The 144,179-nt window shown below is 37.1% G+C and overlaps 6 protein-coding genes and 1 long non-coding RNA gene across 21 annotated transcripts; 3 read left to right on the forward strand and 4 right to left on the reverse strand.

The window, feature by feature from the left end:
• Nucleotides 1-40,619: 40,619 nt before the first annotated feature.
• LOC131537659 (uncharacterized) lies at nt 40,620-45,035 on the reverse strand. Its single transcript, XR_009270360.1, has 3 exons — nt 44,901-45,035; nt 41,780-41,900; nt 40,620-40,754 (listed from the first exon to the last, which is right to left on the reverse strand). It is a non-coding gene; the product is annotated as an uncharacterized LOC131537659 (long non-coding RNA).
• Nucleotides 45,036-53,317: 8,282 nt separating this feature from the next.
• Nucleotides 53,318-56,186, forward strand: igfals (insulin-like growth factor binding protein, acid labile subunit). Its single transcript, XM_058768592.1, has 2 exons — nt 53,318-53,421; nt 53,656-56,186. Exon 2 carries the CDS (start codon nt 53,661-53,663, stop codon nt 55,512-55,514), a length of 1,854 nt encoding a protein of 617 aa, XP_058624575.1. The 5' UTR covers nt 53,318-53,421; nt 53,656-53,660; the 3' UTR covers nt 55,515-56,186.
• Nucleotides 56,187-56,220: 34 nt separating this feature from the next.
• LOC131535992 (dynein axonemal assembly factor 8) lies at nt 56,221-69,899 on the forward strand. Of its 12 annotated transcripts, XM_058768581.1 has the most exons (29): nt 56,221-57,263; nt 57,362-57,454; nt 57,625-57,762; nt 57,841-57,931; nt 58,027-58,162; nt 58,752-58,982; nt 59,235-59,510; nt 59,584-59,707; nt 59,801-59,992; nt 60,095-60,247; nt 60,437-60,631; nt 60,712-60,825; nt 60,911-61,055; nt 61,131-61,401; nt 61,828-61,910; nt 61,995-62,149; nt 62,270-62,396; nt 62,500-62,625; nt 62,707-62,874; nt 63,144-63,437; nt 63,523-63,579; nt 63,661-63,699; nt 63,784-63,953; nt 64,713-64,905; nt 64,986-65,080; nt 65,158-65,260; nt 65,423-65,714; nt 65,800-65,869; nt 66,116-69,899. In XM_058768581.1, the coding sequence occupies exons 1-29, from the start codon at nt 57,186-57,188 to the stop codon at nt 66,185-66,187; spliced, it is 4,281 nt and encodes a 1,426-aa protein (XP_058624564.1). In that variant the 5' UTR covers nt 56,221-57,185; the 3' UTR covers nt 66,188-69,899. The 12 variants fall into 12 exon arrangements, with proteins under 12 accessions (XP_058624564.1, XP_058624559.1, XP_058624563.1 ...); XM_058768576.1 differs by having other exon boundaries at nt 63,523-63,699; XM_058768580.1 differs by having other exon boundaries at nt 63,523-63,699; nt 65,800-65,864.
• Nucleotides 69,900-69,955: 56 nt separating this feature from the next.
• unkl (unk like zinc finger) lies at nt 69,956-90,224 on the reverse strand. Of its 2 annotated transcripts, XM_058768590.1 has the most exons (16): nt 89,538-90,224; nt 88,432-88,641; nt 85,349-85,525; nt 83,636-83,769; nt 83,361-83,496; nt 82,819-82,936; nt 82,629-82,713; nt 79,974-80,140; nt 79,372-79,560; nt 78,757-78,819; nt 77,097-77,274; nt 76,286-76,378; nt 75,953-76,186; nt 75,682-75,878; nt 72,026-72,283; nt 69,956-71,819 (listed from the first exon to the last, which is right to left on the reverse strand). In XM_058768590.1, exons 1-16 carry the CDS (start codon nt 89,600-89,602, stop codon nt 71,664-71,666), a joined length of 2,460 nt encoding a protein of 819 aa, XP_058624573.1. In that variant the 5' UTR covers nt 89,603-90,224; the 3' UTR covers nt 69,956-71,663. The 2 variants fall into 2 exon arrangements, with proteins under 2 accessions (XP_058624573.1, XP_058624574.1); XM_058768591.1 differs by lacking the exon at nt 79,372-79,560 and having other exon boundaries at nt 69,957-71,819; nt 89,538-90,220.
• A 435-nt stretch (nt 90,225-90,659) lies between these two features.
• h3f3a (H3 histone, family 3A) lies at nt 90,660-92,590 on the forward strand. 2 transcript variants are annotated; one of them, XM_058768593.1, is made up of 4 exons: nt 90,660-90,801; nt 91,682-91,822; nt 91,921-92,074; nt 92,192-92,589. In XM_058768593.1, exons 2-4 carry the CDS (start codon nt 91,695-91,697, stop codon nt 92,318-92,320), a joined length of 411 nt encoding a protein of 136 aa, XP_058624576.1. In that variant the 5' UTR covers nt 90,660-90,801; nt 91,682-91,694; the 3' UTR covers nt 92,321-92,589. The 2 variants fall into 2 exon arrangements, with proteins under 2 accessions (XP_058624576.1, XP_058624577.1); XM_058768594.1 differs by having other exon boundaries at nt 90,750-90,795; nt 92,192-92,590.
• Nucleotides 92,591-102,846: 10,256 nt separating this feature from the next.
• Nucleotides 102,847-104,528, reverse strand: gper1 (G protein-coupled estrogen receptor 1). The gene has a single exon (XM_058771221.1). It carries the CDS (start codon nt 104,259-104,261, stop codon nt 103,200-103,202), a length of 1,062 nt encoding a protein of 353 aa, XP_058627204.1. The 5' UTR covers nt 104,262-104,528; the 3' UTR covers nt 102,847-103,199.
• Nucleotides 104,529-122,845: 18,317 nt separating this feature from the next.
• gpr146 (G protein-coupled receptor 146) lies at nt 122,846-135,045 on the reverse strand. Of its 2 annotated transcripts, none has more exons than XM_058771286.1 (2): nt 134,709-135,045; nt 122,846-125,656 (listed from the first exon to the last, which is right to left on the reverse strand). In XM_058771286.1, the coding sequence occupies exon 2, from the start codon at nt 125,612-125,614 to the stop codon at nt 124,613-124,615; it is 1,002 nt and encodes a 333-aa protein (XP_058627269.1). In that variant the 5' UTR covers nt 125,615-125,656; nt 134,709-135,045; the 3' UTR covers nt 122,846-124,612. The 2 variants fall into 2 exon arrangements, with proteins under 2 accessions (XP_058627269.1, XP_058627268.1); XM_058771285.1 differs by having other exon boundaries at nt 134,717-135,044.
• Nucleotides 135,046-144,179: the final 9,134 nt, after the last annotated feature.

The following is a 144,179-nucleotide window of genomic DNA, read 5'->3' on the forward strand; positions in this document are numbered from 1 at the left end:
GTGCAGTATTTTTGTTAAAGGAGACCTATTATGTAAAAACCACTTTTATAAGGTGTTTGAACACAGTTGTATGGCTGCAGTGTGTGAAAACAACCAGCTTATAACGTTAGAAATCCACCAACTCATTTTTTTATAAAACCAATAAATCATGAAGTCTCTCCAAAAGAGCTGTTTCAGATTCTCCCTCTGTTCACGTCACTGAGGGGAAAAAGTCCTGCACATTTGTGACGCTCTCTGCCCCATTAGCATACACATAGCCCTGAGTGAGAAGCTGCGGTCCGCCATTACTGGAGATATATACAATGTCAGCGCCAAAGAGGCTTTACAAGTGTTGTGTTTTGGGATGCACTAATGAACATAGGAGTCACCATAATCTCCTCCCATCTGAGCCGAGGACACTGTGGTTAAATTTCATTTTTGAAGGAAATATCCTGGAAATGTCAACAATTTATTATGCACAGTATAATCAGATGACTAACTTTGAAAAAGAGTATGTTTTCTGTAAAGATAACAGGCTTATACTAATAGTGGAATGTTTATTTGCAAAGTCTAGCACTGCTAATGCCAGAGCTTGAGCTCTTGAAGCTCCGCCCTCTTCCCGCCCTTTTCTCCGGGAGCAATAGCTCATTTGCATTTAAAGCAAAACACTCAAAATCAGGCATTTGGGCTCATACCCTTTTAGGGAGCGAATTTATTTCCTTATAAAATTAATTCTGAGGCCAAAACTCAGGAACTCTCCCAAAGACAGATGCCATGCAATAAAGCCATGAAACTAACCTGGAGAAGAGATCTCCAAAGACAACAAAAGATCTCCAAAGAGAACAAACACCACCCTGACCAAACTTATCTCCCTGATTATTTATGACCCCATTCTCCCCCTACCCTCTCTACCTCTCTCTCTTTTCCCCCCAAAAAAGCTTCACTCAAAGTTAATTGAGAATAGCTATATACCTATCATAATCTTGTGAACCCGTTGTTTTTCACCTTCATGTTTGGTATCATTTTAAAGGTCTCTGTGCGATTGGTAAATTGGTCTCAATTTCACAGTAGTCACTTATATTATGGGAAATATTGGAAACTTAAGTGAATTCTGTACCTCTGTTGTGGGGGCGGTCTCCTTTCAAAACCTGATAAACATTGCTCTACAGGTGTGTAGGGTTTAATATGTAAATAATTTAATTTAGCTCAAAGGGAATCATTTATGATTTTATAGGGAATTTGAACAGAATCACTGTTTTGCGGCTGATCACTGAGTCGGTAGCGATTCACTGAACGAGCCGTACACTGTAAAAAAAAAAAGTTGAGCCAACTTAAAATTTTAAGGCAACCAGCTTCAGCAGATTTTTTAGTTTTCTCAACTTGTTTATACAACAAAAATTTGAGCAAACTCAAAAATCTGCTGAAGCTGGTAAAAACATTTTTTTTAAGTTCGCTCAACTTTTTTTTTTTTTTTACAGTGTATAACATTAATTCTGCACTGGATATTCAAATCCAAAATATAGCGAAAACACTATTAATAAGCACAGTAACAAGATTAAGACATTAACTTGTAAGCACAAAACACTAGACACTTCTCTTTTCAATATAAATAAGACTTTATTTATATAAACTTAAGACATAAACTAATCTAACACATGAACACAAGCATTCACACATTCACACATTGCAGAAAGAGAGAAAGGATGAGTTTAGAGAATGAAAATGTGAAATCCCAAATTTACAGCAATATGGGTTATTGCATAGACCTGAACAACCATCAATCACTTATTTAACCTTCGCATTGAGTTTCTCAATGAGGCTAAAATTTATATTAAATGCACCAGTTCAGTTAGAATCTGGAGGTTACTTGCTTGCGTTGCCTTTGTGTTACAGGGATTCCCTTTTGCCGTAGTCGTCGTTGCAGGAAAGGGGTTTTCCCGAGTTGGTGATTGGCTGGAAGTTCAGTAGTTGTTGAAGGGATGTCTTGGGCATTGGCTGAGGATGCGGAGTTGGTCTGGTTGAAGTTTTGAGGCGGTCACAGGTTCGAGTTGAACTCGGAGACAAGGCGTGGCGGTAAAACTTAAACTGAGAACATGAAACTCGCAACGGAAAAGAAACTAAAGTAAAATAAATAAAGGATATAACGAGACTAGGTGGTTTTTCTTTTCATCGTGGTGTTAGTAGCAACTGGCCTGTAGGCCAGAGCACGCTCAAAGAGCGCTAAAAAGCAGCGTCAAAACGCAGTAGCAAGAAGAACTTTAAGTAATTAGATCATGTGTTGCGGGGGTCTGTGATCATTTACGAGTTTTTTATCAACAGAGCGCAACAAATCATTTGGACTCTCCAAAAGCCTTGATCAAACATCGCTTTTCTTCGTCTTGTATAATTAAATGTAATGCCATTCACAAAAAGGGCTAATGTAATGCGTTTTTACAGTTGGATTTCGAAAAGGTTTGAAGTTAGGATCGTTTTTAGGATATTTTTGTCGAGCTGATATAACTCCAGACAAAGCTCTGATTTCTGAGAGACGCACATAGACCCCAACGCGGCTACTGATTTGCGCTCATTTCATTCATATAGACAATATAGGCTAGTTTACACTCATTCACTTTACACATCCAGGCCCATAGCCAGCTATGATGTCCAGACCTCCGTAAATGCTTCATGGTCAAAAATAAAATTTGAAAACATATGAAAAATTATTTAAAATCATGTCGCTGAATAAATTCATGTGGCTGACTGGCAGCAGCTGCGATACGCAGGAGTGAAGGAGCTTGGCGCAAGTGCAGCCACTTCGCCATGTTGCCAGATCTAGTTATTATAAGCGTCGCTGGACTTGTTTTAATACTTAATGTAACCGCGTTAATAAAGTAATTAGGGCATTAATAAAATGGGAAGATGAAGGTTGTGATTCGAGATTCTGTAACCTATTTGCAAAATACAAGATTTAAACTTATTTTGGTGCATTTTTCAGGAGATTGGTTGTGTTGGTTTTTTGTAGCAATATCTGGCAACACTTCACCGGCACTGACAGGCAGCGATCAAAAAAGGAGCGCGCGAATAGTTTACTGCTGAGGACAAGACCACATTCATTAGACAAACGCAATGATCACCATGATAACGGATTTATCCGAATAACAGAAAAAAATATTTGGCAGACACAATCACATGACCTCGCTAATGTAGTGCTGTTCCAGCAAACATGTGATTGTGTCTGCTGAATATTTTTTTATTTGAAGCCATTATCCGTGCCTTTCCGAATAAGGTATTCGGCGTCGGGCACATCCCCTACTGGTTAATCTGAACAATTTGTTTACTAATCAGACTGGATCAGTCTGCATCTCAGTGATTCACTGAACCAACAGCTGTTGGTTTCAAACAAGTCCAATTCGCATTTAGAGTGAACAGGTTTTATGAAAATGGAGATGTGATTTTATTAACATGGATATGAAACAGACGAGTTGGTTTTAATAAATAACAACAGTTTCTAACATGACTGTTTTAACAAGTTGAATCATAGCTGAGATGTGTGAAATTACTCATTTAATTGTAATAAACAGCAATATGGGCCTTCAAATGGCTTTTTTGGAAAGTTTTAGAGCATGTAATATGCCATGGAGGAATGTCAGGGACCATGTGATGACACAAACTGGTTAAAACTGGTTAATTGAAATCATTTGTTAGAAAGAACTGAAATCTTGTTCTCTCTTTCCTTGGTGTATCTTGGCAGTGAGCCCGTGTTTTTGGGTCACCGTGCTCATGACAGGATGTGTGTATCCTTCACACAGCAGGCACTGGCTGACTGACTGAATAGATGGGCTGGCCATGAACATTTATACAGGGTGATGTAAATGCTGTTAACCTGGATCAAATAATTTTGGCACTACTGTTCTGCAAGTGCCCTTGAAAGAGAAGGAGCTTTGACCTAAAACTTTCAGCACGCTTCTTCTCTGAAAAGAAACTGATTTTCTGATTCCCTCTCGAGGACCGGTTTTCCAGGACCATGAGAAAGCAGGTTACCTACTTCAAAGTACCTGAATGTCAAAGAAAACATGTTATTCGGAGAAGGTTTTCAATGAACTTCCACTAGCTGTCTATTTTTGCCGGCATTCATGCCATGCAAAACAGGTCAAATAAACTCACAATATAGACTCATTTGCAAAAACATAAAAAATGTGTAAATGTGGGTCATACCCTGCTGTTTTACTTTGAGCTTCACTTCAGTTATAGAAACATTTCACTGAATATTAATAGAAATGAAACAGGGAATGTGGCATGAAACATGTGCAGAGCACCACTCAAGGCATCTGTTGATTATGGCCCCGTCTTGCCATCCTCCTCCTGCAGTGCCTCATTTCCCGCCATCAGACTTTGCCTTACGTGATTAAGTTTCCAATTACTGATATCTGCCAAGTTCCATTGGCTCCATTGAGCGGGTCTGGATCGCTCTTCCTCTTCTGAGGCTGAGAGCAGCGTGTTGGGAGTCCAAAATAGGAGAATGTTCTTGCATGCTAAAGCTAAGGGGTCTAAGCTGAAACTAGTCGAGATTGATCGACAGGTTTGTTATGAATGAAAATGTGATCAAACTGGATAGATGAGGCTTTTTTTTTTTTTTTTGTCTACACAAGAAGAAAAAAAACACTGACAGCATTTACATTTACATTACACTGACATTTAAATTCACAAAACAACAATTCTAATGCAGTCAAAGTAGTTACTCAATATTTATATTTATTAGAATGAAATTATTGTGTAAAATGAAACTGTCTTGGGGTGTAGTTGTTTAGTTTAATTTATTCAAGATATGAATGAATTAAAAAAATTGGAATAGTTCACCAAAAAAAGGAAAATTTGCTGCTTTGAAACAGGTTTGGAGAAATTTAGCATTATATGATCACATGCTCACCAATGAATCCTCTGCAGTGAATGTGTGCCGTCAGAATAAGAGTGCATTTTGGACTGTTTTGATTTGGAAGTTGTGTTTGATGTGTGCATATTTTTCTCCTGAATACTTTCTCTTACTGAAGAAATCGAAAACCTCTTAATGATAGATATCTTTATTAGAAACATGCACATTTATGCTTCACAAGATGTTAATTGATGTACTGGAGTCATGTGGATTACTTGTGGATTATTGTGGTGTTTTTATCAGCTGTTTGGACTCTCATTCTGATGGCACCCATTCACTTATGAAGAAATAAACTCAGCTGCATCTTGCATGGCCTTAGGATGAATACATTTTCAGTAAATTACATTTTTTTAGTGAACTATTCATTTAAAGGTGCACTCTAAAAATAAGCATTGCAAAAAATTAACAGTACTTTTTGACAACAGTTGTAGTATAATATCCTAGAGAACTGTTGTATTAACCAGCTGAACATAGACTGAACATTAAAAAAGGGGTGCATCTAATAATTAAATCACAGGAATAGCAAACTAAATGAAAAAGCAGATATAAGTTGCTTCAGAACTAAGTAAAATCATCCCTTCTGTGAGTCTGCAACACTTCCAAACATATTAGCGCAGTGCTTCAGTGTCAGTAGTGTAGAACAGATTTTGGATGCGTGTCCTGTAGACTGCAACAGATTCTGAAAAGATAATCAAAAGGCAGATGGAAAAACAATGCAATTCCAGCTGGTGAAATACAAAGCCAGCTGAAGGCAACATGACCAGCTGAGAATAAAGAATAAAGATATAACCAACACAAAGCCTACAGTCATAATCCAAACATGCTCATTCAGTACAAAGCTGTAGTTTAGTTTAGTTCACTCATGAAGAAATATTTATCTTTCTCCATTGCCAGAATGTTTTTAGAAAAAGCCAGACAGGTTTCATTGCATATTCTTTGCTACTAACATTTAACACCTGTTCATTTTTTCATTAATAAAAAAAATTCTGCAACCACTTCACACAATCTTGAATCCAGACTTTTGATACTATTGATACTATTGATTTAAAGTCTGGAACATAATGAAGCTGCAACAAACAGAAAGCTCATTTAAATTACAGTGCAGTGTTCTGCAGACAGCACTGAAGAAATGAGTAGAAACTGAGTTTCGACTGTGGTCATGATTCTTTTATATCTGGACAAAACAAATGCACTGTTTTAGACACCCAATCCTGAAAACATGAAGAATATACAGACGGACCTGACAAACCTGATGAGGAATTTTAAAACACTAGTTTGCCATTCTTACAAAGCTTTTATTAAGACAATGCCATGAACCTCGCAAAAAATGGAAAAATATCCAACATTTTTTTCTTCTCAGGGAAACTTATGTAGCAGCCTGCTATGTAACTAAACCTAAAAACACCTAGCACACGGACTGCCATCAGTGTACGATGCGTTGCAAAATATATTGCAACTATGGCAATTTCATTTACATATAGAAATAAAAACACATTACCTCTGATTTCCGCACATCTTTGAGGCAGAGACTAATGCTATGGGAGATTTAAATTTATTACCCTCAATATATTGACACTTAATTTAAATAAAGTGAAACCCTCAGGTGAATAAATTCAACTTTAGTAACTCTACTAAGTGACTTTGCAACTACATGTAAATTAACTCAATAATTTGCTAACTAACTCTAATCAGAGTACTAGACTTTTAGCGTTAGTAGAATAAGTTGACATATATTTGCAAAGTTACTTAAAGACAGTAGAATGTGTGTGTCACATGTGTGTTCCTGTTATGTCCTTATTTGGTAGTTCCTGTTCTTATTAGTTCATTATTGGTTAATTTGTGTCCAGCTGTGTTTAGTTATCTTGTTTAGTTTGATTATTTTAGCCCTGTGTGTCCCTTATTCTTGGTTCCGGTATTGTTCGTCAAACCCCTTGCTAAGTGTGTTCCTGCCTGTCTTGTATTCCTGTCAGAAGATCTGTTTATCGCAATTCTCCTGTGTTCCTTATTCCTTGCTCCTTGCTCCAGCACAGTAGCTTAAGCATTGGCAGTGTGTTGGTGAACCATCAGAATAAAGTGTTACCCATTAAAGAAATATTGATGAATATTGAATGGTGTATTTCACCATTGATCAACAATGATACATGTGTAGTTTCACTTTTAATTTAAACTATATTTTAACATTTAGGTATTTAAATTCATTAAAAATTATTTTACCTTTTTGTACAAATTTTATTTTAAAATATTAGAAAGCAATTTTTGTAAAGTTTCAAAAATTGAGGGACATTTGCATAATCACTTCAAAATAATAAAGTTATCCCAAACAATGGCTAATTTCATTTGATTGCATCACCGAAGAAACCCATCTTATTATAATTTCAAGCCCAGTGTATGCTACTTATGCAGTGTATGAGACATGTCTGGATTTCACTATTTACACACATGCTTGCACATGTGCATATACACATGCCATGAATGGGCTCGTTAGGTGATTATGCTGTATTTATTAGCCTGTCAGCTTGCAATGACATTACACATGGTTCCCCGCAAGCTCCCTAGAACTCACTGTGACATACGTACAATGACTTTATCCATCTCTCATGTTCAGTAGCCTCTCCAAAAGCTCATAAGATGCCAAGAGTGAAAGCATGGATCAGTATGTCATCTTTAACTTTTATATCTGGCCACAGGGAAAACGAGTATGAAACGCTCAAGTATAATCTACGATAAAAACAAGGCTGCCGTGTCTTAAGGAAGCACTTGAAGGACCAATTGATTTTTGTTCTTCGTGTTTTTTTTAAACCTGAAATTTGTTTAGCACTCAAGTGTATGCAGTAAATTGATTTCCTCTAATAAATATGACTAGGTTGAACATCACATTCATCAAGAGAAAAACAATAACAACAAAAACATAATCATCTACAGTGGCCGAGAGAGCTCAACACGCTGCAACTTCAGAAAACACATGCAAATAGAAAAAGCACCAGCAAATCAAGAAAACATCTTCATGAGTTTGACAGCAGGTGCTGCAAATACTCACAACGCAAACAAATAAAGAAACGCGCTGCAAATGCTCACAACACAACCAAATAAAGAATTTTATTTGCAGTGCGTTTCTTTGTTTGCTTGTGCTGTGAGTATTTGCAGTGCGTTTCTTTATTTGGTTGTGTTGTGAGCATTTGCAGCGCGTGTGTTGTCAAATTGATGAAATTGTTTTCTTAATCTTATTTTTTTTTCTGTTTGCAGTGTGTTGAGCTCTCTCGGCCACCATAATAATCAACAAAAACAACGACAATAAAATGCCAGTTAAAGATGAATTTACTACTTCAGAAGACCTTTAAATAGGGGAACCTTTTAAGGATCACACTGAAATGCTTTTTGTGGCTCACTAAGGATTTTCTTTGGTGAGGTTGATACTTGTAACTGAACAGTCTGATATTTATTCACCATATGCCTCCTTTTCTGTGTGTGGTATTGAGCACAATCTTCAGAAGAATTATAAATGCTGTCAGCACTTTTATCTTTTATGGAAAAGAGAATTTCATGTAAGCTTAGCCAAAAAGACCATGAGCGCAAAATGGGTCTGCTTGAAATGATAAACCGATTCAAATAATGATGAAATTTTGAGAAATACAAATAAATTAACTCAGTTTATTATAAAACAAAACAGAAATAGCGTGTCAACAAATTTACATCAAAGTTAATGCATTTTTAATAAGGCTGTCAGTTTTTTTCTTAACATTTTCCTTGACGCATTTAGGTCCTTTTCAAGGAAAGACAACTAAATAAAAGGCTTTCATGTGCTATTTGTGAGCAAACAGTGTGAAAGACACTGAAACCAGAAATTTAAGCAGCAATTCTCTTTACTCATCTCACACAAAAACAACACACTCTATAATTCTTAAACTCAAAATGCATTGGAAATGCAACCAAACTAACAAAGCAACTAAACAAACAAAACAACCCCCAATAAAACAACTTCCCTCACATTTTTCCCCATGCTCTGGAAGTCAATGGGGACCAGAAACTGTTTGGTTACCCGCATTCTTCAAAATGTTTTATTTTTTAAATCTTTATTCAACAGAAGAAACAAACTCATACAGGTTTGGAACAAATGATAACAAACTTTTTAACAAACTACTAACTACGACTTTTGCCTCAATAAACTCCAAATTTGCTGCTTACTATTAGTTAGTAAGGTAGTTGTTAAGTTTAGGTATTGGGTAGGTTTAGGGATGAAGAATATGGTCATGCACAATATGTGCTTTATAAGTATTAATAAACAGCAAATATATTAATAATAGGCATGTTAATAAGCAACTTGTTAACAGTGAGAATAAAGTGTTACCCAAAATTTTTATTTTGGGGTGAACTATCCTTTTAAGTAAGTTCAAGTAATTGCATTTAATATCATTTTAACATGTTTAAAAACATAACATTCAGTTTACACTTAAAACATATTCTTATAATTTATGTCTGTGTATTATTTCTGTAATAAGGGACAAGGGACAGCATGTAAAATTACAATAAATTGGAAAATCATTCATTACCATTCACTCACAACAAACTTACTTTCCACCATGTTTCAAACTAATACATCTCTTACGGCATGACAAGTCAGCAACTCAGTGTATTACGTAGAATTCTGATTTGTAAATATGACTTTGTTCATGTGATCAGAACTTGTGATTTATATTTTACTTGTTGAGCGTACATTTCATCATACATTGAGCTCAAGGGAGGCAAGAGAGACAATTGTTATTTAAAAAGAAAAGAAAAAAATCTTTTCATATTTTGCAATATCTGTTTTAATAGTTTTTTAATTTTTAAATTGTCTTATATTTTCTTGTCAAATATTTATTTGCTACTGACCACCTTGCCTCGCCCTTGTATATTCTCATTCACTGAAGGACAAGAGCATGTGAAACAAATTTGTCAGGTTATGAGAACATTGCATAAGAATAACCTGTGCTAATGAACATTGTAGTAATAATTATAGTCTAATCTGAAGCCTCTATGTCCCAGTGGTCAGATTGTCCATCACCTTGAGCCACAGCACCAGCAGACTGCTCTATAAATGGTCTCCAACTGTTGCTCAGAACTGGGACATGCACAGCATCAAAGTCACAGAAAACGTTGGCCTATATTACACTTCTAGGCCCTCACCCCTGTCTGACCCACTGAGGAAAACTATTAATAAGAGCAATAAGTGGAGATGGATAAAAGCAGCCTGGCCAAACTTCATCTGCATGAAGTTTAACACAGCAATTACTTTGATTTGCAACATCAGTTCCAGCATGAAAGTCTCAGTTCATGAGTTGCTTGCTATTTATAAGAGTCATTATTTATTTTCGGATATAAAGATGTGGTTGTCAGGTTTTTTGGTTATCTGTTTTGTTTGAGGCCACAGTAAAGGGATCACCTAAAAATAGTGTCACCATAAAATTGTGTCACCATAATACTCACCCACATGTCATTCATGCCGGCGTCCCACTAGCCGATTTGCAGTTGTGAGCATTTACATAGTCGTTTGAGAAGAAGAGGGTGTTGATGCATGTGACAGCATTTCTCAGCAGGTGGCCATTAACATGCCCGATGACTCAACTGCTTTCTGAGTTAATGGTCTTATCGACCTTCTGACAGCATCAAACTTGTTCGATATTATTGGTAGTGGTTGGTTGACTCACCAGGCCTCAAGCTTCTTCTCTCTCATTATTGGTAGTTATCTATTTTCAGGGGTGAAGGCAGAACAGTCTTAAATGCTAATCTTTTTCTCGTTGAAGAGGTGCATGAACATAATGCATTCCGCGCGTGATGATTCATAGACTCCAGAAAAGGAGTTACTTAGCAAAATGTGCAAGCTATTCTTTGCAATGAAAGTGGATGGGGCTGGTGGCTTTCAAGCTTCAAAAAAGACAAAAATGTAGCATAACAGTAGTCTGTATGACGTGGTTTATATACTTAAATGATTTTATAGCAATTTAAACTTTAAATAAACATTTAAATTAAATAATATTTTATATGAAATAAAAATGTACAATAACGAGTCAAAGACTTAACAGGGTTACAAATTACTCTAAAATTAGCTGTCCCTCAGAAAGAGATCATTTGAGGTCAGGTGTTGGCTTTTAGTTATTTATAAACTTATATTAATCATAAATTAAAAGGGGGAAAAGTGTTTAATTAACTGTTATAAAGCTTGGTGCGTGCAGTCAACAGTACAATTTATGCAATACATTTTTTTTTTAAACAAGGAAAAAACTGGGACAGAACATTGCATTTTATTAATTAAAATAAGTTAATTTTCATCAAGGTCAGCATCTCTGAGGAGGGCAGGACAAAACCAGGCATTTAATGATACAGATTATGTGTTTATCTTTTTGTTATTTAATCAATTAGTTAGAATACACAATAGTAGGTCTTACAAGAAATAATAATGAAATTTATACTTCTAATGCAGTTTTAAAAATAAAATGGGACACCAAAGTGTACTGTATTCATAGAATCTGCCTATTAAACATTTTCTGCTTCAGGGGTCATATGATGTGATTTCAAGTTTTCCTTTCTCTTTGGAGTGTTACAAGCAGATCCCTGAAGTTGCAAAGACTAAAGTCTCAAAACCAAAGAGATATTATTTATCAAAGTTAAGACTCTGCCACGCCCCCCTAAAACGGCTCATTCAAACACGCCCCCACATGTCTACATCACGATGTGGAAATATTTGCATAACACCGCCCAAATGTTCACGCAAAGAAAGAAGGCGTGGTTTCAGTAACCGCAGTAGTGTTGATGCAGCCATATCAGGGAGACACTGTGTGTTTCTGTGCGAAAGCAAAAGCACTTTATTTGGCCTTCTGAAAGTAGATGCATTTAGGAATCATTAAGATTACTTACAACAGAACAGCACAACCCAGATGTTATCACAACACATTTTATGGACGACCATTTAGTGAACCAATGAGAGGTAATTCTGAAGCCCAATTTATACTTCTGCGTCAGACCTACGCCGTAGCCTACGCAGAGACGCACAGGCCTGCGCCGTAACCTACACACCTGACATGCACCTCTCCAAAAATCTAACAGCACGTCAATTCTACGCGGACCGCAAGCACTGTGATTGGTCTGCTAGAACCCCTCCCGCCCTTTGCACTTGAGTTTTGTGTGGTTTATGAGCACTGTAACAAAGCAAAGAACAAGTGTCTTATTATTTATTATACTACAGCATTATACATCAGTAGTTGTCCGCGACAAACAATGTTGATCTGCCATGGTACGCGTCCTTGTGGAGACTGAAAGAATGCCATCTTCTCCTGTTCCGTTGTTGTCCCCTTTTTGTAGTTTTAAATAACGATTTAACGCAATGATTTGATATTTAATTGCCACTGTTACTGCTTCTCCGACAAGCCGCTTCTTCTTCGGCTTTGTCCATGATACTGCAGGTTAAACCAGCAACATGCCCGTGGACACTGCAGACTAGCGGTCCGCATGTGTACTGCACGTCGACGCGGATGACGACGCAGAAGTATAAATTAAAACCGACGCACAGCTTACGGCGTAGAGGCTACGGCGTAGGTCCGATGCAGAAGTATAAATTGGGCTTTAATTGGGCTTGACTTTGCTACAACAATCTGGCGCTTCTGAATCAGCGACTGTATGTATGTTTTGTTATTAGTTTAAGTATTTGCTATTGACTGTTCAAATGCGGAGTTTTGCGGGTCATGTGTGTGTGTGCGTGTGCTCGCGTGTGTGAGAGAGAGAGATACGGTCACACAACCACGGCTTGTGTGCAAACACATACCAGCATCATCACTGTGTCTGTCACGGGACTCTGTTCCCCTCTTGGGCATTATTAACTGTCTTTACATTTATTTTGAAAGCTAAAGCTCGCAATTATGGAAAGGGGTGTTACATTTCCGACTCGTGCTTGTGGTGTTTGGCCAATCACAATGCACTGTGTCAGTTGGCCAATCAGAGCAGGCTGCGCTTGTCAGAAGGAGGGACTTTGTAGAAAACAATGCGTTTGAGAGAGGCGGGGCATAGAGGATCTACAATAATGTGCAGTATTTGAAAAATAATGTGTTATTTGAACATTAAATCATGTTAACATATTCTGTTACACCAAATACACAAATTAATGATCTTAAAAAAAGCATCATATGACCCCTTTAACTACAGTAGTGTATTTTTAACTTTGAAAAGTAGTGTCATTTTACTCCAGTTATCTTTCAGACTGTATTGTGCTTCTATAGACTGATTTCCCTTGAGAAACAACAGATATTCCTCCACAACCCTTAATACTTTGCTTTTCTCCGAAGTAAGGAAAAGGAAAAGACTCAAACAGTGTGGCTATGGAGAATGACTAATTGGATGATTTGTTACCTAATTACTGTCAATAAAATGTACTTAAGTTTGCATTTAAATTGTGATTTATCTTGACTTGTCTCAGTGCTAGAGTCTCCCGTGCCGTAATTACCCATAACACGACCACAGGGACCAAGGTTTGTTTGTCTGCATGCATCTGGACAACAAAACTTGCACTTTAAAAGATGCCCCCTTCCAAGGACTTTGACAAAGACAGCGTGTCACGGGTTTCACTCTCGCTGTGGCCTCAGTGGGGTTCAGACTGCTCATAACAATGTGGCTCACAGCTAGAGAGATGCCTGGGAAACTTCCATTAGAGATTCAACTATTCAGGCAGAGAATGCGTGATATTTACTACTTTTGATTCAAGGCATGAAATCAATACAAACCTACAAGACAAGGGATTCAGATCCATTTAAACCATGCTGGGTGCCCATTCTGACATTAGCCTTTTTCATTTTGTTTCTTTTCTTTATTTAATGCAAAATGAGCTCTAATATTCTCTGAAAGGTCTTTAGAAACCATGTGCTAAGCAGTTGCTTGTTAGTAGGTTACAGACATTGTATTTCAGCCTTAAGGGGGTTCACACATACAGCAGCTTGCAGAAACAACAACAACAACAACAACAACAACAACAACAAACCACAAGTCATTTTCAATGAGAGCTGGTGATTTCCAGCAATATGAGCGACAGCAACCAGTGTTGGTTTGGGCATGTGCAGCAAAAAATTGTAAATTTGTGCAAATGAGCAGCAATGAAATAAGGCATTACCAATAGTGCTCCATGTTTAAGTGTGGTTCTAACACACATTGCACAGATTAGATTAATAACATATTTAAAGAAGCACTCTCTGAGAAAAGCTACAAAATCTGTGACTGGGGTGGAGAACTTTCAAAAGGTACAGCTTTGTATTTAACTTACTTACTTTTGCATATTAGTACCTAAGATGTACATACTGGTATAGAAAGTGTACATATTAAACTGATAGTTCACACAAAACTGAAAATTCTGTCATTAATTACTCACCCTCATGTCGTCCCAAACCTGTAAGACCTTTGTTTATCTTCAAAACACAAATTAAGATATTTCTGATGAAATCCGAGAGCTTTCTGACCCTGCATAGCCAGCAAGGGAACTGACATGTTCAAGGCCCAGAAAGGTAGTAAGAACATCATTAAAATAGTCCATGTGACATCAGGGGTTCAACCGTAATTTTACGAAGCTAAGACATCCATCTCTCTTAGTTCATCATCTGTATATTCTGGTTCGAATAAGTAAGGCTGGGCAAAAGATTGCAAATTGCTCTGTTGAAATCTTCAGACATGTTTACGAAGACTGTTTTATTTATTTTTTTTACTGTTTTCAGTGTACATATTCTTGTTGTAAACAAGCTGCAGTGCATCCGGGTTCTAAGTCAGAACGGCGGCTCCTGCGTCAGCAGCACCACATACTCTCGTGAACGGATGTCGAAGACTGACACGGAAGAGAAGAAATTGTTGAAAAAAAAAATCATTATTTTTGTTTTCTTTACACACAAAAAGTATTCTTGTAGCTTCATAAAACTACGGTTGAACCACTGATGTCACATGGACTGTTTTAACAAAGTCTTTACTACCTTTCTGGGCCTTGAACGTGTCAGTTGCGTTGCTGTTTATGCAGAGTGAGAAAGCTCTCGGATTTAATAAAAACATATCTTAATTTGTGTTCTAAAGATGAACAAAGGTCTTACTGGTTTGGAACAACATGAGGGTGAGTAATTAATTCATTTAAATTTTTGGGTGAATTATCCCTTTAAATGGCATATTAGCACCACTGGAAAAGAAGACAGCTTTATTTCTAAAAGTGTAAAATATATAAATACTTACTCTAAACCTTTGAATAGTGTTCATAGAATAATTCATGGAAAGTCTTAAATTTGACATTATAATGATTTCTGTGATACTCATTTTGAAGTATTCAGTCAGTTTACCCAAGTTTAAATTATATATATTAATTGGTTGATTGATTGACTGATTGATTGCAATGGAACAGCTATGGCTAAAATAAATGCAAATATGCAATATAAAATAATCAAAAATGTAATCCATTGTATCTCATTCCACTGATTTATATTCAACATTTTTCATTTTAATATTTTTTGGATCAACTAATTAACTTCATAAAGACTTGAATAAAGAGTGAAAAGACCTTGAGTGAAATAACCTTACTTCAGTTGCTGTTTCTGATGCACATGAAGGCAGAACATATATTTGCCGATTTTAAATGGTGCTTAGAATGGTCCCTACAGGAGCCTGAGCTCTTACAACTGCTTGTTCCTGATGCATCAGCCAGGACAGTCTGGCAGCACAGGTCAAAATGAGTCATTTGCAACGAGAATCACTTCCGCGACTCCAAAGTACCCTCATTACCGCTCCAATGGGGAGAAAGGAGCCCTGACAGGCCTCTTAGAGAAGAGTCAGTGCCACAGAGAGGCTGATTTTCCACGGGAGGTACAGTAAGAGCAGAACCCCGCTAATCAAAATGCCGCAGTTGGCCTCACGCTGATGTGCAGTGATGAGTCCTCCTGCAGCTACAGCACTGTAAGACTGCTTAATAATTCATACATCCCTTTCTGCTGAGTATGAGATGGTTTGTGTGTGCGTGTGTGTCTCAGAAGATAACAATCACAGAGAAAGGTTCTCGAGACAGCAACCTCTACTGCACCCGCAGTGATTTCTTTGTAACGCACTGAATGCTGGAGAGGGCACAAGACGCGCTTTTATTTGTAAGAGCAGGGCTGACATTTGCTCTTGTCAAAAATAAATAGCATGCTTAGTTTTAATAAGAGATCTCTCTGTGTACACAATAACAGTTGCTTCAGCCCAAAGGGACTTGTATTCTCTCTGATACATGACCAAGGCCATTATCCACACCACACTGGGCACTCATGCACAAGGAGATCTCTGGATCAGTTCTGTCAGGGTTTCTCAAGTCCAAAACCAAACAATTTCATATTCATATGTCAATGAAACACTTGCATTTAACTTACTTTTATTTCAGAATGTATGCGTTTGAATGCATATACTGTAGTATGTATGAACTCAACTACAAGCATATTCTTTATAACTGTACATGTTTTCATGAAAACATTTTGTGTTGTGGTAAATTGGGTGGTGTGTGTGTGTATATGTGCCAAACCTAATGTTGCTCCAGTGGGACTGTCACTGTAAGTACACTAAAATCACATAAAATCATCTGCTAAATAACAGATTGCCATTTACATTTTTACTAAATATAAAGATATAGAAAATATATGCAAATATAGTAACATGAATATGATGCATATAGATAATACAGAAATTGAAAAATATCTATATTTATTTATTAAATATTATATTTATATTTTATAGTGTTTGAGTTTTTTAATTGTTGAAAGAAGTCTCTTATGCTTACCAATGCAGCATTTATTTGAGGGGGGAAAAAATACAGAAACATTGTAAAATATTATTCTAATAATTATTATAAATTTTAGTGCTTTAAAATGTAATTTATTCCTGAGATGCAAAGTTCAGTTTTCAGCATCATTATTCCAGTCTTCAGTGTCACATGACCCTTCAGAAATCATTCTAATATGCTGATTTGCTGCTCAAAAACATTTCTTGTTATTATTCATGTTAAAAACAGTTGTGTTGCTTAAATTCTGCATTGCTATAAAATCTGCTATGGGAAAAATGACCAAGTTCTACAGTATATATAGTGGTTAGAAGAACAAGAACACACACACACACACACAAGCAGAAAACACTTGTTGTAAGGTTAAAGCAAGTGTACTTTTAGGCCCTCTGTGCCCTTTATTATGAAAAATGAACTGTACATGTTCTGAAAAGTGAGATTAATTTCTTAAGAGTAACATGTTCTATTCCTGTGAGAATAGAGTTGAATAATTAAAGTCAAGGTGATGAATATTTGAAAAGGTCCAGATCCCTCCATAGTTTTAAAAGGCCATTTTGCGTCCTGGGAGCCCAACTAAACTCTTCTCTCAATGCCTTTTCATATTATATCACAATGTTCTGCTGGGCCTCAGTTTATGTGAAACATTGCTTGAGTCCCAACAAAACTAGAGCATACAGTGTGTACACCTCAAGTGCTGAACCAAGAAATATAAAGGACGTTGATATGTGAGGGTATCTCATGAAAACAAAACCTTATTGTCCTAAAAGTTGGTTTTTATCATACAATGCAATTTCTTACTTGAGGCTTTAGATTAGGCTATATATTAGATATATTTTAATATATGTGTTCACTGCAAATCTGCATACTCTGTAGTATGCAGTCTCTGTATACTACAGTACCCCTTTAATATTCACTCATGCCTACAGTATTTCCCAAGAGTGGAGTTAAGTTTTATTAATAATGTGTACTAAACCCCATTGTCTGTCTTACACTAAACAAATCCTCACCCACATGTTACCATGGGATTATTCAGTTTCTCAGCACTCATTCTCACGCTGTCAGCAGCTTGTGGGACAAGTGAGAATAAGAGGAACAGCTGTGGGTTCCAGTAGTACAAGATAAACATCGTTTAGGAACATTAACCAGGGGAAGACAACAACATAATGGATTTTGGATACAGGGAGCAGTACACTGATTTGGCAGTAGCCATAATGATTTCAGAAAACACTTCTAATAATGATCATTTAAACTGTCCACTTGTGAGTCTCCATTATGCAGAACAATGCGAGATGTTTTAAACACTGTTCCAGCTGTTGTAATGGGCTGGTGTCTATGTAACAATGTAACACTAGGTAATGATTCAGTGATCTTGTGTGGTTTCTCAATTAATCATTAATTCACACATTAATGAATGAACTTGCAACAAAACACTGTGCAGATCAATAAGCTATATCTGGACTACGCACAGTGTGTCCACCCCCGCAAAAGGTCATGACAACTGTCTAGTTGCAATATCAGTAAATAAAATCAGAGCACGTCTGGTCATGGAGCAGAACATATTCAAATCCTAAAGATTATTAGTTTGTTGTGCTGTTGAAAGTCAAAAAAAATAAAATAAAATAAAATAAAAAATCTTAAAGTTATTGTACTTAGCTTTCTAAAACTAGAAAAATATATTTTAATAACATTTTAACCATATAATAATTTTAAAAAAAAAATTAATTAATTAATTATCTCTTTTGTTTTATTACCTAAAATGACTGATTGATTGACTGATTGGTTCATTTATTTATTTTTTGTCGAAGTGATTACAGATTTTCACTGTTCGGCTTCAGAAAAAGTATTGTCAATGTGTGTCCGCTGTTAAAAAAGAAATGGCAAAACCAAGACAGTACAAATATCTGAACATCTTTACTGAGCAATTGTAAAAGTCAAAGAAACCAATAGGCCAAGCATTTAAAACATTTTTGGAGACATCGCTTTTTTGTCTTTTTTGTTTGTTTGAGAGCCAAAACAAACATTTTTTTTTTTTTTTTTTTTGGATGAAAATGTGAAGAGTTGGCTTGGAAGCAAAGTATATATTATACAAAGTATTATATTTGGCAAAGATAAAGTCCAAAAAAACAACTGCCAATACCAAACATGACGATTTCAGCAAAAGGAACTCCATCAAAGGTAACATAGATAGGGCCTAGTAGACCTGTATCCATGACGAGATTTTAGATATCTACATTTATGAAGAATAATAATGGCAGAAGGGAACTGTGAGAAAAAGAAAAGAAAAGAAAAGAAAAAAAAAAAAACCTTCTGGAAATCACAGCCAAAGCCCACTAATCAAAAACACTGATAACTTGTCCTCCAACTCTCTAAATCTAATTTGGCAGGATTGGAGCAGCTTGATTGAGAAATGGCCAAAATTCATAAATGTGCAAAGCCAGCAAAATGCTCAAGATTCACAGCTGTAATTGCTGCTAAAGGGTTTTGTGCAAAATATTGACTCAGTGCGACGAGGGAGCACTGAATCCTTTTGTAAATGGCAAATCATTCTCTCATTTTTGAGAAAACAGTGTTCTAGAATATAAAGATATTTGATTAAAGTGTTGCGTCAACTGGGTTATTAAAGAGGGGGAACATTTTTCATGTGTTTAGAGGAGGAACAAAATGAAAGATTCAATTAGATTCAAGATACAGTCTCAAGGCAACAGACAACCCAAGTCTATCTTTCTGTTTTGAGACCCAAGATCCATCACTAAGCTGCATTTATGATAACAGCCCATAAAAATGTTTTGAAACTGACCTTGAGGTTCAATAGCGAAAACAAGTGCCATCTTTGCAGCAGTAAGCATATGCAACCCCATGTATAATTCAACATGTACTGTGCTTCTACTGTACTGTGAAACTGTTGCTTACACTTACACATCTGTAATAAACAGACAAAGGAGCCGCGCAACAGCAGTGGCCTCATCTGAATGTTAAAAATGTGACTGTGCAGTGCAGCATTTGAATTTCCCAACATTTCCTGTTGTAGGACCAAGCATGAATAGAAGTCATTTAGCCAGTGCCAGCAGACATGCCTGATGCAGTAGGGTTTCCTTTAAACTCAGTGTGAGATTGAATTACCTTCCATTGCCCTCCTCATTGCTGCTAACAAGTCTATTTCACAGCCCAGATTCTGCTAGTGCCAAACTTATTAAACTCCCCTAGCATAAGGTACCAATCTAATTCCCCACGCTCTACACTGTGTGTTTGTGAAAGAGAATTGCCTTGTGTATGCATATTATATGCATAGATGAATTAAATGAATAGTTCACCCAAAAAGTAAAATTTTCTGAAAATTTACTCAGCCATCCAAGATGTAGATGATGTTGTTTCTTCGTCAGAACAGATTTGGAGAAATTTTGTCCAACCAGCTGATAAAAACATCACAATAATCCACAAGTAATCTACACAACTCCATGTTTGTAAGAAACAAATGCATAAAATCATAAAATACTTCCTGCGGTGACAAAGTCTATCTCTTGTTGCCCTCTCACATGATTAATTACTGTAATTAAATAAATAAATAATTATTAAAAACTATTTTTGACTTTGACAAAACTTTTCATTTTTTCTTGTACGTTATTTGGCCTGTGCATTTTTCTCTCCTGATTCAGACAAGATGACCTTTTCCACTGGAGAAAACAATATTATGGACTTATATTTTATCTGGATGTAATAGTTTGAAGTTCAAAATATCGTATTGATTTTTTTTTTTTTTTTTTTTCATAAGACATTAATTGATGGACTGGAGTCATGTGGATTACTTGTGGATTACTGTGATGTTTTTATCAGCTGTTTGGACTCTCATTCTGACGGCACCCATTCACTGCACAGGATCCATTGGTGAGCAAGTGATGTAATACTAAATTTTTCCAAATCTGTTCCCACAAAGGAACAAACTCATCTACATCCTGGATTGTCTGAGGATAAATACATTTTCTTTTTTGGGTTAACTATTCCTTTAACATGTAAAGCACAAGTATAACTCAGTACTGATCTTACAATAAGAAAAGAAAGAAAGAAAGATTTTTTAAAACCTTTTGTATCTTGATGTACCTTGTAAATACTATGGTAAATATAGCCTGTGTTTACTGACAGTGAATTAATTGCTTCAGTGAATTATCTGTAAACAGATGATCCCACACCTGTAACAGCTTGTGATCTGTCAGATCTGCTATACCCAAAATCTTCTTGACAGCGGCCCATGCATGAGTAAGCATGCGTTGTGATCAGCTAAGTCATTTTACTGCTAAAAACACTAAAATATACAGGTTCTAGATGTAATTTGCATGATTTGCAATTGCTAATTTAATACCAACACAGGAACAGAAATAAAATCTGTGCTTGAGCAGTCTGTGCGTAATGTACAATCTGTGTACATTACGCAGTTTATTTCATACAAGCTCTGACAGATCAGTGACGCACACCAAGACCCTGTTCCAAAACATGGTGAGCTGCCATACAGTGCATCATACAAACAGTGTACCGGGTGTTTAATTGTACTGAATGTGCATTTGTAGTGTATTTCAAATCTTCAAACGACATGTTTTTAAGAAAACTGGAATAATGATATAGTTCATTTTAAATCAATTTTTAAATCATTTAAAAATTTTAATTCCTTGATTGTATTGTTGTGATTATTTTTATGATTATTTTAACTATTTACAAAGTCGGTAAGTGTATGATGCCTAGTGTTTTAAACATTTGTTCAGATTTTCATGTAGTGTTTTCCAGCCTTTGGTCCTGGGTTAAAAAAAAACAAAAAACAAAAAACAAATCACACATTCAGTTAATTGCATTTAATTTAAATCAAAGCAATAATACATTTTCATTTAATTGCAATTAACATTAAAGTGTTCAAAAACATTATATTCACGTCACACTTGAGTATGTTCTTTTGAAGTATATAATTTCCATAATAGGTACTCTTTTAAAATATGCAAAATTAAAGAGTCACTAACAAAATGTAAGATACTGGCAAAAGTATGGGTCCAGGACCAAAGAAAATATATATAAATAAAAGAATATTAACAAAGTACCTTACTCATCCCGAGGCACCATTTTGCTTTGTTATTAACCTAGACTTCTCCCCACATTTATCCTGTCCCTCTGTTCCTCTGTGTAAGCCCCGCCTCCTGCATTAGCCCAGGGCTACATGGTAATAGAGCAACTACTTTCATCATTCCCTTTTCCCCTACCGTTTATCTGTTTGTTCTCAGCTAAAATGCACTTAAACCTTTTGATTTATTCTTTTCATCCCTATATTGTTTGTAGGTGGATGTGGCTGGGGTTGTTTTCAACTTTGTTTTTAGGTCAGGGAAATGAATTATTGAAATGAATTCATATAGGGAAATTTCCTCAGCAGAGTGACTGAAATCTATATAATGCACTTTCTCCTGCACACAACTGTGAATTAGGCCTATGTACTCCTACCAATTTAATAAGTAGTGTGGCTGCTCTGTGTTAAATGTTTTGTTTGCACTGAGAATTTGCTGAGAAACAAATAGCCTAAATATTACAGTTTTTGTATATATTAAGATTTTTTTAAAACAAGAGTGCTTTTGTAACAGAGTTAGCAAAGCAGGTAATCGCAACTGTGCTTTACGACAACAATCTATACAATTCAGTGTAAAGAGGAGGAATATAGGTGACCTAAAACTGTCATCAGCGTAATGCGAAGTAAAGCTGTCCAGACTGCATGTGGTCTGTGGCATGTATTGAACCAGATACAAGTACTCCTTGTGTCATACTTTGCTTCCAGACATCCAGCTTTACAAAGACTTAGTCGAACAAGACATAAAAGCCAACAAAACAAGACCTGATGAAATTGATTATCAGAAATCTAGATTGACAAACCTTATATTACAGAAAAAATACATTTACATTAAGTCCAACAAAATTGGTTTCTATGTATCCATATTTCCATTGATACATGTTAGCAAGTATGATTCTCCTGTCAGAACTTTTAAGGGCTATAAGCTGACATTTTAAACAAGGGTATGATCTTGTAAGGAAAAGTTCTGGTTGTTAAAAGTGATGTGAGAATAGTAGAAATGTCAAAGAGGTCTTGACTGAAAGAACATTTCTATTTAGGGTTCTTAAAGGAACATTTAGATGAGAATTCTTATTAAATATACCATAATGGAAGCACGAGGTAGTCTAATGTGTGCTGAGATGTACTTTTAGCAAATAAATAAATAAATTACATATCAGCTATGCATCTAAGAATCTACCACTGTTATGTATGAAAAAAACAACATTTGTTTAGTATTTCAGTATTCTTATTATTAACACAGATGGTTCAGTAAATTCTTGCATAGACAGTGTGTTTTGCAGCATGTGTGACCCAAATAGGCTGTCTTGTGTCACCATTAGCTGTGAACTATTTTAGTTAAAGTATTTTTTTTTCACCTCTTCTGAGCAAATCTGTGATCTCCTAACATCCATTCAGGCATCAAATGGACACCACCGGGTTGAATGGATCATGTTGTCTTTCAAAAAAAAAAAAAAATGATGAGGTTATTTTATTATTATTATTATTATTATTATATTATGTATGTTAGACTCACATAATACCTAGTTAATAACACCTGGAGGAACTATTGGAGAAACTATTTGAATCATCAGAGGAGAAAGATGCTTTTTGCCACATAATATATATTAATGGCATCTACCGACAGCTAGGCCACACAAATACAACAGAGTTTGGCATCTTTTAGCTGTGTGTCTTTTCCATCATTTAAGGGACTGTACCTTCTCCCCAGGTGGCTCTTCATCTCCAGGCTGATGAAATGCTTGAGCACATGATAAATATTTAATCCACGTTCGAGATCAGCGACCACACTTTTCAAACAATCCTGGCAGAGGTCCTCAGTGGCTAATTGTCACACCTATGGCATGCCAATGAGGTTACAGCGGGCAAGAATCAATGTCGTCCCATCAGCCCCAAGGCACAGCTGAGACCCAATCTGATGCTGATGGAAAATGACAAATGTAAGTAATGTAATAACCCACAACGGGGAGTGATCTATATTATTCTAAATCATTACAGCTGTGTTCATCACATGAAACTATTCATCTAGAGTAATCAGAGAATCTGTTATATATTTAAAAAAAGAGGCATAAAACTGGGCAAACTATGAGAGTTTATTTTTATTTATTTATTTGGTCAATGGAATAATGGGAATAAATAACTAAATACAGCTCCCACATACCACATTTTAGCTAAGGTCTTTCAAGGACATTCTGGCTGGTTACAATGCATTTCATTTAGTCTTCAAATATAGAAAAAGTAAGGCAACAGGATGGCTTTTTTAAAGTTTCATCATATAATTAACCTACTTAATTATAGTAAATGTCTTGAATAACCTTAAAATGTCAAGTTGTCAATCTGCCATCATAATAACAATGACCTATTTAGATAAAGCAACTCATTTTTTTTTCTTAAGTTGTAATGTTTTAAAAAATATATAAAAAAAAACCTATAGAGACTTATATAGAATATATATCCTGAAAGTTATGAGAAGTTTGGAAATACTTTGGAAATAATAAAGTCTAAACAGATACTGTGCTGTATGTCATCCTATTCTATTCTATTCTATTCTATTCTATTCTATTCTATTCTATTCTATTCTATTCCCCGCCGATGCGCAGTGTAACTTAGTGAGACTCTGAGAAAATCCCTTCCAAAAAATCCAATGTCTGCCAAAGGGCTATTTATAATATCTTTCGTTGGCTAGCTGAAACACACAAAAGAGACCCAAATTTTAACTCTGAGAAACGGATGCTTGTTAATAAAACCAGACGCAATTCTGTCAAAGAAACAATAGGAAATACAGTGCACAGTGCAAAGACAGTTATTAAAAGTGTGACATAAATGTAGAGCAAGGATGTTGCTGACAGCAGCTGTAAAAATATAGGTGCCGAATATGCACTGTCGTCAATGCATGGAGCTGTGAAAATAAATCGTAAAGCTCCAAGAGAGTTTGTTGTCCTGTCCAAGAAGATTCATCTATGTTTACAAGTAGAAAGATTGCACTGATACTTCAAACTGTCTTTGGGGGGCAATTTATTCATCAAACACTTCCAGCCAAAGTGTTCCAAAGGCCCCTTTCATCACGGATGAAAATATAAGGGTGCACTATGTAATCTAAAATAAGGCAAAAGTAGATGTAGTCTTGTACTGCTAATCTACCAAAGCGAAATGTTTCCTTTTAATTGCTCTCTTTTCAAAAACAACCGAGAGTTCAGCTGAATGACCAGCAGCTGTGCACTGGAGTGCACTGATGTCAATCAAACACAAGCTCCCTGCCTTTACCAATCAATGAACTAGGACACCTGTGGGGTGGGTCAGAAATACTGAGTGGCCTATTCATACTGAAGTTACGACATAAGAGTGTCCACAATAATAAAATGGGAAAATCGGTCCCACTTTTTATTAGGTGGCCTTAACTTCTATGTACTTACATTTGAATTAATCATTTGGTACAATGCACTTATTGTGTGCATACATGCTTTTACACTGTACTTATATTTTTAAAAATACCTATATTTAATTACATCTGTAATTAATTTCTGTAATTACATTTATAAGTTATTGACCCATCCCTTACACCTTAATCCACCCTTAAACCTATCCATACCACCAAACCTGCAGCAATAGTGTTTTGCAATACAGTATGAACACAATAAGTACATTGTACTTATTTTTTGATTTAAGTACATAGTAGTTAAGGCCACCTAATATAAAGTGTGACCGTATAATGTATAGTTTAAACATGCCAAGTTCCTAGAAATGCACTATTTGTGCAGTATTCATGTTGGTTTCATATGATCAAGGAATATATTGAATGATTTCTACAAAATCTCATGCGGTGTGAACAAGTAAAAACTAATAGCATATTTTCCTCACACTGTCATACATGCAACTGTACATATCATAAATCATTATTATTAAAAAAAAAAAAAAAAGATTTGATAAAAACTTTGATAAAACAAACATATCAAAACAATCATAGTTCTTAATATATTTTTGTGTAAATCATGATGAACACTTTGATGAATAGAAAGTTCAAAAGAAGTTATTTTAAACAGAAATCTTTTGAAACATTATAAAAGTCTTTTCTTTACTTTTATCAATTGATTGCATCTTATATATAAAAGTGTTAATTTCTTGGAAAAAAATACAAAACCCAAAGTTTTGAACAGTGGTCTATGTAAATTCACAAATGTCATGAATTATTAATTTATAAATATAATTTACTCTTTGGGGGTCACACCATGTGACAATTTACAACCTGCCTTGTCATAAAAAGACTGAAATGTCTTATATTTGAAGAGTTCTGAGGGTCTGCTGGGTCCTCTCTATGATATTATTACCTGTTTTAAACATTAATGATTATGCTGAACTTAACTAACTTATGTAAAGATTTTCTTTCCAAGAATGTCTTTTTAATGCCTCTCAATATTATTTCACCATAGTTCTTTCATCATACTTTTGTCGGTATGTCCCCCACACAAAAATATCAAAATTTAAATTCCGAAATTAAAAACATGCTAATAAGAGAAGAGGACCTATTCAAGCAATTATAACTCTGAAATGCATTTGTAATATATATTTATTGAATAAATTAACAGCAAACAAATAAGCACCTGCAGAAAAAGCTGTCCAACTCCAAACCCTGAGGCCACACACAACAGAACAAAATGACAGAAGCAGCATTTCATTTGTCAAATATTCCACTAGTTTCCTGAACAAGTCAGTCAGTTTCCTGAGCTGCATATATCTAATGAAACTAGCTGACACTTCCTATCCAGGATAGCAAGGGGGACACGGACCAGGAGCCACAGTAGTGCTCTAGAGAGTCTAAGAAATGCTCATTTGGGGTGGCCTTATGCAGCCTAGAAACTCTGAGAATGAAGAAGTTAAATCCTGAGTATAGGCAGCCTGAAGCGGGACGGCATGGAGTTGCTTTTAAGAATGCACTTTTAAGTGAAAGGGATGACATCTCGCATCGCATTTATTTCACATAGCCAAAGGTGCAGCAAAAACTACAATGTCTCATAATTTTCCAGTTTTTGAAAGTCAGAAACAAACAAGTTTCAGGGTAGAAGTGTAGAAGAGGCTGACTGGGTTCTGATCAAAGCTACAGATGAAAAGGGTAGAGGGGGTGGACGTGGGGTCCCTGGGGAGCGGTAACCATCTGAGAGCAGATTAAAGTCCTATTCATTGATAATGAGGAGGGAACTATGAAAAATCCCCATAGTGAAAACGTGAAATAGGTCTGACCTGTGATCCATCTCACTCGGGAACACGTGTTCGTGATGTAGTTCGATAAATGCGGGTGATACAAGGAAGAGTGAGCTCTTCTTTTCATGTTCATTTTAAAACCAAAGACCAATTCACCATTGTACAGCTTTCCTGAAACAGGTCTGAAACTATGCAAGACTGAGTTTGGTAGGTATTTAAATGGTAGATCTTCTGAGACAGTCCTAGCTGCAGCTAAAAGAGGTGTTTGAAAGGTCATTGTGTGGCATTCATCCCTCTAGCCAATAGCAATTGCCATTCTCAGTTATCTGGAATGATGTGGACCTGTAAATGGTGCTTGTTACTCAAATGGGTCACAAATTTGAAGTACTGACTGCTCATTAAATTAGCATGACTTTGCCTAAACAAAAGACTTCCTGCAGTTGTACCGCTATTTATTTCTGTAGCATTGAATGTTTCAGCCTCCAGGCCATCGGCAATGTCAAATCACCCCCATGGTCATTAAAAATCTCAAAACAACTAAATTTCAAGCCTTGCTCTCCCTATCCCGGCTACCTAATGATACTCAAATGTCAGACTGATATATTTGTAATCTTACTGTAGTGCGACGGATGAGTTGGTCAGAGCAGTGGCACATTCTAGCTGCTGTCCCATTATCTGGCAGCTGCTACATGCAACTGTTTTTGTGGCTGATAACTTGACTTGGATTGGCTTCTTTTTCATGAAGCACACTGGAAGGCAGGTGCTATACACGTGCAGCACTGCAGTTATCAGGGAACATTATTGTACTGTGAAAATGGGGCATTTTGTTAATATTCGCTGTGTGAGATCTGATAGGAAACATCATATAAACTGATTGTAATGCTGTTTCAGTATCTTTAGTTTAGCCATAGATAAAACTAATGCGAATGTTTCTCATAAATCGTTTGAATGCTTTAATAGTAATAAATCACTGTGGATATGAGGCTTATACCACAGCAATTATTTTTAACAAGTATGTTGTCCTTGTGCTTGAAATAGTACAAATAGATAGTATAAATGATCCTATACAACATTTATTTACATTTGTGCCTCATTATAGACTCATTGGAAAAACATGCCTTTATATCTAAATTTTTGAAAAAAATCCAATATGCAAAATTCCATACAGGTACATGCAATTTATTACAGTATCCAGCTGAAATGAACACTAAAGGTAGTAAAACACCAACAACTGTTGTTCATTTTTCACACAATGATTACAGGAGCAGAATATCAATTATATAAATTACCTTAGTACATTGTTCGTAAACTAATACATTTTTATGTTTGCATCACATAGCTCCAAATGTATGGCTTTTGGGATATTGTAAACTTGCTCGGTAGCTCACCTGGTACAGCAATGCAATTGCATTGTGGAGCAGTCTGGTATGAGTCCCTTGAAACAAGAGGCATGATACATGCATACTGTACATACATATTAAGGATTTGTAGAAACAAGATAAAAATGGAATGGTTGCTTTTGTTAACACTATTGATTAGATTTAGGTAGGCTTTAGTATTGGGGGTATGAACATTTTTAAGTGCAATAGAGCATTTTAATGCGCCATTCACTGAACATTTCTGAACTACCACGACTAAGTACAACAACTAACACAATAAAACGTCCCAGATTCATCTGTTTCAGACAAAACTGCACATGCTTTTAGCGCCACTTACTAGACATTTTACTGTGAAAGTGTTGAGCAAGAAACGAAATATAATTTGCCTGAAATGTCGCAACATTTTTAATGATTCTTCTTTGCAATTTAAGCACAAAATGTTGTGTTATGTATGCTTTAAAACATGAAAACATTTATCAGTGGTGGTTAGAAAAATAAACTTAATTCAAAACATTCTGTGAAAACAAGTTTAAATATGTATGCAGTTTTGCATTTCAAGTACATACATTTCAAGAATTGTTACTAAAAATGTTTTTGTCAGAAGTGAACCAACTCTTAGTGAAGATGAGAGGTTTCTTGAAAATGTGGTCTCTGTCAGAGAAATACATTTAAGCACAGCTGTATTTACAGATGTGAGGTTTAAAAAATCCTACTGCCATATAAAAAAAAAAAAAAAAAAATACATCCATCTGTTGGAGCAAAAAGCCACAGTACACCCTTCTGAGTAATGGATTTATCAAAGCAAATATACATTGCCCAGAGGAAGAACAAATGTGAAAGGTCTGAAAACAGTACATGGAAAAACAATCAAACACATTCCTAAGAAAAAAAAATTATATAAAATTGGAGAATCCTTAGAATTGGACACTGAAAGAGGAGAGCCTAAGTGAACACAAACATCCAGAACCCTAAAACATTATGGAAAGAGCGTTGGAGGTAAAATCAAATGTTCAGTGTTTCTGTCTATTTCCTGCTCAGACCTCAGAGTGAGCATTGCGACCCATTTAGTCATCTGTGTTTTTAGCCCGGTTTCTCTGCGCTCATCCCCAAACAGATGGGTACTGAAGAAAGCAGGCGGAGTTTTGGCTCCAGCACTAAATCATGACACCTGCCGCCCTGCTGGCTCATACACCTCACACCACAGGCTGCCTACCACCCAAAAAGCAGGCTGGTCTGTTCTCCTATTGCCAAAACAAGAGTATGAGCAAATCACATCATTTGGTTATAGGCAAAATTTTTAAGATCACCTCTGTTGTGACGTCTATCTAATAAAATGGCATTTAACCATTTATTTTTAAATTAAAAGTGTGTGTAACCTTCTGATCCTTGGTTTGTTTGGGTCAAGTTAGAAATACTTCAACAAGTACAATAAAAAATTAAATGGAAAAAAAAAATATATATAGGCATAATTAAGATTCTAGCAAGTGTACACTTTAAGATCTATTACGCAAAAGGTGAACTAACCTTCTGGATGATTTAAGGTGCTATGCAAGTTTTAAGTGCAGATGTCTGAGCCCGAGCAGCATATTCACTGATTCATGCTTGTTTCGGACTAAGGATATCTCTAATGTATAAGCCTCACGAATGGTAGGATATATTGTCCCCTGATTAACCACAGCCATGGACATTTGTGCTATTCATAGACACTGTTACTCCACAGATGTCTGTGCTCCTGCTTCCAGCAGGGATGTGACAGTTTCCAGCCTCAAATGTAGATTGATTAATGACTCACAGCTCCCCCAGAAACTTCTCTCTATTTCCATTATCAAGCACAGATCATTTAACCCTGTTCTGTCAAGATGGACTTTATTATTTTTATGTTTAGGGTCACACAAATGATGTCTTTGTAAAAATAACTACAGACATTTTTAAATCATCCTGTTCTTTTCCTTATTAGCTTATAACCCCGATAATAATACAGTGCTGTATTAAGAAGAATATTCATGCTTTTTTCAAAAAAATGGAAATGTTATCCCTTCTAGTGACCCCAGCAAATAATACACTGCAGAAAAACACATTAAAACAAAACAAAATAGACATTCAGGGGAATCTCTACAATATGTATAGGCCTACCAATCAGAATATTTAAGCATGTGAAAATGCAATGCATTTGTTCATGTTTTATATGTGGGGCATTTGAGGCTCCAAACTTAAGTAAATGTTAAAAATTTCCCAAAGGACAATTTGTTGAAAAATCCTTCTTGTGTTTACAGTCAGTTCTTATAAGATTAGCAAAACTAATAAAACAGAAATGTAATTATTCAATGTTAAAGTTATAATTCACCCAAAATCAGCATTTATTCACCCTTGTGTTGCTCAAAACCTGTGTGACTTTCTATATAAAACAGAATAGAAGGACCACACAGCCTCAAAAAAGCCCCAAACATACGTTGCATGTAAAGTACTTGGGTAATAATAATTTTAGCAGTGTCATTTGGTGTTAAAATTACAGTACTTTAAAATACTCAATTCATTGTTACAAACATGCAATTGCAAATATATTTAAATACATCACATACAATTTTCAATAAAAAATATATATGTATTTTAGTTTACTATACATGCTTACTTTCAGCAATCATTTGAACTATACAACATGATCTCACAGAACTATATTACATTTATTTAATTGTAAAAAAATGCAAATTAAATGTCCAAAAATATTATGTTTGCACTTAAGTATATTTCAAAGTATATGTTATTTCAGTAATAATTAAAAAAAAAAATAATAATAATAATAAATAAAATGTGCTAAAGAGATAGTCCACCCAAAACTTTCGCTCACCCTCATATTGTTCCGAACTCATGTGACTCTTTCTGCCACAGACAACAAAAGGAGATATTTAACAGAATGTCCAAGCTACTCTTGTCCATACAATGAAAATGAATAGGAACCAAGGACAGCCGTGATCATCATCCACTTTCATTGAAACAGAATTTACATTTTTGGGTGAATGGAGCAGTTTGATTATCCCAGAATTATCCCAGATGACACCTAATCCCAGAATTTCACAGCACACATTTGCGGTTCCTCCTCTAGCAGATCTGTTTTCTCCCTAATCTACCCTACGTGACAACTGCAAGGCAACTGATTAGCAGAGAGTATACAACAGCAGAAAATATTTACTCCCTGCAAATATTTACTCGCTCTGTTAATTACAACTCTGTTAAATCATTTCCCCACCTGTTCTTTTAATCTGTCTCTTTAACAAAGAAGCTAAATTAAATCAAACCATGAGTCACAATAATTATAGACTTTATCTCTAGTTGCTGCTGTACACAGATGTCACGGTTGACTCAAGACAGATTTTTATAGATTTGCAATAGCGTCGCCTAAGGCAGGCTTTGCAGTGATTCACGCTCACTGTAAAATACGTGTATAATGAGAGGATCACGGAGCCTAACACGGTCATTATGGCTGATTCTGTACAGCTTGGAATTCTTTGACTTTGGTTGCTGTATTTGAATGCATTGTGGACATCTGCAGTAGACATCTGCTCGGCGGATGACATACGAAATCTCTGCCATGTTCAATATATTGAAGCGCTCACAATGGCTGACACATATGCTGAAGCAATAGAGCAGTTCTGCCAATAGGCAAAATACAGCCAGCACGTCCCAAAGGGACCCTAACGTGCAAGTCCTTGTGAACAAAGCCGACGTGGCAGATAATTTAAACAAAAGTCTGTTTGACCAGAATTGGTTTCATGTTTTGTGTTAAAAATTCAATACTTTCTGACGGCTGAGGCATAGTAATCACATTTTGGTCTCTAAACTCAGATAATATGCAGCGAGTCATGATTACATTGGTAGAACAAGTCCATGTCAAAATCTTGTCAAAAGAGCAGCTAGTTAAATGAGGTTTCTGTCAGAAAACTGCCTGTCATGCTTTAAACAATCTATTTAATTTGTCACTCAAACAGCATTCGCTGTTACACTGGATAATATAGGTGAGAGAGAAATATTTAGAGCCGAGGAAAAGCAGCTAATAAAATATGGAGCGAATAACCTCATTTATTTCTGAAAATAAAGCTGTGGGGGAAAAGAACAAAACTAACCTTGAGACGTTTTGAACAGCTGGCTTCTGAGATCAAAGAGAACGGATCATTTTTATAGCACTGCCAATAAAAATGGAGACTATTACATGTGTTTCTGCGGCCCGAGGACTTAATATCTACACATTAGCAAAATGGAAATGAGAGGGGGAAACTGCCTGGAATCCACCGAGGGCAGTGCAGAGTCTGCAGACCAGTGCATCACTACAGCTAAATGTTCACTTTTGACCTGGAATTGGAGTCACGTTATCCCAATGACCAAGAGTCCCACATTAACGCAGGTGCTTATGAATATTCATAAGCAGTCAAATGCTACCTGTTCCCGTCAAATTCCAACACCCACTTGTGAATTCCAAACATGAATATTCATACCAACACAGTCGTTTTCTGTTCTCAGCAGGTATCTTTGATGATGTAAGGAAAAATAAGAGCAAATCCATATACTCAAGAACTTCTCGGAACAGTTTCCAAAATCAGCTTTCATGTGCTGGAAAACAAAAAAAAAAAAAAAAAAAAAAACTCAAATTGTTCCCTGAATGACAATTGACGAGTTTGTGTGCCCATATAATCTTAGCATTAATGGTAAACAGATTTGGCTTGATGTCCGCAATGGAGGGCTCAGAGAGACTATTCTACTCGAGCTCTGATAACCCCCCCATAGACAGAAGGATAAATGAAATAAATATGCATAAAGGAGGAGATGGGGAGGAGTGTAACGGGACTGACGAGACGTGAGACGTGTGGATCCATGTGCAAGCTTTTCTTGAGCAGAGACGTGGTCGTACAGGCAGGGTCAAACATTGGCAAACAGGTATAACATGGGCGAGACAGAGAGTAAACAAAGACAAGCGTGGGTCGACGATCGACGAACAGTATCCAAAGGGGCTTGACAAGAGAGGTAATCCAAAACGTGAGCGAGAGACCAGTCAGGGAAAACACAATCCGAAAAAAGCAAGACAAGGCAAGACTAGGGAAACTAACAAGGCTCTGTAGGGCAGCGATAATGCAAACAATACTTGGCAGTGAGGCAGAGAAAGTACAAGGCTTATAAAGAGTGTTCAATGGGTTTCAGCTGTGTAATCAGTGCAATGATCAGGTGAGTGTGTGATTAGTGAGATGGCTGATGGGAAATGCAGTCCATTGTGTTGTGTGGTGTGAAAGTCAATGTGGTGAGTGAGTGACCTCTGGTGGTGAATGAATGGAAGTTCACAGACCAGATTCGTGACAAGGAGGAGGGATGCCGAAGAGCTAACGACCGAAGTGGTAAGAGGCTGTCTTTTATACTTGGATATTGATTGGAAGATTAGATGGGCGAAAATTACGTTAATAACTTCACTACAAAGTAAACCACAACACCTTCACCAAATCTCTTGCACCTATACATTTCACAAATTGTGCAATTTTAAATTATTGTTTTGAACACTGATTTCAGAAAACAAGCCATTTTTACATATACGTATACATATGTGACCCTGGACCACTAAACCAGTCTTTAAGTCGCTGGGGTTTATAGACAGAGACAGCAGCAGACATTTTTGGGACAGTGACGTGCAAGACAGACAGTTCAAAACAGACTCATTGGGGAAGATGGGACCGACAGATAGTTCAAAACCTGATTCAGGACAGGAAGGGAGTTCACAGACGGCCTCCCTGGCCGTGATAGGACAGGGCAGAAGTTCAGGACTGCCCTTCTAGTTGTGACAGGACAGGCAGAGAATTCACAGACGGCCTCCAGAGCCGTGACAGGGCAGGGTGAGAGTTCATTGACGGCCCCTATAGCCGTGACAGGACAGAACGAGAGTTCCTTGACGGCCTCCATAGCCGTGACAGGATAGAATGAGAGTTCCTTGACGGCCTCCAGAGCCGTGACAGGGCAGGGCGAGAGTTCATTGACGGCCCCTATAGCCGTGACAGGACAGAACGAGAGTTCCTTGACGGCCTCCAGAGCCGTGACAGGGCAGGGCGAGAGTTCATTGACGGCCCCTATAGCCGTGACAGGACAGAACGAGAGTTCCTTGACGGTCTCCATAGCCGTGACAGGACAGAACGAGAGTTCATTGACAGATACCGCTGACACCTCTGGAGGTTCTGCGGCGGAATAATGGGCGACTGACCTTGATGATCTGGATGTGTCAGCGTAGACGTGACGTGACTCTGGACGGTCAGCGTAGACGTGACGTGACTGGGCTCTTTAACAGCAACTGTGACTTGACTAGGCTCTTTAACAGCGACTGTGACTTGACTTAGCTTGTGAAGATCAGCTTTGACTTGGCCTGATTCGTGACAATCAATGGTGACTTGACTTAGCTTGTGAAGATCAGCTTTGACTTGGCTTAACTCATGAAGATCAACGGAGACATGGCGAGACTCTGGCAGAGCAGCTGAGACGTGATGGGACTCTAGAACGGCGGTCATCTTCCTAAGAGACTCTTGAGTGGCAGCTATCTTGCACTGAAGTTCTTGAATATCAGCCATGTTGTGAAGGAGCTCTTGGATGGCTGGCACGACGTGAGCAGGTTCTGGAGTAGCTTGTGTGACTTGACTCACTAAGATCAATTTGGCTTGATTCGTGAAGATCAGCTGTGACTTGACTTGGCTCATGAATAGCAGCAATGACATGACGGGGTGTTGTTGTGGCCACCATTTTGTGAACGGGTGTCGCTGCCATTTCAGTCATCGTTGTGGTGTCGCATTCCTCATCCGTGACACCCACAGTGAATGGAGAGCCAACACACAACAAAGCATAGTCCAAAAACTGGGCGAGTGATGAACGTGGACCCTTGTGTCTAAGCTCAGTTTGTAAAGACTTATTTATTCCAATGCAGAAAATCTCTATCAAAACACAGTCCGGCAAATCAGAATAAACAGAAATGTTCAAATACTCCTGAACATAATCCTCGAGTGATCGTGTGCCTTGTTCGAGGTCTAATAACAGTTTTGTAGTGTTCATACCTGGCCAGTGTCCACTTGAAAAGCTGTTTGACGGCCAAGTATTCTGTAACGGGACTGACGAGACGTGAGACGTGTGGATCCATGTACAAGCTTTTATTGAGTAGAGACGTGGTCGTACAGGCAGGGTCAAACATTGGCAAACAGGTATAACATGGGCAAACAGGTATAACATGGGCGAGACAGAGAGTAAACAAAGACAAGCGTGGGTCGACGATCGACGAACAGTATCCAAAGGGGCTTGACAAGAGAGGTAATCCAAAACGTGAGCGAGAGACCAGTCAGGGGAAAACACAATCCGAAAAAAGCAAGACAAGGCAAGACTAGGGAAACTAACAAGGCTCTGTAGGGCAGCGATAATGCAAACAATACTTGGCAGTGAGGCAGAGAAAGTACAAGGCTTATAAAGAGTGTTCAATGGGTTTCAGCTGTGTAATCAGTGCAATGATCAGGTGAGTGTGTGATTAGTGAGATGGCTGATGGGAAATGCAGTCCATTGTGTTGTGTGGTGTGAAAGTCAATGTGGTGAGTGAGTGACCTCTGGTGGTGAATGAATGGAAGTTCACAGACCAGATTCGTGACAAGGAGGAGGGATGCCGAAAGAGCTAACGACCGAAGTGGTAAGAGGCTGTCTTTTATACTTGGATATTGATTGGAAGATTAGATGGGCGAAAATTACGTTAATAACTTCACTACAAAGTAAACCACAACACCTTCACCAAATCTCTTGCACCTATACATTTCACAAATTGTGCAATTTTAAATTATTGTTTTGAACACTGATTTCAGAAAACAAGCCATTTTTTACATATACGTATACATATGTGACCCTGGACCACTAAACCAGTCTTTAAGTCGCTGGGGTTTATTTGTAGCAATAGCCAAAAGTACATTGTATGGGTCAAAATTATAAATTTTTCTTTTATGCCAAAAATCATTAGGACATTAAGTAAAGATCATGTTCCATGAAGATATTTTGTATATTTCTTACCATAAATATATCAAAACTTCATTTTTGATTAGTAATATGCATAGCTAAGAACATCATTTGGACAACTTCAAAGGCGATTTTCTCAATATTTTGATTTTTTTGCACCCTCAGATTCCAGATTTTCAAATAGTTGTATCTCGGCCAAATATTGTCCGATCCTAACAAACCATACATCAATAGAAAGCTTATTTATTCAGCTTTCAGATTACAGTGGGGCAAAAAAGTATTTAGTCAGCCACCAATTGTGCAAGTTCTCCCATTTAAAAAGATGAGAGAGGCCTGTAATTTTCATCATAGGTATACCTCAACTATGAGAGACAAAATGAGAAGAAAAAAATCCAGAAAATCACATTGTAGGATTTTTAAAGAATTAATTGGAAAAAATTTTGTCACCTACAAACAAGCAAGATTTCTGGCTCTCACAGACCTGTAACTTCTTCTTTAAGAGGCTCCTCTGTCCTCCACTCGTTACCTGTATTAATGGCATCTGTTTGAACTTGTTATCAGTATAAAAGACACCTGTCCACAACCTCAAACAGTCCAACTCCAAACTCCACCATGGCCAAGACCAAAGAGCTGTCAAAAGACACCAGAAACAAAATTGTAGACCTGCACCAGGCTGGGAAGACTGAATCTGCAATAGGTAAGCAGCTTGGTGTGAAGAAATCAACTGTGGGAGCAATTATTAGGAAATGGAAGACATACAAGACCACTGATAATCTCCCTCGATCTGGGGCTCCACGCAAGATCTCACCCCGTGGGGTCAAAATGATCACAAGAACTGTGAGCAAAAATCCCAGAACCACACGGGGGGACCTAGTGAATGACCTGCAGAGAGCTGGGACCAAAGTAACAAAGGCCTCAAATCCTGCAGTGCCAGACGTGTCCGTGTCTGAAGTTTGCTAGAGAACATTTGGATGATCCAGAAGAGGATTGGGAGAATGTCATATGGTCAGATGAAACCAAAATATAACTTTTTGGTAAAAACTCAACTTGTCGTGTTTGGAGGAGAAAGAATGCTGAGTTGCATCCAAAGAAAACCATACCTACTGTGAAGCATGGGGGTGGAAACATCATGCTTTGGGGCTGTTTTTCTGCAAAGGGACCAGGACGACTGATCCGTGTAAACGAAAGAATGAATGGGGCCATGTATCGTGAGATTTTGAGTGAAAACCTCCTTCCATCAGCAAGGGCATTGAAGATGAAACATGGCTGGGTCTTTCAGCATGACAATGATCCCAAACACACCGCCCCGGCAACGAAGGAGTGGCTTCGTAAGAAGCATTTCAAGGTCCTGGAGTGGCCTAGCCAGTCTCCAGATCTCAACCCCATCGAAAATCTTTGGAGGGAGTTGAAAGTCCGTGTTGCCCAGCGACAGCCCCAAAACATTACTGCTCTAGAGGAGATCTGCATGGAGGAATGGGCCAAAATACCAGCAACAGTGTGTAAAAACCTTGTGAAGACTTACAGAAAACGTTTGACCTCTGTCATTGCCAACAAAGGGTATATAACAAAGTATTGAGATGAAATTTTGTTATTGACCAAATACTTATTTTCCACCATAATTTGCAAATAAATTCTTTAAAAATCCTACAATGTGATTTTCTGCTTTTTGTTTTTCTCATTTTGTCTCTCATAGTTGAGGTATACGTATGATGAAAATTACAGGCCTCTCTCATCTTTTTAAGTGGGAGAACTTGCACAATTGGTGGCTGACTAAATACTTTTTTGCCCCACTGTAAGTATAAATCTCAATTTCGAAAAATTGACAATTAAGACTGGTTTTGTGGTTCAGAGTCACATATAGATAAGCATTTTATAAAAAATATTATTTTTAAATTAATTTATGTGTATTTATAATATAACTGAAATCTAAATGTTAAACTAAATTTTGTATTAATACAAACCTTTTTCAGTAATACATGCTGCTCTAGAATATGTGCAAGTATTCTATTCGGTCTAATTTACTTATATTAAAAAAAAATCCTTGCTATGTGCACAGTGCTAGACTAACTGAGACTTGTCACAGCACTTTTATATTGTTGCTCTCTTGTTGGTCTGTTTGCTTCTACTTTGTAAGTCGCTTTGGATAAAAGCATCTGCCAAATGACTAAATGTAAATTATAATATTATTCAAAATAAATGGATAGGTAAAAAAAAAGTAAAAAGAAAGGTTTGTGGAATATGTTTTCATGGAAATTTACATAGGTAGTCTTGTAAAAAAAAAAAGACAGATTGAGGAGAACTGTAAAACAAGGATTTTCTCAAAAATTGTCATTAAAATACTAAATAGGTGCACCAGTGTAGCTACCAGAATGGTCAAAAGACAAAACATTCAAACACACACATACATTCAGATGACAAATGAGAGATACACTATGGGTGGATTTCATCTAAAATTAGCCCAGGAAGAAAGAAGCTGCTAATTATTGTCAACCTCACATGTCTTATCCCACGCAATGATGGTGAAACACCCGCCCAATGTAAAGGAATTCTGATACGTCTACCACCAATAGCGCTTTCCCTCCACGTCTTTCACATCTCAGCGTGCAGCAGTAAACAGTTCAAGTGTCTGTGGTTCGGTTCCACAGAATTCCCCTGCAAACCTTTTATTAAAATCATTTATTCAAAATCTCAGTTATAGAAGACACAGCTCAGGAGCAGAGTGGGTTTTATAAATCCCAAAGTCTCAGAAAACTGTTTTGTAAATGTTGACATAAACATCTTTTATTCTGCAAAAGCGAGTGCTTGTAAACACTTGCCAGCCCGAGCGTCTTCTGTATACTGTAGTAAGATGTGAGAATCAGGGCAGAAAAATGCTTGATGGACATAAGCCGATATGGGATTTCCTCTTGTTATGATCAACTTAAACGAGTGTGAGAAAGGCCTGAAATTAAATTAGGGGAGGCAGGGCTGACTGAGCACGGCTGGATTAGCGAGGCTTGACATGGACGGGTCTGAGCGAGACCCTGCTGGTCTCAAAGTGGAGCTCCTAATTGAAAGCTGGAATACCAAACAGCAGGCACTGATGGAGCAAACGAAACAAGATGGTACTGAGGGGAGTCCTGTGTGCTCACTCCTAATTGGGTCTCTGATGGGTCAACAGAATCATTATCACTCCAAAACATGCTGATTACCGACATCTTGTTTATCCGTGCGTCTTGGCGAAATCCCTGGCAAGGTAATAACATTAGCATAATTAGCACAGCACTTCTCCTATCCATTCAGAATGAAGTACGGTGAGAGCAAGAATTAACCCAGAACAACTTATTTTCCCAAGAATTTTTTGAATATCAAACAGATATTTTTTATCGGCCTAAGAGATACTCAGCAATCACTTCAACAGCTCTCAAAAAAACTGCAGGAAAATTACCAGCTTCTGATGGCATTTAATCTGTTATGACCTGGTTTTTATAGCAGGATTTTAAAGTGTTATGTTTTTTTCCCACCGTCATTATTTGAAAGTAGATAATGGTTCCATGCATGGTGACATTTACCTGATAGAACAGTTTTTTTCCAGTTATTCTGTATTATTTTCAAGATCACTGACTTTTTTTTTTTTCTGTAATAACAAATGGTGCTTTTTCAGAACACATCTAGTATGTACGTGTCAATAATGTCAAGTCTGACCTTGTCTAACAATTTCTATTGAGGCGTTGAGTTGCTGCGAGTTTACTTTCATATTGAATGATGCATTTGGACCTGAATGGAGCATTTTGAGTGAAATGTTAGTTTCTGAAATCAGTTAGTTTCTGAAATTGTAGTGAATTTCGCATGTGCTATTATATAGACACAATTAACCTGCAGTACATGGAGCCATTTAAAAGATGGACATTTTCTGGCATCCAGGCTCGGGCTATACAAACAAACCAACAATAAATGCCAGTAATGCTCATTAATATGAAATAATGAACTCAGAATTTGACATAAGGCTAGAAACACCCTGTATGCGATACTAAAATACACATTCCTACTTTATTTGTCAAGATTAAGTAATGAACAGGCCATAATTGTAGTGGAGTAGGCCTATCATGCATGGTTGTTATAATGTTAACTAAAAATATTGTAAAGTTTAAAAAAAAATATATATTATACACGTTACAGAAGCAGAGCTTACACAGAGTAAGTGAAAACAGGGGTGGTTTATTGAACAGCAGAGTAATCAATGGTATATGTAGACTTGCAATGGCAACCACTTTTGAGATGAAGCAGTAACAGAGGATAAAATTGCCTTGCCAGGAACTAATGGAATGGAGGTAGGCTCACACCTCGAGAGGAGACGGGTATATCCGCTGTTGATCGTTGGGGAAGACGGGACACTGGAAACCGGAGGACACACCGATGGAGACGAGACTGGAGGGAAGTATAGATTCAGGTTAGTATCAGGTAATTCGTAGGAAAGGCTTGGAATGAGTCCACATCACATAAACGAGACCAGACATCTGGCTGTGGTGAGGTGTGAGCTTATATGGTGCGTGGTGATGAGGTGCTGATTGCGTACAGGTGTGTGCCATTAATATTCAGGTGAGAGTGTGCGTTGTGATTGGCTGGCGTGGGAGCCTGACTGATCTGTGACAATGTTGCTTTGGGAGCAAAATAAAATATGTTTAAGCATTAACAATTATAAAACTGAAATAAAAATGAATTAAAGATAATTAGAAATATTAAAAAGAAAGAAAGAAAAACTTAAACTATAAGAAAATATATACTAAAACTTAAACTAAAATTATAAGGATAGTCCATCCAAAAATGAAAATTCTGTAATAATTTACCCTCGTGTCGGTTTGGTTTTGGGTTTGGTCAGTTTGGAACATTCGTCAAAATATCTTCTTTTATGTTCCACAGAAAAAAAGAAATGCATACATGTTTGGAAGAACATGAGGGTGAGTATATCATGGCAAAATGTTTGTGTGGATGAATGAATGAATGAATGAATGAATACTACAATAGTGTATAAATAACACTACTATCAAGCTGAGGCAAACCAAAAATCACTGTAAGACAAACAAAAATGGGCAATAAAAACAGTGAATTCATTACAGTGGGCTACAAGGATTTGAATGAAAGGGAGAATGGAAATTTATAAACAAGCAAACTTTTATGACAGTAATAATAGCCCTTCTTATTCAGGTGAAAGCCCATCCATGCAAAGCATTCAAGGCCTAAAAATTCAGTCTACAGTGTGAGTGTCTGCCAACAACAGCGAGCATCATCAGGCCTGATGGTGTCATGGTGGCAGAGAGACTCTCTCTAGGGGGCCGAAGGGGCAGCTGCCAGGATTCCTTCCACCCCATTACTCCCACATAATTAGATCACCCCTAACAATATCAACTGCTGCCATTGCACTGGTGCAGGAGCCATCTGTGACAACATCTTACCTGCACTCATTTCCGACTTAATACCTCTACTTCACACACTTTGACACCTCCTGCAAGAGTAGTTCAGCAAAATATGGTCCCTGATTGAGGAAATTCGAAGAGTCTTGGAACTCGGCTTCACCTAAACACAAGGTAGAGAGAATAATGATGAAAAAATAAAAATAAAAGACCAACTTGGACCCTATTCACTGTCAATGCAAAGAGCAGCTTGGACATTCTGCTAAATATCTCCTTTTTTGATCTACAGAAGAAGTCATATGTTATTTAGAATAAGTGATGATAGATCTGTCATTGTTTGGGTTTCTTTCAGTTACGATAGGAAAAAAAGCATGGTATTCTCTGTTTCATGACTGGTGTTACCATCATTTTGATAGCCTTTTGGTTTCTAAACCCTTCTGTGTAAAACACCTCTACAAATGGCACTACCACTTAAAGGTCCGTGGGTAGTAGGGATTTCATAAAAACAGAGGCTATTTGGATTGCTGCCAATGTTATGAGTCATTTGAACATGTTTGTGAATTCATGTTTTAATCAAATATGAGTGTCTCAATAGCCAAACTTTAATGAAGCCCACTGTAAACACTGGCACTGCAGGAGTATTCATTGTTGGGCTTGCGGTGCGAAAGGATGCTAATAAGGAAAGAGATCAAAGCGAGGATGTTATGCGAGTTCCCACAAGACTTCATGGCCCATATTGCTGTTCAGCTCCAGGCTTCTACCTGCTTCTCTTCTTCTCTTTAAAATCACCCAGCAGACTATACAGCCTCTTCTTTGCCAAGGACACAATTCTGTTTCTATTGTTCCATTTGTGACCAAAGCGTATAGCGACCAAAAACAGGATGGAAAGAGCTGTACTGACAAATCTGTGGTGCTTATTGTGACATTATTGCTAAATATAACTTGACTGGTCTTCAAATTTCATTTTGTGGTGTCATTTTAATGATATTTAAATAGCCTAAGCTCGCCTGATGCTATTTTTAATGGAATAGTTCTATTAAAAATGAATATGCTGTCATTATGTTAACACCAAAGGATAGTTTAAAAAATAAAAAATAAAAATCATGCAGCAGTTTTCCTTACCCCAAGAGAAAAAGTGGGAAAAAAAAGAATAAAGAAACACTTCATAAAAATGTCATACAATTTCTATGCAAAAGTCCAAGTTCTTTGAAGTACAATTGAACATGCAGCCAGTCACACTCCATCCATGAAATACAGATAGGTCAGGATTCATACTATAGGTATGATTCCCACAGAATGCAAAAAAGTATGACTTCAATGAAATGTATGTTTTTTTAAATAAAGGTGACTGCCAAAAGCAGAAATGTAAATATGATGGCAAAATGCATTCATGAATCAGGAGTGAAACTGTGCATAATAATGAATAAGCAGTTACAAATATTAATATTTCTAATTTACATGATAAACAAACCTAAAATGTATACATTTGTCAAAGCAAAGCACAAATGATTTTTCAAGACGTTAAATTCTACATCCACTAATATGTAGGCACTGATTGCATAGTAGTAAAACTGGAATCCCCTTACCAAAAAGTAGTATACTTCAAGTTTATTATATTAAGTATACTTAAGTAAAGTTCAAGTATATTTGTAAGTACTTTATGTGTAACAGTAGTAAACTTTGAGTACACAACTAGTTTTTAGTTTGTACTGCAACTATACTAAAAGTGAGCTCATAGGTATACTGATAGTTTACTAATTAAATACTTGTAGTAGTATTTTAGTACACTTTGAAGTATAGTCTCAATAAACTACTAGTTTAGTAGTTTTATACTGAAATTATACTCATAAATAGTGAACTTAACGTCATACTTTAAGTATACTGCTATGTCCCTATTTAGGTATTAATTTGTTTATATTTTGTTATATGAATATCTGAACATACAAAGCATCAAAAGAAAGAACAAGTATCTGCTTGTAAACAGAAACATTTTATTCTAGCTTCATGCATTCTTTTTTAAAACACTTGAATGTGGGTAAGTTTCATAAATAAAAAATAAACAAATAAACAACATTTTGAACAAAAAGCTGAAAAAAGACTATGAATTGGATTCAGAATGATAATCAAAACATAGATGGAGTCAATCAACACCCCAAAGCTTGACAGTCATTATTACCTCTTCATTGGTGACATTTTATTCCATAATGTTACACGATTTTGATGCTATTTTATATCTGAAGATCGTGTCAGATTATATGTGGAAGCATCTGTTGTTTCGGGTTCTTTTTCACTTGTATTTAATTTAATGTTTTATTTTATTCTAAGTATGTCAACTATACTTAAATGTCATTTTAAGTCTATTTCTGAGAAGTACATAAAAAGTAGACTAAAAGTATTGTTTCCTATTTTTTAGTTTAAAAAGAAGTATACTAATAGCACACTTGAATAAACTTTTTCATAAGGGTTGCTAAATTGACTCAAATAGAATGTGCCTGCATACTAACATGCTAACAGAAACAGTGTTGAACTAAATTAAATCATCATCAGTGCTCCAAAACATGCGTAAGCTTTACATAAAAGAACAAGGACTTACAGAGAATACAGGTAAGATAAAACCAGCAGCAGATCAGAATGAGCCCATAAAGATTAACATTGAATTAACTTCCTTTTTTTTTTTTTTTTTTTACCTGGGTCTGAATTAAATTACTTCCTGTCAGAGCAATTGCAAAATTGCCAAATCACACATGCAACAACTACATTGAAGCAGAACAACATACAAGAAACAATGATGTCACGAATATCTTAAATCTGATGAGATACTTCAAAAAGTTCCATATTTTCAGTAACCAACTTTCAGGATTGAGTATTTAATATATTTGTGTGTAGTGTTTACTGTATTTACTGTATTTACTGTATTTATGTGTTTACTGTGTGTGTGTGTGTGTGTGTGTGTGTGTGTGTGTGTGTGGCAGTGGCCAGCGGTGACTTTTTTTAACCGGGTATGCTGAATGCTAAGATTAAGAACCCCCACCCCCGCTCCCGCCTCCCTCCCTCCCTCCCTCCCTCCCTCCCTCCTCTCCTCTCCTCTCCTCATCGCTTTTAGGACACACTCAAAAGGAAAACACCGTGGCAGGTGTCGTTTTAAAAGTATGCATATTCCTACCTTAGGCTATTTGTAAATGAAATTCATCTCCAATCCTTCTTCTATCGTTTCAGGTTTATCATAGTTATTCGAATGCTAGAAAACAGCTGATTTTCCAAGTAAAAACCGCCAAATAACGTTTACACGTAGTTAAATTATGATACGCACTATTCAGAGCGTGGGAGATGGGGATTCCCGCGGTCTACAAGTCTCTCCACTCGGAAGACAATAATAGACCATGCAAAGTACCAAAAAATAAAATAAAATAAATAAATAAATAATAATAATATCTTTAAAATATTGCCAAGTAACGTTGCAAACAACAACAAAATCACAGAAGGACTTTAACTGTAAGCGACACAAGTATACGGAAAACAAAGATATTGTTTCCTATTTTTTCCTGATGTTGTTATTATTTCAAATTTTATATACATTTTATAAACTTTTTTTTATTATTATTTAGGCATGTTTACAATAACGTCTTCAACATTGTCTATGACCAGATATGTTTTTAGTGGACTTTCAAAATTTGCTTTGCTTGCGAAAGCATGAAAATATACAGTTGTGATGTTTTTTTGTTTGTTTGTTTTTTTCATTTGATTTCGTAGGGTTAGTTTTGCATCAAACACAATGTAATTTTCGGCAATCGAGATCTGGCAGCAACAGCGCATTTTTCTGCCTGGGCGAGCGCTTCGCGGACAGCTTACCTCGGGCATGAAATCAGCAGCATGCCAGCAAAACACTGAGAACGCGCTACAATCCTGAAGAGTCCATAACAACAGAGCGGAGGCGCCAAAGCTGCGGAGAATCCGCTTACCAAGCGTCCGTCACTGACTAGATTTACAGAAAATGACCGCTGCTTTTCATAAATAATTTTACGTACTTATTCCCAAGGCTTTATTAAGCTTTAAGTCACATCTCAAATGATAAGGTATTATAATGTTTATATTCATTAGCCCGTGAACTCATTCTCTCAGACGGCCTGGGTATGCGGCGCATTCGCAGATTACCATGAGTACAAAACTTATACATCATACAGGATGAGTGTTTTTTTGTTTGTTTGTTAAGTAAAAATGCACAAAGTTTTCTGTAAGGTGTAAGTTTAGGCGTAGGGCTGGTGTTGGGGCGATATAAAATACATACATTTTATACAGTATAAAAACAATTATGCCTATGGTGAGTCCCAAGGATAGTTGACCAGACGCGCGTGTGTGTGTGTTCTAGTTAATACTACATTGTGGGAACCACAAGGATGGTAAAACCTGAATATTTTGACATTGTGGGGAATGGCCTGCGGTCCCCACGAGGGGAAAAAAAAAATAAAAAATAGTAGGTTTTCTGTAAGGGGTAAAGGTAAGGGGATAGAAAATATTGTTTGGTCAGTATAAAAGTAATAGAAGTCTATGGAAATTCCCCACAATTCACAGAAACCTAACATGTGTGTATGTGTGTGTGTCATTTTTTAAACTTGACATATGAACTGTTCTTGTATGGAAAACAGATGTGTGAATATTCTTGTATTATGGGGGAAAGCATACTGGTCTTTTATTTTTTCAAAGCCCTCTTCCAAAAACAACATCAGAGGCTTGTTTTCTTCTTTGACAACTGTGATTTAAAATTTGTGATTACAAAGTATTTTGACCTTTTCCCTTTAAGAAACAACAGACAAATGGTCTTATTTACAAGACAACAGCTTGCACTTGAGTTAAAAGGTCAGCACTTTTCTTCAGTCAGCAAAACACATTCAAAAATAAATTCACATCAAATATGGAGCGCGGATAAAAGACAATTCCTATAATTGGAAACATGAGGGCAAATTGTTCTAACAAGTACAAGGCGATAATAGCGATAATGAACCACTCTAAACTTTCCTCATTTGTGAGCAATATAACTGATTGTACTTGAAGCAGTTTTCCTTTGGATTAAGTGTTATTTTAGCACTGTTTCTATTTTCATCAAAATGAAAGCTCCTTAAAAAGTTCTCTATAGACAGCACCTTCCGAAAGTATCTGAACAGATACATCTGAGAAGTATCCAGAGGGAAGAAGATGATGGGATTTATTAATAGGACTTGGGCTGTGCTGTAGGACTGTCAGAAGGACTGAGCTGATCATCAACATATCATCTTTCTAAACCTCCCTGTGGAATGGAGAAGGCAGCTACAGTACTCCCCAAGTAAAGTTTTACTGCCGGAAACGGACAATATTGGCAATGTTTTCCACAGAATTGTGTTTCTCATTCCATTTGTAGAAAGGATTACCTTGAGAACTCAGCACACAATGAAAATGAGACTTGGGTCTTTCTTATGAACAAAGCTCTTTTCCAATGCACATACACTTCTAAAAACGTAAGAATTGTCCGAAGATGAAATGCAAAATGTGGAAAACAGAAGGGGCCGTAGCTGCTGCTACTCCACAAACATCAAAATTGAAAGGACCTCAGGACAACCCCCAAGTCTCAGAGTTTATCAAAAAGTTTTACTGAGGGGATTGCTTTCCCAGATCTGCCAAAGCCGGTTTAACTTCAGCATCTATTTAAATTCATTTTTCTGGTGCAACCAATAGCAAACAAACATTTGCTTGAGGATAGAGTAGGATTGCCAGTGGCTGAATAGTCCATGCTATTCAATGATTTTGTTTCAGTGAAACTTGTGTTTCTTCAGCTCCCCGAACACCAGTGTACTGTTTATCTTTGCATGTAAAACAGGCTATAAAACAGATTCGGTAATAAGATCTGGTCTTGCATTAGGGAATATAGCCTTATTAGAAGTCGGTGCATGTCATTGCTGACAACATGATTGAGCTTGAGAACAGACACTGTTTGGACACATGGAATATCATTATGTTTACAGCAGGAGAACATATGACATTTAGTGGACAGTTTTTATCCAAAGCAGTTTACGACACAGGAAGTCGGCCTGCAGCAAACTGACATGTATAGTGGTGACTGTGCATCTCACTAATTGTCCTATTTGTGGATAACACCATCAATTCCAACTGATTTCCGTAGGCTTCTGAGGCAGCATAATGGTCTAATGATGCACATACATGATGTGCAACAAAATAGATTTGGTCAAATAAAACAAAGCAAATATCTATACACAAAAATACCAATGTGGGTTATGTGCAGCAAACTTCCACAAACCTCAGGTTGCAGCACTTCTAGTATGTCTTTTGAATGCTTTGTGGTTACAGCATTTTTACAGTGCCTTCAATCTAAAATGCCCATGTCCGTCTAAAAGTTTTTGTTTTTTCTTCTGACTAACATACGTATATTAAAGTTGAGTAAAGCGGCAACAATAAAAATAACTAATTGGCTTGGCTAATTACCTTAAAAGTCCATATATATTGCCTTCAGTTCATACTGCTGTTAACGCTTTCTCAGGCGTTGTATTCACGCGACGTTCTGCATGAAGCCTATTTTGGCTGCAACTTTCAGATGCCTTTTTTTTTTTTCCTTTCAGCTCAAATGTCACACAAACGCATGCACAGGATAGTGGGAAATCACAGGATGAAGGATACATCTGTACATCTGTGCTGCCTTCAAAAACTGATCAAATGAAGGTATCTCAGCAGACAGGATGACACAGTCTGTCATCGGATTCGGACATGCCTTGTTTTCCTTCTTTCTCTATATGTTGCCAGTGGAATAGTAGAATTAAAATGAACCAAAATTCAAAGAAATGTTCATTTTTAATTACAAAAGCCCTTGTTAAGAATTTTGTCTTGACAAGCCCTATTTGAAAGTTCTGATGCTTTTTAAAGGTTTATAAACCATATGCATAGATAGATAGATCATTATTTCATTATTATATCATTATTTCATAATGTTTAGGTATTCAGCACATATTCCTGGATTTTAGAATGTAAATCTTGAAGCCAATATGCAGTGATTTGACTTTCTCCAAGAACAACAGTCCTTGTCTGCTTAATTAAAAATGATCACTGTTATTATGAGTGTGCAAAAGAGGGACAGCACAGGGCAATTTTGCCTCCTGACTTGGAAGCCTAGAAAGACCCAGCCATGAGACTTACAGATCCAATCTGCTTCACTCCCTGCACACTAATGAACATTTTAATCAGTGCATGCTTATTAAAATGTATTTCATCTCCAATCTCTCAAGTTTCACACAGACATGTACTATCAGCAAGTAGGTAAACAGGGAAGCTTTTTTTTTTTTTTCGCCAAGGTGTACTAGTCAATCAGAGCAAAGCCTCTGAATCCTGACACACAGGCTTGACATGCTGTGTAACGTAAAACAGGATGGGAAAAGGCTAAACCATGACAATTGAGATCCAAAGAAAGACCAGCTCATTTGTGCCTAAAAATAAGATATTATAAGATATTACAAATCATCACCCGTGCATTGTTCAGTCTAAACCTCCTGACTATTAAGCCTGCATGTGCTGTGGTGTGAGGGCAAAATTGTTCGCTATTCACACTGAATAAATCACACTGCTTTTATTAGCAGCTCCGCCACACTGGTTTCAAATAGGCACAGTTTTATGAACGTTATTACTGGGAGATCATGTGAGGCTTCACAGCATAAAGAAAGCACTGGCTGAAATTCAACACATTTAAACCAGAAAACAGGTCCATCGGTTCACTGGCCATGTAATTTATCCAAAGTGAAAAGAATCAGAGGAAATGTTCTTCTAAGGCTGACTGACTATAATGCAAAATGACCACCATTTTTTGTTGGCTATACAGAGACGTAATGTTTAAAGGCAGCAAGAAAGCTGAAATTGTCAGGGGTGTGTGATAATTGCAGGTGAGGTCATTTGTTCAGTAGTTAGTAGAGCCGAATAACAGTGATAATGGGTTTTCTCATCCCATTATTGAGGTTTGTCTGGCTCACGAGGCTGTTAAAGGTCTGAAAATAATGTTGAAATCATGTGGCAACAGCTTACCGTCCTTACCCGTCATCGACAGACTGTGTTACACTCCCGAAGGGACACTAGACTCGCAGAGAAAGCTACTATTCATGTAAATAGCACTGACTGAAGTAATTACTTTGTCCCCTTGTGAAGGTTTAAGAGGTGATAACGGGTCAGAACAGATACAAATGGTTATTTCTAAACACTATTCATAGAGATAATGAAGGGAACAATTTGAATGTATCATTGGTGCATAACTGTTGTGCCTAGCAACAAAACTTCTGCTGTTGTGTGCTGAGAAACAAACTGCTGTTCCAATTTGTTCCTCAGATTGAAATGTTTAAGCATACAATGAAATCTATTTAGTTATATGTACATCAGTTAATATATTCTATTTTAGAATGCAGTTTATTCCTGTGATGCAAGCTGAATTTTCAGCATCATACTCCAGTCTTCAGAAATCAATATGCTGAATTGCTGCTCCAGAAACATTTCTGAATATTATCAACATTGAATACAGTTGCGCTGCTTAATATTTTTGTTTTTCAGGATTCTTTGATCAATAGAAAGCTTAACAGATCAGCATTTATTTGCAACATTATAAATGTATAGTTCAGTTATGAAACTCCAGATGGCGCAGGCTGATAGTATTAATGTGTAATTGATGATATTCACAGCGTTAAACAACTTGGCACAAGCTGATTGGTTCATGTTGCATATGCAGCCAATGAGCTTGCTACTTTACATTTAAATGGCTGGTTAACATTCACTTGAGCATTTGCAGTGCGCTCTCAGAGTTCATCTGAAACCCACCACCTTCTGTAGCTCCACCTGTATAGATCTGCTACGGGTTATTTTATATACTATTTGTGCAGCAGCAGTATGTTACTTATATACTCACAGCACTTTATCGCCGTATGCATTGGAAGTAGCAAGTTCCCATACTTAGCAGCAATAATCTACAACTACAGCAATAACCAACAGCAGCAGCAGCGTAGCAGATCTATTCCTCCAAGACCAAATACATTAACATTGTCATAACCATTACCATGCTAAAATCTTCTGAGAATTGTCATGATTGAAATGTCTTTATTGCTACTATTGATCAATTTATATAGAATTGTAATTGAGTACAAAATTGGAGCCTTTACTATTCACATTGTACTTTAAATCAAGGTCTGAGTACACGATCTTTAGTTGGTGTCCTCTAAAAGTTAAGGATGATTTTAAACTGTCTTCCATCTTCCTCTGCACTTTTTCATCAAGCGATTAGAAAATTCTTAAACATTGTGTAATCCTGTTACAGCCTTTTACATTTTCTAAAGTATCATTTCAATGTCTGTGAAGTGGATTTTGCTCTTGCTCAAAGCTGGTATCCTTGTATTTCAATATTTATGCAACACTTTCTCAATTCTGTCTCGAAAGGCAATGAAAAGAAGCTTCCAGAGGAGAGAGTCTCGGCAGATACGTGAATTCCCTGACGGCAGATGGAGAGAAGACCAAAGAGAGATCTCATAAACGTCAGCATCACACGCATTTTCCCTCAAACTCAATCTGACATCATGGTCTTTAGGCCCGTTCACCTCCTCACCTCAGAAGCGCTTCAATGTCCAGCACTAGTTAGCTCAGCTGGTTGACGTTAGAGGCTGTTTGTGAAGCGTGCCGGCAGTGCTGAGCGGCACCTTCACTGAGCAGGCAGAGAGTGTGTTTGAGCAGCTGGCACTGTCATTCATCCTGACACCTCTTGAGCTCATGGTGAGGCACAGCCAAATGACAAAGCTCCAAACCTTTGTATATCATTGACTGTAGGAGACTGAGCCAATTAGAGCTGTTTGTCAGGGGAGAAGCAATCATTAAAAGCCACAGTGTGGCAGATTACCTTCTAGTACTGACTGCTTTCCATACTTGAGATGTTCCTTTGCATATTCTTCATGAATATGTAAGCACTTTCTGTTTTTGAGAAGGAAGAAATTTTTTTTTTGGACTGTCGGGTACCTTAATTTGTCCTCAGCCGATGCACATTTATAGAGAAAGAACATTGCAACAGCCAGTGGAAAGTGGTGGAACACAGACACCTCAGGATGAACTTCATCAACCATCAGTTGCCCTGCTTTCAACATTGTTAATGGTCAAAGTAGTTCTATTCTACTTTAAAACTGAAAAAGAAATGTGTTGTTTTAAAATGGCTTTTTCAGTGGCATTCAAGATTGACACATTTTATGATAATAGATAATACAGCAGACCATTTGTGGACCATCTTGGAGGTAACTTAACTTGATGAAATCTTGTGAGCAAAAGACTGTACTTCCCTCTACTGGTGATTTTATGGTAATGTGTCTTACACAACTTTGCTTCTACGTTGTTTATGCAGCTACTCAGAAAGTCATCTGCTGTAGACAAATTTTAATTTTTTCTCACCACTGTAAAGTTAAGCCTATAACATATATTTGGTCACATGTGCTGCTTCTGGGAATATTTCTCAAGGTGAGTTTATTTTTGAAATTCAATTTCTAACATATTCAAAATCTTGACTGCAGAAACTCTGTTGAACATTTCCACAGTTGTTGCCCTGGAAAAAAAAAGAGATAGTTCATTGAACAATCAATCATCTTTTGTGAGCCCTTGTAACAGCTAGTCTTGGTCTCTGCTTGATTATATCTAGTTGAGCATGTCTCTGAGTCAACAAATTCTACTAGTGGTCATTAACCCTGTGACAGAAAAGATTTAAAAATTATTGTATATGAATGAGATGTCTGTATTGATTTCTGTATGAGAGTAGAGGACTGCAGTGTTTGCCAGAGCAGGGTCCTATCTCTGTTTGCCTTTACAATAGTTGCCACTTCCTAACATTCTTTGAATACCACTGCATAGTTATTGACACACGTGTTCTTAAAATAAATACGTTTTAATCAGTGTTATTAATATCATTCTCTTTGTAACTTACGTTTCAGTCTTTAGTAAAAAACAAAACAAAAACAAACAAACAAACAAAAAAAAAACAAAAAAACATACCATATGACTTTGTCTCTCATGCCTTGTTCTTTAGCTTGTTTAACTCTCAATAACTTTTTAGAGTTGGATGTCTTCCAACAGATAACCACAACTGGAGTAAGTACCATCTGTTAAATGTCACTGATGGCTCGGCAGTTTTACATGAACTTTGGAACACTATTCAGAGAAAGTCAAAGGATTTTCGTCTAAAATGTGTGGGAGTATTAGATAGAAAATTCCATGAAAATGCATTGACAATCAGTTACACAACTTAGAGCTCTAATTTCAAACAAAATATGTCAAATAGAGTTCAATTATACAATAAAATGTTTTACATTTCAACTAAGATACTATTTCTACAAATAAATACATTTTCATACATACTCAATAAACATTTATTAAAGGTAAAAAAAAAAAAAAAAAAAAAAATTTTTTATATATATATATATAGTAATTATAACAAGCTTTTGCTAGAATTAATTTGATGTTCAAATGTTAAAACTGCAAACAGCAGCAAACTGAAAATGAAAACAGCAGAAATGAAGAGGTTAATTCTGCACAGAACACTGTGTGTCTTTTCCTAGGTGATATATAGGGGCAGAGGTGGTCCAGATCTGTCACACACATGCCACTCTTCTAGTGAACGCCTGCTGGACTGCTGCCACAATAAAACGGTAGAGTCAAATTTAAAATTTCTCATTTGAAAACAATCAAATCTATCGTTTTTAAAATCTGTATCTGTTTTTCCAGAGATGTTCAGAGAATACTTATGGAATTCCAAATTGATAATTCCGACATGATAATCTGAATGTCACAAATTTCACAGCTGTTAAGAAAAGTATATAAATAGGTAGTTCTCTGTTGCTTTGCTAGTGTTTAATGTTGACATTTTGATCATTGTCTCATAGTTGGAATGAACCACTTTGTACTGCTATTGTTGTACACACTGGGGACATCAGCGGTGCTGGCAGACCCCAACAAAGAGGAATCCAGACCTTCAGAGCAGTCGAGGCTGTCGGTAGATCCAAAGCCCTCAGAGGAACCCAATGGCCAAAAAAGTGAGCCTTGCTCAAAGGGATGCTCCTGTATCCAAGATGACTACAGCTTAGAGCTCAACATCTACTGCAGCACACGTAACTTCACCCAGGTTCCCTCCGACATCCCTCTATCCACACGCTCCCTGTGGCTGGATGGAAACCTGTTTACTAACTTACCAGCGGCTGCTTTCGAAAAGCTGTCCAATCTGGAGTTCCTGAACCTACAGAGCAGCTTGCTGGTATCCCTTGATGGCCATGTCTTTAGAGGTCTGAATTCCCTTGCTCACCTGCACCTTGAGAGGAACAATATCCGTTCATTACCTGGCATAGTCTTTCAGGGTACACCCAACCTTGCGTCTCTCAGTCTCAACAATAACCAGCTGTCTCGAATAGATGACAAGTTGTTCGCAGGACTCAGCCACATGTGGTTGTTGAACCTCGGATGGAATTCACTGTCTGTCCTGCCTGAGACGGGGTTCCAGGACCTACACGGATTACGAGAGTTGGTTCTCGCTGGGAATCGCCTGGCGTATCTCCAACCACAGCTATTTCAGGGTCTCTCTGAGCTCAAAGAATTGGACCTAACTGGAAACTATCTGAAAGTTATTAAGGCAAATGTGTTTCTGAAACTACCAAAGCTGCAAAAGCTTTATCTGGCCCAAAACCAGATAGTGACCGTGGCACCTAGGGCATTTGTAGGCATGAAATCTTTGAGATGGTTGGACCTCAGCAGAAATCGTCTATCTGCACTTCACGATGAAACTTTCCTCGGTCTGCACAGCCTACATGTGCTTCGCCTGTCAAATAACTCAATTGGTAGCCTAAGAACCGGGACTTTCCGTGACCTGCAGTATCTTGAGGAACTCTGCCTTTGCCACAACCAGATTCGAGCCTTGGGAGTGAGAGTTTTTGAAGGGCTGGGTCATCTAGAGGTGTTGAACTTGGAGAACAACCGGCTACAAGAGGCACGCATGGGCACATTCATGGGCCTGAATCACCTTGCTGTGATAAAACTTACTGGCAGCTGTTTCCACAGCCTACCGGATCAAGTCTTCAAGGGTCTGTCAAAGCTCCACAGTATTCATCTTGATAGAAGCTGTCTGACAAAAGTCTCAGCCCAAAGTTTCAGCGGTCTAACAGGTCTTCGTCGACTCTTCCTACAACACAACAACATCTCAGTGCTTGAGCGTCAGAGTTTTGTGGAACTGCAAGGGCTGCAACAGCTTGATCTAAGGTTCAACCGGTTAACATCCATCAGCTCCCACATGTTTTATGGCCTGAAGAACCTTGATTACCTGCTGCTGTCAGGCAACTTACTTCGCAATCTTCCAGCTGAGGCTTTACTGCCTCTGCAACACCTGTCTTGGCTGGATCTTTCTGGAAACAGGATGGAGTTTATACTTAATGCAACCATATACATGCTGCCACGTTTGCGTTACTTAAACCTGAAAGACAATGTACTGGTCAACCTCCCAGCTTCTATACCTGATACTTTGGATCAGCTCTGGCTCTCAGGTAACAACTGGAAATGTGACTGTAGTGCTAAACCCTTTCGAGATTTCATTCTGCAGAAGCCACAGGTGGTTCCGCTGCAGGTTGAAATGCTTGGGGAAGGTGAGGAGCCCCATACACTTGTCACAATATACAATAACATCACATGTGCCAGCCCACTCAGCATTTTTGGACTCGATCTGCGGAACATCGTCAGTGAACATTTTCGGGACTGTTAAATATAAAAATATTAATTCTGCTACTTACTCTCTTTTTCTATTCTGCCATTATAATTCAAATACATATGTCAGAGCTTCAATTCATGACATTTATTTATCTCAAGAAATATCTTCTTTTGTGAAAAAATCTTAAAAAGATGCATGATAGGCTGTCATTGTTAATCCAAGCCATGTAAAAATAACAGTGTTATTTGATGATCAATTGTGCTTATATATTCAGGTAAATATATATATATATATATATATATATATTGGAAATACATTTAAATAAAGGCTACAAAAATGTTAGGTGGTAAAAAAGTCATATTTAAATAAATATATTTTGCAAAAATCTACTCTATGACATAAAGAATGTGTAGAAGATGTTCCTTACATATTTGAAAAAAAAAAAACAACAAAAACAGTTGTACAAACAAGTATCAAAAGTGACTTTATGAAGTGTTCTGCCTTGATTTTTTTAGTACGTCCAGCTTCCTTCAAAATCAAACAAAATGTGTTTGTTTATGGTCACTATATAAACATGAAGAAGAACATTGTGCAAATGCTCAGTCTGATAAACCAAACCCAAATATGGATATATGTGCATAATATTGATCCTTGCTCTAAGTCCAAAGACCTGCTGAGCAACATCTTCAGGTTACAATCAGTAGTCAATTCTGTATTTGTAGACCACTTCTTCAGAACAGCAATGATCTAAAATGATCAATTGTTTAAATATAGGCTAAATTACAGTCATTTCAAATTGCAGTGTAACTTTACTTAAACCCCCTAAATTACCCCAATATAACCCAAATAACATACTAGGCCTACAGCTTCCAGTTGAAATATTTTAGAATGTTGCAGTTCTGAAGAATTCTCTTTTTTTCTCTCTCTCTAAAGGGTCATGAACATTCCACTCCTGTGTCTTTCCACCACATTAGGCCCTACTGTTTAATTTTAATGTGTTTAATTACACGTCATAGCATGTTATGTATCCTAAATACCCAAAATAACCAATATTTTCACACTAATCCCCCTCCCCCCTAAATTTCACAAAATCACAGCTTGATTGCACATATCACAAATTTATTTTTCTCACACATCACATCTCATATTTCGCTCTTCGCGGACGGCGTTGTTTCCTTATTTGTAAACTTGATAAAAAGTTTATCAAAAGGGGCAGTATAGAGATCGGACAATCATGAGGAACAGTTGTGTGTGTGTGTGTGTGTAATTTTCACGCAAACAATTATGTTTATTTCACTAAATCATATGATGGATTAAAAAAAAAAATGTAAAAAGAAAAAGAATGTATATATTTATATGTTTGTTTTAAATAATAATAATAAATAAATAAACAGAAAGAACTGGATTAGCAAGTTTCGCGCCAAAACATCTACGTGACAGAAACGATACACACAAACTTGTCAACAAAGCTGTGTATGCTCTGCAGCGCTTGCGGTCGCCATGACAACTACAGTTTTGCTCGTTGGCGTCCGACCGCCTTTAGAGTCAACATACAGCTGCTGTTTACTACAGTATTTTGAGAGGAAAAATTCGCACCTGCCAAATATATTCAGAAATGCAGAAGAATTTGCATCTAGACGACATTATTTCCAAGATACCATCCCTCGACTCTGACTTATCATCAGTAAGTTCAAACTGCTGTTCTCTGATGATACTCTTTCACAGATGTCCTTTTTTTTTATCGTTATATTAACTGTGTTTATAGTTGTAATGGTTATTTTTGAGCAAGTCAGTGAGGTCCAGGTGAGTTATGATCTTAAATCTCACAAGCTTTGTAACAACTACTGTGGACTAATATTAACTGAAATAAACACAGCTGAAGTTCACTTTTCACTTTACAGTCAGACAATGAAAGAGAGGTATCTGTCCTTCAGCGACCACCAGTGATTCACTTGGGAGGAAGCAGCATGATCCTGGAGTGTCCAAAATTTGAGGTGTGTGTGTGTGTGTGTGTGTGTGAGAGAGAGAGAGAGAGAGAGAGAGAGAGAGTTGCCCTCTCTAATAATTTCTCAGATCACAATGTTTTAGCATCTACTCAAATCTGTATCACATCCATTCACTTCCTGGGCTGATGATGACCAAAAAAGGTGACTCTACTCCTCAGCTTCCTGTGGGTCAGAAAACAGAAGAATCACTGAATGAAAAAGTGCTGCATAAAACAGAATGCAATGTACCTTTGCAACAAAAAGCAAACAAGACTGATTGGATAGAGACCCAGTTCTGTCCTGCTTTATCACTGACGGTAAGTTAGGTTGTTTTTAATCAGATTTTTTACACTAGAGCTATTCAAGTAAAGCCATGCAACGAATGATCTCAACAGCCTCTTGATGCCTGGGATCTTGACCAAGTCCTTCAGACTCTACGGCAACAAAATCCTCTTGTCAAGCCAATTCAATGTGATACATGCGAAGGTTGGATTGTAGACACTGTTTTACTCATTCAGGCTGCATATATTTCAGATGAACATAAGAGGAAAACATCATTTTTTATTTATTTTTTCTTACAGGCAATGACAGTGAAATGCATGAAAATGATTTAATGAAGCAGCTGGTTGTTTTTTGTGACAAGAAAGTAAATGAGATGGAAATAAAGACAAATGTTTCATCTACCAAAACCCATAATATACAAGAATCATCCCTCAGGTACAGTCATGTTATACTATATTACTATTATGACAAATTACATTCAGATAACATTCAAACGTTTTTGGGTTCAGTATCGTTCTTTCGAACGAAATGAATACTTTTGTTCAGCAAGGACCCATTAAACTGATCAAAAGTGACAGTAAAGACATTTACAATGTTACAAAAGATTTATATTTTAAATAAATACTGTTCTTTTGCACTTTTTATTAATCTATGAATCCTAAAAAAATGTGTCACATATTCCACAAAATTATTAAGCAGTGTTTCTTGAGCAGCAAATCAGCATACTAGAATGATTTCTGAAGGGTCATGTGACATTAAAGACCGATGCTGTAATGATAAGTAATAAGTAATGATGCTGAAAATTCAGATTCGCTTCACAGGAATAAATTGCATTTTAAAACAGTCAAATAAAACAGTTAAAATTGTAATAACATTTTACAATATTACTGCTTTTGCTGTATTTTTGATCAAACAAATGTAGCCCTTTGGAGCATTATTTCAAAAACATTAAAACAATCATACAAAACCCAAACTTTTGCAGATTCCTGTACTGCAGGTTAAATGTGTTTGTGATTTTTCCCAGATGTACTGGGAGACAGATGAATGAGACAGACTTTAAAGGGACCTCTTCACAATTACAACACAATCAAGACTCTCCTACCATATATATTGATTTGCGCAACAATGCATTTCAAGCAAAACAATCGGTCATTAGCCAGAGTAACAGTGTCATAAGTACTGTAAACTCGGACAAAAAAAAGAGCTCCACTAACAAGACATCTAACAAAAATGCAAGAGCAAATGGACAGAAAAGGTAAGATATCACATAAATCTCTAATATCACATAAAAACATCTATCCTAACTTAGAAAAATCTTAATTAAAAATTCACACGTTTTAAATATATCCTGAGAATAATAATTAACAATAATAATACATTACACTCAATACTCTGGGAAAAAATACATTTATATTCCAAATAATGAATGGCTGATAAAATGTACTCTCCTTTAAAAGCCATCACAACTTATAACCTCAGTTATAATGAGTTTATTTTTCATTTCTAGAGAATTTTCTCAGAAGAGTTTATTACTGCAAAATATAAGACGGTCAAAAAAAAGTATGTTAGAGATGAGCTGGAGAAATCCACAAGATTTTGCTGAGGATAAGCAGAAAAACTCTTCAGGGAAAAGTATAAAGGAAAACCAGCTTCATGATTCTGAAACTAGTTGCGGTGAACCTGGTCTTCAGCAGGTCAATGTCTGCTGCTCTACTGTGAAATATGACCAACATAAACAGAGTACGCCATCTTCTAACATTCCAGCTGCTCAAAACAAGCAAAGGTATAAAGTATACTTACATTTTCTTCACTCACAGCAACATGCATAACTTAATGTAATAATTGTATGCATACAGAGAGCAACACAGTCATAAAATCAGATGGCAGAAGGATCTGAAGTTCATGCAAGCATTCAGACCTAAATATTCTGCTAATAACTCGGAGGAAGCTGCTGAGAGGACTGATATTCTTTATGAGCCTGTGAGTTATTGACTGTTTATCTATAAAATAAGATTAATAAATTGAACATTGTTCTCATATTTAGAGTAACTGTGCTCTACTCACTTCCCTTAGGAAGTATCGTACCTTCCTTCGGTGAACACTCTACCTCCGGATCTACAGATGAAGGAGTGTTTGCTGCTGACTGTGCCTTTATCTAGTCCTGGGGTGGTGGCTGGAAGAACGCAGAGAAAAACACAGACAGTGGATTCAGTCTTGATCAAATCACATATTTACAATGCAATCATAGCATGGTTCATGTCTTTGGTGTGTCTGTTAGTTTGCACAGAAATACAGTAATCTTTGGCAGTGGAAAATATTTGACATTTTATACTACATTTAATCTTTTTGTTACCTACTCTGTGATAGACTGATCCCAAAACCTGTGGGAGAAAAGGCAACAAGCTAGATGCCCCTTTCTGGGTGGCTGGACTGCAGCAGTTTTATAAGGAAGATGGCTTGGCCTTGTACATCTGTGCTACGCCTCTTGAGGATGGTCAGATTGGCTGTAGAAATTCCAGGGTGGGTTCTACACATATTCATTGGCATTTATTAAATATTTAGCTAATTTGATTTCAGCTAATAGTGAAAGTGGCTTTTGCAGATTTCCCACTAAAACGCATAGAAAATTTTGGAGAACAACCATTATTTAAATAAAATAGTCTTAATATACTAATATTCAAGTTCATATTGGAAAATTTTTGCTCATAGATGAGGAAGGTGGATAGCGACGAGAGCATGTTTTACAGACGAGTTTGCAAGTTCTTTGCACAGATGCCATTGAAGACCGTTGCGTTCTGGGTACCTCAGCTTACTCATTTGCTGGAGGAACAGGCTTATCCTACCCATGTCCACTTGTCCTCATCCTGCCTGGACTGCTTCATCACTGTCAACCCAAATCGAGAGGTTTTATATGACTTGTGTATCCATTATGTTTACTGTGATTGAGACGTTTTGATCCAAATCTTTAAAGCTCTTTGTTTCAGTCTGTTGAAAAGGTCTTTAGTATGATCCCAGGATTTTACTGGCAAACTCTGGAAACAGAAGACCAAAAATGTCAAAGCGCAGAAGCCACAATTTCTCAAGAGTGTCATACTGAGGTAAAAGAGTCTTTCGTAAATGACATTATATCTTTCAGTGAACAGTTTCTTATCTTATGGTTATTTATTTTTTATTTTTTTTCAGACAGCACTTGTTCTGATAGGCAGTGCACTGTTTCTTAACCCATTGGCAATGCATCACACACTTGAGCTTATGTGGAGATCAAGTCTAGATGTATGTGGTATCCGCTTCCTCTATCCACCTCAAGAGCTGCTGACAAACTTTGCAGGTACATATCATCTCCCACCATAATTACACAACATGTATACAAATTGCATGGGTTAATACATATCCTGTCTTCTAGTCAGCAAGTCAGTTATGCATGAAGGGGAACATTCTCATCAGCCAGTGCTTATCATGGCTTTCCGTGGTCCTCACGCTAACTCGGTGTGGCAGGAGATCACAGGGCCATCAGACCCCCAGCTGGCAAGGCGGACAGATCCAGCATCCATCAACGCCTTGTACCGTCACGGTCAAGACCAACCCCTGCTCTACTCACCCCGTCTTGCCAGTCTTGTGCATCTGGGGCTCTGCTTGTGGTTTGGTGGAAGAATAGCAAAAAACAGCCTGTCAACGTTAGTATTCAAATGTATTGTAATACTTCCCAAATTGGGTCATTGTTTACTCACCCTCGTTGTACTTGTACGATTGTCTTCAAATACGAAATACAAAGAAGATATCCAAAGAACCTTTCAGCTGCTTTTGTTCACATTATGAAAGTCAATGAGAGCCAAACAAGCATGAAATTAATCGATACAATTCAAACAGGTATCTTCTAAGTCTTCTACAGTGACACAGTCACTTTGTATGATGAACAGATCGAAATTTAAGCCTTTCACTCAAATCAAAAACAAACAATGGATTAAAATTCATCATCCATCTTATTTTGTGTTTCATAGAATAAAAGTATTACAAGTTTGGAACAACATGAGTAAATGATGACTAATTTCCCATTTTTTGGTGAACTATTCCTTTGAGCTACCTGCTGACTCTGTTAACAGGATCCAGGACTCTGGTGACAGAGGAGTCAGTTGTTCCCATCTTCTGACCTCTTCTCCAGCGAGTTTATGTGCCACAGAGAAAGGTGACGACTATGGAAAAAAAGCTATGTTATAAAAGTCTCTAACATCTTATAAGTCAAACTTTCTACCCCTTTGCCCCGATACAGCGGATATATTTCTCCTTGTGTCTCCTGTGGTTGGACCACACTGTTACAGCTATATACTATCTGCATGTGCAAAAACAGGCTTCGGTCTATTGGGACTTCAAAGAGTGCAGATCTCCAGGAAACAAGCGCAATCTCTGGGACTGACTGCAAAGCAGGTGAATAAACCCAGCAGTGAGCCTGCACATGTACAGAGATATATTGATACTGAAAGTGGGACACTACCATGACATTGATGCTGATTGCATTTGTCTGGAAATGCTGTCTGTCTCCGTTAGGTAGCAGCATTCTGTCATGCTTCTACAGTGTTTCTGTCTGGAGAACAGGTTGAGCTGTCCTCTCATTGCCTGGTGCTCCTCATGAGGAGAGAAAGTGCAGTTAAACACTGCTCCAGACTGCCGATAGGTAGAGCATCTCGATAGCATACATTGTGCCAGCCATTTACTGTATGTGAAGCTGTACTGAGGTGCTCCAAGCATTAAGTGTCCTGTGTCTTTGCCTGATGAAGGTCTGATGAATGAGCTTGCTGCACAAGGCCTTATTGGATCGGTCCGTTCAAGATTCACAGATGTTCTGGGCCCACATGCTTGCTTTCACACTGTTCCCTACTCTAAAAACCACCACAGTGTTCTGGGTAAATACATTACTTTGCATTTTCATGATTTGTCCACTTACCATCTGAGCATTTTTGACATTTATATGATATGTCCTACAGGTGGGCTCATGTGGACAGTGCCGAAGTGTAACCACGTGGTCTTGTCCAAACACACATATCCCTCTTGTCCAGATGCAGAACAGGTGGTGGTTCTCACATTGACTGGTCAAAACATGGTCGAGAAAGAAATGGACTTTCTTCATAAGGTTCTCAAGGGAGATGCAGGAGGTACCTAAAACAGAGGTTTACAGTCCTGCTCCCGGAGTGCCACCTTCCAGCAGCGTTTAGCTCTGAATGAACTAATCAAGGTCTTCAGGATTACTAGAAACAACCAAGGCACGTGAATTGGAGTTGAACTCTTCAAGAAAGTGGCCCTCCAGGAACAGGATTGGAGCATTCCTGACCTAAAACTATACCTTTACAAATGTACCTGTATTCTTGGTTGAGTAAACCACTGTAAGTTGCACAACCAAATCTACCTTGTCTTGTACAAACAGGACAAGAGGGATTTGAGCTGCTGGCACTAAAGTGGGAGCCCAAGCTGTCTCAGCAGCAGGCACAAGAGTTGAGTCCGTTTGAGATCGGAGAAAAAGAGTGGCAGAACAGTCTGCAGAGCTTGACATCCACTCCTGCCCTGGTCATGGCTCTGAGGAGGGTGAGGGCATTCATCACCCTACGAAGACTTTTACCACAAAATTACCCAGGAAACCTGCATGTATTGATGTCCCCCACACCTGAGACAGCTTTCAGACAGACCTGTCTCTTCTTCTCTGAGGCAGAATTGGTCCCTGGTGAGGATTCAAGTAGATAATAATACCAGTTTTGTAAGGATGATCCTTAAGTGGTTTGCTAAATCTAAAATCCCTTCGTCTTCAGATCACACTAGTCGTCCATTATTGAAATTCTTACCGCCTCATCACATTGACACTCCTGGTATGTACAGATCCAAGCCAAAGTATATTTCCCCCCCCTATGCGCTCTGGGAACTGACTGTCAATCTCCGACAACCCTCAGGTCTCAGAAGTCAGTCGCTTTACAGTTACATGACAGTGGGTAAGTGATGTCTTCTCAGAACATGTTCTTCTCTGAGCTCATTCATGACCTTTTCTCTCAACTTCCTCCCTCTGTACTCTACAGGCCCAGAGCCACTTTTGACTCTAGCTCTGTTCAAGCCTGGAGCCTGGAGACACCGCTTTGGTAAAATTCTCACCGTAATCAAACAGAACGGATATACTCTAGCGGGCTTACGTGTGCTTCTGCTGGACTCGAGCGTGGCAAATGCACTGATACATCCACCAGAACAACAGGTCACTCTGTCCTCCTCTTTTATCCGAAAAATAATAAATAATCACATTCTAGAGTCGCGTGTAAAAAAAAAAAAAAAAAAGGACATTTTAGTATACTTTTAAAAAAAGAGTACTTATGGAAATAATACTTAAGTGCAAACTGTATGTAATAATTTCAGACACTTAATTTCATGTTAATTGCTTTTAAATATAAAATGTGTTGCAGTACAAACAAGACAAATTAGCTTAATTTTAGAGTGATTTTTGATCCACTTGAGTAGGACTTCATATATGGAATTATTATCATCATCATATCATGTAACATATATTTGCCTTGAAATAATTGTACTGCCGAATGTACTGGCAAACCATTATGACAAGCTAAAATTCAAGTCAATTCATTTCAATTTTATTTGGATAGCGCTTTTCACGATGTAAATCGTTGCAAAGCAGCTTTACAGAAAAAATATACTATAAAAATATATTCTAATGTAATTTTTGTAAACTCTTGTACATTAGTTGACATCAAAATAAATGTATGTTTTAAAGCATGACAAAATATTACTAAACATTTATTAAAAGATTTAAAATGTATATTAAAGTGAAAAAAAAAAAAAATTATGGCAAGGCGGACAGACAATGCAGGCATTGCACTTCTACACTATTAATTACCCATTTTTTTTCTTTTTCAAGGGAATATATCTAGAGAACATTTACTAAAAATATACCTCAGCTTGAGTGTGTAAGAAACCATTTGTCTTATTCTTATTTAATATCCAGGATCCCACTGAGGAGCTGGAGTTGAAGTACTTGAGCTCGGGCCCCTCACTGGCTTTGGGTTTACTGAGAGTGAATGCAGTAAAGAGGCTGTTGGAGCTGATGGGCCCTGAGGATCCGGTTGAAGCCCGTACTATAGATCGGACTCTATGGAGGGCCCAGTATGGCTCTGACAGGCTGCATAATGGCATCTATGGTCAGCACTAATCAAATCTTAAAAAAATAAAATAAAAAAAATTATCTGCTTACTGACATTATGTGTACGCTCTTGTACAGGATCTCCATCTTATCGAAAGGCTGTAGAAGACATAAAACTGGTATTTCCAGAGGGTGTGTGCTGCAGTGAAACTTCAGTTATGAGACATGAGAAGGTATTGTAACCTGTGTTCATTCCCCTAAATGTATGTTGTTACACTGGTGTTATGGTTAAACATCTGTCTTATTTCAGGTATCCTGCTTGCATTCCGATCCTGAAGCTAGTTTGGACCGTGAACAGCTGCACACACTTAGAACCGCTGACAAAGACAAGTTTTCTCTAGGACTCGGGCAAGGCAAGGCATGATTCTCCCACTTCCTCACCCCTCTATCAACACATCAGAAAACTGAGTCAATGACACAAACATAAACCAAAATTTGTTGATGTTTTACTAGCTGCGAGCGACCTTTGTAACGAGGATGGGAACCGTTGTTATTTATTTGTGTTTTGGTGCCAGTAGGGCCTTTGGTCAGCAGTGCTCTTTGTCAGACCACCTGCCTGCTGATACCTTCCAAGCTCCTGCGGCAGAATCAGCCTCCTCTGTACTCAGAGCTACTGCAGCAGCTGCTTAGGACAGGCTGCCACCTGGTGGCTGGAAGGCTCTGCACACCAGATGAGAAACAAAGGCGGCACATAGCCGAGCTACTGAGGCCCTCTGCTGGTGAAACACTTCTATGTGAGGGCCCCTGCCTTATCATTGCTTTGCAAGCAGACAATGCCGTCACATGTTTCAATATCATTCTTGAGAGGTACAAGCTGAGCTGAAATGGAAGTAAATGATTACAGCAGTCTGTAGTACAGAGCATATGTAACTGTGTTTGTCGTCTTCTGCAGCATTTACAGGAAGAGACCGGACCTGAGGAGAGTTACAACGAAACTTCTTTACCCAAACTCTGAAAGTAAGGTGAGTCTACAATAGCATTTATCTTACATTCTTAAAAAAAAAAAATAATGGTTGCAAAATAGCATTTTGCTGTGATGCCGTAGAACCATTTATGGGTCCCTAAAGAACCCAAAGAAACAGTTCTTAGTGTGAAGAACATTTGAATAATCTAAAGAGCCTTGATCCAATGAAAACTTTCCATGAACCATCAATGCCAATAAAGAACCTTTATTTTTCTAAGTGTACTTTACTTTTCTGTATCTGCAGGCAGTGAAATTGCTGTGTTACCTTTTTGATGATCTCTGTCTTGACAGTCATCACCGTGTAGCACCACCATAAGCAGGAGTTATTCCATTATAGGTACCTAGTGCTAAATATTTAGCTTTTTATATTTTCACATGAATGTGATTACAGACATTACTGGCATGTTTTTACATTGAAATGAAGACTGTCTTAATATTACTAGTGCCCATAGACACTTAACTCTTGAACAGTCATATTGTATTCCTTAAATTGATTCTAACTTACCCAAAAAGACGAACTGTTCTTCGTCTACTCCGTAACTGATGGTTCATAAGTAGGGATGGGAGGGAAAGAAGACGACAAAACACTCGAGGCAGGTTAAAGATCAAAAATTATTTAATTCCCAAGATGACAAAAATAATTCCATGAATTCTGTAAACCATTGCATAACTGCTGTAGTGTAGACAAGTGTTAACAATTTTAAATGATACACTACAAGAGAAAGATTATGCATTATAAATAATACCATCTTAAGTAATTCTAGTGATGAAAAACCTCTCTGGCCATCAAAACATACAACTATTCCATAAAGAAGCCTCCATAACTTAAACACAGAACTCCCAGTAAAATGGTTTAAGGTCTTGTGTTGACAACACATACACAAAGTATTATATTGACAGCAAATTGTATAGTATTTCAACACTAATTAGAATATAAGCTGTTCTATATATTGATGCATACTGTACCAAAATAAGGGATATGTTTCTTCCTTGCAATATAAATGATTTCCTCATTTTGACTTTTGAGCTAATAAATCTGTGAGTTGCAGTTTCCTTTGAAAATTGGACATCTCTCTCTTTTCTACAGTTCTCCTGTAAAACCCTGAGAAAAATACATCTCATATTTCCATCAAATTGTTACATGGATAAATACACAAACTTGAAAACTGCAACTGTGTTTAACTTATAAATTTATTCGTAATGTAATCACAATTCTCAAAACTAGTGCTACATCATTATAGATTAATTGTTCTCTACGTTATTCCAGTGACCCATTTTATATCTAATTTGAATGGTACATTCAATATTCAGGGATTTAATGTTCGATTAACCGTAACATTAATTATAGGGAACAGTGGTTCCAAAAATGTTTTCTTTTTTTTTTTTTTTGTCCGTTTTTGTTTTGTTTTATTATTATTATTTTATCCTCTTACAAAAGTGTACTATTGTAATGGGTATTTCCCCCCTGGCTAGTTTGCTAAATTTAACCAGTTTTATATGTAATATTTATATACAAGATTGCATAAATCCTTAGGTTCAATAAATCACACTACTGATAGAGAACAAAATTAGAAAAACAAACAAACGAATAAAAGAAAAATCCACAAGAATGCAAAAAGAAAGAAATGATTATTTCCACTGAAGAGCATTATGGTAAAATTTCCAATACATTAATTTACACGTTGCTAAACATAAGAGTCCTTGGTGCTTCTTTAATTACAGATGCCTGGTCTTACATCAACATGAAATGGTCCTTTTTGTTAAAGATTACAGTTGGTATTCAAATGGCTGATGCAGACAGGGGGGCTTTTTGTGTATAAGATCATGCTGTGGTTTAGATTTATGTGACTAAATGATTACTATCTGCCATTTTGTACAGAAAATCACTGTTAAGCAAACATTAACACAGAAATTCAGTTGGAAGCCCAAACTCGAAATGACTAGGTTTTATAAAAACTCCACTTTAATTCTGTCATACTTCATGAACGGTTCAGATGAGCTGCTACTTTTAACACACCCTTGGGTAAAGAATACAATTTCAAAACACCTTAACTGTTACTCTGACAGTAGACACTGTGTACATGCATCATCATGCTGACTTCTCAACACCAATAAATGGTTCTTTATCAGAATAATCATCACTTATTACTCAAACTGAAACGGTCAAAGGCATGGCAGAGTAGTTTGTTTTAATTATTTTAATACACTGGTCTGTAAAATGTGTGTGACGGGCCTCTCGTGCATTGAGAAATACAGATATCTCTTAAAATATCTCAAGGCACTAAAATTCGGCTCATTTCCTAAACTGGAATTATCTATTTGTTCAATCAAAAATACTTTCAATGTGTTATTATTAAAGGCACAAATTTGTTCCAAAGAGACTTGATCCTCACAAGATTTAACGATATTAACAAGCGGAATGACTGATTGTAAATCAGACATTTAAGTGCAGGCCCGTGTATTTTTTAAATTTTTTATTCTTTTGTACATTTTTTATTTTATTTTTATTATTACTATAACAGGCAAGTGTAACTAGGCCAAAAAGTGAGGTTTAAGGCTAGGAAATGTAGATACTTGAACAGTTTTCATAAAATGTAACCCACTGTCTGTCTCAGCCATTTCAACTAGCATGAACAAGGGACCCATTTTACATCACAATCAAATATGCTCTACACAGCCATGGTAGACAACATTTGACAATACAATAACAGACTTCAAGGTTCAGAAAAAAAAATAAAATAAAAGTTTGAAGATTTCTTATTTCATATCTAAATTCTTCAGATCCCAACTAAACAGACAGAAAAACAAACACCAGGAAACTAAAGAAAGCACCTTACGGGCCGAGTACTCTTTTAAATTCCTGACAGCATACAAGTAGTGCACAACAACTAATGTTTCAAAACAGATTTCAGAATTTTACGAATAAGTACTAGTAATATAAAAAGAAATAATATATACTTCAAATAAGCACTAATCCATATGGCCACTTAGGAATATTAACACAATTATTCATTCATTACTATAACATTCCTTCACTGTAGATTACAGCCAATTCAATACTATGTTATCGTTTTCACTGAGAAATTGGAGAGAAAAAAAAAACCTTTATATTCAGTTTATAAAGAATTGTGATTCATTAGGATTTTTTTTTTTGAATGCACATTATGTAAATAAGGTACTAGATTTGGTCATATTCCTAACTATTTCCTCAGAATGTTAAAATGAAAATGCAGTTATAAAATTGAAGAGAGAACAAAGAAGAGTAAAGGTCTTTGGTAGAAACTACAAAAATGGGCATTCAGTCCATTAATATTGTCAGCAAAAGCAGTTGGCATAGTTGTCCTGTCAAATTAAACATTGAAAAACTGACATAGTAATTGTACACCACTTCAGTTGAACCTTGAAACAAGTATAAACTACAATACCACTTTGGTTAATTTGAGTAAAGTCCACATTTGATTTGACCGCACTCTTCGTTTGAGAAATAAATGTTGTGTGAGATCTCAAACATTTCAACCACATTTTATAGTTCAACAAAACCCTACGTTATGGTCCAATAACCAAACAATGGAACCAATCCCTCAACAAAGTCTTGAACACTTGAGTGCTGGAAACATCACAATATCCCGAGCTGCTTTGATCCATTTCAACCTATCTATGTCGCCCATCGTACGGAAAAGAACACGTCTTTGCTAATCGGACTAGAAAAGATAAGCACAAAGTCAATGCGTTTGAAGCATTGCGCAAAAATATTTTCGAATACTCGACTGTGATGCCTGACCAACAACTGGATACATCTGCTCAACACAAACACATTTGGCAGTGTGATTTAGAGCTTCAGCTGGTTAACAAAAGTTACACACTGACACATGCAGTGACAAATCAGTCAAGAACATCAGCTACATACAGACCTTGTGGATTAAGATACGAACGCAAGAAAGCAAGCAGAGAAATCACACACATATACGTATATGTATGTGTGTGTGTGTGTGTGTGTGTATATTTTATATATATATATATATATATATATATATATATATATATATATATATATATATATATATATATATATATATATATATATATATATATATATATACATACATATATATATATATATACACACACATACACACACTGTTTTCGCCTCATGAAGCTGAAAGAAAATACGAGGGTCTGGACAATTAGATCCTCAATAACCATCCCTTTTGAAGTAAACTGTTTATCCCCATTTCGAAAGAAAAAAAGAAGAACTTGCACCTTTGTGTACCTGACAATTTACCGCACAAACTCATTGCTGTAAATATGAAAGGAACAAGAAAAAAAAAAAAAAAAAAAAAGTTTCAGATAACACAGTAGCAGGTCATTTCAATTAGATTACCTAAGCACATTACACTGTCGAATTTGGGATACGAAAAACACCAATGATTTCTGTCTGTAAACACTACAGAGCACTACAATTCTACACATTTCAATAAACAGAAATGTACTAAGCCAGTTTAGTTTTTGCAATCAAAGAACCACACACATTTCCTGATTTGAATATCCCTACACATTTAAATTAAGGATGATTCAACATTTCTAAGGATAATGAAGCTGCACCCAAAAAGCACCATCGTTAATGAAGGAAAAGGATCGATTCTTCAGCTGAACCTCAGAGCTCAGGCACCGACGAGGGTGAAGTCTCTCGGAAATACTTTAGTACTGAATTGGGCCACTAAATGCTCCGATAATGCGGTACTACTGAAAAAATACATACTTTGCAGAAGCTATGGGTTTTCTACTACAATCCTAAACTCTTCACAGATGCTTCAAATGTTTTTAAGGCAAGGCACTTAAGAGGGAGTGGCCAGGAATCAGATATATGTTCTAACATATCTGAAAGGCTAAAGTCCAAAAAACAAAACAAACAAACAAACAAAAAAATACTGTGTCGCTGAGGACTTCAGAACACATGTGCTCATCTAACAACTACATAATGTATATCTAAATAGTCACTATAAGACGGAGAAATCCATTTACTAAATGCCTTAGCATACAGTATGTGCCTTACTGATATTACAGCTGCTGGTTATGCCTAAAATGCATTCAAAGTTTGCACTTATTTGATTGAAAAATTTAAGTAACAATGAAAGTAATAACTACTATTTAGTACTATTTTATATGAAAACTAACAAGATATATACACTATACCATGATTTAACAGTAAGAAAAATGAAATATTCTATTATGTTTTTCACAGTACACACAAAAGCTTCATACTTTAGCATATTTGGGAAAAAATATAAATCTAAGAAATAACAAAACAAAACAAAAACAAAAAAAACTACAAAGCAGCTTAAAGCAAATTTTCTAAAAGAAAAAAAAAAAACCCTCAGACAAATTTCCAAGTCAACAAAGTGCTTTTAACAAGAAATGAATCCTCTTCACACAGCTAGTAGCAATAATGGCGTCAGGCCGATGATTTTGTTGCTAACAGTCAAATCAGGGCCAACCGGCTATAAATGCCAAAAGCAATAACCAAGGGAAAAGTTTTTAATGCTTTATGAAAATGGATAATCTAGCTTATACAAAACAGGTATTGCATTTAAGTACTTGATTTGTATCAGTCAAACACCACTTATTAGATTCTAATAAAACTAATCAATTGAATCACTATATGAAATACTGAAACACAAAAAAATGCTATTTAGAAATTGTAAGCATAATAATAATAATTATAATTATAATAATATGTATTAGTAGTTCTTCAAAGGGCTAAATCATTAAATAGTACCTTGGATAGCTGTACATCACCACTTCAATATTTTCGTCTTACAGTAAGGACATTCCGTTTTACCAGACGCACAGTTCTGACAAAGTACATAATGTTGGCAAGGCTGCAGGACAATGGAACGATCATGCTTTTGGCAAACTATACATTTCTTTGACTGAAGCTGATATATTACCTGTGTTGAGAAAAAGAAGAGTTAACATCAGTCACACTTTGACAGATTCAATGCAGTGCGTCATGCATGACTGACTGACTCGTGTGGATGTTAAACCTCGTTGCCTACTCTTCCCCTTACTTGACGAGAAGAGTGCGACGGTCTACTTAGAGTGTGTGTAAATGTGACATGGTGACGTATGTGTGTTGGGACCTGGTCCTTCTTACCCCGTCAATGAGGTCTAGTTCAGAGCGCAGCTGGCTCTGGATGGAGCGGAGCTTTGGCAAGGGGAGGTGGTCCAACTCGCCGTAGCTGCGCAGGAGGGGCATGTTGGGGGAGCGACACAAAACGTCAAAGTCTCCCTGCAGTTCCTTCAGCTTGCGCTCGGTGTCCTCCCGCTTCTGCTCCGCAAGCTGACGCTCTGCCTCTGCCGATTTAGCTTGCTCCTTCGCTTCGTGAGCGTCTTTCTGCCACGCTTCGCAGGCCTGTGAAAGATGCATTTTAATAAGACGTTCCATCTGATGATAATAGCTGAACTGACACCTTCTGGGCATTTTTTCAGGTTTCAAAGCTAAAGAACAATAGAGTGCTGCAGGGATGATGTATCTTTGTAGGCCAAAACCTGGAAATGAGTTAGCATTTTTGTACTTCCAGTTCCATCGTTCTAAAGTGGAATTTTTTGTTTTTTTTATTAAATGCCTAAAATAAGGTGTGTGGTTAAATGCACAATATTTTCACATTTTGCTGCACAAAATAAAATACATCACTAATACCCCTTTATGCTTTTTTAAAGCTTTTGCTTGTCTTTAAAGGATTAGTTCACTCCCGAATTAATATTTCCTGATAATTTACTCACCTCCATGTCATACAAGATGTAGGGCTGTAATCAACCAAAGAAAATCTTGGTCGACTGAAGTCCTGAAACTTTCGACTAAAAATCGACTAAAAATGACGTTGTGGAGAAAAAAAAAACGTATGTTACATTAATTAGATGCGCACTGTGCTCAGTACTTGGTAGCCTTGTTGTCTGCCTAAATTAATTATAAATAAACATAAAAAACTAATAGGCTATTTGCAGTATATTAAATCGTTTTTGACCTAATTATTTTGCACTAAAATGAGACTGACACACGAGTCTGTCGTCTCTGACAGCGGTGCCTCACGTGCACCTGCGCAATATCATAGCCTGTGATTTCTGAAAACAGTACTATGTTGTCAACTAGTGATATCACAAGAACTTTTGAGGAATGTGCAACATAATTTAGAAAATTATTTTTGTCATATGTTATAAGTATAACTGTCAGACACTATCATTTCAGCCGCTCTGCGCAGCTCGCACAGAGCGAGGCTGAACATAAGAGCTCAACCAGCGGCTGAGACACGAATAGACTTAAAGCTTTTACTCTTAATAAACACAAAAGGCGCGTCCACTTTAATAAAAAAAGAATATTTATTAAACAAACAAGAGCAGAAAACACCCCCATTAGCAATTAGTGCTTTCCACGTGATGAAATGAGCGCGGCAAAAAATCGACCAATCAGAATTTTGGTCGAACCAGACCGTATCGACCAATTAATCGACTAATCGACTGGGACGTTACAGCCCTACCAAGATGTACATATCTTTCTTTCTTCAGTCGAAAAGAAATTAAGGTTTTTGAGGAAAACATTTCAGGATTTTTCTCCATATAGTGGACTTCAATGGGAGCCAATGGGTTGAAGGTCCAAATTGCATTTTCAATGCAGCTTAAAAGGGATTTACACGATCCCTGCTGAGGAATAAAGCCCAAAACACACTGCACAATTTTAGCAATCCTATAAGATCATTGCATGTCACACTGTGCAACATGGATCTAATACACTTGGCTACGACGTGTGTGTAGATTGTATGATGACTCGTAAGCTTTATTTGACCAAATTTGATATAAATCTTTATTTGACCCTCTAACTCTATTCTAATTCCATTTTATTTATCTTTTTGTCTTCTTTTTATTAAAAAAACAAACAAAAAAAAACAAACACATTTGACCCTCTATCAATTGCATATTTATTCTCTAACTGCTAGCTTTTCTTGAAAAACACACTAGCATTCTTTTTTCTATTCTATCTACTTGTTTTTATATTTAAAAAACAATATTAAATAAAAATGTTCTATATTCTATCTACTTGGTTTTTTTAAATAAAAAAAACATTTCTACGTGTACTGCGTTAGGTTAACCAAGACTTGTCATAGCACTTTCATGCTGTTGCTCTTTTGTTGGTTTTGATTGCTTCAAATGTCCTCATTTGTAAGTCGCTTTGGATAAAAGCATCTGCTAAATGACTAAATGTAAGCTACGACGCACATTCCTATAGAAGAATAAAATGTCATCAGCATGCGCTAGTAGTAAACAAAAAGAGCATGATAAATCACACTTTAGAAGTTGTATTTTTTTATGTGTGCTTAAAAAAAAAAAAGTGGAAGCGGGCGAAAAAGGAAGGGATAAGAGCTTGAGGTAAGCAGTTTTATGTTTTTAGTGCCATGTCGCGTTGATTTCATGTCGCAGTTTTATTGGTTGGTCAGTAAACATGAATCGTATCAGCAAACACATTGTGCGATGATCATGCTGTATTGTAGGCTATCTTTGGTCGCAAGATCGTGACAACGGCCGTCTTTGAAGCTCTCTCACTGTACAACACAGGACCACTGATTAGGAGCCACGAACACAGAAATCGTCATGATCGTTTCACGATGCCAATCTTTCGTCTGGGACAGCTGAAAATCGTGCAGTGTGTTTAGGGCTTAAGGGTCTTAACTAGCAAAACGATCTGTCATTTTCTACAAAATAAAAGAAAAATGTATATACTTTTTAACCACAAATGCTCATCTTGCACTACCTCGGTTTTCACAACTTCACGCGTTACATAATCACGTTGGAAAGGTCACGCACGGTTAAGTTCTTCGTCTGTGAGAAGAGCTAGTGCAAGACGAGCATTGTGGTTAAAAAGTATATAATTTTAATATAATTACCAATCGTTTCGCTAGATAAGACCCTCATTCCATGGCTTGGAACATGTAGAGCTCTTTGAAGCTGCACTGAAACTGCAATTTGGACACTATATGGAGAAAAATCCTGAAATGTTTTTCTCAAAAACCTCAATTTCTTTTCGACTAAAGAAATGAAGAAAAAAAAAAAACACAAACATCTTGGATGAAATAGGGGTGAAGTAAATTTTCAGCAAATTTTAGTTCTTGGGTGAACTAATCTTTTAAAAATGAAGTTGCTAAGAGGTGGCTAAATGGGACAACAGAGTTTATCTGGGACATTAAATGTCATGACACCAAATAGGTAAACTCACTAGTGCACTTTCACAGCCTCGTTGCGTTTATAATCACACCCTTGCAACCTATTCTAACTCAAACTTTCAGAGAAAATGACTCAGAAACTTGGCAAAGTGGTAGTAATTGTGAAGTCATGCAACTGTAATGTAGTTCATTCAAAGTCAACGTTTAGCCTTTTATTTCTGGTGATTGTATTTAGGCTCCAAAATTAATAGAAGTTGTGTTAATTTGTGAAGATTATCATGATGAAGAACGTGTAAGAACCATAAACTTCGGCTGGCCGCAAATTTGAATTTCCACGATAATCCAACAGCCAATGGAAAAATCCTATTGACTTTTTGTTGAGGTAACCAGGGCGATTCCTACAAAAACACATCACCACAGTGTCCTCTGTAGCTTGAAGTGTCACTGCAAGATAACAGCTTCAATAAGCAAAGTAAAGCAGTGTCAGCCTGTCTTCTACAAGAAAACATCTCTCAGAGATGACCTACAGGACAAAGTAAATGGCTTCTAAGCATCACTCATCTCATAAGGCCCATAAAAACAAGCGAGAACATCTGACCTGCTTGACTTGGTGCCAGGCCTCTTCCCATTGCTTTATCTTGCGCTTGGCTTCATCCAGTTCTCGGAGGAGCCGGCCGATGTCTGCACTGCTAGAGCTGACCGTGCTGGAAGTAAGGCTACTGAACACTGGAGATGGGCTGGGAGAGAAGCTGCCACTCATAAAGTCCCATATTCCCCCTGCTCCGCCATTCAGACCTAAGAAAAAACATCATTACATAATATTCACAAGACTGCGATCAGGATATGAAGTTTGGGAAAATAATTCCCACCTAAGGAGTTCTGCGTAGACGTGGGTGTTCCTAGAAGGCCGTGCTCGGTTTTAACAGGTGGTGCCTGTGGCTGGCTCTGCTGGGAGGCCATTCCAGTGAGGAGAGACTGGGACAGGGATTGAGACAGAGAGCTGAGCGGGGAGGCAGAGAGAGACGATGAGGAATGCAGAGAGGAAGATCGAGCCAGAGAGCCAGGAATATTGACAGGAGCAGAGCCTCCTAATAACCTCTGACCTACGGGAAGAAACAGTTTGAACATTAACTGCAGTGCATCATATACCTTATACAAGACAACACACTCCGAAATCAACAGCTACAACAATTAAGTCTTACTTGTTAAACCAAGGCCATTGTTGTCTTGGTCCTCTAGCTCTTTGTCAAGGGAGGCAACATTGATGTCACTAAAATTCAGGTCAAGTGCAGATCCTAAGAGCGAGAAACGTTGCGCGTGATTTAGTATCTTTGCAAAGTGGATATAAAACACAAGCTACTTAAAGAGACAATATTACAAAAAGCTCTTCATTCATTCATTCATTCAAACAATACAATTTTTTTTTCTATACTTTAACGCATTTTTTAATTTTCTGTTTTTCTTACATTAGTGTTATAGTCCATCTCTACTGTGTTATTCCTTTGTATGCTGCACTATGTCTGTACTTTCTTATGCACTGGAGGCTCCTGTCAAGTCAAGTCAGATTCCTTGTGTGTGTAAACATACTTGGTAATAAAGCTCTTTCTGACTTGATGTTTTGTTAAACTTCAATAGAAAAACTTGCAGTGATTAAAAGGTTGATAATTTAGTTATTCATCCTGCGGCATGCAATTCATATTCACTCACAGTCTATAATAGCCATACATCAAAGGCAGCTTTTGGGCAATAGTCATATATTTAAGTTAAATTAGCGTAAAGGCAGTCGTGAAGGCAAAAGCACTTACCATCCATTTAGCTGTGTGCTGCTGAGTCACTGCTGCTGCTGGTGAGCTTTAGTGGACTCACTGACTTATGGCTAATGCATTACCACAAATACAGCTTCCACTTCACTAAACGCTCTGCATTTAACTGCACTGCCTTATCTGGGCTGAGTCTGTCTCATGTACTTTTACCCTTGGATGTAGCGTAAGATGAAAGTGCTGCAGGACTTACCTATTACTGACTCCACAGTATTGCTGCCTGGATAGAAAGGTGTGGCTTTTGCATTCATGGTTGATAAAGTGGTGGGTGATGAACTGTCAGATCCGATACTGGAGGCCAAGCTGGACGTGATGCTTGATGTTATGCTGGACGCGAGTGGGTTCACTACTGAGAAGACATTGCCATGAGCCTGTGAAAGGAAGCAATGGGACACGAGTCAATGTCAAATAATAAGATCCACAATAAGTTGGAGGAGGAAACTAAAAAAATCTAGTTTAAAACTCAAATGACGACATCTTAGAAATGAACGGTTCATATTTATGTTAAAAACGTTTTTCAAATATTAACAGGTGAACACTGTGTAGCAGTTTTGTTATTTTTCTTTTTTAAGAAATGACAATAAAAAACTGCTGAAGTAATTAATAACATAAGACTTTTTTCTTGATTATGATTTCAAGACAGTTGTATTAACAACTGTCGACACTTCTGCCTCTACACCCCCCAAAAATATCTAAAATAATTTAAAATCAGAAATAGAAAAAAAAAAAAAAAATGATTTAATGAATTTGAATGTTTTTTAAGACCACTGTTATTTTAGTATCATTTAAATATACTATTATAGTACTTTTTAATATTTTTAGTTAGCTTTTAATTTGATATTTTACATTTTTATTTTAATATTAAAGTTAGCAATTTTGTTATGTGCTTTTGTCATTTTATTTTCATTTCGGTTTTAGTAATGTAAGTACCCTATTTTCCAGAATAGAAGTTATATTCCAAAGAGACTAATATAATGCAATTAATGTCAAGTACACAAAATATGCACAAAGTGCACACATTTGGATTTGTGCTAAATGAGAGAGGTACTTGAGTCCAACTTTGTTAGTATAGAGCATTTCCCACACACCAGTAGTTTAAATTTAGCTTCAAATTATTTTTTTCAGGCTTGATGTGTATAAAACATGTTGTTTATAATGAATGCCACTAAACTGCATTTTTCCTTTATACTTCTATTTTTCATTCCTGTTCTGAATACAGTCCCATTTGAAGGACGTGTTGCAGACTGAGGGTAAATAAAATACATGTTTATAGCATGTATAATATTTGTAAATGTTTAGTTTTATTTACTGCCATTTTACATTATTTCTGAATGTAATAATAAAAAAAATATAAAATAAAAACTTGTACAACTTGTACTACAAAGAATGCAGTTTTGACCCAGTGTGCCTTATAGTCATGTGTGACTGGTTTTCCAGAAAATACAGTACTTAAACTCATTTAGTTTACTTAGCTGTCAAGGAAGTATTTCTTTAAAACTTTCTTTAAATCTTCTTTGAAAGTTTTTCATCTAATATTTATAATTTATTTTATCATTTCAATGAATGAAAAAAAAAAATGTTTTAGTTTACATTAACAATACTATTTTGAACAGTTACTTAAAAAAAAAAACATCTGCAAATACATACATATTTGATGGCACTAGACACTAGATTTCTTGGAAATGAGGATGAAAACATGGAATGTAATATGATCCAATGCTCCAGTCAGTCAGTCAGTCAGTCAGTATCACAAAGATATAGAGAATAGAGATATAAAGAATCACTTTATATCTTTTACAATCCTTATTTGTAAGGTTGTAAAATGTGTGAATGTGAGTATTAAGTTGCTTTACCTGTTTGTCGTGGTCCATTAACTTTTGATTATTTTCCCCAGACAGGCTCTTCTGGTTCTTTGCCTGAAATCAGATAATACATCCTATCATGTGACCTGATGTTGTTAAGGCAACCAGGGCTGTTATTATATTGGGAATTGCTACCTGCTCAGAAAGGGGGAAAAAAGTACAATGCCCTTTAAAGTTGTTTGTGACAGTATAACATTACAGCGTGCTTCGTTTTGATATTTTATGACGACCACAATATGCGAGGTCATGTGGCCTCTGGGTGTTGTTCTCCGATCACTACAACGTTAAAATTATTTCAGAACTTAGCACATGAATGATAAATAAAAAAAGTTCACGTGTAATGCATTTGAAAGCAGACAATGTTGCCACACCCTCAATCTCAAAGACCAAAGTGAAGCTTTTCAACAACAACAACTGAGGATTGACAACTAAAGACAAGTAGCTTTCATCTGGCAACAAACCGCTAAAAAAACAAGCGAAAGCGGTGAGAAGAAATGAAATGACCCAAAGGCAAAGAAATCAAAGTGAAAGCTTGCAGTGTGTGTCATGCCTGCAGTCCTGCAGGAGGTCCCTTTAGTAAGGGCTAGAGAAAACGACCATGTGTACCTGATCCTCCCGTTCAAAACCCGGAGCTTTGGGATAGTTAGACATCGGAGAGGAAACACTGGACGTGGTGGACTCTGAACAAAAGCTACCATTAGTAAAGCATTTTGGCCTGCTGATGGGTCCAATTGGGGACAAAGAACTGTTGCTCCCTGAGCCTGGTGTTACAGTTGGACTATTAGTGCATGATACCTGAAGAAGAAAAGCACAAATCAGCTTAAAAAAAAAAAAAAAAAAGTGGATTTGGAGCGAAATAGGTGATTTTTCTTTGTTGATTAGGTAGATCCAAACGTGAGAGGATTTAGTGCACAATAACAGAAAAAAAAAATAGCTCAATCAAGCCTAATTTTTGGTCTAATGTCAATCAAGAAGGATTTGAGTATAAAGGCCTGATTTGAATTTGAGTTAGTCTCCCTTTCCAACACAGACTGCAATAAGCAGAAAAGAATGCAAAGCCAAACAAAGTCAATAAAATGGAACACTGCAGAAATGAAGAGAAAAACAGTAGCTCTCAACACTCAACTGCTTCCTAAATTAAGGACATTTCTCTACCACAGATGTTAGACAGATGAAAGACAGGTGTGAGAAGGTGAACGCAAACATACGTTTCCTGTCTGGCAGTTGTTACTGCTGCTGCTGGTGATGGAATTCGTGTTGCTGCTCCACTCGCTGACTGGACACTCTGGATATTGCGGAGAGCCCAGCTTGGACTGAGAACCCGACTGCATTGCTGTGAGCAACGTGCTCATGGTCTCTTCTGTGGAAGGAATTCCTTCATATACACACACACACACACACACACACAAATAGTTATTAGAGTAATGAACTTTGGGCTGCACGATTTGATGAATCAAATTGCGATTTGAGATTTAAAGGAGATTTAAAAAAAAAGCCAGGTATGCTTTTGTAACTATCATCATCATTATTATTATTATTATTATTATTATTATCCATGCAAAGGCTATGCCATTTTATTTATACATGGCACATGTATTTTGGTTCAAACATATGTCGTCCAATGACTTGTTTGCATTATTTAACCAATTTTTTTTTTGATAAAGAAAGTTGGTCATAATATAATATATTATATATTATAATTATTATAGTTAGGGTTAGGGTATTTGTTTGATTTATGTTGAAAGACATGGCTTTTAATGGTGAGACTTTTTGTGATCAGGCTCTCATAAATAGTGTAAAACTTTGGATGTAGATTTATCGGCCAATATGTCGGTTATATCAAATATAAATAATTATCGGTTATCAGCATCGGCCAAAATTGTCATATCGGTGCATCCCTAATTTATGATACTGATTATTTTATTTTACAGTACGATTGTAAAAACTGCTACATTCCATTACCATTAAAATATTTTTATATATATTTGTGGTTGTCTTCATTTTTTCACTTTCAAAATTAAACCACCAAAGTTTTACTTTTGCAGAAAACCACAGGGAGCTTCTCTTTTGTTAATAACATCCAGTTTATAAGAGCTTCTCATTACAAGTTTAGGAAGATGGTTGGCTCATGTTGCGTTCCCAAATGCACGTTACAAGCAAAGCAAACTAAGAGTAGATGCAGAGATGAGTTTGTGTTGAACAGCATTATTACACTACGTCTGTAGCATGGACACGCGTTTTTAAGCACTGCAGTTTTAAAACAACCGATTTCAAGCCACTGAAACACAAACATCAGAGCTATGCATGCACCGTCTCTGTTTCTGTGTGAGAGGAGCGCGCATTTTTTGCCGCTTTATTGGCTTTGAACGATTACATAAACACTTATATACATATACATATATACATAAACCCCGTCTTTGCAAGTATCCTCATAAACACAGTGATTTAGATCTTAGAATCTTTTTTCAGCTGTTTACTCTGTCCTAAGTATCAAAGATACCTTCATAAAAACCTTCATAAAAACCTTTTTAAAAGAAATAAAATTTAAAAAAAAAAAAGTAAATCGTGATATATATCGTTACTGTGATATAAAATTACTCATATCGTGATATAAGATTTTGGTCATATCTCCCACCCCTGCAGCCTTTGCGTTTTGATAAATTGCCATATCATGATTAGGGTTTCATTTCGAGTTTTCTTATAGCCATACATGAACTCAATGAAATCACTGCACTGCATGTATTTAAAGGGGTCATATGATGCGATTTCATGTTTTCCTTTGTCTTTGGAGTGTTACAAGCTGTTCGTGCATAGATAAGATCTGTAAAGTTGCAAATATTAAGATATTCTTTATAAAAGTTAAGACTCTGCCACACCTTCCTAAAATGGCTCATTTAAACACGCCCCCACATGTCTACGTCACTGTGTGGGAAGATTTGCAAAACACAGCCCAAATGTATACGCAACGAAAGAAGGCGTAACTTTTATTCTCGATGTAGTATTGTTGTTACCGCCGCCATGTTGTGGAGACGCTGTGTGTTTCGTTGTGAAAGCGAAAGTACTTTGTTTGGGCTTCCAAATGAGTACACAACTACAAATTGGTTAGGTTATATTTACAACACTGTTCCAGAACAGTACAACGCAAATATTCGAGTGTGTGCAGCGCATTTTATGGAGGATTATTTCTTCAACCTGGGAGAGAGTAGCCTACAATGTGAACACTATGAATGGCTGTGAACACTATAAAGTGGGGCAATTCCAACGTCGCAAGGACAGCCTGGTGCTTCTGACTCACAGCCTGTAAGTATGGTTCAATATTTAAAGAATTTGCCACTGACTATTCAAACGCGAGTTTTGAGTAGAGTAGTGCTTTTTTGGTGTTTCTACGATTACAAATGCAGACATGGTGTTATGTTTACGCAGCTCAAAGCGTAAAAAGACCGTATCAGTCATTATCAGTATTTATGTCCTCAGTGAATGCAATAAATGCCTCGTTGATAGCGGGTTTTATGGTTTTAGTCTCGTCGAGCCGGGACATGGCATCACAACATGGTAAGGGGCATAACATTTCCGTCACACGCTGTATCCGGCCAATCACAACGCACTGGATAGCTGGCCAATCAGAGCACACCTCGCTTCTCAGAACGATGAGCTTTGTAAAGATCGACGCGTTTCAGAAAGACGGGGCATAGAGGAGCAACAATAATGTACAGTATGTGTAAAATAATGTGTTTTTTGAACCTCGAACCACCTAAACACATTGCATTACACCAAATACACAAAATAATGTTCTTTTTAACAACATCATATGACCCCTTTAACTTCAACACATTGCAATCAATCATTATTATAAACATGCTTACTTTCCACATGTGCAAAAGCACAGAATGGACCCCTTGGACAGTATCCAGTTTGCCTCATGTCGTTGCATTTCGTTGATTTGTAAATCTTGAAACAAAGACAGAAGTTGGTGAGATGATGAAAATAATGTAAATCAAATAAATTCTACGTCAATCACTCAAGTTCAGTGTTGTAAAGGTGTGTCGGTCTCACCTCTGGGTGGAACTGTTGTTCGGTGCGAGAGTGGCAGTACTGACAGCTGTCCCCACTCTCACACTTGGAGGGTTCGCCCCATTCATCGCCATGCTTTACACTTGGGCAGGGCGTCGACCTGCCAAGACATCCAACAGGGATTGAGTTTTATATTTAAAAATTGTCATGCAATTAAATGAAACCAAACTTCTTTTATTTTATTTGTGGATGTGACCAACCAATATAACAAATAAGCACAAAAATATCTACAAATGAAGACTTCGGATGCAAAAAGTCCATCTGAGAATTTTCTTTTACATGAGCACTTTTATCAGGCTCTTTCTTTTCCATTAAAGTGAAATTACTGAACCTAAACAAAGGAGACTGATAAAATGCTAATTTAAAAGAAAAAAAAAAATCTTAGGTTTTTGCATCTGAAGCCTTCACATAGTAAATATTCCCACATAAAATCACTTCCACTCCCAAATGTGCTTTAGGTGTCACAGTGTGTTGACTTCTGCTTTATTTGGGAATATTTGCAATCTGAAGTGTTTCCATCTCACCTGTATTTGAACTTTCTGGGATTTCTTCTCCTATCTCTGCTGTTGTGATAGTGAGGACAGGCATAGCCCTGCCTGCATAGACGTGGAGGCTTGGTGCACTGCTCGGTTTTATAGTTGGCCAAAACAAAATTGGTATCTGCAGAAAAGGGGAACAGAAACTGAGGATAAGTTGACCTGACTGTCATTTTTGTAACCGTTACTACTGAAGTCTTGATCAACCTCTTTTTATTTCTTGTATACTGGTCTTGCATTAGTGTGGGAAGGGTTTGTGTAACCTTGCCAGCGTGGGTCCTCATTCAGGGTCTTCTCAATCATGGCCTGGCTGGCCAGCACACCCGGCTGCAGGTCAGGAATTCCCTCCCCAGATCCCAACTGGCCGTTCTGCAGAGCTTCCTGTGCCTGGATCTCTCTGTGAACATAATTATGCAAGTCAGCCCAACCATTCAACAGGACCAACACCAACTCCAAACGGTAGATGCAAAGAAAAAAAACAACAAAACAAGATGCAACAGCTATTTCCACATACACGTTGCTAAGCAACTACTGAGATGGCATATTTCTTGTTATTTAATCTCTGGTAAGCCACATTTCCAGGCCAGAATCAAACCGTTCGCGGCTGTGTTGTGCAGACTGCTCGTCAATGCAGGAATAATTGATGTCGTTAGTAAAACAACAAATATGGTATATATTTGCAAATGAGATTAAGCACCCTCTAATAAGCACTGACTGCTCTCTTATGAACTGAATACATATGTAAATACCTACGGAGCTAATCAGCTGAAAACTTGTGCAGCCACAAATGCGTTTTGCAACCGAAAGCAACTGACAAAACAAAACAATGTCTAGCGCAAATGGATGTTATTTTGGGATTCACAGTTTTTACTCTAGTTGGGGGTTGGGAATCCTGGCAGAATTTCCCCTGTCGTTGAAAAACAGGAATTTGAGTGCCACAAGCCAAAGAACTTCCTTTTCCGACTAATGCCCTTAGTGTAAGTTTCCCTTGTACTCGAAGAAATGCAAAAATTAATGTGTGCTCTCAACTATGTACATTAAATGATTAAAAACTATAAATACACTACCATTCAGTAACACCTTGATAATAATGTTTAAGGAATTTTTTATTTAAAGTCATCTCTTAAAAAGAAGAAGAAAAAAAAAACCAACAACAGTAAAAAGTCATTATCACAATTTAAAATAGCTGTTTTCTATTGTAATAAATTTTAAAACGTAAATTTCTGTGATGGCAAAGCTGAATTTTCAGCATAATTACTCCAGTCTTCAGAGTCACATGATCCTTCAGAAATCATTCTAATGTCCTGCTTTGCTGATCAAGAAACATTTCTGATTCTTGTCAATGTTGAAATTGCTTAATATTTCAAGCAGTAACATTATAAATGTTCCTATAAATCTAAGCATTGTTACATTATAAATGTCTTTACTTCAACTTTTGATAAATTCAATGCATACTTGATAAATAAAAGCACTAATCTCTTAAAAATCACACTGACCCCAAACTTTTGAGTGGTAGTGTACTTTATGGTAATGATTTAACTTTTTTTTTTTAGGTTGCCTGCTCTCAGTACATAAAATTTAGTGTGTTTCCTATAATAGCTTTGACTGTAGGAATATTCCTCATTAATGCATGGGTCAGGGGCATGATTGTTTGCATATATTTTTTAGGTAACACTTTAGTATAGGGACCAATTCTCACTATTAACTAGTTTATTGGCATACCAATATAAACATATTAGCTTTTTATTAGTGCTTATAAAGCACATATTCTGCGTACTACTCTATATCCTTAATCCTACCCGATGGCTAAACTTAACAACTACCTCACTAACTACAAATAAGCAGCAAATTAGGAGTTTATTGAGGCAAAATTAATAGTTTGTTAATGTGACTATTATATTAATTACACTAATTCAACATGTATAGGGACAGCTATGTCCCTTTGCTAAAGACACAGAGAGAGGAAAAAACACTACCTGATATCATAAACTGGTGGCCGTAGGTCGTGTGGTCCATGAGCGAAGGCGCAGTGGAGGCCGTTCTTCACACAATGCCCTCGAGCATCTGTCTCGTGGATGCAGGTGCCGGTCTTGTAGTAGCGTAAATGGTACTTGCGCTCTGTGTCACCGGTGGTCCGGTGTAAATAAGGGCAACTGCGAAGAGAAAAGCACCAGGGTTGCTCATCAGTAAACATGCTCAATGAAAGGAATACATTTAAAATAAATGACTATATATTCCACAAACATATAGAGGTCACTGCATTTCTTTGTGAACAACAAAGTGAAAGTAATGCAAAGAACTAAAAATCAATGTAAAATAACAACAACAAAATCCTTCCCAATGAGTGCTCTCTTCGGAACGCTTTATTTCGAAATACTGAGGCATGAGGCTTGTGTCACTGACTGTTTACTGCACTGCCTGAAGCCACAGAAAATAGAAACCTGTCTGACAACTATTTCTAATATAACACAATATGACAGTGTAATATACAAGTAGACAACAAACTTTTTGATTTCTTTATGCTAAAGCAGATAATCAACATCGCTGTCAAAGAACACATTTTATTCCTAAATAATACACTATAAATAGTACTTAATGTATTATTTCCACAAACAATGAGCAAACGAAGTAAACTTGCAAACAAATGTTAAAAACACATCAACAAATATATTAGTAAAGTTCTGGCCATTTAAATATACTGTTAAACATGGCATGTAAAAAAAAAAAAAAAAGACATACAAAGATAAATGGCAACAAGCATCAATGTCATGGCAAACTTTAAAACAGTCAAACACTTGTGAAATACTTCTCTGCTGGAAGTTATTTTGCAAGATATATTGGCAGGCAGTACACATACGTAGTGTAAAGGAGAGTAATGTCTCTATGAAATTATGAAATACTATTAGTGCATGCTTGGTGTTGTAAACACAGCACAAGAGTCTAAATAATAACTAAATAAATAATTTTCAACTAACTGCACTTTTAAGTTCAAAATGTAAATTTAAACTTGATTGAAACTGAGTGCAATACGGATTATGCATGCTGATACATGACAACATAATGCAAACGACGAGATTAAGAGAAACAGGCACTTATAAGAAGTATGTTTTTATGTATATATGTTTGTTTTTAAAGAAAGGACTTAAGGCACACAGAAAACGGGGCTGTGACAATCCAAACAGCTCCCTGGAAGAGAGCAGATTTATACTGAAAATGCTACATACCCAATAATCTTCTCAAATATAGAAACTGCATCTTGTTCAGGTAGCAACAGTAACTATGGCAACAGCAATGATGTCATCACAGGACGGCTGCTACTGGATGAATGAACGTGTGATCTGTGCCTATACTGAAACTATGTGGCATACATCGCCGGGGAGACTCGGCAGAGATGCAGGACAAACCATTACGAGTTATATTATAATAAAAACAATAATAATAATCCAGTATCCTTCAGTTCAGGTGTAGGTGAAGAAAATAAATAAATAAATACATTTTGTCTAACTAAAATAAACAGTTTTTTAAATTTCACATTAATGTTATAATGCAAAAGTTGTAAATTGCACTGTTATGTAAGGTATGAAATATATGGATATATGAATGAGATGAGAAAAATCATAATATATGTGGGTTGTCTATTAATAAATAGGTGTAAAATTATATAAAACATAATACGCTAAAACAAGCATCCACAATTAAATATTGAACAATGCCACTATTTATGTGTTTTTAATTCCTCATAATGGCAGATAATCTACATTATCGAGTCTACCCATATTGTGAATCACCAATACAAACAAATTATACAATGACTAGTGTTGTGCAATCATTAGCAAAAACAACATTTAAAAATAAATTGCTGACATAATCAAAATGTTGACAAGATGTGTCACAAGATAATATGTTAATCTCTCGGTGAGATCAGAAATATCACCCGACATCATACTACAGCATTTCCAAATTCAAAACAAAGTTGCCATGCCACTATTTATAGTAGGACCGCCAAAACAATCTTATGGGAAAAACTTGGAAAGAATCCACACGACACCTGACTAACAGTTATGTCACGTGGACACTACAGTAATGATCCATTTATAGAGCCTTTGAACTGTACTGTTGCACAATGCCAGCAAAACTAGCTGTTTAAATACGATTTAATGAATAAGAAACTAACATAAACTAAAGCATAAATAAACAGCACATATTTAAACAACCTTTGTTAATACTCATACAAGTATTGGGATCAATAAAGCATTAAAACTTCTATCAAGAGCACAGTGTTTTCACTGATTGTCAAACGAATTAGCAGAAAAGCAAATATACAACTGGACCAAACTGGGACATGATTGGACACGACTGAGTTTGAACATCCTCCGAACTATAGCGTGCTTTGTAAACACACGATTTTTTATGAAGCGAGGCCTCGTAAACATTGTAACAGCAGTGAGCCAATCAGAAAAGTGTACGTGCAACGGAGAGCCAATCAGAAGGCAGAGAACAGGGGGCGTGTCTTTAGGCTCACTAAGCGTAACACACAAGGAGGGCAACAAACACGACTCTCCACCATCAGCCTTCTTCATTTCCAAACAGAAGATACACACATTTCTGCAACACACAGGGCAAACTGGGAACTGAGAGACGACTCATCAGGCAAAAGTGGAAGTGAAACTCGAGAAATACACTCACACCGAGCGAAACAACATAATGAACGGCAAAAGATTACAGGAGAAAGCGAAATATGTCACGGGGGAGTAAAACATTAACATAAAGTAAACACTATAGTGAATTCACAAGGCATCAGTCTGCTAAACTGCATACTTTATGAAGAGGGCGCGTGCTCCACAGAACAATAAGACTGATTCACAAAACGCATGCATTAACAAAAGAATTCAGTGTTGTGATATATATTAAAATAATTAAATCAAGCTTCGTTTCGAGCAACACAAACATTGCCTATGCAAAGTAAACATGACACGTGCACTGGCGCGAAAACATGACAAATGACTTCTCAACTGCAGTGTAAATAAAACAAACAAACAAACCAAAAAAAGTTACTTACTCGTCTCCATCGGGACATATTCCTGTTGTTTCATCATACTTCGTGCAATATACATCTGGGCTGTAATTAAAAGTCCCGTCTCTTCTTCGTATGGGTCTCCGTCTTCGCTGATTTAGAAAATGCCAGTGGAAACACGTAAAGGGTCTGTGCTGTGTGCATTTGTGCTGCAAAAACAGTGGGCACTGCTCGGTCCTGAACTCCTTCAAATATCTAAAATTAAAATGGGGACAAAGCACGGTCAAAAGCTTTGCAAACAACCACCTCCGCAACAAAAAATAACATAAGTATTGACAGAATCAGATGCAGTAATGCCAAACTACGTTCAAAGTTTGGAGCTGCGGTGGCTCTTTACACTGCGTAGTTTCTTATACGCTACCTTTCCACAACAAAACTAGCCTTAGATAAATCATTTACGTGATAAACACCCTTTTCGGCAATTGTAAACATACAACGTTCACTTTATGTGCTTATAAACATCTAAATGGGAACGGAATGTGTTTAATTGTTTTAGAAATCCACTGCACCAACTGTAGCCACTGTGAGCTATTTATCAAGGCTCTCCACTATAACATTAGAAGATTACGCCAAGTACTCCGCGATCAGCGTACAGAGTTACGCAAGATCTTCGACGTACGTTCCATTCAAACCAACGGTGCGTACGGCGGGAAAAGAGCGTAGAGTAAGAAACACGGGCCGAGGAAGGAGGCGGATGCAGCTAACAAACCAGCCTGCTAGCTACATCTAGCGAGCGTCTCGACTCGCTCGTTTTGCTGCTGTGCAATGTACATGTCTTCAGGCTTTTACACAAGCAGCCTTTGAGCGAAGAGCACTTTCTTAAGTTTTAAAAGGCACGCAGCGCAACTAAAGCTTTGGTGAGGAAAACGATGCGGTGATTAGAGCAGACGAGATTATTGATTTTATTAACATTGATATGTGAGAGCCGCGTGCATTCGGAAGAATTTACAAAAGGAAAAGCACCATTTTAAAACGCACAGAGGGAGAGGAAGCAGCACGCGTTACAAACACAAATCCAACAGTCGAATATCGAATAGTCATCGCGTGCCGCTGAAACGTATTTTAGTCCGTTTAATGTTTACTTTACTTACGTATAGTGGGTTGGTTTCTCGGTTTGAGGAGAAGCGCTCGCCGCCGTTTTCGAAACCGACGGCATTTTCAGTCAAAACAATAATAGCGCGTGCGCGGGGACCCTCTCGTCTACTCATGCTCTCGCGCGCCGCTGCAAGGCCAATATGAGCAACTGGCGGGACAAACAAACAGGAGACAATGGCCATGCTGCATAGCAGCACTGCTATAAGCGACGATCCGTCACACAACACAAGTGACTATTTAGACTGCAACATGTTCGTTTACATTATTCAGAAATATATTTTTTTTTTATAAAAAAACATAAAACAATGCTTAAATAGACTTTTATTAATATAGTTTTAAATTCCGAGAGTGCAGTTAAGTGTTTTAGGGTTTAAGACTTTTTTTTTTATGTGGTTTAAATTGCAATTATGTATCCCAGATAGCAAACAGACGTCGATTCAACGTTGATTCTATGTCAGTTTGCTATCTAGGATGTTTTTGAATTTATGCAAAAAAAAAAAAACACACAAACAAGTTCCTAGAGTGAGATTGAAGACGATATCTAAAGTAGCCTGCTTCAAGTATATATTAATCCAGCAACCGTTATCTATTTCAAATGTTGACGTTTAGTTAAAAAAATAAAGTGAGATTGAAGCCACCGTCAAAAATAGTCTACTTCAAGCATATATTTCTCCACCACCCCTTTTATCTATTACAAATAATCTTTAAATTATGTGAAAAAAAATAAACGTAAACAAATCGATCGCTATCGTTAAATGTGAGATATTATACACTATAATTATATAATATTATAGTGCGTGTGTATATATATATATATATATATATATATATATATATATATATATATATATATATATATATATGTGTATATATATATATATATATATATATATATATATACACACACACACACACATATATAGTATAAGTAGGCGAATTGGGACGCAGCAAATGTACTAAATAAAGTACTCCAAGTATATTACACCAGCACCCGTTTTATTTAATCAACTTTTTAAATTTAAAATAAAAATGTATTACTAAATTTTCGCTTGCAGGACAAAAGAAATAATCTAAAAAGGTAAATAAAGCGAAACAGCGTAGAGGAGGAGGCTGTCTTACGTTAAACCAATGAGATACGAAAACGTAATGTATGGGCGTGTCTAAGTGACGATCCACAGAAATATATAAATAGAAGCCCAGCCTTCATATTTTCAAATACGAGGTACTCCGTGGGAGAGATCGTGGTTCAACGAGGTTTGTGTAAGTCAACTTTAAATCTTTTGGTAGATATTTAGGCATTAGGGAACAGTCATAGTAGTTCAACTAGAGCTAATTTAAAACAATTCGCCGTTTTCAGAGTTGATCGGATTTTAGCTTTCTCGTGTTTACTGGTGAATCATTTGCTGGCTAATTGTTTAGCTTGGATTAATGTTTCAAACACTCTTGGCCTTGAACGAAGTTAGTTTAAACCTCATGTGGCGTTTTTAGACACCTTAAGTGTAATTTTTTTATTAATTTTTATTTTTAGGCGGGCTTTGAAGCAATATGTGGCATCTGATAATTCTCTGCTGATTTAGTGTAACGTTAGGTCTTTGCCCGCCATTTTGGACAATGGTTTGTTCATCTTGTACTTGAAGAGGTCGAGTTGCCGGTGTTGTTAAATGCTGCATTCAAATAACTTTCCCTTGTGCCTCTGCACATTTTCCCGCCGTTTCTAAATTATGCAACCGCTATATTTCTGTTTGAAAGTGAGTTTCGAGGTGGGATGGTGTGTAATATGCAGAATTTGAGGGGCACCGTTTCTGCTGCAGATGGAGGTTGATGCTGGTGTCACAGAATAGCGTCTGATGCAAATATACTCACGGGATGCTCGTTTGGTGTTGTTCAAGGCCAATTACGCACGCGTTTAAGCGTTTTATATCGAATTTAAAACGCGCCGTAAGCTCTTTACGTTGTACAGCTTTATAAATGGACATTTGAGTATATGCGGCTTTGGAGCGGAAGTGGTAAAAGCAAACGTTCAAGACCCGGATGATACCGCCATTTTAAGTCACCGTTTGAGTTTCCCATTTGAAATGGGAATAATTCCATAGTTGTGTATTTTAAGTCATTATTGTTTTGTTTTTTTTTTAAATTCCAGAGACTGAGAAACAATGGCTCGTACCAAGCAGACCGCGCGTAAATCAACTGGAGGAAAGGCGCCAAGAAAACAGCTGGCGACTAAAGCCGCTAGGAAGAGCGCGCCCTCTACTGGTGGCGTCAAGAAGCCCCACAGATACAGGTGTGTCTGAGATGCTGCTGTAATGAGGTGCACAATTGCACATGCATGATAGTTGAGTTACATTTATTTACTTTATTTCCCCCCCACTCCCACTTTAGGCCTGGAACTGTTGCTCTGAGAGAGATTCGTCGTTATCAGAAGTCCACAGAGTTGCTTATCCGCAAGTTGCCATTTCAGCGTCTGGTTAGGGAGATCGCACAGGACTTTAAAACTGATCTGAGGTTCCAGAGTGCAGCCATTGGTGCACTTCAGGTGTGTTTATAATTTAAAATCATTCCATGACTGTATTGCTGTGTGATATACAACATGCTCAAAGTTTCTAAAAAAAGCTTTAACAAACTCGTGTTTTTTTGTTTTTTAAATATACAGGAAGCAAGTGAAGCCTACCTTGTCGGTTTGTTTGAGGACACTAACTTGTGCGCCATTCATGCAAAGAGAGTCACAATCATGCCCAAGGATATCCAGCTTGCAAGGCGAATCAGAGGAGAGAGGGCCTAATTTTTGTTTTGTTTTCTGTTTTTTTTTTTTCCTTTTAACTTTTAATGAGAAACACTCAGTAAAAGCAATGGATTTGTACATTGGAGTCATTTTGTAAAGCATTCCTTACAGACTCAGGTTTTTAAAGTGAGTGTGTCTAGATTAACCATTGTAGAGCTCATTGTAAAGCGGATTTAGTTGCATGCTTTAAAGTATTTATCTCTTATCTTTTACATTGATCATTGGGTTGTAAATAAAAATTACTCTACCTCAAAACGGTGTGCTGGTTCAGTCTGTCACTTGAATATGCTTTGGCTCCAGTTTTTAATTGAAATGCCTATGTAATACTTGAATGACTGCTATGTAAGTCTCTTATGACTAAAGTTACCTTTTTTCTATGTTTATAAAGCTGAATCTCTGCCTGATTTGTAGCATAGCATGTAGACTTGGCTTTTCACCGCGAGAGGGCAGCGTCGTGTCACTTTTGGCGCGGTTTGCACAGTATTAACCACAAGCGGTCATCAAATTACATCTAGTAATATTTTCTGTTAGAAGTGTCATGATACCGTGTTACTGTTTACATAAGCAGAATATAACTCATTTGATGGCACTAACAAATTACAGTGATTGAGTGTTGGCCGCCAAATTAAACGTGTAACGGTGTCTTGACAACTTTAGCATGCTAATCAAAACAGTTTTAACCTTTCTTTGGGATCACCACAGTAGTCTCCATTTTAAGGAAGCTACTTCGTATGTTACTCGGCGATACAAAAGTCTTTGACAATACTGGACATATTTCACTACTTAACTTACAAAACATCGTTGTGTGATTGATTATATTCTTCCATGGACTACAAAATGTCATTGGTTCAGTCTATATACCATGTAATTTCGGTGTATTTATTATTGTGTGGTGATATGAATTTATTTGTAACTTTGTCCTTATAGTTTCCTATCTTGACCAGGGACCCGTTTCAGACAGGAGGTTAAGTGAAAACTGTATGTTAACCCTGAAGTGAGGGAAACTGGGTTTTCCGTTTCAAAATGGGAGGTTTGTCAAACCTGAGAAAGCGGAGTAAGTCGAGCCCGTTTCTAAAAGAGAGGTAACTTACTCTGTGAACCTAACCTGGTCAGGAGCAGGTTTTCTTCGGTAAACCCAGAGTTTCTTTCCGTCTCCTAAAGTGCGATGTTTTAATACCTCATTCACGCTGCAAAATTGCTTTTCTTCAAAAATGGAGTATTTTTGTCTCATTTCATGTACAAATATTTAAAAATACTTAAATTAAGATGTATTTTCTACAGATGAAAAATTGTATTTAGTCTTGTTAAAATATTGAAATTGTTCTCCATAGGGTAAGAAAAATAATCTTAATGAAAACGTAAACAAGAATAAGCTATTTTTAATTTCTTACCCCATTGCCAGATAATTTGCTAAATAAAAAAAATCACTTAAATTAGTTTTTACCCTTCAACAAGACTAAATAGGTTACACCCCTACTCTTTACGAGATGTGCCATGGGACCACAGAGAGTCAGGACCTCAGTTTAACGTCTTTCAGACGGTGCTTTTTTACAGTATTGTCCCCATCACTATACTGGGGCGTTAGGATCCACACAGACCACAGGGTGAGCACCCCCTGCTGGTCTCACTAACACCTCTTCCAACAGCAACCTAGTTTTCCCAGGAGGTCTCCCATCCAGGTACTGACCAGGCTCAACCCTGCTTCGTTTCAGTGGGCAACCAGTCTTGGGATGCAGGGTGATATGGCTGTGGCTGGTTATGACTGGTTTTGTGGTCCAGGGTCACAATTATGCATTTGTAACTGCAGGTTAAAGCATTACATGTCCCTCAGAGCTGCATTAAACAGAGTGTAAAAGCAAAACTTCTGTTTCCTCTGCAAAAAAAAAAAAGCCCATTAAAGGTAAAATCAATCTAAATGAATTTAAACTTATTGGAAAAGATTAATCTGCTACATGACAATAGGCTACATCAACTGGAATACTTCAAACCAGAGCTGTTTTTGTTTTGTATGCTGCCAAGAAGACACCTCAGAAGATGGATGAAGTATAGCTCCATCATTGTTCAAAGTAAAAATTTGGCATTTCTTTATTTTTGCTGTATCAAAAACATACCGAACCGTGACACCACTGTATCGTATGGAACCGAACTGTGAATTTTGTGAACCGTTAGACCCCTACACACACACACACACACACACACCCCTTGTATCCCCTTGTTAAGTATTTTTAACCTCTTAAGACCCTGCGGCCTCATATGAGGACATTATATTTTAGTGAATTTCTCTGAGACTATTACACAGTTTTAAACCTGGATGTCCTGTACAGAGCACATTCAGGGCTTTTCAGAGATACCAAATGATTGGATGTTTCACCATGACCACTCCCTCTCCTTGGTCTTCAAAAATGTCTGAAATTAATTTAGTGACACTCTGTAATCATTTAAATCTGTCTATGGGGTTTCAAATCAAAATATGACTTTCTGTTACGAAACAGGGCATTGATTTTATACATGTCCTCATATGAGGACACAGGGACTAAAAGCATGTTTATTACGCATTTTGGGAGACATAACAAATGAATAGGGAACGACATTTTATTTAAATATTCTGTGAAATTTTATATATTACTCCCATTATTACACTTCTTTTTTCAATACATGTTGCCCCAAAAACACATTAATATGCAAATTAGATTTAGTTTATAGATACATTGTATATAATGAGAAAACCCATTATGGCCATTTTACACACATTTTGCAGAAAGAAAAATTGTATATCGAATCATTCTGTTATAACATAGTTATATAGAAATTTTGAAAACTAAAAATGTATTGGTGATTTTAAAAAATCAATTGTTTTTGCCTATGCATGTTCATTCATGTATTTTTTATTTTTTTTAAAGAATTTGAGTCCCGATTTCCTCTACCGAGGACATAGCATATCTTTTGTATGAAATATATATATATATATTATTTTATTTTTATTTTTTACATTATTTTTAATGCTCTAAACAATGTAAAGACATGGAAAAAACTTTTTTTCTTCCTAAAACTTGTTTTTGTCGGGTCTTAAGAGGCTAAAGTCAAAAGTTTATCATCTTGTTTGTTATGTCAACTTAATACTGAACACAAAGAATAAAACACAAATTAAAGCAAAGCTTAAGCATTTGAACACTTTATTTGAAATAAAATGTTTATTTTTACTCAACCATTTTAGAATGAACAATTTTTTCATACACATTACACAATTCTACACAGGATTGATTGAAGCAAGCAAATTCAGATCCATCAAACACAAAAATCAAAACACAAAATGTATTAAATTTTAATAAAATGTACTTTTCCATTTAAGTAGAAAAGACATAATATACTTAAAAAAAAAAAATGTCTATCATCCTTATTTTGGAAGCGAAAGGCTAAAGCTCTTTGGCCAGTTGTCGATCATCATCTGTTTCAGACTGTGAAAGCTGAAGAAGGACTTTTTCCTGGTCTTCCTCTTTCAATTTTAGAAAGCATGGCTCTTCCACTAAACCTTTGAAGACTTTTGGTTGTTGCAAAGCCATCTGACTGCAGTGCAGACAGGGGCCTTCTGTTATCTGTGGCTTCTTCTTGAGAGAAGTGTACAAATGTTTCCTGTGAAAAAGTTAATTTATAGTCAAATGACCAGGAGAGAGAGAGAGGGATAAAGAAATACCTTTTAACTGCAAAATTATCTAACAGGATAAATCATATTTGTATGAAGGGACATGCACATGGAGGGGAAAAATACAATGTTAACAGATCATCAGTTGGAACCAAGTCCATATATGCCTCCCCAGTAAATAAATAAATATGTACAGTGTAAACACCACTTTTAACCCCATGTAAAGAAACATTTCACACTTGGATACTTGGGGGTTAGCACCACTTTAACTTGGTGTAATGAAAGCCTACTCCAGAGAAGGGTTTCTACGGCTTTAGCATTGTTAGCCCTTTATCAATAGACAGACAACCAATTGCCTGCCTCATATTCAAGTGCTTTGGACAGTCACTGAGAAAATAAGCACTGCATAAAAACACTAAATTAAATTCAGCATTTGACAGGATGTCAAAAATGTCAAATGCTGACAGAAAACACAACAGCCAGGGTCAAAAAGAGACTGTATATGTCTTTTATAATCTTAAAAAGTACATTCAGGATAAACTTGATAGTAAAGTCAGCTGTATGTAATATGAGGATGTGCAGTGCTTGGGCATTTTTGTATCACATCACATGCAGTGTCTGTCCAATCAGTTTAGCTGGGTTTAGTAATGTACAATGGCTGGGGTTTAGTAATGTACAATGTAAAACAGCAGCATATGAAAACCCAGGATTAATTGTCAACCCCAGGTAAATTATATTCTGTGTGAAGCGTGAAGCAAGATAAACCAGTATTCAGTTTACCTGGGGTTTACATTCACCCAGTGTTAACTATTTCATATGTGAAAAGCCCTCATGTTTTTCATTCTAATGAAAAGAGAAGTTGATATATAAACCCGATTCCAAAAAGTTGGGAAACTGTACAAATTGTGAATAAAAAAGGAATGCAATAATTTACAAATCTCATAAACTTATATTTTATTCACAATAGAATATAGATAACATATAAAATGTTGAAAGTGAGACATTTTGAAATGTCATGCCAAATATTGGCTCATTTTGGATTTCATGAGAGCTACACAGGTAGCAATAAGAGGCCGGAAAAGTTAAATGTACATATAAGGAACAGCTGGAGGACCAATTTGCAACTTATTAGGTCAATTGGCAACATGATTGGGTATAAAAAGAGCCTCTCAGAGTGGCAGTGTCTCTCAGAATTCAAGATGGGAAGAGGATCACCAATTCCCTCAATGCTGCGGTGAAAAATAGTGGAGCAATATCAGAAAGGAGTTTCTCAGAGAAAAATTGCAAAGAGTTTGAAGTTATCATCATCTACAGTGCATAATATCATCCAAAGATTCAGAGAATCTGGAACAATCTCTGTGCGTAAGGGTCAAGGCCGGAAAACCATACTGGATGCCTGTGATCTTCGGGCCCTTAGACGGCACTGCATCACATACAGGAATGCTACTGTAATGGAAATCACAACATGGGCTCAGGAATACTTCCAGAAAACATTGTCGATGAACACAATCCACCGTGCCATTCGCCGTTGCCAGCTAAAACTCTATAGGTCAAAAAAGAAGCCATATCTAAACATGATCCAGAAGCGCAGGCATTTTCTCTGGGCCAAGGCTCATTTAAAATGGACTGTGGCAAAGTGGAAAACTGTTCTGTGGTCGGTCAGACTAATCAAAATTTGAAGTTCTTTTTGGAAAACTGGGACGCCATGTCATCCGGACTAAAGAGGACAAGGACAACCCAAGTTGTTATCAGCGCTCAGTTCAGAAGCCTGCATCTCTGATGGTATGGGGTTGCATGAGTGCGTGTGGCATGGGCAGCTTACACATCTGGAAAGGCACCATCAATGCTGAAAGGTATATCCAAGTTCTAGAACAACATATGCTCCCATCCAGACGTCGTCTCTTTCAGGGAAGACCTTGCATTTTCCAACATGACAATGCCAGACCACATACTGCATCAATTACAACATCATGACTGCGTAGAAGAAGGATCCGGGTACTGAAATGGCCAGCCTGCAGTCCAGATCTTTCACCCATAGAAAACATTTGGCGCATCATCAAGAGGAAGATGCGACAAAGAAGACCTAAGACAGTTGAGCAACTAGAAGCCTGTATTAGACAAGAATGGGACAACATTCCTATTCCTAAACTTGAGCAACTTGTCTCCTCAGTCCCCAGACGTTTGCAGACTGTTATAAAAAGAAGAGGGGATGCCACACAGTGGTAAACATGGCCTTGTCCCAACTTTTTTGAGATGTGTTGATGCCATGAAATTTAAAATCTTAAATTAAGATACAAATTAAATTAAAATATAAACTTATTTTTCCCTTAAAATGATACATTTTCTCAGTTTAAACATTTGAAATGTCTTCTGTTGTATTCTGAATAAAATATTGAAATTTGAAACTTCCACATCATTGCATTCTGTTTTTATTCTTTTTTGGAATCGGGTTTGTATTCCAATTTTTTTTTTTTTACTTTCCCTTTCTTTTTCTTACCATCAACATGAAGATCCCACAATCAATAGAACCGACCAGCTCTTGTGGACATTGTGGAGCTAAAACAAAAGGTGTGCATTCAACCTGTGCCGTCTGGTCCGTTTTAAAACACTGGGCAGTGGAAATTGTTGCAACAACTTTTTCCAAGTAAAGCTGAGCATCTCTGAATCGTAATATGCCTGTATAAATAAAAATAAAAAAACTGAATAAAATATTGGTCAGCATCAGAAAATGTAACCATTGAAATAAAACACAGTGCCAAGTTAACGATCCATAACAAAGTGAGACGATCAAGTTTTAAAATATCAACAGACGCGATAACGCACTTCATCACACAGCACATTTACAAAAAATGTACTAGAGACATGTTCTGTATAAACTGCTTATCAAACAACAAACGATTAAAGGCATAAAATAAAGGAATTTGATCGATTAAATACCTTTTCACCGTGTTCTTATCCGCCATTATTGTCTCTCCGCCCACTTCCGGCGTCAGACTGCTGGCCTGGCTCTGCTGTCCTCAGACTGCTGGGACGTAATGGTTCTGCAGTTCTGCAGTTGGTTATTATTGGGAGCTGTTGCCATGGTGAATCGTAATTTCGGAGCTCCACTGATCATGACTTTTCATGGTCGTGGTGCACGCGCTAAACTCAGAGTCAACCTACTCAGAGTTGAATAAACTAACACAATTCAGCCGTTCTGAAACCGAAAACTGAGTTTCCCTCACGGTAAGTTAACTCAGAGTTCAAGTTTAAACTCAGAGTTAGTTGAACCTCCTTATTGAAACGGGCCCAGGACTCCCTGTAGAAGAAATACTGTATCTCAATGGGACTTTCCTGGTTAAGTAAATAAATAAAATTAGTATTGTATTAGCAACACTCTTGGACTGAAACACTCCTGTGCAAAGCTCTATCTGACCCTCTTGATGTTACCTAAGTTGCCTCTGTTATTTCTTTTTTTCTTTCCTAAAGAAGATTTTAATATGCAAATGTAATTGTGGATCAGATCTTTTATTCAAAGTCATTCCCTAAGCATATGCATTAATTCTCACTACTTTAATTACCTTTGACAAAAGGCAGCCACCCTTTGGTGTTGGATGCTGCAAGTCTTATTGTGTTTTATAAGCTTTCAGCTTATCATTCTCCACAATATTTCTATGACATTTTTGTAAAATATTTAATATTCGGACAGATTCAGATTTGAGGAACTCTTGTTTTGTGCTCAAATTTATTATGAAGTATCTTTGAGGTTTGTATTGTTTATGTGTGTGAATACAGACAGGAAGCATGTAAACACTGGAAACCATAAGACAGCATGAGTTCCGATAAACAGATTCATTAAACCGCATCAAAAGAGAAATTTCACAGACAAATGGGACAAACATATGCGCTAGGACGCAATGACGTCAGACCCCTCAACCCTGAGCCCTGCTCCAGTCCCAGCTGCAGACACACACTCTTCTCACAGTCTCTGTCTCACCCTCTCTCCCTCACCTCTTGCTCTTTGTCTTTCTCAGAGTCGTCCTGTGCCTATTTATTTGTATTTATACAGATACAAAATTAACATGTCTTGTTGACTCTTTCCCAGGGGATTGACTGTGGGGGTCCAGATTTCAGCTCTGTTATCTGTCATTATTTCACTTGTCTGTATCTTTCTGTGATGCTTACATCCTAAGGCTGTTCTCATCATGGATTCTCAAATCTCTGTTAGAGGCACACAACCTTACTTGTGAGGCACAAGTTTCCTAAGTCACTCTTTTGTTTATCACTTGATATGTGGATTGTTTTTTTTTTGTTTGTTTTTTTATGTGTAAATTTCTTAATTTTTCTGATCATGTCCATACAAATTCATTAAAAGTTATTCAAACAATGCTTACATATTTTTCCCAGGCTGGACCATTACAGCTGGAAAAACATTTCTTGGTTTTGCCAGGCTTGTCTTATTTTTTTTATTTTTTTTTTTGCAGACTTTGCCAGAACTGCATGTTCTGTTGCGCTGATCTATATTAAACGAACTCTCTGCATCAGCACCCAGCATTCCATACTGACATATTCTTGTTATTATCAATAATAGTTACATTACTTTAATGACACTTGCTACGAAATACATTTAACAACTGCATGTCAAAAACCAACAAATGGGTATTAGATCAAAAAGCATATTCACCATTGATCTCAGTGTTGTCATGAGTCTCATCCTGCCTCTAGAGCAGTGTTATTTTAGTATTATTTATATAGTATATTGTAGTATTTATTTTTAATTAACTATAATTTTTGATATTTTTAATTTAATTTCAGTTTTAGTCATTTACTACTTCTACTTAAACTTATTTTATTTCAGTTTGTTTAAGGTTAACATTAATCTAATATTTATATTACACTTTTATTTCTGTTAACAAAAATGGCTTTAGTTTTAATTCATAATAACAGCACTGCTCCAGAGTGAGTTTATGACTCAGATGACTGACTCCAGAACCAAGGTAAAGACAGCAGCTTGGCCATCCTCAGGACACGCTAAGAAGCGATTACTAAATCTCACCTTTGACTTGGATTTTGACATTATTTTCATGACAGTTGTTTTCACACAAATCCAGACTTTTTACATTTTAGTGTTTTATAATTCACATTGGACTCATGATTCTCATTGCTGCAATACAGTAATTAAAAAAATAAATAAAAATCACGAAAATCACTTACAACAGCTTGTCTCCATGGCCAACAGGAACATATCCAATATGCCTTTTTATTGGCTAAAATTTATCTGATTATAAAATATATCTACCTTTTCATAATATGATGACGTCTAAAATGTGCCCTATATTAAAGCACAGTCTGGATTAGCTGTTTGTGCAGGCCAGTCAATTTCCTGTGCCATTTGTCATAGATAATAAACGATAAGTGATTTAAACCATTATATTATTATACTGTACTGCAATCTTGTTTTCCATCTAAGAAGGGAAGAAATCCATTATGGAACAATATCCCCTCACCTTTCTAGTGTAGCAGACAACTTTCGTTAAACTGACAGTGAACACCTAGTGGTCTTATTACAAAATCGACAACCGTGTTATATTTTATTGTTAAAAAGGGGCTATTTATTCATTCATTGCTTTTTCAGGCTCAAATGCATTACATCATGCTTAACGCAAATCATTATATTGATCATTTTGTATGATGTACTACTGCTCAACAAGAAAAAATAAATAAAATTCCCAAGAGACCAACTTTGAGATTATTATTTTTTTTAATTCCTCATTTTCTTTTTATTTGTTTGTCTTTGTTCTGTTTTACTTGGGAAAAAGCCCTCAGACTGCCACTGTGTTTATGAATAATTTGAGTCATATATTGTTTTAGCCCTGGGCATGAGAGGGCTCTCTCTCTCTAGGGGAGATTATCAGCTTCCTGTTATCAAGATGCTCTTGTTATCATTTTGTAATCATTTGTAATATCTGCATACGAAAATAGTGTACGTTCAAATGATACTTAAATCATCCTGACACATCTTGGACAGTGAAACAATAATTTCAAGTCTTATTGTGTATCCATATTAATATCCATACAGTCTCTAAATGAATTAGACCTTTTTGGAATTCCTTGGAGTCCTTGTTTTTGCTGGTAGAGTGCACTCATGAGAAAGTGAGAGGAATGGGAATGCAACGAATAGAGTTCAAGAGTATGAAGATCAAGTAAACATCAGCGCTGGACGCTGCACTTCCGAAGTCTTGAATGTGTTTATATCTTGCTATGCTGTCTGCATACCACCTGCCCACTGACTCCAACTTCAATGAAACAGGAGCCAACACCTGGGTTTAGTGTCGCTAACACTTGTCCACATGAGCAGTAATCCACCAAATATGTTTGCATTGAACTGAATTTACTTTAATGTTTCCCTAATGATGTTTTTGAGTAAACCTATAGACATTGCACATAAAGTTTACATGCTCTGACATTAGTACTGCTTACAGAGTCTCTAAAATTGGCTGGGAGTGAATCTTACACTCTTGAAATTGTTCCAAGACCCTGTTGAAAAAAAAACAGCATATGTTGGTTAGGTATGTTTTGAAGCATGGCAGCTGGTTATGAGCTGGTTTCAGCAGGTCATGTGCTGGTCCTATGCCAGACCTAAGCAACTAGCTCCTGCTCAGGACCAGCTTAAACCAGCTTGCGACCAACTAAGAACCAGCTTAAACCAGCTGCCATGCTTCAAAACTTACTTAACCAGCATATTCTGTTTTGTTTTTGTTTTTTTTTCCAAAGGTATTCTCACATTTTTAGCATCCCCTCTCAGTGAAGATGTTCGCAATGAAAAATCCTACAAAATATGCATTTATTCAGTCTTGAAACAGAACAGATCAAGTTTCAATAACATTAATATATAAACTGGAGAATATATAGCAATGACTCAGATTGGAAATGGATCGCAGGTGCTTCCATGACTTTATTTGTTCCCTTAAAATGGACTCAGAGAATATCATCCTATACAAGTCTTCATTGAGACATGCTATCCTATTATTTGAATATCTGTAAAAGGCAGCCTTAGGCCAAGCTCTGCATCCGTGTTTTATAATCCGCTTCATCAGCAGGTGATTCACCCTGAATAATCCTTGTTTCGCTCAGCCAACAATAAGAATTAGGCAGTGTTCACGGCATCAAGCTAACCCAAGGATCTCTCTCTCTCTGTCAATTCATTATCAAGTTCTGGAAGCGAGACAATTTCAGGAACTGCAGATTGCCACACCTATGCTACACTTCGGACTCGCTCCTGACAGGGATGTGCAAATCCAGGGTGTGATTACAGAAGCGGTAGACCACGGACCAGCTGGCTTTCCGCTTGATGAAGAGCCGCAGCTTGTCTCTGAAAGTCTCCCCGAGGAAGCTGTAAATGATCGGGTTTAGGCAGCTGTTGGAGAACGCAGCCAGGTTGACAATGTGTCCGGTCAAGGGGTAGTCGTGCCACAACGTGGTGTCGCTGCGTTTCGATGGGTCGGCCGTGCCTTGGAGCAGCTGGATGCTAATGAACACATTCTCGGGCAGCCAGCAAATAAAGAACACCAGCACCACCACCACGATCATGCGCAGGGCCTTCTGCCGGCGCGGCCACAGTCCTCTGTGCTTCTGGGCACGCATGAGGATGCGGACGATCAGGGAGTAGCACAGGCCGATGATGGAGAAGGGCACCAGAAATCCGATCGTCACCTCGAGCCACTGGATCTCAAAGACATTGGCGAAGCAGAAGTGCACCTCGCCGGTGTGTTGGGTCTGCACGATGGTGAAAGGAAGCAGAGTCGCCAGGATGGAGGCCATCCAGATGAGGCTGCAGCTGAGTTTGGCGTGCTGCATGGTTCGCAGTGGACTGCTGCTCATAGAGCTAGCCAGAGCAATGTATCGGTCGAAACTCATCCATGTTAGAAAGAAGATGCTGCTGTACATGTTCACCTGGAGGAACAGCGACATGAAGGTACAGAGGACGGCATAGTCGTAGTACTTCTCGTTGAGATTGAAGACCTCGATGAGTGAGTCCGCCACTAGAATAAGGTCCGCCACAGCCAGGTTGACGAAGTATAGATCAGGGATGGTCATCTTGTCCCTGTGGTTGAGGTTGACCACCAAAATGAGGATGTTCCCAATGAAGCCAATGGGAAACAGGAATATGGTGTACAGGCAGGAGAGAAACAGGCCAATGATGTAAAACTCATAGGTGTCTATGCTTTCTTTCACATCGGTTAGGTTGAAGTCATATGAAGCATTAAACTGCTCAGTGCCATTTACATAAATCTGAATCACAGTGGTAGTCTGCTCTTCCATACTGGCCAAGTCTCTGTTTCAGATGCTGTGAATGGTGCTACATACTTCATTTGTGTCAGTTCCCAGTTCGCCTTGTAGAGAGCATCCTTCGTTAAGCCTCCATTCGCATTCTGATGGCAACCGGTTGTTTACAAGCGGACGCTCAAGGTTTGATAGATTCCACCCAGACAGATTCGCCTCTGGAGATGTAGCCAGGGTAGAGGACCTCCATTTTCAGGGCAGTCTCTCAGCTATGGAGGCTGCCTGGGCTTGTGTGATCCATGGCACCAACACCAAGAGTCTCTCCTTAGGGACTGAGCTTCCTTTTTTTCTTTTGCACACTTTGCTCTTCACACGCGTTCAATCCAGTGCAGTCTGGTCTCCTCCAGTCCATGAGCATGATTTTTTTTTTTTTTTTTTTTTTTTAGCCCAACAATGACACCACCACTGTGACACCTGAACAAGAGAGAGAAAAGTGAGGAAAATAATATCTGACTAAACTTTTGGCATCACTTGTTTCATTGACATTATTATTTAAGGTGATAGTTCACCCGAAAATTAACATTCTGTCATCATTTATTCACCCTCATTTCATTCCAAACCTGTATGACTACCTTATTGACTGACAGCTCTCCTGTTCCCGTGTTGAAAGAAATCGGGAGTAACTGCAGAGGCATTGTGTGTGCTGTGTAAACATGATGGCTACTGTAGTTCTAGACCAAAAATGTGAACATGCATTTACTCATCTGTTCCACAAAATTAATAAAAACAGTGAAATGCAAACTCAGAATATGACGCAAGCCTTTCTTCTGCATCCTATTCTTTATGCAATCCAGAATGGGAGCACAGCTGAAAGGTTTGTGTGAGCTGCGCCCTCTAATTTACAGACTTGAATTTACATCTCTTTCAGACTGAGGCGTATTCATGTCACTATTGGTGTGAAAAGGCTTTCACATTTACCAAAATCAAACAAGCAAGCTTAGACCAGATTGAAAAAGCAACACAAAAGTAATGTAAACTGTTCCCTTTGCCCAACTCAATTCAAGCAATGAATCTTCAAGAAATGGCTAAAAACACATCTCTTCCATCTTCATTTGACCCTCTAACTCTAGCACTCTCTATTCTAATTCTATTGTATCTATTTGTTTTCTTTTTTTATTTAAAAAAACAAACAAACAAACAAAAAAACACTTGATCCTCTAACACTTGCACTCTCTATTCATTTTCTAATTGCTTGTTTTCTTGAAAAAAGGGCCTCTAAAACTAGCTTTCTCTATTCCTTTTCTATTTTATCTACTTTTTGTTGTTGTTGTTGTTTGTGTGTGTGTGTATATATATATATATATATATATATATATATATATATATATATATATAAACCTTGTGTGTACTGCTGACCGAGACTTGTCATATCACTTGCATATTATTGCTCTTTTGTTTGGTTTTGATTGCTTCTGTTGTCCTCATTTGTAAGTCGCATTGGATAAAGGCATCTAAAAAGTAACTTGCCCCAACACTGATCACTATATATATGTTTTTTCCCATGTAATTAAAGTCAGTGGGGTCCGAAACTGCAAACGGACCCAATGGACTTTCGCTGAATGAAGAAAAAAATCAAAAAAAAAAAACAGACATTTTTAAAAATAACAGAAAGAAAGTCATACAGGTTTGGAATTACAGGGTGAGTAAATGAAGACAGAATTAGATTTTTGAGGTGAACCATCACTGTTAAATATCTGTTTTTGCACTTGATGGCAGCACTCATAACAGTTTTTAATTGATTCACCTTAAGGACCGAGTGTCTACAAGCTCATTAAAATGCAAAGCAAAGTCTTAAACAGATGCATTGAAGCACCCTGAGCTGTCAGACCCATGTGCTAAACTCACAACTATTAAACAGCAAAAAGACGCATTGTAGAACTGCTTCATAGGGATAGATACGATATTTGATTTTCCTCACAGGAACATAGGCTAACTTTACGTAACATTTATGTTCATAACTGATTTTCACTGCACTAATGTATTTTGATTTTGGAGAGATATATAGTGAACTGTAATGATTTTTCACTTACACAATGGGTGTCAAAAGAAAATAGAATCTCATTATATTATAATTTATAATCATAATAATATATAATAATATATCATTTCAGATTAATATGCCACAGTATCATGTAGATATCATGAATAACGATGTATAATTAATTAAATCCAATGCATCCATGCTAATTAAAACACCCATTTTGCAACAATTACAATTTGGAAAGCATATGTAATATTTAGATATAGGATTTGTATTAATCCAAATTAATTTGGTAAACAAATGCAAGAATTATCTTAATGAGTACTAAAATTAAGTATGGCAGAAAAGATTGACCTTCAGTGAGCAATCAGGACATATCTGACTTTTCACTTCCTACATAGATGAACTACGCCTTTCTCAAATATAATTCACCAGAGCCAAATTTAAATGTGCATAATGTTATTCACAACGACCACTATATCAATTTTGTAATAAGAAAGAAACTCAGTGATTTTGATAAAGTCTATGTGACCTGTCTGGACTCAAAATACTTTAACCTTTAAAAGAATCAGCCCGGATTAAATTCCCAATGAAACTGGTCGGCACGCAGCAGAAAAGTCTAAGAACTGCAGCCAGCTTTCCAAAATTAGACCACTTATTTTCAGCGTTTTGCAGATGGCTTATTAGGAGCATAAAGGTTGGGATATTTGGACACTGTAAATGGTTTTGACAATCATGCACAGTACAATCAAATGCAATCTTCACTTTGATTGACAGTTTACAATATTTATCTCAATTAAAATGTAGGAAAAATATCTATAAAAATGTCACTTTAAAGTTTCTGTTAATAATTTTATATATGAACATAATATTTGTTTGGCATATCAAGTGCCCATTAAACTAAACAACTATAAACTAACAGCATTATGTAAGGCTTCCTTTGTTTTAGAAATACCATAAACAGAACTGTGAGAGTCTGATCCTGTAGCTGTAATTCATTCTCAACTGCAGACCCATTCAGATTTCATCACTGCATAATAGATAAAGGAACATTTGTTATTGCCTAAAATTACACCTCCTTCAAAAGACCCAGAAAGACAATATAATTCTTTCCCAAAAGGGAATCTGCACATTTACTCACAGATGCAAGATGACACGAGCAATTTATCAGTATATTAGTGATGGAGTAGTCACATCAACAAAAGACAAGTAGACATGCACCCAAATACTTATTTGGAAAGAGAGAGAGAGAGAGAGAGAGACACTGCACATTATAATGTGTCTCATCCAGGAGAATCACTGTGCTGCTTTATCAAGCGCTCTCAACTATTTGAAATCTCTGCATTGCATTTGTAAAATAATGGTGGCATAGAAGACTTCAGTTTTTTCCCCCTCCCTCTGTTGAAAGACCATCTTACACTAGCATGAATTTGCATGATTTTCCAGGCTGGTTTATTCTGGTTCATGGTGCTTTGGTGCTTGTCTTGCGCAGGTGCCCCAGCATCGCCATGCTATTAGCCAACAAAACTTAACAGGTGAAGCTGCTCAACCAGCAGTCTTTCTAGTAAAGCTGATTGACTAAAATAGTCTTATTGGTTAAGATAGTTAACTGTCATATTCTCTTTGGGATCTGAGAGACTGCATGGCCATTTCAATAGCTCGAAAACATACTTAGCATTCAAGTATCAGGTTGATATTTCATGACTTTTTATTACCAAATACAATCAAAAAAATAAAATAAAACAAATACAATGAAATTTCACATGATATGCTATGGCAGGTAAGCACACATGCTATGTTGTTTACGTGTGTATTATTTTTGTTTATGTATTATTGTCATATTTTCTAATTTTAATTTTATGTTTTTATTAAGTTTATATTTCTCACATAAAAAGTATATTTTACTTGATTTATTCTAATAGTTTTAGTTAACAATACCAACCCTGACACACATTAGTAGTACATTCTGAAAATTTTACTTCAATTTGTTTTATTGTCTTTTTGTGAAGGAAAAAAGCAACATGAGTATTATATTGTAAAATTACTATTATAAGTTTTTCACATAGAGCATTGCGGACATAAAAATTCAAAGTCTATATCGACACAAAATATTCTAGCCGTTGTGGTCTTTATCTTAACTTAATCTCTAACTAAGCTATTATGCAAGTCATTTACTTTCCTCAAAATTATTATTAATGAATAAAATCCATGAATAGAAAATAATAGTCAAAATTCACTCACTTTATTCACAAGGGCTTGTGATGCAGTCAGTGTAGAGTTGCTGCAGATTTGTAATTCCTTTACCAGGACAAGATCCACTTTCTGCACCACCTACTGTTATAAGACAACTCGCTGCTGTCAGGAGAAGGTCCAGGCAAGAATATCACTACAGCTTCCTTTCTTTGTGGCCACTAGTTCACTAGCCACCCCTCTACCTCCTCCTCTCTCTCTCTCTCTCACATCTCTGCTCTGACTTTCCTCAGCACGGCCACACGCATGTGGACAGCATCAATAGCAGGAGACCCACCAACGACAGTTACTTAGCACAGGACATATGGCTGCTGTCGCGACTCATTTCATCTCTGTTTCAACCTCTGAGACATCCATGACACTAGTGCTCATTAGTCTAATTGCTGTTCAAAGAATGGCAAAGATTTCACAAGGGCAGGTTGTTTTAAATGCTCCAGACCTGGAATGAGATGTCCCCGATGCAACGACTCTGATGATGAATAATTGAGCGTATTTAATACACCTGGTCAGGTTTTAACTATTAAAGATGATGTAAAGTGCTCGTATTCGAGGAAGATGCAAATAGCACTAACTTTATGAAGTGTTCAAATAATTGTCATGCCAAATAAACAAATGCTCCAGTCGTTAAAGTCTGTTTTCTGAATACAGAAGCAGTAACTTATACTGTTTAGTGCCAAACCTTAAGAGATGGTTTCACAGCTGTGTCATTTCTGTTACAACATCAATGAGAGAATGGAAAATATGCATAATAAGATTGCATGTGATAAGTTAATCATTTGGTTGTGCGGTACAGTGTTAGATGGTCAATCGATACGACTCTTTGTTTGGAGAATGAGGGGGCAGCAAAGCTTTTGTCGGCCGTGAGATTACTGAGTCACAAACTATTATGCTTGTAATTCGATTTTCTGAACAGGGATGGATTCTGTTCACCTTATCAGCCTCTCTGTGTCAAGATAGGTTTACAGAAAGCTTGAGGGCTCTTTTATGTGCCGTCAACTACGTCTTCAAAGAGGTTTGTGTAGAACATCCTGAAGTCAATGGTGAGAATCCCTGTCAGGCTGTCTGTAATGAATCCTCTGTGTTATCACAGAAAGAACATTTCAGACTAGAACATCAACAAATATACAACTATAGAAACTTATAAAAGTATTGTGAGGTGCCCAAATACCTATCTATCTGGCTCAATTTCACATGTGTAGTAGTTTAAGAGTAGTTGAGTAGTTTTTATTAGAGAAACCATCTGGGGAACTGGTCCATAATCCACTTCTGGACTGAACGGCAAGTGAAGGATCAAAGAAGTTAGCCGCTACTGTACAGTAGTACATCGCTGCCATCGAAACAAATGTGATCACCTCGCATTATGTTAGACTGCATTATCTTTGTGAAAGTAATCATTTATGCTTGAGGGAACATAATGTTGTAACCCTTTTAAGCGCTGCATGCCACCTGCAGAGCTTCCTGAGAAAACCAGCGAAACAAACCCATTGCTTAAGCCAGCATGAGGGCAAAGCCGTGAAGTTAAAACACAACAAAACACTGTGTTTAAATAGCCATTTTTATAATGTTACCTGACATTTAGCTGGCACATAATAATTAAAAGTATATTGATATTTTGATCAAAATAACAGCTTGAAGTGCAGTTATATATGCATCATTTTCCTGTTTCATGAATGACTTTGCTTCAAAATGATTTGTTTTACAGTTTAAATTAGCTTAAAAACAAATAAGATGTAAACATGATCCATGATAATGTGACAACATGCCCCTATTAAGGCATGTTTTCACAAAAGGTCAGCTAAATGCACCTGTACGTGTGAATTCTATGTCTGTTTATTTGTTTGTTCATTTATTTGTTTTTAAATACCTTTGGTAATGGGTTAAATGATTCGGCTTAATAAATACACTATAATTTGTGTAAAATTTGAGAATTATTTACTTGCTTTTTGTCAGAATGATGTCACTTCTTTGGAGTCAATTTTTTTTTAACAGTTTTGTGTCAACTTGCATGCAAAATACTGGATTTTTGGTAATTAAAATACGTTAAATAAAAATTACTATATTTTTTTCTTAAAATTAAATTAGTTAACTCAACGGATTATAAAAAATAGATATCCAGTTACCAGTGTTTTTTATTATTATTATTATTTACATATCATTACAGTATTTATTAATATTTTGGATTAGCTTTTTTTTTTTATTATTATTATATATTTTTAAAATCATTTTAGTTTAAAGTTTGTTAATTTTGTTATATGCATTTCTCATTTTTATTAGTTTTCTGTTACACTTTATTTCGATAGTCCACTTTAGACATTCTACTAACTATAAGTAACTTTGTAACTACATGTCAACTACATGTCAAATAATTTTCATTAATTTGCAACTACATGTCTACTAACTCTCAGTAGGGTAGGTTTAGGGTTAGTTGACATATACTTGCAAAGTTTCTCATAGTCAGTATGTTGTATGTTGTGGACCCATCACAATAAAGTGTTAGAAGATATTAAGCAGACAGTCTACTAATACTCCGCTGACTGCTAGTTGACATGTAGTTGCAAAGTTACTTACTGTTAGCAAAATGTCTAAAGTGGACTATCAAAATAAAGTGTTACCAGTTTTTTTTTTTTTTTTTTTTGACAGTATATAGATTTAATACATTTTTATTTCAGTACCTGAAACTAAACTATTTGTTTTAGTTGTTTCCCAAGGCAACATTTTTCATTTTCATTTATGTTTAGGTTTTTGTCATGCGTGCTGACTGTGCCGGAGCAAGGAGACGTAGGAGTTTCACAATTGTAACAGTCTTTATTCATCTAAATCCAAAGGAACACACAGGGACGCCAGGAGACGCACAGGTAAGACAAACAATACCGGACACTGGACACAGGGCTTAAATACTCAGAACGAAACGAGGAAATCAATGCGACACAGCTGGAATCAAATCAAACATAATGGGCACGGGAACAGGAAAAACCATATATGGGCATAAACATGGGAAAAACTGGGACATGGAGAGAACATGGGGAACAAAACACAAGACACAGGGACACAAGTCTGACAGTTTTTCATCTATTTTAATGGCCAAATTTTTAAAAATCTAAATTTGTTGTTTCAAATTTCAAATTTGCTACTTTTAAGTTGCCAATTTTAAACAGATTTAATAGTCCTCATAGAATAAGGGATTCAGTCCTGAAGAATCAAATATTTTTGTTATGTGTGCGCTTTTAATTACAATCCCACAGTCTCCACCTGCTCCCAAGTAACATTTTCCCAGAGGTGTTGCTCTTAAATGGGGAGGCTGTTGTTTGTCTCCCTCTATTAAACTCTCTATCAATGCAATTTTCACAGGGACTCATAAAACAATCTGGAGGGAACTGATTAATTATGATGCCGGGAACAACTGATGAGTTACAGACAGCATGAGACTGCTATTCTCACTTTACATGCCTGACCGTGTCCCTCTGCAGGGAGGTAATTACATTTGTTGGGTGGCAACATGTGGTGGAAGCTTGGTGCTCTACAACCTGCATGTATTAGTGTTAAATTCAAACTGAGTGTCACGATCTTCCCACACACAGTTACGTGTTAATGGCGTGGCGTTCTAGGAACTGTGCTCTCTCTTAAAACACTGTCCTACTGTGAACTCTGAAGATCCATAAAATTAGTTGATACACTCCACGTTTTAGAGACAGGGCACTAAATAAATGAATCTTGTCATTTGGTTCACTTGTTCTGAGTCCATGAACAATAGTTCTGTAGGTTCACAATTGACTGAAAGGAGATGTTTGATCTATAACAATGAACTTTGATAATTGAAAGGACCCCTATTACTGCACATCTATTCACAAGGGTTGTTTTCTCACAGAAGTGAGCCACTAACTGACAATCCAGAAGAACGCTGCATAATTCTTGGACTGAACTGATCTGTCTTAATTATAAGAATCACCATAGCAACACAGCAAAGGTAAGTTAAAGGAACACTCCACTTTTTTTGGAAATAGGCTCATTCTCCAACTCCCCCAGAGTTAATAATTTGAGTTTTACCGTTTTTGCAGTGATATTACATAGCGCCTGAAAGTAGTCCCCAGCTATATTATAACTAGGTACCTAGCTGGGGACTACTTTCAGGCGCTACGTAATATCACTGCACCTGCTGCGGCCATGGTACGGCAGCAAAGTTCCTTGATTATTACGCCGGAATGAGAGTATAGTTCCTAGCCAAATCGGCCTAGAAAATCGCAACTTTTCATTTTCTGCCGGTCTTAGTACACGATATAACTACAGAAGAGTCAAGTTTTAAATAGGACAAATATCGAAACTCTTTGGTCATTTTTGAACGCGATGCTACTGGTCTAATCGGATTCAATGATCTATGCTAAGCTATGCTGAAAGTGCTATCGCCAGACCCGGAGATCGGCTGAATGGATTCAAAAACGGTAAAACTCAACTTATTAACTCTGGGGGAGTTGGAGAATGAGCCTATTTCCAAAAAAAGTGGAGTGTTCCTTTAAGGGAAAAAAATAAGAGCTAATTTGCTGTGTACATGGCATTTTTCACATTTCGAGTGGAGAGCTGAAACAAACCCAAGCTCAAACATACCTCTGCCTACATAATTTTTTAAATCCAAAAATGTACCTATTCATACAATTCACTTCAGTTCCCAGCTGAAATTAACACCAGTGGCAGAAAAACACCAATAGCCTTTATACTTGTTCACACAAAGAGATGATTACACGGGGAGATGATCAATTAAGACATATTTTCACACAGATCCTTTCAGAATAACCGCAAAATAATTTTGCCGTAGTGCGTGATTTGTAAATTAGTACATCTTGACGTTTACATAACCAGCCATATTTTTTAGTGTGTTTGCTCATCTGCATTATGTCTATAGGATGTTTCCAATCAGATGTCTCATAGACGTTTAGAAAATGTCTTTAAGATGTTTATGATTTAGAATGTATGTAAAACTGACATCTTACAGATGTCTATCAGATGTTTGTACACAGCAGATGCTTTCCAGATGAAGCGATCTTTAACAGACATCTTGCAGATGTAAGTGTGCTATACGAGAGAGGAATATCAAAGTGCGGTAAACAGTTTGCACTACAAACCAGTGTGTTCATAATTAAGATAATACATTAAAATGATGTGGTAAGAGCCTGGGTTGACTGAAAGAGATGGATGCTAGATAGGTAGATAAGTAGGCTATGCAGGCAGGCAGGTAGACAGACAGAATCTACACAGACTAAATAAGCCAATTCTGTATTTCCTACAATGAGAGCATCTTAAAAAATGCAATGTTCTTGGCAGGTAAATGATAACACATGAGCGGGAGTGCAATTATAAATATTAACAGCATGCATGCCACACTGTAAAAAAAAAATTGACCTAACTCAAAAACATTAAGGCAACCTATCACATTCAACTTAAGTTAACTCAACTAGCAACCAACAACTTAAAAACTTTAGTTAATTTAATGAATAAAAGTCTGTTTAAAAGATCCGTCAGATCAACTTAATATTTTTCAGCATTTAGCAATGATAACATTTTTAACAATCCTCTTTCTTTTAGATTTATGTTTGTTTTCAAACCCACTGTATAACATGGGTAGTAATTGACTCTTAAAACTAAAGGCAAACTTTTATGCAGATAGACAAATGTATTAAATCTAGAATTTGCAATGAGATGCACATATACAGTGGGTACGGAAAGTATTCAGACCGCCTTAAATTTTTCTTTTTTTTTTCCTCATTAATGTACACACAGTACTCCATATTGACAGAAAAACACAGAATTGTTGACATTTTTGCAGATTTATTAAAAAAGAAAAACTGAAATATCACATGGTCCTAAGTATTCAGACCCTTTGCTCAGTATTTAGTAGAAGCACCCTTTTGATCTAATACAGCCATGAGTCTTTTTGGGAAAGATGCAACAAGTTTTTCACACCTGGATTTGGGGATCCTCTGCCATTCCTCCTTGCAGATCCTCTCCAGTTCTGTCAGGTTGGATGGTAAACGTTGGTGGACAGCCATTTTTAGGTCTCTCCAGAGATGCTCAATTGGGTTTAAGTCAGGGCTCTGGCTGGGCCATTCAAGAACAGTCACGGAGTTGTTGTGAAGCCACTCCTTCGTTATTTTATCTGTGTGCTTAGGGTCATTGTCTTGTTGGAAGGTAAACCTTCGGCCCAGTCTGAGGTCCTGAGCACTCTGGAGAAGGTTTCCGTCCAGGATATCCCTGTACTTGGCCGCATTCATCTTTTTCTCGATTGCAACCAGTCGTCCTGTCCCTGCAGCTGAAAAACACCCCCACAGCATGATGCTGCCACCACCATGCTTCACTGTTGGGACTGTATTGGACAGGTGATGAGCAGTGCCTGGTTTTCTCCACACATACCGCTTAGAATTAAGGCCAAAAAGTTCTATCTTGGTCTCATCAGACCAGAGAATCTTATTTCTCACCATCTTGGAGTCCTCCATGGGGGCTTTCATGTGCCTTGCACTGAGGAGAGGCTTCCGTCGGGCCACTCTGCCATAAAGCCCCGACTGGTGGAGGGCTGCAGTGATGGTTGACTTTCTACAACTTTCTCCCATCTCCCGACTGCATCTCTGGAGCTCAGCCACAGTGATCTTTGGGTTCTTCTTTACCTCTCTCACCAAGTCTCTTCTCCCCCGATAGCTCAGTTTGGCCGGACGGCCAGCTCTAGGAAGGGTTCTGGTCGTCCCAAACGTCTTCCATTTAAGGATTATGGAGGCCACTGTGCTCTTAGGAACCAATTTTTTGTAACCTTGGCCAGATCTGTGCCTTGCCACAATTCTGTCTCTGAGCTCTTCAGGCAGTTCCTTTGACCTCATGATTCTCATTTGCTCTGACATGCACTGTGAGCTGTAAGGTCTTATATATACAGGTGTGTGGCTTTCCTAATCAAGTCCAATCAGTATAATCAAACACAGCTGGACTCAAATGAAGGTGTAGAACCATCTCAAGGATGATCAGAAGAAATGGACAGCACCTGAGTTAAATATATGAGTGTCACAGCAAAGGGTCTGAATACTTAGGACCATGTGATATTTCAGTTTTTCTTTTTTAATAAATCTGCAAAAATGTCCACAATTCTGTGTTTTTCTGTCAATATGGGGTGCTGTGTGTACATTAATGAGGAAAAAAAAATGAACTTCAAATGCAAATGGCTGCAATATAACAAAGAGTGAAAAATTTAAGGGGGTCTGAATACTTTCCGTGCCCACTGTACATCAGCACATGATTCTCAACCATGGTGAGGATCAACAAATGTTAAATCAGTAAAAATATGACCTCTGCTCCACATGACAGCTAACTGACAGTGACAACAGCAGTTTTCATGTTGACAGTGACAAAATGTTTTCAAGTTGCAATGCATGCTGGGAACTTGTGCAATATTGTTCAATGTAAAATTGTTTGTTCAGATGACTCAATTTGAAAAGTTGGGAGAATTTGTATACGTTGTGAACAAATACTTGAGTATAAGGCAAACGATACAACTTTTGCTAGCGACATGTTTAGAATATTTTAGTTTGGTTCACACAAAAAAATCAGACTGACTTTACTTAAAATTCTTTGTTTAGGCTACTTTTTTACATGGTAGTAGAACTTTTAAAAAGTTGGATTTATTTATTTTTTTATACAGTGGGGTGATTTTGCTTTTATCCAAAAGAAGAAATTAATATCAAATAACTTTCGAATAAATATTGAATAATTTTACACAACATTGACTAAGTAGCCTATATGAATAAAGTAGAGCTCCAAACAAAGTCAAAGCAAAATTAATCACTGTGTCTCTGAGTGAACAAACAGTTGAGATGTTTCCTGAATTAATCCTCTGAGAACCAAACTGTAAATCATTTAATGACTCACTCATGAAGACACTTGTTGCCACCTACTGGTCTAAAATATAACTCACAGAAGGAGTCAATAAATAAGATGCCTCTAATAATGCATCAAAAATAATGATCAATTTATTCATGAAATTGTGATTAATTAAATCTAGAAAGATTGCAATCAAAGTGCTCACATTGATCAGGCAAAAAGCTCAATGTGGGTGCTCAACCACAAAAACAATTTCAAACAAGAAAAAAAAAAAAAAAAAAAAAGTTTGCACACAACAGCTCCAAAAGTAGAAAATATTTATTTATGTTATCACCACAGGTGACTTTTCCAGCCTAAAAGCTCTTCATCAGACGTCAGACTATAATCTAGAAACGTGTTAGAAACATGTCATTGTGTTAGCTCAAATCTAGAGAATAAAAGATCATGGAATCATGGAATCTTCCTAACATTCGTACAAGTAGCATACACTGACATGATAGATTTTGAGTGCAGCATGGACAGTGTGATGGTATCCAGCCCCAGAACTAAATGAATTCACAACAAAGGAAACATGGCTAACATGAAGTTTAAAAATGCCTACAAAGCGCTGTCTAGTATAAGGCAGCTTCAGCTACAGGATGACATTGACCAGATACAGAATAAGCATTGTGCATTCAGGGGTTTTCATGTTTCTGCAGTGAATTATTCTGCTAATCATGTCTTTAGTGATCCCTTTAAAAATGTTGTGTCTGAGTTAAGTCGGGAGCACATGGGAAGTGCTCAGAGATTTAATGCTCAATGGGCCCCTTCCATATTTGTGATTCTGCTGTGGATACAAATGGTAAAGAAGCATTTTTGAATGTCCATTCAACAGAAAGTTCATCCTGCTGCAGTATTCGTTTTGAACACAGGGTGGAGTCAAAGTGTAAATTATGGAAATAATTTCTCCAAAAAAAGAGACTTTTCTTTTTTACTTTTTTAAATAATAACAAATTCTTTATGTAGGTGAAAAGAATGAAATTCCCTGGAAATGCAGAGATATGTAACATTATACCATCAGGAGTTCAAATGCTTTGTTGAATGGTTTGGTCAGATGCTATTTTCAGTGGTCAAGACAAGAGAGCAGCAGCTTTCTCAAAGGCAGGCATGTTAGAGGTCAGTGGCCTTGAGCGAGTCAGTGCAGAGATTGTTGTGACAGATTCCTGCACCTGTGGGAACCGTGCCGAGGGGTGAGCACAGCATTATGCTCCAGCTGTCTCCTCAATAACAAGCAGCAAAACACTCTGCCTGACACCCTGCTGCCTCACCCGACCGCAACACCCCTGGGATATGGGTGACAAGTAAACACCTCTTTTGTGACCTCTTCCATTTTTATTCGTTTGAAAGCTGTGTTTTATGCTGACACATTCTTCTTCTTCTTCTTCTTCATTTTATTTTGGGCATTTTACTTTTGGGAACACAATACCATCAGCCTTTCATTTTGAATGTTTAACTGTAAAAATCTGTCACTCACTGTCTAACAAAATGTGATGCAACTGGTTCCATATGGAATGAGTGATAAAGTGTGTCAAAAGCTGTATACAACATACAGTATATATGGAATTGGAAGTGAAATCTAAAATTCTGACCACTAGTGAAAGTTCTTATTATATTTATACATTATATTTTATTTTATTAAACTGTGTATAAGTTTAAAATTCTGAAGCTTATAATAAATTATTCTATTCTATTCTATTCTATTCTAACAATTTCAGTGAAAAGCTTAAAAATTAACATGAATTTCAGAATGTCCTAGTATTTGATTTAGCACTTTTTGCTTTAATAGCAGCACTCAAGCTGCTTGAACTCCACACATTTGTATAAAACCCAATGATCATGTTTTCCATCATGATTTGAGATGAGCCAAACAGCATCCTGAGTTGCGGTGGAAGAAGAGCATATGGCCATCTGTACAAAATTGCATTTATATGTGTTTATTTATATTTATTTTTTTATTCTTTAAGGTTTAAATTAGATTTTGAATTGGACCCCAATGGATATTTCATTGATGCTCATAAAGGAGAAAGTAGTTCACCTAATATGAGAGCATTACTAGAGATACATGTCAAATGAATGTTAGGCAGTGAGGCTAGTTTCATGGTTGGATGACTGGAAAATAAACGTAAACATTTAGGTCACGATTTATTGACCCATAAATTGAGCTATGAGAGCAAACATTAAATATCTTTAATATGTCAAAGTGTTTTTGGGAACAACACTTAACAGAACAAAAGCGTGTCAGGATGATGTCTTGTAGAGCTCCATGCCTGTGGTCTGGTGGAGACACACTTGTCTCAGTGAGAAGAAAGACACAAGGGACATTCTCACTTAAAAAGACATGCTCTCCCTGCCTTCCAACCCACACAACCGCAGCGTCAAACACGGCCAACCTGGGCACTCTCCCCTGTGTGGTTCCCATGGTCCAATTCTCAGATGTTCTGCTGACACCAGGATTTCATTGTTGTTGTATTTCCAAATCTCTGGTACATTTGCAAAGAGGAAAATACCGAGCCGGTCTGGCAGGAGCGTAGAGGATTGGGTTTCAGCCATCTGCTGTAGTCTGGGCCTCTCCAGCAAGGCTGGACTGTCTTTCCACATCGGGTCTGATTTATCAAAGCACTCAGTTCATGCCAGATCATTCCGGTGGTGCAAAAGGAGGAAGGGAGCGTGTAATCGGCTAAGGCATTCGATGTGCCAATCATAGATATTTCTGGTGGAAAGATGATAACATCATCTAAAGAGTGGTAAATCTGGGTCCCATGACTGAATTGCCCCATCCCATTTCCCCACGCTTATCGTGGTTAGAATAGAGGTGGGTTGGGTAAACCAGACATGTAAATACAAAGCTCCTGACCCATTTTTATAATGTCACACAGATAGAAAAGGGGTCAAACTTCAGCCTTTTGACAGTTTTAAATCAGGTCAATCCATAAATGTTCACTTTTAGTCAGGCTGTGATTGTATTTATATATATATAAATATGTTATTTTACTCTAATGTTTTTATTGTGGATCATCTAAATGAGTTGGATTGCCTGGTGTGACCATGAACTTCTAAAAGGAATGGTTGTCCTAATTTTAGTAAGAGATCTGGGCGAAAGCCAAGTCAAACAACAAAAACTTTAAGAGACAAACTAAATGTGCAACCTTGGTGGTCTAGTGTGGCCGATTTAAGCTGGGGTCTGCAAAACAATTAGTTTTTAAGCTCAACCCAAGTTTACTTTGAAAGGAGACCAGAGAACATTAGAGACCTCGGCTTCTTAGGGGTAAATTGAGCTCATGTCCGGAGTTAGAACATTATTCGGGATGTGTTATCCAATACGTGGGATTTAAAACCTGTTGTGCAAACCTCCTGCCTGTTTGCCGATGGATTTCGAGCTAATTATTTAGAGTCTTTCAGATTAAGGAAACTGTCGAGTCAAGTTTTTTGAGGCTATTGGAATGATGAGAGGTTCCATTAAGAGAATAAACATGGGGTGTTTCAGCATCACTAAAAAAACAAAGCTGTTGTGGTTGCTTGCCGTCTCTTTGGGTGTGACATACCAACAGGATGTTGAACGTTAATGCAGGTGTGGATTTCTGGGTAAAGTTTCAGTAAGTTAGTGGGGGAGGTCACCTCATCCACCTGTTTCTAGAAAGCACATCCTGTTGAGTTTTTAACTTTATTAGATAAAGCATACACAATATATACAAAGTAATGTACAGTTAGCCAGGAATTAAAGTTGAGAAAGAAACTGCAATTATCTTTATAACATGGCTACTCATAAAATAAATAAATATGTGAAAATAAAATATTTAATTTGACACGATATAATACTGTTACCTGTAAAATATATTAAAACCTCAGCTAAGAAAAAACTGGACGTGAATATTAGGAAATATCTGGCCGCTGATTGACCAATCAGAATCAAGTATTCCAGAGTGAGGAAAATATCCAAGTAGGCATCATTGCTGCAAAAAGAGAAAGCGTATTGATTATGGCTTGTGCTTGAAAGAGAAATTGTTCTGATTTGCCCTTCTTGAATTATTAATGGAGAAAGGCATCCATGGCATCCATTATTTTATTCAGCCCATATGTAGTTTATTCTACACAGATGTAAAAACGAAGAACAGCTGAGCAGATCTGTGCTTTGACAGTTCTGGATTTAGCAGACCCAGCAAATCTGTGTTTTGTTTAGGTTGCGTGTACAAAACAATTTCTGCATGCTTTGACAAAAACAAGAGTTTGAACATGTATATGTGAAGCGGAGGTAGTGACATGATTATGAAAGTTCCTCTTCAAAGTAGATTAAAGGGTTGTCCATAATGCAATGGTGCCTCCATTTGGTTAAGCTCAAATTTCATCCCCTCTAAAGTAATTACAAATGTGGCCAGTCAAAAACAGTTTGACTGACGGATCTATTGAAAATAAAATTACTACAAACACAAAATATATGTCTGTTAAACTTATCACCAGACACTCGGGGGTTTCTTTAGCTATGGAAACTCTGACCCTGTGGACTCTTAGAAAATAAACTTTCTTTAAACTTCAGACATAGTTATTTAATATCTCCAGCAGTGGACATTTTCAACAAAAATGATAATTCACTAGTCTACAAATGATATATTGTGTCAGCATTGTTGTAAATGATGGTAGTGGAAATTATATTTGAATTTTATTTATTTTTTTTTTATAAAATGGGTAACTCCATCTTGCTGAATCAAATTGTATACATAACATTTCACATATCCTAAATACACAATTAAATGTCATTAAATATTATTTTTGCACTACTTGACAAAACTACAGCTTGACTGGAAATGATGCAATTCACACAATAAATATTTAAATTATTATTTCACCCTTTGTTTAGATTACCATAGTTTTTAAATATAATTCTCATTCAACATTGATTTCACTAGTGAAAGTACTTATATTTTATTTTATTATATTATATATAACTGTGTATGAAACATATATGTGAAGTCTAATATTCTTAAGTTTATAATAAATAAATAAATTGGACATGGATTAAAATAAAAAATAAAAAATAAAGATAAAATAAAAAAATGAAGGTATGGTAAAACATTTTCAAGTACAACGAGTCTTCCAAGTATGTGACTTTCATATAACTAAAAGAAAATAGTTGAAGAAAAAGACTTACGACAAAGTTCTGTAGTGTTTTGCCAAACAACATGGAATTGTTAATGTTTCCTGGTTGGTTCCTTGTCTAACATTCCGATACTCACCCTGGATCCATTGTTCCATATCGGACAATGTTGCTCTTGTGTTGTGACAGGCGGATATGTTGTGCTGGGGGTGTTCAGAAGCCAAAACAATTCTCAGAATGTCTAGAATGTTCCTTTTTTCACAGGGTTTTGTGGCTTGGTTTGGGGACGCCACAGGCACTTCGTAGAGACTGCACACAGTGCTGCGGCCTGAACGGGGCCCCTTGGTCTACTCCCACTCTGAGTGAGCTCGCTTGATTCCAGACGTACACACACACACAATCACGTACATACCGCTGACTTTGTTGACTGGAGGTGCCCCCACTGCGAGCCAGTATATAACAAAACCTAGGTGAGTTCTTATTCTGCGAGCGTAAACACTGCAGCGTCTTAGGTCAGCTAAACTAAGCTCATTCTCTAAAGGTTATTTGAAATAGTCAACATTGGATAGTCTCTTTACAATTTACTCTACAAACATTTAGGTGGTTTGGAAGTGTGTATTCCTGTTAAAACTGCAAACAAAAAAATGTTTGACCTTTGTACCTTCCTTTTTTGATATTAAAATGCTTTCTTCTATCCCAGTCAGCTAGAAGTAATATGTCAACAACAAAAAAAGTGTAGCGTTAAAAAAATAATAAAAAAATGCACTTTTTGTTTAAGGATCCTGACCAGCCCAACAGGAGACACATTGGCTCAACAAATGGCGCAAGTATTTTATTTTTTATTTTTTAACCATGCAATGGCGGCTGAAGATTGTTTGGGAAACCTGTAAGGTAATAATCATTATTTTTGCAATGCAGTTTCCACTTTCTTTAACAAGTTATTTGAACTCAGCCAAACTCACCCTCTTAGTGAAAAAGTTCATTATGCTACAAAATGTGTTTTTCAGACATTGAAATTGAAGTTGAAGAACAAGCAGAATATATCTTTCAAAATACTAATGTCTGTGGTTGTTGCTGCTCTGCAGATGGACAACTAAAACTGTTTCTGCCAAAGAACATTTCAGTGTGGTTTGAGCTCCTGGGGCCTGGCACTATTCTGAGGCCCGCACCAAGCAAGAAAAATATGTTTTGGCATCTGTGGCATAAACTATATTTGTTTTATTTTCTTTGGTATGAATGAGTGAGTAGTCATCTATACCTGTTTTGTTGATGCAAACCAAAACAAGCTTCATCATTTGTCATCTGGAAAGCTGTGATGTTCTTAGATGTGGGGAATCAATGAAGAGCCAAGCAGGATTATATTCATGTTAGTTTATTGAACAAGTCTTTGACTCGGTATGGGACAGAGGATGACTGACACTTTAGTATCTAAATAAATCTCTGAGAAAATAATACTGTAATCTAAAATGGCATGTCTGTTTTTTTTTGTTTTTTTTTCAGTAAATCTCTGAAGTACAATATATACACATTCTTAATATGATACATACTGGCATTAACACACTAACAACAGCCATAACATTGCAATTTGTTGCAGTTTCATTGTTTATGATTGAGGGTTAACTGATTTGAATCCCCTTCATGACTTTAAATACATTCTTTCCCTTGCATACATAAGTGGATTGAAAAGACACTTCTTCACTCTTCCACTCGCATACAGTGCTTTCTCTCCAAAACATACTAATTTTGCATCCACTGACTCGAGAAAAACAAGAGTAAAGACATTTTCGATAACAACAAACCATTTAGTAGCTTAAACTGTACTATTTCTCATCCTGCCTCTGAGTATTATTCTCTGGAAATGTCAACAATTTTCTCTCAGACTGAGAGCATTGATGCATATCTCTCTATATATGCATACAATAAAATCATGCAGCTAATCTCAATAAAAGCTATCTCTTTTGGATATGCACATTAGAAAGGAAATGTTATCCCAATGTTATTCATTGCTTAGAAGCACTGAAGTCTGATCAATACTTTCAGAAATCAACTGTATTCTCCAGTACGCATTTGAGCAGTTTTACCAAATAATCTACTGCATAGAGCTGTTAAATAAAACCATATTTGTTTTATTTTTTGCGATTTGTTTGATTGCATCAAAAAGACTTGTGCGACTTGGATTCACATCTCAAAACATGAATAGTTAACCATGTCCTCATGGTGCATGGATAATAATAACAGTAGTAACAGACCAATGATTGAAAAGGTATTGAATTAAGATTAAATCTTTAACTAGTTGACCTTAAAACTGTGATCCATTGTCTAGTAGATCATTCTATAGCTTTGTCTTAATAAGCTATACACATTTGATTGGATTTAATATGGCTGAGCAGCTGTGCAGTTATGATGCACATCACCTTAGCAGCAAACACTCGAGAACACACACTCACAACCACACACACACACACACACACACAATCTTTCCCGCTCCCTGATATCAGTCTCATTGAGTTATTTCTGAGTGCTGTAAAAGTTGGTTAGACCGTTCCAATGTAATGCCCGTTGGTGTGTGAAATTGAGGTAATTATATTGCGTTTACTAGCGTCTACCAGAGAGGATTTTATGGAAAGTGTGACTAGAAAACTCAATCCAGACTGAAGAGCTTATGCTGTTGTGGATCACAACACAGAGAGCCTGGTGCGAAATGTAGCCTTAAGCTAAAAGGGAATAAGTTGGTCTAAAAGCATCACATTAGAAGGCTATGCCACATATCCCATAACAGATTACAAACGTTCAACATTTCCCCCCTCCACCGAAATGACCATCAGATGGGTTGAGATTTTCCCCAGGCCCAAGAACCCGAAGAATAGGCATAGCTTACACAAAAACAGCACTTAGTGGTTTCTTCTTGGTCGCCCATTCACCACAGAGATGGACAAATAAAGTTAAGTCGTTAAGTGTTACGGAGGTTCCACAATTTCACAGAGACACATACCACTCCTTGCGGTAACCAAAATACTTCCTTTCAGCACACAATATATATCCAGGTTCATGTGCTGGCTCTACTTCTGTGGATTCGTAGTAAGTGCCAGTGAGGGAGAAGCAGGTCTGACTGGACACGAGCCCTCATGTGACCACCTGCTGTACTGTTGAGCGTTCGTGAGGACACGATTGGTCCCTGCAGTGCAGCCTCTTTAGAAGCCGCTGGAGTTTATGGGAAAAGTTCTTGTTCATTTGCCTGTACATGAGGGGAATGGCGAAGCTACTGCAGAAGGCGAGCAGCTCGGATAAACATCTCAGGAAGAAGTATGTGGTGAGGTGCTGCTTGTTGGAATGGCTCCCAGGAGCTCCAGCCACTGTGTGCACCAGTAAGGTCATGTAGTATGGAGTCCATAGAAGAAACTGCACGCACACAGAGGCCAGCAGCAACCTGTGGATGGATGGATCGAGCCTCCCAGAGTCCTGGTCCAAAGGGGTGGACTCCTTCCTGATGCGGAGGATCAGCACGAACGCGTAAAGCACAGCTACCGCTGGCACCACGTACCCAATAAACATCATTATGGCATCAGCCGCCTCTTTGTTCTGCATCTTGGAGCATTCGATGATCTTAGTGGAGACGTGGTTGCATACATAGAAGAGCAGAGAAGAGAAGCTGGTGAGAACGGCGCCGCCCCAGATGAAGCCGCAAACATGCTTGGTGTTGTAGACGCTAGACATGTAGGTGCGCGGGAGAGCCCGCTCGATGTAATAGTCCAGACTGAGCAAGGTCGTGGAGTACATTATGACCAGAGAGGAGATGTTGAAGAGAATGAGAAGGGTAATGTAGAGCTCGTTGTTGTACTCCCACATGGGCCAGCGTGTAAAACTGGGCCCCAGCAGCTCTACTGGAGCCACCAAGTTGAGCACCAGGCCAGCAATGGCTATGTTCACAAAATAGACATCAGGCATGGTCATGGTGACCTTGTTGGAAAGGTTGACCACCACCAGCAGGGCATTGTAGCAAAGCCCCACTGGAAAGCAGACAATGAGGTACACCAGAGAGAAGATGGACAGAATGAGTCCAAAGTCCTGGCAGAGCTGGAGGTCCACGCTGTCGTCCGTCTCATTGTAAACCATGCAGCTCCACATTTCTAGGTTTCCAAAGGTGTCCGATCCTTCTTTCTGAATCAGCTGTAAAAAAAAAAAAAAAAGAGGATATGAGCAATGTATTAATGGATTGGTTTGGTTTCAAATTTTAAAAAAAAGAAAAGGCATTTATTAACCGACAAGATCAGGGGTGTACAATTCTGCTCCAGAAAGGCCACTTTCCTTCAGAGTTTAGCTCCAACTCACCTGCCTTGGAGCTTCTAGTGATTCTGAAGAGCTTCATTATCTGGCTCAGGTAATTAGGCATAGAGCTAAACTCTGCTGAAAGGTGGATCTCCAGGAGCAGGACCGCACACCTTTGGTGACACCCCTAGACACCAAGATGATGAATAGTTCACAAACAATACTCCCCTGTGATGAATTGTTAATTAAGGGTGTACAGTAGTCAACATTTGAAGTGGATCTAAAACGTTCATCAAAGTTGTCCTAAGACAAGACTGCATTTTGGTTTTAGGTTTTAGGACAAATTTGATTAAATGTTTTGATCCACTTCAAATGTTGACTAGTGTCACACCAGGAAGCTGGTCAACTTGCTTTGGTCCGGACCAAATACAATGTTGATTTTTTTTTTCTGTTTGGTGTGGTTCGCTTTCACACTGCTCTTTTTGCAAGTGAACCAGAAATTGTAAACAAAACAATACATGTGCTAAGGTCATCCATTCATTGGTTCATCCATTCAACCGTACCAGATTTTGTTTGGAACTGGACCGAGACCACCTCTTCAGCTGGGTCTCGGTATGGTTGTTTGGTCCGCACCCGCACTTGAGTTTGATTCAATCGAACTAAACAAGACAGGCGTGAATACACCCTAAAACTGTATTTTAAAGCAGTGTTAATTTTGACAGCAAATTTTGATTTAGTTTTAGTCATAGTCTTTTGACAAAAATGCTATTTGGTTTTAGTCATATTTTAGTCATCTGAATTGTTTTTAGTTTTAGTTGACTAAATCTACAGTAAATTTAGTCTGCTACAATCTAATGGGTTTAGTTACAGTGCATTTATTAAGCATTTCTCTAAAATTTCCAAACTCATTGTATAGGTTTAATATTAAGGTTTTATTATGATAGACTGCGATTTAACTGCGGTAACACACAACATGCCTTTTTAATGAACTTTTTAATGAAATATCAATGGTTATATAGGCTAATTATGCATTATTTATAACAACTTGTTTACCATATTATTCATTCTTTCAAGCAGACATATTTATTTCTATAAATAAATTTAGATTAATCTTTAGGGCTACTAAAGTGATTCAGTCAAGAGCAGTGAGTGATTTTCTGTCTTTCTTTTGTTGCTTGATTAACATCAATGACTCGGACAATAGTGGCTAAATTAGGCTGCTGTCCCTTTAAAACCGAATGTACAGATGCAATGTACTGATACACATTCTCCCTACTGTTTACGTTCACTTAAGACGTAATTAACTGTGTTTACGTGAATACTCGTCAAAACGGACATTTCGACATCATTTTGTTTGTATTTTTTCCGTTCATGCAACGCAGGAGCGTAGCCAGAAAAGAGACTCTGGGTGTGCATCAGAAAAACTGGGTGTGCCACATTTACTGTCAGATTAATGTGCAGGGAAAAAAAACAAAAAAACACCAAGACTGTGTATTACTAACGTTACAGAACAGAACAGACTGGGCTGATATAGCCTGTAAAAATATATAACATCTCTAATTACGTAGTCGGAATGAAAAGGTGCATTTCTTTATTAAGTTCATGTGGAGATGGCGAGTGCAGCGTCGCATTCAGCAACTTTATCTTTACAGCCGACACTGACTGAGAAGAAATCACTAGTTTATTAACAAATAATTAAAATGTTTTCTTTTCCCTTTCCCCCAACATATTCATAATCATTAGCCTACTTTTGCCATTGCAAGTTTTATACGTGTGCTTGAGCGCGGAATAGGCTATAGGCCTATATATTAAAGGATGGTTTGTAAGCCTAGGTTATTATATTAATCAATTTACGTGTGACTAGTGAAATCTTTAGTCGGGGACAGGCCTACTTGGCACAAGGAACCGATCCATTTTTAAAATAAAATGCTGACAATTCGGAAGGGTGCCTGCTAATCACGTCACGTTATATTGCAATGCACGAGTTATGAATGCGTAATAAGTCAAATGTTTTGATTTTATTTAATTTCTTATGGGTGCTATGGCAGTGCTTTGGTCTTTCTTGGGGGTGCTGAAGCATCTGCTAGCCCCTCCTTAGCGCCGCACATGTTTATTACGATTAAAAAAATAATAATTCTGCATCTGTTTTTAGGTGTGCCAGCTGCCACTGTGGGTGGCACCGGCACACCCTGGCACACCCGTGGCTACGCCCCTGATGCGACGTGAAAGAGTACTCATGCGCTGTGAGACCCGCTTTCTGTGCGTGTATGCTTCAGTGTCTGCGCTCAGAAAACCGGACCGAATTGAGTTCTCTCTTGCGTCATCGTCATTTTTATCTATATGCCTGCTCTTCTCTTACTCCCACATATTGACATTTTTTAACGTTTTATGCGCCATGCAGCAAGTGTATTTTAGCTTATGTCCCGCCGGTTCATATGTTCGCATCTAACCTCCAATGCAGCAGATTCGTTCTGAATTAATCTCTTCCCAAATCGTCCCTCCCTAACATTTTCGTCTCGTTTTTATTTGTCGGCGTAAATGTCAATAGATTTACGTCATAATTTTTGTCAATCAAAAAGAGTTTTCATTCGTTATAGTCTCGTTGCCTAATGCTATCGGATCAGTTGCTTAGAAAGACAAGCCATGTAATTATTTAGTACACCTTTAAAACGGTGTTAATTTCGTTGACGAATAATTTTCGTCAACGAAATTAACACCGTTTTAAAGGTGTACTAAATAATTACATGGCTTGTCTTTCTAAGCAACTGATCCAATAGCATTAGGCTTTCTACTGCCCTAGAAATCAGCAGACTGATTTGCAATTTGCAACATAACAAATTTATATACTCTGGAATACTGCAAAATGTAAGGAACGTTCACAGGTTTGTACTAACTTTCTCAAAGTAGATACAGCTAATCATGTGATCTCAGCATGGTGGTCATTCCTTATACAGAGTAACAGCTCTTTATAAGCCGTTGATATATACGGACTGCTATAATGACACAGTACACCTGTAATGCTTAATATTAGCATTTTATATCCTTTATAGGCATTTATTGATCAGTGGCTTTGCAAAAACCTTGATGTTTTTTATGCCGATGTGGCCAACGTTGGTCCTGGAGAGCCACAGTCCTGCAGAGTTTTGCTCCAACCTTGATACAATAAAAAATTAATCTGTCTGTACCTTTCTAGTAACCCTTAGATCTTGATTAGCTTGTTCAGGTGCGTTTGATTGGGTTGGAGCTGAAGCCAGCAGAACTGTAGCTCTCCAGGACTGACATTGGCCACCCCTGTTTTACACCATCACACAAGAGAAGAAAACTGAAACCATGCATAAACACTGCAGGCACTGCATGACCATTAGATCTGAAGAAACACCATTATTTCCACTTCATTGCATCTTACAGACTGAATAAATCTCAGCACAATATGCTGCACTGGACAGCACTGGACCTAAACCCAGGGAATTATCCCAGTTAACACATGCCATTGAGGTTCACGTTGCACCAAAAAAAAAAAAGGAGCAGCATTATATGTCATCAGACATTTTTCTTTCCAAAACAATAGGTTCCACCTCTACAGCTCAGCACCTTGGCTCATTGGGTGGTGACAATACATGTGCTGTGACCAAAGGATGGCATAATTCAGCTCTGAGACTGAGAGGCGTGCAGATTTATGGCATGAGATGTGACGTGTCAAGGGTGCAGTGGATGCACAGTGTGAGGTTTGAGTTCAGGGTGAGGTCACAGCGCGGGCACACGCAGAGAGCTGCTCTGCAGTCCACTCATTAAAACATAATGACATAACACTCTCCCTGAACACAATGGGAACACTAGCCTCACTTTTGTATTCGCATATGATGACACAAAGGCAACATTATTCTTTTATTTAATTTAACTGGCTTTATGGACTTTATTTAAAAAGACAGCAAAGAGAGGAAAGCTGAAAAAAAGAGCCAAATTTGAACCTCGGCTCTCTTGAGCAACAGCTCCTTTTATATGTGATGAGCATGTGCGCCAGTCAAAATGATTTGTCCTTACTATGTTTATTTGGGATATTCCCAATCATGGTACACATTCCATTCACACATACTTCAATCTAAAATTACAAGAGAATATATTCCTTAACAGCAATTGAATTAAATTTTGTATTGCAATTATTTGCATGACAATTGTTAGCCAAAATTTCAACAAATAATAAAAAAAAAAAAAAAGACAAACTGCTTTTTGAGAGTTAAAATCTCTGGAAATCACACAACTATTAAACAAATAATTTTTTTTTTTTTTGAGAACAACAGTCTTAGGGAACGTTTTGCAGCTCAGACTTTCTGACACAAAGCCTCTGGCTTTCGTGTACATGTCAGCATGTATTTGGTAGTGGACCTGGAGTTTTCCCAGACAATGCTGAGCACATCTGAGCAGATATAATGACTGTTGAGTGAGCGTTTCTCTGTCTGCTTACGTAACAGTCACAGAACGGCTGTTTTGGCCTGGAGACAGGCAGCCACGGATTGCTCCTCTATGGCTCTCACTGACGGAGACACACATTTACCCTTTTCACCTTGTAGTCATACACCTATAGTGAACCAGCATGTTTTTGCAGCTCTGTATGTACACGCTGCACTTTATGTTGTGGTCTAACCGGTATATAACTACCAGTAGCCTATATATCCTCACGTGTACACTTAAAAACTCGTCTGGAGGTAAAACTTGTAAAAGCTAAAGTGTTTTTCTCATTGGCAAGAGACTCGGTCTTGTTGGCCACAGGCTGGGAACAGGAGAAAAGGACCACTGTGGGAAAACAAGTGATGACATGGTTTCTAAAGGGCAGGTGTAAAAGTCTGAGTCCATAATGCTTCCAAGGCCATGTCGGCTTTTCCACATGAATTACTCTCAAAGAAACAACATATCTTGCAAAAGGACTTCACTGCTACTCTAGCAAACACAATAGAACAGCCAAGACTAGCTACTACCTGTGTCCTTATCTCCAACTTAAAAACATCAGTCATCAGCCTGTTCCCTTCCTCCACTTTCTGTGACCATAGCAACCAATAGTGCAAATAAGGGCAGTACTGCTCAGTTTCAGTTGCAAACTGTTAAAAGCCTCTGTATTTACTCTTTCACTGAATCATTTTCATTTTTGTAGAAACCGTTCTATTTGATGATGATGAACAGAACAATCAAAAGAAAAGCATTTATGGTGTGAGCTGCTGAAAAACTCATCTGACACAAAAATTCAAAACAGAAAAGAAAATCTTTCTAGACTCTTTCTAGATTTACTCCATTCAAAATTGTGTGATCTGTAAGATTTGTTAATGTTTTTTTAATTATTATTCTAACAAAGGCCTAATTTATGTGATGAAAAATACACTGAAAATAGTAATATTATGAAATATTATTACAATTAAAAAATTATGATTTATGTGTTATTATTTATTCCTGTGATGCAAAGCTGAATTTTCAGCACCATTACTCCAGTCTTCAGTGTCATATAATCTTTCAGTTCATTCTAATATGCTGATTTGCTGCTCAAGAAACATTTATTATTATCAATGTTGGAAACCAGAACACAGTTTTTCAGGATTCTTTGATGAATAGAAAGTTTAAAAGAACAACATTTATTTGAAATAGAAATGGTTTGTTTTTACCTTTGATCAATTTAATGCATCTTTGCTGGATAAAATTATTTTCTTTTTTTTTTCTCTTGCTATATATCATAGTAATTGTCTAGCTGGTTGATATAGTCAACTATCCTGCCCATCCTTACTGTAGATCCCTGCTTTGCAGCATCTTGTCTCCTTCAAGAAACCATGACCAAACACTGTCTAGGCTGGCAGACCAAAGCATTCCTGAATGGGTGTAAAAGGTAGCTGACATCACAGCTTGCTGTAAAGCATGTCATTTAGGGAGGCGTTCTAATACCTGCAGCTCACGGCTCACATACATGAGCAAGCATGCCTGCAAAGGTAAATGTCCATCCACTCCACCGCACAGTGTACCTCTCAGTGACCCCTGTTATTAATGTTACCTCCCTCACACAGACAACAAGACATCTTGGCTGACCATGCATCTGGATGAAGAGTGTTGTGGGAGTACAACCAAATGCACTTGACACTTTCAGAGCAGTCAACCCACCCACCGCCTAGCAGATGAAAAGAGGGCTGCTCCACACCCCTCATATCCCCGCTGGAATGTACAGCAAATTCTCAGAATCGGCTGAGTGATGTCACATGGTTGCATTTTCTGAGCTTTGTGTGTGTGTGTGTGTATGCTGCGAGGGTTTAGGTAATGAGTAGTAAATGAAGATGAGGACTGAGCGCTCTGCAGTCAAATCATGTCGTGCTACAATAGATTTTTCACTTCTGTGTTTCAGCTGCAGGGATTTAGAAAATAGAAAGCAGACTTAGAGGAAGAACAAGTATTTACAGTCAAAAATGTAAGGTTCTGCATTTTTTTAAGGTGAAATTATGCATAAAAATTACGCAAACAAAAATAAAAAAAAATGAAATAATTCCATTATTAATTAAAATCTAAAATCTAGTACTGCATGTAAAAACATACGAGTGATTTTTTTCAGTGAGACATTTAAAAAGTTGAAAATTATTCACTGCATGCATTAAAAAAAGACTAAAACAGCAAATAACTTTAAATGATTTAACACTGCATTATATTTACTGCAAAATACTGTCAAAGTTTGGGGGTTTTATATATAAATATTTAATTTATATTATATTAAGTCCCTGTGCTACGCATCACATACAATTATATTTAATTTACCTTTACTTTAGTTTATTTTATAGCTTATTTAATTTTAGTTTAGAAATATAATCAGCCAGTTTATTAATATAAATAGTTAAAATTTTTCAGTATGTACATTAGGTGTTTCGTTTTACATTTTCTTAAATTTTTTTTGTGTTTACTGCATTATTTTTGCATCATGTGTGTTACCAGAATGTCATCCAATTTTTTACAGTGAACGTACAGTGTTTTTACTCAGCAGCCTTCTTTCTGCCAATTACAACAGACAGAAACAGTCATGGTCATCCCGGTACAAAGATCAAAGTGTGCCTTATTAAATATTCAAATAAAAATATTTAATATTCTACCGAAAATTTCAGATTAATAAATGGATACTCAACCGTTTGTCTGGCTTGAAAGTGTGGGTGTTGCAGAAGGACCTCTTCATCAACAAGCAATTTATTCAACACTGCCTTGACCTGATTCAGTCTCTCATTCTCCCTCAGCAGCAGCATTTATTCTTACCTGCTTTTCACCATCTACAAGCAACAGGGCAAACGATGACCTGCAATCCTTTCCTGAAGTTGCGAAACACCAACAAACAACGTCTCAATTAAACCTCCGGCACATAGGCCTATCTGTATTAGTCTTCCTGACAGCACCTCCGCTGGCCTGACCCCTGGGACGGCATGTTCTCTCAGCACTTCTTTGTAAAGTCATCAGCAAGAGAGATCACTCTGGGTGTTTGCGTACCGCGTGCATGGATTATCGCTAGGCAGTCTTGAACCGAGACAAACAAATTCTCCTGGTTACACAAATTATTCCTGCATGGTTTGCATAGCACAATTTGGTTATGCATCACTTTGCTGGTGAACATTATATTGTGGGGTGTACATCAAGTCTTGATAATGCTGAATAAGTGATATTGGGTTATTTGGTCAATAACCAATCAATATTTTTTTTTAATAAAAATACCTCCAATGATTTAACATCCAACTGATAACATTACAAATATATGGAATGAAATATCAGGACTGAAGAGAACATGAGAGATCAAAGTTGACAACTGTATGAGAAAATTGGATAACAGGTTATGTAATCCTCTCATGTCCAGCTGGACAGTCCAGACCGTGTTGGAGAGTAAAGCGCTCGCTAGTGTTTTTAGGCAAAGAGACATGCTTTTCTCAGCTGTCTCGTATGACGTCTGCAATCTTCAACAGAAAGCACAGGCACATTGCCATCTTCTTACAAGTGCTACAAGGACCTGATCCAACGGTAACGTAGCCTTTCTGTCGTTTTTGGTTGTTTAGGCAATAAAAAGAAGTTGGATGTCACTTCCCAGCAACATCATTTGTGCATAGGTATATTGCAAAATAAGCCAATGTGTCATAGTATGAGACTAAACTTCAGGCAAATAAAAATAACATGGTCATGCTTTTCCATGTGTTACTTTGGTCCGGGACACAAAATTAATGGGATTAATCTTTGAAAACCTCAAAATATGCTCCTCTTTCTAAACCCATACAACACAAATGAGGTTAAAATGCAAATAAAGACATTTTTGATTACATTTAGTAAATATTACACTACAATACAGTGGTTTTCTTCTCAAAGGTCAATGGTCATTAATAAGTCAACAAGAGTAAGCAACTTTCACAGCTTTCTCAAGTTTAAAATCAATTTATCACTTTTCATTTTTTAGTTCATTACTTAACTGACTCACTACCTTGGTTTGTTTTTAATTTTAATATAAATATCTAAAATATAAAAGTTAAAATTGACAAGGTACAGTGTTTAAAAGTAAAGATACACTGTGTTCTTCAGGCACTCTTATAACACTGAAAATTACACAAAATGCATAACACACAATATATATATGTCCCGTAATCGCAGGAAAAAAATAAAATAAATGCATTTTGTAAACAATTAACGGAGGGAAAATCTACTAAAAAGATGCGTTTTTTGACTGAGCAGTGAATATCATTGGTTTGTTTTTCATCCGGGCATTACACGTACATTTGAGTTTAACCTGTCTGATGTTGCAGTTTTACTTAACTGTCACAAATAAGCCATACTTCGAGCAGTAAACTGTTAAAAAGTGTCAAACATGAATCTGATTGATTTTGCGAGTTCTCCCATCACAGCCGACGAAACAGCGGGTTAAATTCCACTTTAAAAACAACTTTAAACTCAATATAGGGAGGTATTGGCTAACCTACTCACCACAGGACCAGTTCTTGGCACTGAGACAGCTCTACGGAGGCATCGGGTTCTGCTGTATTTCCATTGACATTTCTCCTCGGATACTTTGACAAAAGCTCCCAAATCGGCAGCTAGACTACCAGGACCTCGTGTGAAATTAATTAAGTAAAAATGCGATCGATCAAGGCACCGATATGTGGCGTAAATACACTTGCATATGATATATTCGTCTCTGGTCCGTCAAAGCTTGTTCTGGAAAGGGGAGGACGCTGATGATCTTACTACGAATCGAGTGGTGCTGAACTCTACAGTGTGTACACACGTCACGTGACCCTCCCCCACAGCCCTCTTCAAGAGGCCCGACTGCAACATTTTGAAACCTTAGTTTTTAATATGCATAACGCAAACGTACGCTATTGGACGGTAACACGGCGAAGGCGCGCGTACCTGATTAATATTCATTAGGCAGGCGTTCGCTATTGGACGACCACCGAACAACGCCTGCGTAGGGTAATTAATATGCATGAGACAAGCCTTTGCCAATGGAAGGTTACCAAGTCACGTGAGCGCGACCTATTTAATATTCATAAGCTCAGCCCCAGCCATAGTAGCGTTCGTAATTTCGTAAATTCGCAGTCAATGGACGAGTGTGGCGGAGGGAGGGAGGGCTGACATACAGCAACTTTCAACAGCACACTCACTCACTATCGCGTTCAAAAATACAAAAGCAGCTTTGAGTCTCCAGGTCAGAGGATTATGGATCCCGCAGCATTATTTAGTCTATTTTACACCGGTAGTCTGGACGACGAAACTAACCTAGCCTACTTGCAGTTGATTTTATATTTATAGACAATAAACTCAGGTTGGTTTTTGTTTGGTAGAAAAGCCTCAAGAAAACAACTATATCAGAATATAGAGACATAGAATCCCTGCTGAAAAAACAAAACAATAGAAAATGTAATGGTTTTAATGGGTAATGGGAATTGTATTGGTTTTAATGGAAACTATAATGGTGTCTGCTGGTATGTGATGGATTCTATTGGTGGGATGTTAAATCCTATTGGAAAAATGCCCAAAACACACTACAAAAAGGAATTTTGTAATGGATTTACTGGAAAAAGCTAATTTAGAATTTAGTTTAGAACATTAGAATTTCTGTGATGGTTTCTATTGGACTTCTACTGTTTTTTGTTTGTTTGTTTGTTTGTTTTTTTTAGCAGGGATGTGACTGCTGGCAAACAAACTTCAATATGATGCATATGATTTTAAATGATTTAGTATAGTTTAGTTAGTTTAGGTTTTATTAATACCCCAATATTCAGAATATTGCTTAGTCAAAAGCCTATGGGCTTAGCTGATTTCGAGGGGTGAGAACCAGAAAGGCGTGAGTGACATTTTTGGTGAAATGGAGATATCAAATGAAAGCTCTTAATGAGCTCTTTCTACTGGCAAAAATACTGTCATCCATGAGTGTACAAATTTTTATTATAGACAATTGAAATCAGTACACAAAGTCAGATCAAACTATGGTAAAATTTTTGTTTTGGCTCTCCTGTAAAGTTGGTGAAATGTCACTTAACGCCTTTCCTGGTTCTCACCCCTCGATTTGTTAAGGTACATTCTGTAGTTTATTTGCAAACTAAAATAAAGAAATTGAACAGCACTTTTACGAAATAGACTCAAAAGAAACGGTTTTATTCTACATGGAGCATTGCCCTAGTGAGATCTGTTACTGATGTAATACTATGGCTGGATCCAAAATCGCATACTTTCTGAGCAGGTACTTGTTTTGAATAAGAACTTACTTTATGATTGTTAGAAAAGTTTTAGTTTTGTGTATAAATTCAATCACATTCATCATGTTGTCACAGTCATGTGACCTGTCAGCATAATTTGCGACTCTTCTCTGCCATTCACAATCCTCTCTTGTGGCCTCATGGGATAGTAAAATTTCCATCAGATGTGCACCTCATAATCTTACCGGAAGTAGGTACCTTTTGGCGACTGTTTTATGAATGATGTCAATTCGACATACTGGTTTCACTGTTATTCACTTGCTATAAAGTTTTGAAGTATCTATATTTGGATGCAGCCAAACTTGACTTTATAGGCACTTCTTTAAGCTATAGTGCTGAAGTCGCTTCACAGGTTATAACACTAAAGTACGTTCATTCACAAAAACAGATAACTTCATTTTTAACAATTTTCAAAAATCATGTTTTTTTCATTGTGCATTCCAATTAATCTCAATCAAACTGCAGTTGGGTTATTTTGATTAGGTTAAAAAATAACTAAAAAATACAGCTAACTAACACAATAAAAACATGATAACACAATAATTTTAAAAAAAAATGGAGTCATCTATTTTTGCAAATAAACTATTCGTATACACAAAACAAGCACGCCAACTAAATATAACAAACACAATGTAATTCCAGATACATCAACAGAGCCACCCATCCCACAAAATGAGGATAAATGCAAACAAAAAAAATGCAAGTTTTAGTTTTTTTCATGCTTTAATTACATTTGAGACCATTAATCATTCATTCGTGTGTTCATTATCCTATATGGTAGATCCGTTTCCTCTTTTACCTCATTTTCAAGAGAACTGGAGGGAAGTCTTTTGCAGTTCTGCTTTCCTGAACTTTTCATAGTAAGTCTCTCTCATAATGTGACTAGTTTGCAAAGAAGCTTAAAGATTATGAGCAGTGAAACCCACTCTAAGTACATCCCTGTTTTTGACCCACATTTTGAAATCCTGACCCACAGAGCGTCAGAGAGACGTTTTATAACAGCCTGTAATTACCCTAATGTTTGTTCTTGGAGCACAACTACTTTATTTTTAGAATACGAACTTATGGCATTTACTTAACAATCAGTGCCGCATTTATGAATACTTAGAATTTAGTTGTACACTGACAGTTACCTCATATAGAGTTGTAACCCATCAGTTTTAAATTTAAGAACTTATAAAAAGATATGAAACTGCATATTTAGGTGAAATCTACAGGATCAATGCATTTGTATTGCTTTCTTTGAGTCGTATGGAGAACCCTCTTGGGAGATAGGCAATCCTTTGACTCGGCAGCTCTGTGGAGCCTCTGGGAAGAGATTATCCTGCGGACTGAGTGTTGTGGTTGTGCGTTGACCACTGTTAACTACTTCCGCGTCCACTAATGGTGACCGCTTTATCCTTTTCTCAAAACCACGTGGACTTCTGGGTCCTCCCCTGTTTGCCATCACAGTAGCAGCAGTATTTGCAACGTTAGGAATACAGATAAAGAATGAAGCATAGCTGTGTAATCCTATTCCATTTAAAAAAACATAGAGGTTAGAGACATGCCTACATTTGTCTGCAGTACTTAAAGGCCTATACCTTCTACTTCAGACCCTTGTGCAGCAGAAATATTACAGGTCTGTGCCCCCATTTCTTCCGAACAATTGGCCTAAGCTCTTTTAATGTGACCTGAATTTGGTTCAATACTTTTTTGATGTGGATTTTTATAATAGTGATTTGCAAATCACATGGGTGGTAATCCTGGCCGCCTTCTCTGAACTGTGCTGCATTCACATTTATCCAAAGTAATAGATGACACGACCCATAGTTTCATTCGAGCTGCCTGTGAGGTATTAAAGAATTAGTATTTTATCTTTAATCCTCAATGAATACGTACTGGTGGGACACGGCCTGCAGCACGTGTGATGGGATGAGATATGAGAATCATTGATGATTACAGTACGGCATTATGTGGAGAGGAAGATGATAAACAAAACTCTTTTGTTTTAAAAAGGCTCTATGGCTCAGGCTTCTATGTTTAGGTTCAGTTATTTCACTTTAATGCAATGAAAAGAACCTATTCATTGCCATTAAAGTGAAATTACTGAACCTACACACAGGAGCCTGATAAAAATGCTCATTTTAATGCTCGTTTCTAATGTCCATGAACTTGACCCACACTTTTCATGGTTTTAACTGGAAGCCTCCTTTCGTCTGATAATAATTTGTCATTGGTCATCAGTTCATTTATGGGAAACTGACTCATATGTTTACAGGTTTTCTACATTTTGCTTTGCCTTAAAAGGACATGATGTTTTTATCTGATCTTAGATGCTGGGTGTGAATACCTAAATGCATGGACTAAAGCTTTATCTTTACATGAGTCAGGAAAGTAAGAAATGAAGGTCTGTCTGCAGAAGCTGAATGGAGAACAAACGTGTTTTCGAAGTAGATTTATCAATTTTCTGATGAAAGTTTAACTGTTCCATTCTCATGACTTGCTGCCATGCTACTTAGGGTGTTGTAGGTGGTTGCCAAGTGGGTTGATATGCAGTTGCTAAGCTGGTTTAAAGTGGTTTCTAGGATCTCTATAATATTCTAGTCCCTAGATATACTACCATTCAAATGTGTGATTTTTAATGTTTTTGAAAGTCTTTTATGCTCACCAAAGCTGCACTTATTTGATCAAAAAAGAACAGCAACATTGTGAAGTATTATTTTAATGTAAATGACTGTTTTCTGTTCAAATATATTCTTAAATATAATTTATTTCTGTGATGGTAAAGCTGAATTTTTAGCATCATTACTTAAGTCTTCAGTGTTACATGATCCTTCAGAAATCATTATAATATGCATCCCAGACAAAACGCATTATCTGGATGAATTTTCAATATGGTGTTTCATATCATGCAGGGCAAACAACAAATTCTAAAGTGAAGTCTTCTGCTTGGTGTGTGGGGAGCAGTGAATGCTGCACTGGGACCCTGTGGATCTAAATGCAGCTCTAAAGAGTACAATCACCTCCCACGGCTAGGCCGATGTTTCCTTGGTATTTCCTGAGGAGAGAGATCAGACATAACTGTGGCCTTTGATGCTCTCTGCTTGTCGTCCGGTTTGGGCAACGTTGGCGTGGTCTTTGTATGCAGCTTTATTTGTGCACTCAAGTGGGAAACAGTGAAGGTTAAAAACATCTGACATATTTTTTACAATGTCTTATGTTATCATCACTTCTATCCACACCTACCGACAACTCTCCCTCTGATTGCTCCTCACATGCCTCTAAGCTGTAAAGCTGTATATTCCTCTGTAAACCCATTACGCTGTGGCACAGATTAGGTTCACGGACAGCTTGACTCTTCCTCACCCCTGACACACATGATGAACCCTCCGCCTATGCTCTTCTGCATTTTATAAGGCTTTAGCCAGATATATTATAGTCCATTTAAATATCCTTAGTGACAAACCAAAAATATGGATGTTTTAACTTTTACACAATTATTGTGTAAGATTTTTAAATTTACTGAAGAAACTAATGGCAGCAATATTGAAATTTACTTCTGCCATGGGATAAAATATTTTTCTTGATATTGATATGTTAATATTTTTTTTTTTCTTGCAATTATGACTTTTTTTTTTTTCTTCAGAATTGCGATATATAAACTCACAGTTCTGAGAAGAAAATCAAAATTGTAAGAATTAGCCTAAAAATATTGGGGAAAAGTCAGAACTTTCAGATAAAAATTTCAATTAATGTTTTTATTGTTTTATTCTGTGGTGGGAAAAAATGAGATGTGAAATCAGAATTCTAAAAAAATGTCAAAAGCGCAAGATGTAAATGCTACATTTTGACAGAAATAAAGCCAGAACTGCAAGCTGTAAATTCACAATTTTTGACCTGCAATTGTGAAATATAAACTCTTAATTCTGAGACAAAAGTGAGAATTGTGAGATTAAAAGTCGCAGTTATCTTTTTAATTTGTTTATTTTGTGACAGTAATCTCACGTACAAGTTGAAGTTTTTTTTTTTTTTTTTGTATGCAAACCGTTACACCTCTAATGAGAGTAAAGCAATAAAGGACACATGTGGAGACATTGTGTGATTATTTTAGGTTGGCATCATGCTGAGGCCTGTCACCCTGTCAGATCAGTCTGGGACACTCTGCCTGAGGGACCCACATGAGGCGGGTCCTGTCTGCCCGTCTCAGGCTGCAGGTGTGGCCTAATCCTCTGCTTCTAATTTTGCCTGTGCTGTGAGACTGAAGATGCAGTGGGGAAATAAGTGAGATATTATTACAATTTGTCCATTTTTATTATATTTTAAAATGTAATTTATTCCTGTAATGGCAAAGCTGACTTTTCAGCTGTAATTACTCCAGTCTGCAGTGTAACATGATCCTTCAGAAATAATTATCATATCTCATGTAATATATTATGATTTGTTGCTCAAAAAACATCATATCATTATCAAATCATTATCAAAATGATCAAGTTTCTCCTATGGAAAAAAATAATTACGCGGGTTTGGAACAATATAACCGTGAGGTTGTTTTTTGTATATTTGGCAATGGAAATCAACTGTTAACTCAGTAGTACATTTGGGAATTGTTTTTTCATGGTACATTTTTTGACAGAAATTATTTTATTCAACCATCATGGTCTAATCCAGCATGTATTTTGTTTTTTTTTTTTTTAGTAAGAGCCAGCAGATCTTTGATGCCCTGTAAATGATGTAATCACCGCCGGAGATCCCCGTTGGTACATTATTTACCCTCAGATGAGGTGCACAGCGAGCCAGAAGTCTCCTGATAAGCATCTGGGCCTCCCTGCGCTGAATGAATAATCTCCTCTCTTGGAGGGTGTATCCTTGATTTGGTCTTCTTGGCTCCGAGATCTAAATAAACTAGAAGGGACAGAACAGTCGTTGTTTGTCAGATGGAACTCAAGCACAAAGATAAAAGCTGTAATTGCCGGATTACTCTTGTGTAAAAAACATCCAGCCTTGCCAAAACGTGGATTTTGTAATTCATCAAGAGGCATTCAAACAGACACTTGAGTGGAAGCACGTACACAATGCGTCCTAAGCCCTATTTATACACACAAACACAAAAATGCAAAAATGGCACCATTCCACATGTGCGTCACACCACTTTGTTCCTTGGAGGCTTGCAATACTCAGAGACATTCCTCATGTTAGTGAACCTGACCGACCCTGGCACGCGTATCCAAATTGAGATCCAGGGGTTGCGGTATCTTTGACTCAGAAGAATTAAGCCACACACAAATGCTGGCAGCTGTGTGTATCTGCTGCTCTTATTTCCTGTCAGAGTCACAACCTCCCATAGGCTTGCCGTGTATTATGTGAATAAGCGTGGAAGGCTGAACTGAAATCAACCCCGTAACATAGCCATTTCAATAACATCCCCTTCTGCCATCATTCTTTAACAGTGTTTTTTATGGCCCACATTATATTTTCCTATATTCCCCCATGAGTGTTTCTAGTGCACATTCCCTTCCGTCATAAAATAGGTGGAGTTCCAGCGCTGAGGTCTAAGAATAACATCCTGTTTTTAAGTGCGAGGGATTCCTGTCACTCCTTTGTTGTGGCCACCTCTCGACCAGAGCGCTTCCTGTATGATAAAAGCATCAGGCGGAGACGCATTGTTCTGCGGTCCGATCCCAGTCTGCTGATCTGCAGCGGTCGGCGTGAACCTTTCCCTGCACCATAGTCATCATGGGTTAACGCACATAAATCATTCAAAGCACTTTCAGCTGGTCAACATTTGCAGTTTTTGCGAGAGCTGCTAGAGCAGCACATACCACCATAATCCGCTCTCACCTAATCCACTTACATATATATTGGGTTTAAGGCTGTTTTATTGTAATAAGGGAAAACCTCTTGATATTGTTGGTCCCTGCTGTTCACTAGTATTGGGAAGGTTACTTTGGAAATGTAATACGTTACAGATTACAAATTACCCTATTTAAAATGTAATAGTAGTGTAACTTTTTCAATTACTTTATTAAAGTAATGTAACTGATTACTTTTGATTACTTTTATTCATTTCTAATGAATGTTTTCAGCTGTTAATCATTTTCAAACATTTACACCATGCAAGGTTAACCTTACAGTAGAACTCAACACTGATTACTGTTAGACTTTCAAAATCCTTCATCACTTGAATTAAGATGATCAAATTTGAACACATCCACCACAAAATCAGATTTTAGTACCACCTTTTACTTTGAGATTGATCTGAAGTTCAATGCAGATTTAAAATAATAAGAAATAGTTTACTGATACTGTTTTTGAAACCAAATCTTTGCATAACTACAGGAAACACTGCATCTAACAATGCTTTGGAATTTTTTATTTTTTTTTAAAGAACAGTAACCATGTTTTTTTAAACCATTTGTGTTTATTTTTACTACAAATTCCATGGTTAAACTATGGTTAGTGTAGCAAAAACTAAGTAACTAGTTACATGTAACTGCGTTACATAATTTAATTACAAAATAAATGTAACTGTAATCTGTTACAGCTGCTGAGAAAAAATGTGTAATTAAATTACAGTTACTTATGAAAATGTTAATGATTACAAAGGGGCTACATTTGAATATTTCTTGTATTAATATTTACTATTTTGGTAATGCTTTAGAATAGGGAACACTTATTCAATATTAACTATGACTTTTCCCTCAATAAATTCCTAATTTGCTTCTTATTAATAGTTAGTAAGGTAGTTGTTCAGTTTAGGTATTGGGTAGGATTAGGGATGTAGAATAAGGTCATGTAGAATAAGCCATTAATACAGTCATGGCCAAAAATATCGGTACCCTTGGTAAATATGATCAAAGAAAGCTGTGAAAATGAATCTGCTTTTTTAATCCTTTTGATCTTTTATTTTTAAAAAAATCACAAAAATCTAACTTTTCATTGGATAATAAGCATTTAATATGGGGGGAAATATCATTATGAAATAAATGTTTACACATAATACACATTGGCCACAATTAACGGTACCCTTTTATTCAATACTTTTTGAAACCTCCTTTTGCCACTTTAACCGCTCTAACTTTTCTCCTATAATGCCTGAAGAGGTTAGAGAACACCTGACGAGATCAGAGACCATTTCTTCATCCAGAATCACTCCAGACCCTTTAGATTCCCAGCTCCATGTTTGTGCTTCTTCTCTTCAGTTCACCCCACTCATTTTCTATAGGGTTCAGGTCAGAGGACTGGAATGGCCAGCAGAAGCTTGGTTTTGTGCTCAGTGACCCATTTTTGTGTTGTTTTTGAGGTTTGTGTTTGGATTATTGTACAGTTGGAAGATCCAAACATGGCCCATTATAAGATTTCTAACAGAGTCAGTCATTATTGATTTTTTTTATCTGTTGGTATTTGATAGAATCCATGATGCCATGTGTCTAAACAAGATGTCCAGGACCTCCAGCAGAAATATAGGCCCACAACATCAAAATTACAGCAGTATATTTCATTGTACACATGGGGTACTTTTTATCCTTTGTGTTCACCAAACCCATCTTGAGTGTTTGCTGCTAAAAAGCAAATTTTTTAGTTTCATCTGACCATAGAAGCCAGTCCCATTTAAAGTTCCAGTCATGTCTGATAATTGAATATGCTGGAGTTTGTTTTTAGATGAGTGAGGAGAATTTTTCTTGAAACCCTCCCAAACAACATGTGGT

This window comes from Onychostoma macrolepis, chromosome 03 (assembly GCF_012432095.1).
Source record: "Onychostoma macrolepis isolate SWU-2019 chromosome 03, ASM1243209v1, whole genome shotgun sequence".
NCBI classification, from domain to species: Eukaryota; Metazoa; Chordata; class Actinopteri; order Cypriniformes; family Cyprinidae; genus Onychostoma; species Onychostoma macrolepis.

What these genes read in the sequence shown, in the direction of transcription:
- igfals (XM_058768592.1), top strand. Translation starts at nt 53,661, where the DNA reads ATGAACCACTTTGTACTGCTATTGTTGTACACACTGGGGACATCAGCG.
- LOC131535992 (XM_058768576.1), top strand. Translation starts at nt 57,186, where the DNA reads ATGTCCTTTTTTTTTATCGTTATATTAACTGTGTTTATAGTTGTAATG. An exon ending in TTTATGTGCCACAGAGAAAG is followed by an intron (nt 61,911 to 61,994) that starts GTGACGACTATG and finishes GCCCCGATACAG; the next exon opens with CGGATATATTTCTCCTTGTG. An exon ending in ACCCAAACTCTGAAAGTAAG is followed by an intron (nt 65,870 to 66,115) that starts GTGAGTCTACAA and finishes CTGTATCTGCAG; the next exon opens with GCAGTGAAATTGCTGTGTTA.
- unkl (XM_058768590.1), bottom strand. Translation starts at nt 89,602, where the DNA reads ATGCCGTCGGTTTCGAAAACGGCGGCGAGCGCTTCTCCTCAAACCGAG. An exon ending in TGAGGACCCACGCTGGCAAG is followed by an intron (nt 83,497 to 83,635) that starts GTTACACAAACC and finishes CCTTTTCTGCAG; the next exon opens with ATACCAATTTTGTTTTGGCC. An exon ending in TGCTTTTGCACATGTGGAAA is followed by an intron (nt 80,141 to 82,628) that starts GTAAGCATGTTT and finishes GTGTATATGAAG; the next exon opens with GAATTCCTTCCACAGAAGAG.
- h3f3a (XM_058768593.1), top strand. Translation starts at nt 91,695, where the DNA reads ATGGCTCGTACCAAGCAGACCGCGCGTAAATCAACTGGAGGAAAGGCG. An exon ending in AAGAAGCCCCACAGATACAG is followed by an intron (nt 91,823 to 91,920) that starts GTGTGTCTGAGA and finishes CTCCCACTTTAG; the next exon opens with GCCTGGAACTGTTGCTCTGA. An exon ending in CAGCCATTGGTGCACTTCAG is followed by an intron (nt 92,075 to 92,191) that starts GTGTGTTTATAA and finishes TTAAATATACAG; the next exon opens with GAAGCAAGTGAAGCCTACCT.
- gper1 (XM_058771221.1), bottom strand. Translation starts at nt 104,261, where the DNA reads ATGGAAGAGCAGACTACCACTGTGATTCAGATTTATGTAAATGGCACT.
- gpr146 (XM_058771286.1), bottom strand. Translation starts at nt 125,614, where the DNA reads ATGTGGAGCTGCATGGTTTACAATGAGACGGACGACAGCGTGGACCTC.